The sequence below is a fragment of the Staurois parvus genome, unplaced genomic scaffold (assembly GCF_062004578.1).
Source record: "Staurois parvus isolate SC_StPar_1 unplaced genomic scaffold, SC_StPar_1.0 ptg000244l, whole genome shotgun sequence".
NCBI classification, from domain to species: Eukaryota; Metazoa; Chordata; class Amphibia; order Anura; family Ranidae; genus Staurois; species Staurois parvus.
The window spans coordinates 9,435,791-9,562,469 of NW_028318040.1; the positions used below are offsets into that span (position 1 = coordinate 9,435,791).

Sequence of the window (126,679 nt, forward strand, 5' to 3'; positions counted from 1 at the left end):
CACAGTGAAGACGATCATCATTAAGTGGAGAAAATATAGCATAACAGTGATATTACCAAGAACTGGACGTCCCTCCAAAATTGATGAAAAGTCAAGAAGAAAACTAGTCTGGAAGGCTGTCAAGAGGCCTATAGCAACATTAAAGGAGCTGCAGGAATATCTGTCAAGTACTGGCTGTGTGGTACATGTGACAACAATCTCCCGTATTCTTCATATGTCTGGGCTATGGGGTAGAGTGGCAAGATGGAAGCCTTTTCTTACGAAGAAAAACATCCAAGCCCAGCTATATTTTGCAAAAACACATCTGAAATCTCCCAAAAGCATGTGGTAAAATGTGTTATGGTCTGATGAAACCAAGGTTGAACTTTTTAGCCATAATTCCAAAAAATGTGTTTGGCGCAAAAGCAACACTGCACATCACCAAAAGAACACCATACCCACCGTGAAGCATGGTGGTGGCATCATCATGCTTTGGGGCTGTTTTTCTTCAGCTGGAACTGGGGCCTTAGTCAAGGTAGAGGGAATTATGAACAGTTCCAAATACCAGTCAATATTGGCACAAAACCTTCAGGCTTCTGCTAGAAAGCTGAACATGAAGAGAAACTTCATCTTTCAGCATGACAACGACCCAAAGCATACATCCAAATCAACAAAGGAATGGCTTCACCAGAAGAAGATTAAAGTTTTGGATTTGCCCAGCCAGAGCCCAGACCTGAATCCGATCAAAAATCTGTGGGATGATCTGAAGAGGGCTGTGCACAGGAGATGCCCTCGCAATCTGACAGATTTGGAGTGTTTTTGCAAGGAAGAGTGGGCAAATATGGCCAAGTCAAGATGTGCCATGCTGATAGACTCATACCCAAAAAGACTGAGTGCTGGAATCAAGACAAAAGGTGCTTCAATAAAGTATTAGTTTAAGGGTGTGAACACTTATGCAACCATATTATTTTAGTTTTTGATTTTTACTTCCCTCCACTTAAAAGATTTCAGTTTGTTGTTCAACTGAGTTGTACAGTTTATAGGTCAAATTAAAGGTGGAAAAGTTCTGAAATTATTTATCTTTGTCTAATTTTTTCACATCACAGAAACCTGACAATTTAACAGGGGTGTGTAGACTTTTTATATCCACTCTATATGAGGGCTGTGTGTGCGTGTGTATATGGGGTCAGGGGGAGGGAAGGAATCCGTGTATATGGGGGCAGTCTGTTGGGGGGGGGCAATCAGTGTATATGGAGGCAGTCTGTTGGAGGGGGGCAATCAGTGTATATGGAGGCAGTCTGTTGGAGGGGGCAATCAGTGTATATGGAGGCAGTCTGTTGGAGGGGGGCAATCAGTGTATATGGAGGCAGTCTGTTGGGGGGGGGGGCAATCAGTGTATATGGAGGCAGTCTATTGGTGGGGATCAGTGTATATGGAGGCAGTCTATTGGTGGGGATCAGTGTATAGTTGAAACTTGAAAAACTACAATATCGTGCAAAAGTTCATTTATTTCAGTAATGCAACTTAAAAGGTGAAATTAATATATGAGATAGACTCATTACATGCAAAGCAAGATAGTTCAAGCAGTGATTTGTCATAATTGTGATGATTATGGCTTACAGCTCATGAAAACCCCAAATCCACAATCTCAGAAAATTTGAATATTACATGCAATCAATAAAACAAGGATTGTACATAGAACAATATCGGACATCTGAAAAGTATAAGCATGCATATGTACTCAGTACTTGGTTCAGGCCCCTTTTGCAGTAAATTACTGACTCATTGCGGCGTGGCATGGAAGCTATCAGCCTGTAGCACTGCTGAGGCATTATGGAAGACCAGGATGCTTCAATAGCGGCCTTCAGCTCTTCTGCATTGTTTGGTCTCATCTTTCTCTTGGCAATGCAGAGTGTGCCTCTTCATTCTTCTTCCATACTCTGGGTCCTTGGTTTCCAAATGAGATGCAAAAGTTGTTCTCATCAGAAAAGAGGACTTTGGACCACTGAGCAACAGACCAGGTCTGTCTTTCTTTAGCCCGGGTAAGACGCTGCTGACGTTGGTTGTTGTTCAGTAGCGGCTTTATAAGAGGAATACAACATTTGACGCCCATGTCCAGGATCCGTCTGTGTGGTGGCTCCTGATGCACTGACTCCAGCCTCAGTCCACTCCTTGTGAAAGTCCCCAACACTTTTGAATGGCCTTTTCCTGACAATCCTCTCCAGGCTGCGGTCATCCCTGCTGCTTGTGCACCTTTTTCTTCCACACCCTTCCACATAACTTTCTATTAATGTGCTTTGATACAGCACTTTGGGAACATCCAACTTCTTTTGCAATTACCTTTTGAGGCTTTCCCTCCTTATGGAGGGTGTCAATCATGGTTTTCTGCACAACTGTCAGGTCAGCAGTCTTTCCCGTGATTGTGATTCCTACTGAACCAGACTGAGAGACCATTTAAAGGCTCAGGAACCCTGTGCAGGTGTCATGGCTTAATTAGCTGATTAGAGTGGGACACTTTGAGCCAAGAATATTGCACCTGTTCACAATATTCTAATTTTCTGAGATTGTGGATTTGGGGTTTTCATGAGCTGTAAGCCATAATCATCACAATTATGACAAATCACGGCTTGAACTATCTTGCTTTGCATGTAATGAGTCTATCTCATATATTAGTTTCACCTTTTAAGTTGCAGTACTGAAATAAATGAACTTTGACACATTATTCTAATTTTTTGAGTTTCACCTGTATATGAGGGCAGTCTGTAAGGGGGGGGGGGGAATCGATGTATATGGGGCAGTCTCTGTGGGGGGGAGGGAGATCACTCTGGGGGCTTTAGTCTGTGAATTGGAAGGAATTTACATCCCACCATACCCGGCATACACCCATCCACTCCCTGCAGAGACCTGACATCACCCAACACTCCCCATTACACCCATCACACCCCAACCCTGCCAGCACATCTCATAGATCTCACCCTACTATACTCTGCATATGAAAATCACATAAACCCTCCTGCACCTCTCACCACCCATCACACTCCACAATTCATGCTTACACCCATCACACCCTTCGTACAGCTATGGCTCCCCCATCACCCCCCATAATACACTGTATACACTCCTTCTTAATTGTCACCACCCTTTACACCCTAGTTGCTACTGTCACCATGCAACCTCTTTCTCACTGGGGAAGGGGGGAGGGGGGGTGCACAGTTTTTGTGTTGCCAAGGGCAGCACAAAACCTAAATACACCACTGGTTATTACACTTGGATATCAAACCCCTGGGAGGGCTTTCTTTTTAAACCTAAAGAGGCATTGGTTCATTCGGAACATCAGCTAGCATTACATCTTTTTATGGCCACTAAACTTAGCAAAAGCCTGGATGTTGCCCTTCTCAGTTTCGAATCGGTAAAATATTGTATGAACAACATTATGGTTAATGAAAAACTGATGGCTATTTTGTCAGACTCCCATGATAAATTTCTTCGGGTTTGCTAGCCTTGGATAGCAAGTGCCCATCCTTTGAGTTTTGATCATCTCCTCTTAGCAGTTTTACAGTGCTTGGTACATGGAACCCTTTGACCCCCGCCTCCTGGCTTGCTCTGATTCATCCTCCTTCCTAGTTTTTTTTTAACTTATTTCTTTCTAGCTTCATTTACTGTTACATAACCATGCAGCAGCCTGGCTCTCCAGCCGAGCACAGTTTAGACAGTTGTTGGATATATCTGTTGTGTAGATCTGACATGTTTTTTCTCTTCAATTTGTTACATAACATAATCTTGCATTCATAATTTTAGTTCCTAGGACATTATTTAAATTTCTTGTTGTGGCATTCCCAATGATTGTATACTTTTCAATATGCACTGGTTTTGCCATTGGTGCCTTATTTGTATTTCTGTGTTCTTCAGACCACAAGTTTTTGTTATAATTTTAAAAAAATTTTGTTATGTGACAAATGGCTTTGTTTAATGTGCTGTCAATAAATCTTTGTAAAAGAAAAAGTATAGAATTCTGCTAAAAGAAAAAGCCATGAGAAAAAGTCCCTAAATACTCGCATCACTTGTAATGTGTTTTCCAAGTGTAATAGTAAATCATGCATGAGGTAGACTTGCAAACATTTAATATTATTTGGCCTGTCTGCTAGGCAGCTGCTCAATAACTTAATTTTAATCAACTCTTAAATCTTGAACCAAGGATCTGGTTACTATAGATCCCTAATCCAGTGGATACTTGATAAAAAAAACTGACACTTCCTGACAGTTGGGAGGTTAAGTCACCTTGGGGAACTGTCCAGCTGTCCGTTTAGTATTTTTTTTTGTGCACCTAGTGTGACGATAGTGAGGTATGACGAACCCTAAAGTGTGTGCAGAGAATGAGGAAGTTGTGCTGAATATCATACCACCCTCATTTTGCCCAAAATTTTTAAAAGCTGGTGACAAAATGGTCAAATTAAAAACTAATGTCATGAAAGATGATACATTTCACAAAAAAGAAAATTCCAATTAGAAAGAATGCAGAGGAGAGTAGGAGAGAAGTTTCAGAATAGGTTTTGTCTTAAAGTGGTTATGAATACACATCTGAGATGCTCAGTTAGTGACCTATAAGTGAATTTCCCATAGTCAAATTCTAGGTATAATTCATAATTCCTACAGTTCCTTCCTAAAGACACCTTAAACCTTGTCATGTGGAAATATAGTTGTACCTAGAATAATGGCACTAATGGTGTGTCTACTGGATATATTAAAATATCTAGCACACCTTCAACACCCTCATACCCTTTGAGTGGTGACAGTTTTGCAATTAGCATCTGCGAGCTCTTGTTTTACCATTTAAACTATTAGGAAATACTAAAGATCATTTATGAGGGCCAGTGCCTCTTGCAACATTAAATTGGACTTCTTTTATAAGTGATCTGGACTGGTCACTGTACAAACCAGGTGGACTCTACCTAGCCTAAGTATATACTGTTCTCATTAGACATGTGCGATTCTTTTCGTTATGAATCAGGATTCAGACTAAATTTTCAGATTTACTTATTCAGATGTATCTGAAACTACAAATCACAATAGTAACAATAGCAAGTCAGTAAATAGCATAACAACATAACAAATGAATCTGAATCTTTCAAAATAAATTTAGAATATATGAATTGATTCTGAACAAATATACAACTCGAATCTGGATATATGAAATGGATTCCGAAAATGAATATGATGAAACAAAATGATTAACTTAATGATTGAATCTGAAACAAAACTAATTTTTTTCATCATGCACATCTCTAGTTCCCAATTAAACAATATTTGAAAAACTATCAAATAATATCAGATAAATCTCTAGCAAGAAATTAAAGAACTTCTTTGAAGAAGACACCATAATGTACACTCTGTTAGACATTTTTTTTAAAGAATTACTAAAGTCTAGATTAAAGAAAAAATAATAACGAACATGTTATACTCCTCTGCTCTGTGTAATGGTATTACACAGAGTGGCCCTGATCCTTCTCTTCTTGGGTCCCCCACCGGCGATCTTCGCTCCTTCTCTTCTTCCTGTGGTCCCACACTGCTATGGAGGCATGTAGTGTCTGCTCACTCATGAGCTGTGAGTTTATGGAGCCACACTCCATAGACACACAGAACGGGATATAGCCCCCTCCACTTCCTCTTCACTGCATTTGATTGCAATGGCTCCGGCTGCTAGAGTCCCTGTGTGAGAGGGCAGAAGAGATACAGCCATGCACATTGCTGGATCTGTTCTCCCCTCTCTTCCCCTTTACACAGGAAAGGGGGAGGACAGAGAAACTGAAAATGATTTTTACCTTATTGCAAGGAATGCATTAAGGTAAAAAAAACATTTTTATGTTTTAGTATCACTTTATATGTCAGAATTGCAACAGTGGATGCTGTATACTGTCCGTATTTCCATTTAAACACATGGTGGCCATCACCTGTGTGTTTAAAGGGATAATGGTTCAAAGAACGAAAGAGGAAGATCAGTTGCATTTGTTCTATCTCAGATAAGCCAAAGGTGTGAAGTACTTTCATCCAATGTCTCCTTTTGCTTCCATAACATGAAGGATTACTGTACCCTATTGTGAATATTCATACATAAACAAGGGCAGATCTTGGCTGCATGTGCAAATATAATCTGAGATCCTTTAAGGTCTAATGGCCAGGTTATGCTTGCATATGCAAATGTATTTAAAGGTCCTTCATTAACCTGCTGTAGCATTATATGCAGGGTCTGACATGTCAAAGAGAAGCATGAGTTCTGAGAAATAAGGTAATGACATGCTGCTTTTGCACTGTCAATTTCCCATATTTCAGGATCTTTCTTATACCTATAATATGCCAGGAATCCAGATTGCAGGTGGTCTTTCCTAAATGCAATGCACAGACCCCAGTCAATCAATAGACTTATGTTAGTGAGCTGTAGATAGAATATAAAAAACACTGAATCATGTCCAATATGCACATTAACTTTAGTTAAACTGCATATGTTAACAGTCATGTAATTACGGTATTAAGATATAGCTTCCAGGGATCCCTGGGTATATATACAGTATATTATGGTGGTGGGTTATCTATGATTGACACAATGGTGCTATGGCATAATTTTAAAAAAGTGATGTTTGCTTTAAATATCCATTGGCGCAGGAGAGGTAACATTTTTGAGCATGTGATTGGATAATTGGAACAAACTTAACCACAGCTTCCTTCACATTTGTAAACCACTTCTATGATACCAGTTTCTAAGATGTAACATGAAGATGTTGGGACTGTGTTATAATTTGGTGTACAGTATATGTTAAAATCACAACATATTTTGTGTGGCAACTGATCTGCATTACTTTTGACTTTTGGTTAAAAGCTAATACTCTGATCATGCAAAGTTCATAGCCACAAAGCAAATATCTGCTCGGATAACGTAATATGCTCCAGTCAGTTGACGTTATCCAGAAAGTTCATAGGTTGATCTGACAGATCAGATCCAAGGTCTTCTCGCAAATGTGCAAATCTATGCAATACAACATTGTGTAGCAAAAGTTCAACCACTGGTAAAGAATTTTTTTTTCTCAATGTAGCTTTGAGTGGGAGTGTCCTGAGAAAGCAGCTGTTATAATGCACAAATTTGGTTGAACATTTCTTTTGCTAACAAGAAGATATTAATTTAACAATGAGTACTACAGAAAAGGTAAGAATTTTGCATTTCGGCTATTACATACCTCTCATAACTTTTTGCTTAATATTCTTAGAATTAGTTATGGCATGAAAATCGCAGTAAATGTTCCCTCCTTGGCAAAAAAAAAAAATCCTGGAATATAAATCAGTTTTAAATTTGTATAAAGTAATATTGCTAATTAAGTACATATACAATATCTTCAGCTCTTAATAGATATTTTCATTTTTTCTCTTTCCCTTTTGACTCTGAATACACTTTCCAACCCCTCCTTCCCAACCCAACTGATTTCATACCCTTTATCCCCCCTTACCACTTTACCCTTTATCCTCCTTTTCTTCCCTCTTTTTTGTTTCCCTCACCCCTTAAAATTTGCACCTGATCCCCCTTTCTAATATTACCTATCACACATTCAGTCTATACCATACCTTTTCTATACTAGTTTAAAAAGCACACTATGGGTTAAACGCTCTATCAGGGGCGGACTGACCATTCGGAAACTCAGGCACTTCCCGAGGGCCCGGGGTCAGTAGGGGGCCCCATGAGATGCCCCTGGTACCTTTTTCATAGGCTTTTTTGAGTTTGGGCAAGGACACAGGGGCCCCATGATCCCCTATTGCCCAGGGGCCCCATGAGTTGTCAGTCTGCCCCTGCGCTCTATAAATATCTCGCAGGTACTCTCTTGTCACTAAACCTGGTAACTTGTCAGTATGGTTCTATACTGCTATTTCAAATATCTTTTATGTTGACATCAGTGTACTATGCTTTTATGTTACAGAGTTGTAGGATTCCCATTGTACTAAAAATTAATAAAGAATTTACAAAAAAGAATGAATTTTCACTGGAATATTGTTGTTTTTCTGTTTTGAAAAAATGTTTTTCATGTGCAATTGATAGTCTATCAATAGCACAATATCCATATCAATATATATCTAATCTAACTAAGCTACTGATGCTATCTTGTGGGTTTGCAAGCAATATCTCAGTGTTCAAATCCATGTGCTTTCAGGGAAACAGTATCTGAATTGAAGACTAATACAGACCAGCTCAGGGCCTACTTTTGAATGACTCTTTTAACAACTGCACCAAGTAAGCTCTTTTATAGCGGTGTGTATGTTTTGCTTATAGGTTATTAAATGTAAAGCAGCTGTGGCTTGGGCCCCAAATCAGCCACTGGAAATTGAGGAGATTGAAGTACAACCACCAAAAGAAGGTGAAGTTCGGATTAAGGTAATTTTGTTATTTGTTGGCTAGCTATATAGCAGTCTCTTTAACCAGTTGCCGCCCGGCCTATAGCCAGATGGCAGGCCGGGCGAACAGCTCGTCCCGCCGGGTGGATGCTATATGGCGTCCTTTCCGGAGTGCATTGTGAATGCCCACAGGGCCACGCTGCAGCGCGATCTGTCACTGGCCGTGTACCTCGGAAAAGGCCAATGACAGATCTGTGTACTGGTCCCGTTGCCAGTACCATGTGACCTGCTGTGACCAATCACAGCAGGTCACATGACCGTTGTATACAATGAATGGCTTCCTTTAATGCCATCCATTATATACAAGTGTGTCTAGCTGTGAATGGTCACAGCGATCACATGCACAAGCTGGGCCAATCACAGCCCAGCTGTGTCATGTGATCAGCTGTGGCCAAATCACAGCTAATCACAAAAAAAAAAACCCTGAATGAATCAATTTCATTCAGGTAAATGCTTGCTTACAGCAAAGTAATTCTTTGCTATAAGTAAATTGTGTAAAAAAAAAAAAAATACTGATCACTTCCCCAAAGTAGTACAATGTTACTATGGTAACATTATACTACTTTGGTCATAGTGGAATATGAAAAAAAAATCTTAAAAAAAAGAGAATTTTTTTATAAAAAATAAAAAAATATATAATTTTTTTTTTCGTACTGTTGCCAGTCAGTGTCCCTGATCACCACCATGCCAGTTATATGATGACGTTGTACTGCACTGGTGACAGTATGTAAAAAGAAAATTGTGAAAATCATTTTATTAATTTCTCCATTTTCTGAAAAATTATGACAAAAAAATTACAACTTCAAAAAACTCTCCATGCCTGTTATGAAATACGTTGGACTGTCTACTTTGCAAAAAGGGGTCATTTGGGGGATATCTGTACTGTTCTGACATTCTTGGACCTCAAGAAATTAGATTGGCCGTCAGTACTTCAGGATTGATCAATTTTCAGATCTATACCATAGTTTGTGGACTCTATAACTTTCCTACAAACTAAATAATAAATACTAATTTGGGTCATTTTCACCAAAGACATGTAGCAGAATACATCTTGGTCTAAATTTTTGAAGAACAATTATTTATTTGCAAACTTTTCAAGTATAAAAAAATTAATAAATAAGTATTTATAATGTTTTTCCATGAATCATTTTTATTGAAGCATAATGCAGAGAGAATACACAAATAAAACAGGATGCAGTGTCATTACAATTCAGACAGAAGTTAAAATGTTACTAAACCCACAACAGTAAAATCAGTCTGTAAAGCATGCTTGTTATACTCACTGTAGAACCTAAGGGGTTAATCCTCTGCATTGTATAAAAAGGCTGTTTGATCCTGACTTCTCTGATCCTCCCCTTCTTCTACTGTCTCAAATCCATCTGTTCACAATACAGAGTTCTAGGAGTCGCTCTGCACATGTTCAGTTTAGTATGTATTGCTAGAGAGTTTTTTTTCTTTTCTTTTTGGAAAGTACATGTGGTCAGCACAGGGCCAATCAGCACTGTCGAGACAGAGGATCAGGGGTTATGCAGCCTCATAGGACAGTCAGAGCAGAATGAAAACTTCTCCAAGATTAACCAGTGCTCGGCTGGACACTGATAGAAGTTAAAAGACTTCTATAATCTGCTGATGAAAAAAGGTGTTTAGCAGTTTATATTTACTAAAATAACTGTATTTTGATGTTCTGTGTACTGTGGAAGACCAGATATAGTGAATGCAGAGTCATAGATTTAGCAACACTTTAACAATGTCTAATAGGAGTGACTTGCTGTACAGAGGGCAGCAAGAGTCACAGATAACCAATGTTTTGCATTGCATTTCTAGTTTTACAAGGTGAGGGTTCACATATACTTTAGGTTATACAGTATGAGCATAAAAGATGACGCATAAAGATACATAGCATTGGAAAGCTGTAATTTCAATGTAATTTATCCTGTACAATGCAAATCCATATCTAAACATATGTTCATTTTGTAACCAAGCAATTTTGAAAACCCACTTTTACTTTTGTTTTATAATATGTTTAGATGGTAAGCACAGGAATATGTCGAACAGATGACCATGCAATCCATGATGTATTTCCAGGGTTGAATTTTCCTGTTATTTTGGGCCATGAAGGAGCTGGAATAATTGAAAGTGTTGGAAAAGGAGTAACTGGATTAAAACCAGGTATTTAAAAATCTTTAGGAACATACATGACATTACCTTGCAGGGGAATTTTTTTTTCTTTCTTGCGGTTTACTACCGCTTTAATAACCCTTTCACACTGACGTCTTATTGGACCATCCATAGCTCTCTATGGACCGGCATCCAATCCAATCCTGTATACTAAAAACAGACGGATGGGGATCCAATCCTTGTCTGATCTGATGACAGTCAGATGGAAATGGACAGGCAGTCCATTTCCATTGTATTGCCCCAAAGAAAACAGTGGGCAGCTGTCATCCACTTGCTCAGTGGTGATCATCGGAGAGATCCCCGCTGAGCAAGCAGATCCACTGATGGATCCGCCCCATCTGAAAGGGACCTTATATTTAGGATTTACTGTATATAGTGCCAACTATTTGTGCAGCCTTTACAAAAATTAAGTACATATGAACAAAAACATAATTATCTTACTCTTTCCATAATAATGATTAAATCGCTTATAAGAAACTGATGGCCATTATTCCAATTACGTTTTTGTTCACGTTTGACGATTTTATCTAATATTATACATTAAGAGTACTATATACATTTATTTTACTGTTTATGCTTGATCACTGGTTAGAATTGATTTAGCTTTTCTGATCTTTCTGTAAGTCCATTGGCGTCCCATTGATCTTCAATAAAATGGTGGATGTACTTAAAGTCCATTGTGAAAATGGCATTTGGACTTCAATAAGATGGCAACCGTATTATTCTCTATGCTTTGTCCCTATATACATTGTTTTCTTTAGGAAAATCATAGGCAAAATGGCCACAGGACTTTAACACTATAGAAGCTCGTTACAACTTCATTTGTGAATATTTGGAACTTGTATATATATGAGACATGTTACTGTCAGCACCCTTAGAAGTCTTAGAGTGCTGACGTTACGCCGCTGCATGGATTTGCATATGGTGGCCATCTTTGTACATTTTTATCTGGCTGCCTATTGTTATGTTTGACACTTCAAATTTTTATAAAAGGTACTACACTATAAAAACATCTCTGGATCCTGTGGTGAGCATTTTTCTGCCACATCCTTGCTGCCCTTAGGATAACGATAACACCTTTGATGCCATCACCATAGAGTTATGACCTTTAAAGGGACCATTCCATCCAGATGGAGGCCATGATCTGTTTCCTGAGAATTAACATAATGCAGTTGTGCTGACTGTAATTTAGGTAGTCATACCCTCTGGTGAGTGCAATGTTTTTGGTGGTGGTTCACACCATGAAATAGAATATCACTGGACCAGAATCCACTTGGATGCACATGATAAAGAGAACACATGAACACTTATTTTGGTTGAGATTGCTTTTATTTTTATCTTTATTTGTACACATATTTATCCATATTTGGAAGATTTATTGTTATACATATGGTTGTTTAAAGAGATAGTGATTACAATTTCATGTTGGTATAATCCCAATTTAAAGGGATAGAGATTACATCTTTTAAATTGGCTCTAGAGGCTCGAGGTTTTTTACCTTCATGTATTCTATGCATGAAGGTAAAAACCTTCAGTGTGCAGCGCCCCCCCCCCCCCTCCAACTCCCCCCCAATCCTTACTTGAGCCCCCTCCAATCCAGCAATGTTCACAATAGCCTCGGCTGCATGGGAATTCACCCTCCTTATTGGCTGAGACAGCAGCCCCTTGGTTCCCGCTTCTGTCAATCACACCCAGTGAGGCAATGAGGAGAGACCTGGTGGTGGGCTGGAGCCACGGCTCTATGTGTCTTACGCATGCATAGAGCAGCAGCTCAGGGACGAGCATGCAGCGGTGCCCCCAGGGCAAGCAGCTTTCTCTGGGGGCACTGCTCGAGGAGGAGGAGCCAGGAGCGCCAGTGGGAACCCAAAAAGATGAGGTTCAGGGTAGCTGTGTGCAAAACTACTTCACAGAGCAGGTAAGTATGACATGGATTCTTCTGGAAACTCGACCATGTATCATTGCATTGTACTCCTTCGTAACAACCACACTATCTTTTTCCAGTCCAGCCTGTATTTTTCCTGAGGTTACCTGAGGGTTTCTCTTTGTACACTGAACAATTCTTCTCGCAGTTGTGGCTGCAATCTTTCTCGGTCTACCTGTACCTGGCTTGGTATAAAGAGACCCCCGAATTTTTCACCTCTTAATAAGTGATTTAACAATACTGACTGGCATATTCAAGGCTTTGGACATCTTTTTAAAGTTCTATTACCATGTTATGCTGGTCGTTTTACAGTTCTTTTCTGCATGGCTCAGTATCTAGCCTGCTCAGTGCATCCACATTAGAGCTAACAAACTAATTTATACACAGACGCTAATTGCAATTTAAAAAGCCACAGTTGTGGGAAATTACCCTTTAATTGCCATTTTTACCCATGTGTGTGTGTCACCTTGTGTGTCTGTACCAAGGCCAAACATTTTAGGGTAAAACTTTTGATCAGGGCCATTTGGGTGATTTCTGTTATCATTGTAGCGCTCACCCCCACAGGAGCCACTGAGTATTGGGGCCCCTTCACCCTGCACGGCCAGGCTCCAAGCTTTTTCCAACTTCCACTCAGCATCAGTAACCAGTCCATGAGCCTTTTTTTGTTGTTTTACATGGGGATAAACAACTTGGATAGGGTCTAGGGAATGCCCAACTTGATTTGCACCACTCTCCACTCTCTTGGCCTCCGAGACTCTGCTCTCTCCTGATTCTCCTCCTACCTATTGCAGCGTTCCTTCAGCATTACCTATAGCTCTGTCTCCTACTCTCCACTTCCTCTTTCTGTAGGGGTCCCTCAAGGTTCTGTCCTTGGACCCATTCTCTTCTCTATCTATACCTCTTCCCTTGGTCACTTGATAACGCCCATGGCTTTAAGTACCATCTCTATGCTGATGACACACACATCTATCTTTCTACTCCTCACCTCACCTCTTCACTCTCCTAAATGCATTACTAAGCTACTAAGTGACATATTGGCATGGATGTCACTCCTCTTCCTCAAACTCAATCTTTCCAAAACTGAGCTCATACTATTCCCCCCAGCCCGTGCCCCCTCCCCTGACTTATCCATCAAGATCCATAATACGACTATCAGTTCCTCCCCTCATGCCAGGGTACTAGGTGTAATCCTAGACTCCCATCTGTCAGCCCCAAATCCAATCACTGTCCAAATCTTGTAGACTTCACCTCTGCAACATCTCCAAGATACACCTGTTCTTAACCTCTGAAACTACTAAGCAACTTATTCACTCCCTGGTTATCTCTCACCTTGACTATTGTAACTCCCTCTTCATTGTCCTACCTAATCACATGCTATCCCCTCTTCAGTCTATCATGAATGCTGCTGCCAGACTCATCCACCTTACTAACCGTTTTGTATCTGCCACCCCTCTCTGCCAATCCCTCCACTGGCTTCCCATTGCCCAACAAATAAGATTCAAAACATTAACAATAACATATAAAACCATTTATAACTCTGCCCTAAATTACATCACCAATCTTGTCTCAAAATATCAACCAAACCATCCCCTCCGCTCCTCCCACGACCTCCTGCTCTCTAGCTCCCTTGTCTGCTCCCCCCATGTTCAACTCCAGGACTTTTCCAGAGCCTCCCCATCCTCTGGAACTCTCTGCCCCAATCTATCAGACTATCGACTACTCTGCACACTTTTAGGCGATCTCTGAAAACCTCTCTCTTCAGGGAAGCCTATCCTGCCTTTAGCTAATAACGGAATCTTCTATTCCTCCTACCAGTCCATCCCCCACAGTTATTATCTTTTGTACCACCAGCTCCTCCCTCTTAGATTGTATATATATATATATATATATATATATATATATATATATATATAAAAATTATCAAACAGATATGTTACAATTATCATATTCAAAGCTTACAAGCACCAGCAAATAGCAGCAAAATTTGGCAAAGAAAAGAAAAAAGATAAAGAAGCACATCTAGAAGCAAAACGTGATTCTTATCCATTATAGTGGTCAAGCCACTCTTGGGCAGCCTGCTGAGGGTCACAAAAATGAGCTTCATCTTCATATATTATTTTTAAGCTGAGCAGGATAGATCATGGAATATGATAACTTTAATTGTTGCAGTCTCTTTTTTAACTCTTGAAAATTTGCTCTACGCGTTGTGTTTCAGGTGAGAAATCAGAAAAGCATATAATTTTTGCACAATTATAGTGGATTTCCTTCATCATTCTAGCCCTGTGGAGGATATTCTCTTTATCTCTGTAGTTTAGTAACCAAATAAGAAAATATCTAGGAAGGTTACCCAGTGTCAGCGAGTGGCAGGGAACCCTATGTGCATGTTCAACAGTAAGAAAAGAAGACACATACTCTTTGCCAAAGGTCTCCAACAGCCAATGCTGTGCAAATGTAACCAGGTCTTCACTCTCCACATTTCCAGGGAGACCAACCACCCTTATATTATTTTGTTGCAGTCTTTTTTCGAGATCCCCCACCCAGCTCAGCAGTAAGAGTGGCAACAGAGTCTTCAATATCGCTAACACGATATTCCAATTCAGTAGTGCATTCCCGTACTTTCTGTATATCATGCTGAATCAGTGCAATGTCCTCACTTACTACCTGAGTCTGCCCAGTAAGTGCAAGAATGGAATCAGAGCATTGCTGAACTGTGGCAATTACAGCCCTTAAAGCAGGTTTTGGAGTCTCTTCATCCACCCTTGGGCCACAATATGTGTTAAGTCCCACTGCATAGCTGCTCAGAATTTGAGTGGAGTCACTGTCCATTACTTGCTGAAGAGGGCCCCTGCCCAGCGATTGCTAAGTAAGATCACAGCTTGCTGTTAGCTGGCTAAGGTTGTGACTCATAGCTTGCTGAGTAGAATAACAAGTCATGGATTTCTGAGTTGGATCCAAGCAGGCTGAGCATTCTGACTGAGAAGCCAGCAAGACAGGAGTAATTACATCATGTTATGGTTGCATTTGTGAAATGTCGGAGGTGAGGACACAGCTAGAGGTGGACATTTGCTGACACTTATCTTCATCTGAGTCCTTAGATAGACTATATTGTCTAGCACAGTGTTTCTCAACCTTTTTCCAGTCAAGGCACCAAAATTATGGTAAATTCTAAAGGCACCCCTAATAGTTGTACTAATAATTGCAGCATCCACAAGTAGGACACCCAACATTAGAGATGTTTTATTCTTACAAAGCAAATACACTCTGCACACTGGTACTGAATAGCATTCCAACATTTGTTCTCCCTAATTTTCTATTGATCATGCAGCTAATGTGGGCCCAGTGCTAACAGAGAGGAGCAGGGGGGGTCAAACCAGGATGCGGTGCAGGTGCTATATGTCCTGCTTATGTCCTGCTTATCAAATGATGTCATCAGTTGTTAAGACGTTGGTAGCTGGCCCACATGGCACCCAAGGTTGTAAAGTTGCACAATGAAAACCTACTGCTTTGGGTAACAAAAAGGCAGGGCTGATCCTCCCACTGGCTTGTACAGGATTTTTGGGAAATTTGGGGTAATTTTTAGCTCATAGGGCTGGTCTAGCAAACCACTCCTAACAAGCGGCTGCAGACTCTTTAGACTTCTCTGTTCTAGTTATTCTGGATGTATGGAGCTGCTGTATAATGTTAGTGCTGTCTCTAATGGATGTCTCTCTCCCCTCATTTGTCATGACCACTGCCATTCCCTCCTTCTATCTAGTCATGACCTCTAATAAGCAACAAACAGCAAACAATCAAGCAAGCAGGCAGTGGTCAATAATGAACAATAATGAAAAATGTCAAGTCAAAAAGCAAAGAAGCAGCAGGATTACAAACAAAAGAACTACAATCAGCAATCAGGCAGGCAAGCAACCAGAGAACAGTAGGGCACACCAAGCAGGCAGATTGTGAGACCCAGCAAGTAGGCAGATGGATGAATAGATGGATGGAATGGATGGACTGGATGGACTGGATGAGCAGTGGGCAGATGAGCAAATAAGCAGATGAGCAGAAGGTCAAGCACACAGGTTCAAAAGATACAGGCTTCAAAATAGGAAGTAGCAAGCTGAATAATAGCTGACAAACCAGCAGACTGGCAGATGGGCACAACAATAGATAAAGCGATGACTAGCAGATCGAGAACCCATGTTTCTAGGCTCCCAGGCTTCCAAGCTTCCTGGCTTCCAAATGGCAGTATACTGGGACACCACTAAGAACACTGCTACAGGTCCCAGATGAAGCACAGTAAAGTGGGGCCGAGCCAAACAGAGCAGAGTAGAGAGGCAGAGTGAAGATAGGCCCACCGGCACACAACACACATGATGATGGATGATGATAGTGATCTGGCTGCCAATGCTGGACAGTGCAGACCTGTGGTATAGGGCACAAGCTGATCAACACACCCAGGCTTAAAGTGGTTATAAAGCCTAAATATTTTTTGCCTTAGTGCATTCCTTGCATTAAGGTAAAAAACATGTAGGCATCGATATCGGCATCTCACCCCCCTTATACTTACCTGAACCCTCATTCGATCCAGCACTGTGCAGGTCTGCAGCTCTTCTCTTCCCACACTTCTGGGTCTCACAGGCTTTGCTGAGGCAGCAAGAGCCTTTGGCTCCCACTGCATTCAATCAAAGTGACAAGGGGGCAGGGCAGAGTCTGTGTCAATGGATGCAGCAGCAGGGCTGAGGAGTGAGCCTGCATGAGTACCCTCATGGGAAGCAGAACTGGGGGCCCTTGGTGGAGGGGAGGAGCCAGAACCACCGGTGAGGGACCTGAGAAGGGAAGGTTCAGGGCTGCTCTGTGCAATTCTATAAGTATAGATATGTTTGTTATTAAAAAAAAAAGTTTCCTTTACAACTGCTTTAAAATCCACTAAGGACAGTACAAACGTCTGACAGAAGAGGGAATCAGGAGCTGTTTCAGCAGTACCAGAGCCGAACAAAGTCGGCATTCTGTGTCAGCCACGTCGATCCAGGATAATTTTTGCTCACCCTCTCTCTCTCATCCACTCAACCTCTCTCCCACTCCCCCTTTCTCTCCCCTCTTTCTCCCCCCCCTCACCCTCTCTCTCTTCCCTGCTCACCCTCTCTCTCTCACCGTCTCTCTCTCTCACACCCCCTCTCTCTCCCCTCTCACCCTATCTCTCTCAACCCCTCACCCTCCCCCTCCCCCCTCACCCTCCCTCTCTCCCCCCTTCTCTCCTCCCTCTCTCTCTCTCCCCCTCCCCCCTCTCCCCCCCTCTCTCACCCCCTCACCCTTTCTTCCCAATATCTCTCTCACCCCCTCTTTCTCTCCCCCCTCTCTCTCCCCCTCTTCCCCCCCCCTCTCTCTCTCTCACCCCCTCACCATTTCTCTCACTCCCCCCTCACCTTCTCTCTCTCACCCCCTCAGCGTCTCTCTCTCCCCCCTCTCTCACCCCTTCTCCCTCCCACTCCCCCCACCCCTTTCTCTCTTTCCTCTCTCTCTCTCTCTCTCTCTCAACCCCCCCATCTCCCCCCCTCTCTCTCCCCCTGCTCACATGCAGGCAGGGGGAGCAGAGTGGACACAGACTGACAGATTCCAGTAAGTGAGTGCCAGCTCCCAACACACATGTCCGGTACTCACGGAAAGGTCCCGGTCTGCTCTTTTGATCGGGACCTTTCCCGATCATGTGACTGCCATGACGATGTGTCACGGCGGTCACATGATCCCTAAACCCCGCCCCACCTCCCTTCTGAAAGTCTTAAAGGGCCGGGAGGCGCTGGCGGGAAGGGGTTAAAAGCAGCCTACTAATTGGATAAATTAATTAAAAAAAAACTTCAAGCACCAAAAAATATAATTATGGATAAACTTAAAGCAGAGCTCCACCCATAAGGGGAAGTTCCACTTTAATGCATTGTCCCCCACTCCACGTTAAGGATTGGCACCTTTTGGGAGTGGAGGGGGGGAGCCTAAGGCGATCAGAAGCTGTAGTTGTCCTCCCCCATCCCTCCCCATAGTTTTCTGGGAAAAGTGACAGGTCCCAGAAGACCGCGTGACCATTCAGAAAGCGCAGCGCTACTCGCGCATGCGCAGTGGTCACCCGGCTGTGAAGCCGCAAGCTGTCACAGCAGAGTGTCCACACTGAAGATGCCGGTGCCGCGGAGAGAAGACGGCCGGTGAAACCAGCCATAATGAGGACACTGCAGGACCGAGGGACAGGTAAGTGTCTGTAGTCTAAAAGTCAGCAGCTACAGTTTTTGTAGCTGCTGACTTTTATTTTTTTTTTAATCAGCTGGAACTCTGCTTTAAGCTGATCAATGGCTGTCAAGGCCAAAGTACCAGTTATGGCTGTTAAATCATTGTCAAGTGCACCATAAGACTTTTATCTAACAAACTTGATTTGATACATTAACCATGTAATAATAAAACATAAAATGAATATTGCTGTTTGAAATTTAAGCTGAAATTACACATGAAATGTACAAATATTTGTTATTGTTTTTAGGAGATAAAGTTATTCCACTTTGCCTTCCTCAATGTGGAAAGTGCAGCTCTTGTCTCAATCCAAAGAGCAATTTTTGCTTTCATTCACAGTAAGTATTCATAAATATACACTGTTCAGTATATCTCATATCTATGTCCATGGCCACAAGAACTTAATTTTTTTTAAATAAAAAATAAAATAAAAAGAAAGAGTGCATAACCATAGCGGTGCTGGATTCTCTCACTGGATTTTCACAGCACTTACTCGGAATTCAGCATTAGTATTGCTGTGTCTTGTAGTACCACAGACACTTTTTTCTATTTTTATTGATTTTTGCATCACTTTGCTATATTATTGGATGAACACATGTTTATGCATCATATCACCTAATCACTTTATTGATATTACATTTACACACATTTTATTTTGAGTTTTCTATATTTATTGCACCAATGATGCTATTTAATATTTAGCGCTGCACTTTATTCATTTATATACTTTATGTAGAATAAAAGTTAAACAATGTGTAATCTTTTAAAAGCAAATCTTTTAAAAACACTAAAAAGTACATTGTTATCTGTTAAAAGGTATCTAAAGTTTTATCAAAAACTAACAAGAGGTTTTGCCTGGAGTTATGCTTTACCTATCAAGAAGATTAACAAGAAGTTACATTATTATGTTACTATAGCAATACACTTCTTTAAACAGCAACATTTGTAAATGACAAGACCTAACTATTGTTTATGATACTTTGTTTTCATTTTAAATATAGCTTTTCTGAATCACAGAATGTAATGCTTGACAAGACATCAAGGTTTTCATGCAAGGGAAACGTTGTATATCATTTTTTGTGGACCAGCACCTTTTCGGAATATATTGTGATGCCTGCTGAGTCGGTTGCAAAGATTGATGATGGAGCACCCATGGAGAAGGCCTGTCTTTTTGGATGTGGCTTTCCCACAGGTTATGGATCTGCTGTCAATACTGCTAAGGTAAATTTATTAATCTTTAGACCTGTTTGATTTAATTCAATTGCAAGCCTCATTTAATGCATTTTTGGCTATGAAAGCATCCATACATTGCTAACATGGTAAATATTTCAAGCAAAAAATGCATACAGTACTATTGAAAATTCAACAGGGATCCCCTCGGGATAAATCCATTGAGTCATTTTCATATTCCTTCAATGCCAATGTTCGAAAGTATTATTATTATTATTATTTTTAAGTGCCATCAACTAGAGTCAGAGTCCTAGTGACTTGATGAATGAGAGCTCTAAAAAGAAGTCTGCTTTGTGCTAGTCTTGGGAGATTCTCCAGTGTCATCCCCACAGCTGTAGTCAATGTGTCTAACCACCTAGTAGTCAGTCTCTCTCTTCGCCTGGTTCTTTCTATCTTCCAAAACATTATTTTCTTCTCCAGTGATCCCTCTCTTCTGATAGTGTGACCAAAATAGGACAGTTGCGACTTCATCATTTTGGCTTCTAGTGACATAGCTGGTTTGATCCCTTCCAAAATCGATCCATTCGTTCTATGGGCTATCCACAGCACAAATAAAATCCTTCTCCAGCACCAAAGCTCAAATGAGTCGATCTTCTTTCTATCCTGTTTCCAGCTTTCGCAACCGTAATTGACAACTGAAAAAATGAGAGCATAGACAAGTCTGATCTTTGTTTCCAGTGTAATTTCTTTGCATTTAAAAACTTTGTTGAGCATCTTCATATCAAAGTATATAGAGTATCTCATTAATTGTGTGACTAAGGTATATTTTCATTGATCAGTACCTTTGATCATTGGTATCATAGAATTTTTATGTTGGGCACAGGACTGTGAGGATCTTGCTGCTTCTGAAACAGGTGGTCAGAAGACAATAAGAATATGCTGCAGAAAGGGAGTAATACATTAGGTTAATGTTAAACTCAGGGTGTTTATTTTAACTTCTATTTTTAACGTTGCCATTAGGTGTTAGGAGGTTAATGTTGGGCGGAGAGACGGTTAAGAGTTAGGGCTTACTTTGGGTTTATGTTAGGGGTTAGTTGGAGGGCAACTTAGGGTCAGGTTAAGTGTTCTGGCTGAAGGGTTGAGTGCTAAGGTTGAGAAAAGGGTTAGGTGTTGAAGATTAACCACTTGGTAACCATGCTATAGCCGAATGACAGCTACAGCGCAGTTACCCAGTTCTAGGAGGGTGGCATATGACGTCCTGCCAGAATGCGCCCTCCCGTACGCCCCCCCGGGGGTGGGCACCCGGCGATCTCCATGATCGCTGTGTCCTACGGACAATGACACAGCAGATCACTGGGTAAATACAGTTGCCTGTTATCAGCTGCGATTTCCTCATGCTGTCACAGCGTGAGGAAAGTAATGCCAATAACCGGCAATTGTCAGAGGATGGATCGCCACTGATCAGGTTAAGTGTTCTGGCTGAAGGGTTGAGTGCTAAGGTTGAGAAAAGGGTTAGGTGTTGAAGATTAACCACTTGGTAACCACGCTATAGCCGAATGACGGCTACAGCACAGTTACCCAGTTCTGGGAGGGTGGCATATGACGTCCTGCCAGAATGCGCCCTCCCGCACGCCCCCCCGGGGGTGGGCACCCGGCGATCTCCATGATCGCTGTGTCCTACGGACAATGACACAGCAGATCAATGGGTAAATACAGTTGCCTGTTATCGGCTGCGATTTCCTCACGCTGTCACAGCGTGAGGAAAGTAATGCCGATAACCGGCAATTGTCAGAGGATGGATCGGCACTGATCATCAGGGTACTGATGATCAGTGACGCGATGATCAGTACACAGCAGTGCCGCCCACCAGTGCCCAGCGGTGCCAGCCACCTGTGCCCAGCAGTGCCAGTCACCTGTGGCCATCAGTGCCCATAAGTGCCACCCACCTGTGCCCATAAGTGCCACCCACCAGTGCCCATCAGTGCCCCCCATCAGTGCCGCCAGTCAGTGCCGCCAGTCAGTGCTGCCCATCAGTGCCTCCTATCAGTGCCCATCAGTGTCGCCTATCATTGCAGCATCATCAGTGCCGCCTATCAGTGCTGCCTATCCGTGCAACCTCATCAGTGCCCATCAGTTCTGCCTATCAGTGCCCATCAGTGCTGCCTATCAGTGCAGACTCATTAACGCACATTAGTGAAGGAGAAAAATGACCTGTTTGCAATATGTTATAATAGAAACAAAAAAACTTTTTTTTCAAATTTTTTGCTATTTTTTTGTTTATAGCTCAAAAAATAAAACACCCAGTGGCAATTACATATCACCAAAAGAAAGCTTTATTTGTGTGAAAAAAATTATAAACATTTCATATGGGTATAGTGTTTCATGACCGCGCAATTGTCATTCAAAGTGCAACAGCATTGAAAGCTGAAAATTGGCCTGGGCAGGAAGGGGGTATAAGTGTCCAGAGGGCATGTTATGTCACTCCAATCTAAGCAATGAAAGTGTGATCTCTGAAACTTACAGTTGTGATGAGATAGCAATAACTCCAATCTTAGTTGAATAACACAGGCAGTGACTCAATCCAAATGATTTCTTGTAGATCTTGTGAAGTTTATTCCATAAACTGAGAGAATCTTACAACATTGAACATCGGATAGATCAAAAGATCATAATGTGATCTGCTTCATGACATGAGGCTAGAAGCTGCAATGCATTTCTGGGAAAAAGGGTGGGCTATCTATACAGCATTAACTAAACCAGAGGAAAGGGAGGAGCAGAGACAAAATATAAAGAACACTTAAAGGCATATGACAGTCATGTGAAACATGACAAGGCAAGTGGTTAAGAACTAAGGCATTACTTCCAGTTAAGGCTAGGTTGTGTTCAGACCTTGCTGCGTGTTGGGAATTTAGGTGCAGAGACCTCAAAGATTAACAGCAAAATTCCGATTTCAGCAAATACTGTAACTAAACAGACACTTCAATGGCATAGTGAAAAACACTGAAATTGATTATTGTCTGGACAGATTATACAAATATTAAAATAAAACACTGAACTTTTTGTTTAATGAACAGGTGGAGCCTGGTACTACGTGTGCTATTTTTGGATTGGGTGGCATTGGGTTGTCAGCCATTATTGGATGTAAAGTTTCTGGAGCATCAAGAATTATTGCTATAGATATAAACAGCAGCAAGTTTGAAAAGGCAAAGCACTTTGGAGCCACTGACTGCATCAATCCCAATGATTACAGCAAGCCAATCCAGGAAGTGATCAAGGAAATGACAGGAGATGGAGTACATTATTCCTTTGAATGTATTGGCAATACGGATGTTGTGGTAAGTAGTTTTAAATGTGATTTACCTTTAGTAAAAGGACCACTAGGCAAATTACAGATGAAATTATATTTTTCAACTATTTACATATTATTACTTATATTTACAGTATTTTTGGAAAACACATTTCAGATGCAGGTTTTATCATAATATATCCCAACAGCATCCAAATGACTGGTTTCAACTTTTGGGGTTGATAGCAGGCAGGGGGAGCAGGAAGATAAAGTCCATGTGTACCTGTAACTATTAAAGTGGATCATACATCAAAATGCAAGGTACCACTATTTAGCAGATCCCCCCCCCCCCCCCATCAAGGGTGAGGGGTTAAAAACACTAGGACAAAAACACATGGGGGTGAGGAGTTGAGGCTCTTCTAAATAGCGATACCTGCATTTTGATGTAAGGCTTTTTAAGCAGAGAATGGCAGGAAAGAGTCTGTATTAGCATTATTATTATACAGTATTTATAAAGCGCCAATAGTTCGCTCAGCGCTGTACATTACACAGGGGGACAGAACATGTGACAGAGCAATACCAATACAATGCAAAACATGAGGGGATTGAGGGCCCTGCTCTTTCGAGCTTACAATCTAGGAGGGTCAATTATTAACTCTCATTATCCAACCTCGGTGCCCACATGTAACTAGATATACACTATATTGCCAAAAGCATTGGTACGCATGCCTATACACACACATGAACTTTAATGGCATCCCAGTCTTAGTGTTCAATATTGAGTTGGCCCACCCTTTGCAGCTTTAAACACTTCAACTCTTCTGGGAAAACTGTCCACAAGGTTTAGGAAAGTGTCTATGGTAATGTTTGACCATTCTTCCAGAAGGTCTGGCTCTCAGTCTCAGAAATAATTCATCCCAAAGGTGTCCTGTCGGGTTGAGGCCATTCAAGTTCCTCCACCCCAAAACTCGCTCATCTAGGTCTTTATGGACCTTGCTTTGTGCACTGGTGCACAGTCATTTTGGAACAGGAAAGGGTCATCCCTAAACTGTTCTCACAAAGTTGGGAGCATGAAATTTCTACAAAACAGCATGTCTCCAAAGTAAAACACACAGCACACAGTTAACCCTGTGATCGAACCAGATGTTAACCCCTTCCTGCCCAGTGTCATTAATCCAGTGTCAGTGCTTTTTATTAGCACTGATCACTGTATTAGTGTCACTGGGGATGTCAGTGGCAGTTAGTCAGTTCCCACCAAGTGACAGAATGCCTGCGGTAGTCCCACTATAAGTCGCTGATCACCGCCATTACTAGTATATATATATAAAAAAAAAAATTCCAGTATATATATCTCCTTTTGTAGATGCTATAACTTTCACGTAAACCAAATAATATAGACGTACTGGGATTTTTTTTTTTTAACATAGACATGTAGCAGAATACATTTTGGCCTAAATTTATGAATAAATTTGATTTTTTTAAAAAATTTTATTGGATTTATTTTATAGCAAAAAGTCAAAAATATTCTTTTTTTTTTTCAAAATTGTCAGTCTTTTTTTGTTTATAACGCAAAAAAAAAAAACACGCAGAGGTGATCAAATACCACCAAAAGAAAGCTCTATTTGTCGGAAGAAATTGACATAAATTTCATTTAAGTGCAGCATTGTATGACCAATCAATTGTCAGTTAAAGTAAAGTAGCGCTGTATTGCAAAAAAATGGCCTGGTCAGGAAGGGGGGTAAATCCTCTGGAGGGCAAGTGTTTCTAGGTATTTACATTTGTTTCAAAGTTTTGCTCATCTTCATTATGATTTTCTTTATCCTGTTGAACTAGAGAGCAGCACTGGAGTGTACTCATCCAGGATATGGGACCAGTGTGGTTATAGGTGAACCTCCACAGAATGCAAAGATCACATTTGATCCTCTTTTGCTTCTCACAGGGCGCACATGGAAAGGCAGCTTCATTGGAGGTACATTTAAACGATAAAACATTGATGAAATTAGATTTTTTTTTTCAGCTTTTTTGCACTTTGTAATATGACAAGCATACCCAGAACCCATATTTGTGCATATAAGTCACAATATCAATCATTTGTAGAAGTTGAATTTTTTTAAAACAACATAAATCATGCCAAGATTTTATATGTTATGATGTAGTGCTGAATTTCTGTTTTAGTCACAAAATTCAAGTGAACTTCATTACTGCTTCATATATTGCTATAATATTTGTAGCCTTGATTGCAGGGCCTAGTCTGCTTCTGTCTTGTAGATATTGCAAACACTCTTTTCCTGTGGACTGCTGACATTTTTCAGACTTGGTCCTGTTGGTTAATCAGATTAGGTTTGTCTTATTGATGAGGGTGTGCTAGATGCCAAGTTAGTGACAATTACTCTATAAAGCATCTACTCAAAAAGTAAGAAACTCAAAAAAGCCGATATGTTTATTTCATTACTCCTTCTGTCAATCACAGCCATTGAGGAGGGAGTGGGAAGTGAGCCAAGCAGTGCTCTGTGTGTTGTATGGAAACACAGAGCTGGCTTGGGAACAGGCAGCAAAAGTGTCCCCAGAGCAAGTGGCTTGCTATGGGGGCACTCAACAAGAGGGAGGGACCAGGAGCACCACTGGGGAACTGCAGAAGAGGAGGATCAGGGCTGTTCTGTGCAAGACCATTGCACAGAGCAGGTAAGTATGACATGTTTACTATTTTAAAAAATTAGAAACTACGACTTTGCAATCACTTTAAAACTAGGTATTAGTGAACAGGATAAAGTTCACTTCCAAAGAGGTTTGGCTAATTCAGCAAAAATCCACTAAACCCAAACATAGTTATGAACATCACGAAAGTTCATGGTAGCCTAAACGTGGTTTTTTTTTTTTCTGGCTTTTTTAAGGCCCATTTACAAGCTTTTTTTCAATAAAGGACATAGATAGTTGGGTACTGCAATACTGTAAGGGAGACTAATAAAAAAAAAATAGACAGTGTTTTTTCATGGGCAGAGAGTAATTGACTGTGGCTTAAGAGACAACATTAATTACACAAATCCTTTAAATAACATGCTTTAGGGATGCCCTAAACCTGAAGATGAACATGACGTTCCAAGTAGTGGGATGTACATCGAAAATGTCAGGATCGTGATCTGAACTCATAATCTCTGTTGCATCCAGCAGTACCTCTTCTTGCCAAGCCACCTGAGATGCTGGGCAGTGCTCTGTCTGATCTTTTGGACAATCCTGCCTTGTGCCCTGTGTAACATCCTGCTACAAGTGGATGCAGGATGTTAAAACAAACACAAGATGGCAGTGTCCTGTAGAACAGTTACATTCACACTCTGTAGAGCAGCCCCATGGAACTTTAATGCTGAACCGCAGGACTTTGCTAAGGAATGGTGTAGTAAAAAACTACATTTCCCAGAGGAGCTGGCATGTGGGCGGAGGCATATATATTTGAAACCCCAGGAGATGAGACAGGAAGTGAGAGGGGAGAAATCTAGAGAGAGGAGTGTGCTGACTGTGGGAGGACCGGACCAGGCCATGGAAAGAGTGAAAGAGAGGCAAGGAGAGTCTGCTGATCGCTGACCTTGCGGCATCGTGGAGAGAGCTAATCTGCTAGAAGGCAATCAGATGGAATGCTGCAGGCGGGAACAGAGAGTGTGTGAAGGCCTTACTAAAAGGGAGAGAGAGACCGCCAGAATCCGCCAGACGCCATCCCTCGAGTGAGAGAGTCCCAATTATTAAGTACAGGGAACACTGACACCTACTTCACCTTTGCTATTTCTCTGCACACAGTTGTGGACATTGCACATAGTTATTCAAAGTTGCAGCCTAGTTCCTTTAGCCGCTATTGTCTGACTACACTTAGCACAGGTTATCATCAGAGCTGATAGCAGGACAGTCGGTCCACAGGCCGAACCACTTCTCTGTCACCATCACCATCAACTCTGAACTTCCTAAGCCATGCCTTTGCACTTCCTGTTTGCCAGAATATTGTGCTCTTCTCCAGCCAATATCTTGCTATTGTCTCTTGCTGCCATCCATATCTTCATAAGTACTCTTTAACAACCTTGGCTTGTTCTTTGACTAACCGCACTATCCCTACCTGCCACCATTTACTGACCTTTGCTTGTTCTTTGACTACACTTCTATTTGATCCCAACCTGCAACCACTTGCTACTGACCTTTGGCTTGTTTACTGACCATGCTACTGCATGATCCCTACCTACTATATCTGGAACTGGGTCCTGGCTTACTCAGCTCCTGGTAGAACTATCCTGAGGACCACGACCTGGTAATTACATGTAGAAAAACCAATCACCATCATCAGGAGCCTTAGTGAATACTGGTGAGTGCTTAGACCCAGCACCTTGGGTGAGCCTGCATCATCCACCAGGGTGACCTGCTTGTATATCTATCCAGCTGGTTGGTGTGAGCCTCTTTACTACTATAGCTACTGGTCTCTGAGCCTGACCTCTGACCGTGACATATAAAAGTGGTCACACCTAGAAAAGCGGTCAGAAATATGTAATTTGGCAGTGTTAGCACTACCACTGCTAAATGGCAACTCCCTACTGTCTCAAAAAGCCCTCAAAACATAGTAACATAGTTAGTCTGGGTGAAAAAAGACAAAAGTCCATCTAGTTCAATACCTTGCCATTAAGACTTTTATCAGTAATGTAAACAGTACATGTCAGCTTTGGCAGGCCAGAACATTAGTAGCCTTGTAAAACCTCTAATTGGCAATCATTAGAGCAGAGCCAGACAAACCAGATACCTTTGAACAAGTCCATTATAAATCCCATTAGCAAGACATAAACAGTACCAAATGTGAGTTGTAACTACTTTAGCTGGCTGATAAAAGAGTAAACATTCCAAAGTCTAGTGTTTTTATAAATGGCTGTGATTGACTATCATAAAGCAATTTAGCAGCTCTGCATTTGACACCTGGAAAAAGGTGATCTGAAAGTATTCAATCAAACTCCCACACTCACAATTTACACATAATTCATAAATACTGAGATGATTAAATTGTATTCTTAACTGGCATCTTTCTGAAAGTATAACTATATCATGAATAATTTCATACTAAATATAACTAGGCTATTATGCACAGCAGTAAGTGCCTATGCGATCTAGACTTCTGATGAATATAATATTTTTTCTCTATAAAATGGTATTTTCATGCTGCACAATAATACATGGGTTATCAGACTATGATCTATTATGGATGCAGTATAGGACTGCATTTAGAAACCTGACATCAAGAGCTCCCCCCTCCTAAGACCCTTTGATTGATCATTTCTGTAAATGTCCTCCTTGGAGGGTCTCCAAAAGCTGGTGTAACTGCTGATCTGAAGTCAAATTTTTCCATCAAAACTACACATAAAGACAGTCATTATTTAAAGCAGTGACTTTGTCAGATCTGACTTGCACTGACAATACAATAAGTGCAGTGCAAAATATAAACTAAATCCAAATAACATAAATTCACATACACCTAATCAAAACTGATTGCAAACAGTGGCAAGATGTTGCCATACACCTCCGCTCCCACTATTATCAACTAGAAGGACTCTGCAATATTCTCTTCACAGTGTTGCATATATCCTTTTCGTTCCAATGATAAGAATGTTCTTTATGATACAAGTCAATTCTCCATGTACAGAGCAAAAAGCCAAATGAAAAAATGCACTCCAGGGCTATGCTGAATCTCACTGTTCTTTGCTGTGTTCCTCTGTGCCTGACTGGCCAAGTACCTCTGGGTTTTCAACCTGTGCTCTAATGTAGCTGCAGTGGAAAAGAAAGGAAACCCAAGGCCTTTTAAATGTTAAGCACTCTTAGTCTCCAATATATCATGTCTGAGGTTTCTGTGTTAAGCTTAAGTTCTCCTCCATGCTGTCCTATTTATTTTGCGGTTGCTATTATTTTCTGTTTTGTAATATCTGTTTCTGTTAATATTCTGTTAATATTTTGCCTGTACTGTTTTTCTTTTTCTTTCACAAAGCTATATTTAAAAATCCTTAAGCCTTATCTCTGAAAGCCTAAAATAAGAACATAAAGAGTCCTTGCTCTGTGAAGAACATTGCCATTTTTAACTTTTCACAGCGTGACAACGTGCATTACAGACCTTTCCTTAAAGTCAGAATTGTTACAGCAGATACTGTACTGTAAATGGTACGTTTCCATTAAACACATTGTGGCAGCTGCTGTATTTGTGTAAAACTGCTGATGTAATGATCACTCTCAACCCGCTGATACTTAGATTGTTGTGCCACAAGCTGGAAAATATTTGGTCACAGTGAGGCTGAGAGCACCATATATTGTAAATTTGTATTTGCCTGATGCATTTGTGTGGTTTGTGTATTTTGTATCTGATAGTCCTGTGCTAATCAAGAATCTGAATTTTTCAGGTCTTAAAACTAGGGACCATATCCCCCAGTTGGTATCTAGCTACATGACAGGCAAATTTGACGTGGATGGTTTAATGACTCATACTTTGCCTTTTTCCCAAATAAATGAAGGATTCCAACTTCTAAGATCTGGAAAAAGGTTGGTTTTTGTGTTAATAAATTAAATTTTATTTTTACAATGTACTTTTCTGAAAGGGATTGGGTTTGTGGGTAAGCTAGAGGTTGTGCTCTAGGACACCAAGGTCTATGCTTAGTCTCACACTGTAATGTTGATACTACTGTCTAATGTTAAAATGTTGTGTTGTCTTTGCCTTTGTTTGAGAGAATTTCCCTTACATCCTGTGATAGAGATGATGATCACCGGTGTAAAAAAGGCCTGCTGCACAAAGATATTTTTTTTGTGGCGAATGCATAAAAAATTTACCACAGATCAACGCTGGATATCTGTCAGGGTCTACTCTGGAGGGATTCTGCCCTGCATGTTAACTTTGAAAGGAAACATAATTGAGAAACAGTTAATTGAATACAAAGCGGAATTCTTTTAGGTACAATGGTTTCTGGTCAAAGCCCAACTCTTGATCGTACATCACAGGGAGCTAACCTTTTAGCTACTGTATTATGCAGCTACTTTCAGGTGATTCTACACTGGCAAAGTTAATCAAAGCTGCAGAATAGCTTTGTGTACCCCTCTCACTCCCAACTTGCCTTTGTTTTTTGCTAGTGGCCCAGAAGATGATGCCCTCGGCTCTGAGGGAAGTATATTTCTTTGCACAATTTTTTTACAAACTCTAGCATGTGTTCCTACATTGTTCCTTAAGCCACTGCAGAGCTTCCATCAGTTATTCAGATTAGTTTTCTCTTCAGCAGTGTCTTGGTGGACCGTAACTGCATCTTGCTGGATGGAAAATGTAGGGCTGGCCTGCAATGTGCTTAATCACTGCACCCTGTGTTTGGTGCACACCCTGCAGCATGCAGCACTTAGACTGGACACAGGGTACCCTACAGATCTAGAGCTAAGGTCCATCAAGTTGGAGCCCTAACTCTGAGGACACTCTTAGGGAAGTGTACCCATTTGGAGGTTGTCTTGTATCACATTTTTTAGTGTTTTAAGCTTCACATTTAAATTTGGTGCCATTGTTGTACCTTTAGGGTCTAGAGGCCATAGACCAGCCTCCCTCTTGGGCACCATACTGTGAATTTGCCTGTAATTTTCTCACTCGCAGCCACACTATGGTTGAACACATGATTCTGCTACTGTGATTCTGTCACCACAAAGGTAGAATGCAGCACTTCGTGTCTTCAGACAGCAGAAGCTGTAAGCAGGTCTTTTCCCCTGCTCCCTTAGAGACACCCTTTGACACTCCTCTATCTGCTTTCGCTCTGAGGAGCAAGAGGAAGAAGGGGCTGCATCTAGCTTTGAGTCCACTCAGGAAGAGGAACTGCTACCTGTCATTTCTGTTAAGTTTAAGGGCACTATTTCTGTCCTGGTGGGTGCAGTTCATATATGCTTGCACTTAGAGCCACTTGCGTCAAACCTTCCAAAGGTCTCGAGTTTGGAGTCCTTGAAGACCCATAAAAATCTTTCCTGTTCACTTGCTGTTACAGTCTGTGTTATATGGTGAATGGGATCACCATGAAAAATTGTTTTGTCACCCAATATACAGTTTACCAGCAATGTCTTTTAAACAAGGCTTTCTTAAGAATTTGGCTGTTTCTGTTGTGGACCCTGCCATCTCTTCTTTGTCCTCTGAGGGGGACATACTAGTTTTCAAGGATCACACAGAGAAAAGGCTGGTCTTTAAGACCTTGCTTGCCCTTGCAGGTCCAGCCACAATAGTGGTATGTCAGACCTTATCTATATGGTCCAAAGTTATAACTAGAGACCCTGGGTCCATATTGACAGGCCCTTTAAGTTCTTAAACATTTTTTCACCAGCCTTACATTATTGTGTTGATGGTTTGGTAGATACTCCCCACCAAACCTCTAGGATGGACTTCCTGTCTGTTCACATGTGGTGGATTCTTGGCTTAAAAATTGGGATGAACCAATGCAACATGCAACTCAAAGAATATGCACCGGTTTTAGCTTGGATGAAACTTCAGGGTCTGGCCCTGTCCATCTTGCAAATTCCTAGTGTGGAATATTTTTAGAAAGGTCCGTTCACCTACAGTTGTGTCCAAAATTATTCAACCCCCAATGCTGTAAAGGGGTTTAGGGACTATAGTGTACATTTGGAATTGTATTCAGAATCAAATCCTACAAGGACGTTGTAACTACCCAAATGCAACTAAAATGACATCAATTGTTTATGTAATACAGTAGTAAATGGTTCTTATGTGGTTTCTTCATTGCCACAATTATTCAACCCCTTAAAGACTACCACTCTGAAGAACAGAGGTTCATACAGGTGCTTTCCATCAGGTATTGAAAACACCTGTGGATGTCACCGAGCAGCAATCAAGCATAATAAGCACCAATTAGGCAGCTTTAAAATGACTGTGATACTCAGCTCCTTCTAGACATTTACTGGTGTGGTTACAAACATGGTGAAGGCAAGAGAATGGTCCAGGAAGACAAGAGAAGAGGTGATTTCTCTTCACAGGAAGGGCAATGGCTATAAGAAGATTGCAAAGATGTTAAACATACCAAGAGACACCTTAGGAAGCATCATTCGCAAATTCAAGGCAAAGGGCACTGTTGAAACGCTACCTGGTCGTGGCAGAAAGAAGATGCTGACTTCGACTGCTGTGCGCTACCTGAAGCGTAGAGTGGAGAGAAGTCCCCGTGTGACTGCTGAGGAACTGAGAAAAGATTTGTCAGATGTGGGTACAGAAGTTTCAGCCCAGACAATAAGACGCACACTGCGTAATGAAGGCCTCCGTGCCAGAACTCCCAGGCGTACCCCCTTGCTGTCTCCAAAGAATAAGAAGAGTCGACTGCAGTATGCCAAAAGCCATGTGGACAAACCACAAAAGTTGTGGGATAGTGTTCTGTGGACTGATGAAACAAAATTAGAACTGTTTGGGCCCATGGATCAACGCTATGTTTGGAGGAGGAAGAACAAGGCCTATGATGAAAAGAACACCTTGCCTACTGTGAAGCATGGTGGAGGGTCAATCATGCTTTGGGGCTGTTTTGCTTCTGCAGGTACAGGGAAGCTTCAGCGTGTGCAAGGTACCATGAATTCTCTTCAGTACCAGGAGATATTGGATGGAAACGTGATGCAGTCCGTCACACACCTGAGGCTTGGGAGACGTTGGACCTTTCAACAGGACAATGATCCCAAGCATACCTCCAAGTCCACTAGAGCATGGTTGCAGAGGAAAGGCTGGAACATTTTGGAGTGGCCATCGCAGTCACCAGACTTAAATCCGATTGAGAACCTCTGGTGGGACTTAAAGAAAGCAGTTGCAGTGCGCAAGCCTAAGAATGTGACTGAACTGGAGGCCTTTGCCCATGAAGAATGGGCGAAGATACCCGTAGATCGCTGCAAGACACTTGTGTCAAGCTATGCTTCACGTTTAAAAGCTGTTATAACTGTAAAAGGATGCTGTACTAAGTACTAAGATTGAATGTCACTTGGGGGTTGAATAAAACTGATAATGCTGTGAGCACAGAAAAGACATTTGTGGTTATTTCATTATAACTGTTATGTTATATTTGTCTGACCTACAAGTGCCTCTTTAATGTAAATGTAAGCAAGATGACTGAATGATCAAAAGCAATGTCAAACTGGCCAAAACACTCAATTTCAGTGGGGGTTGAATAATTTTGGACACAACTGTAGAAGTGTTTCAAAGCCTTTGTCACAGGTGGCGGTTATCAGATCTCTTTATGCCCAAATTCAACAACCAATTGAAACAGATTTGTCACCAGAACCAGGAACCCTTGAGCCTTCACAGTAGATGTCTTGGTGACTCCACAGGATCAGTTAAGGGTGATCTATGCCTTCCCACCTCTGAATTGCCTACACTTGTTCGCAGGATCAAGAGAGAGGACATCCTTGTGATCCCCATTGCTCCCAACTGACCCAGAAGATTGTGGTATGTGGACCTATAAAGTCTCCTACCAGATTCTTCATAGGCACTACTAGATCATCTATAAAATGCCTGTCCCAAGGACCAGTATTCCATCCTGCTTCTCATTTACTGGCTTTAATGGCATGGCTGTTGAAACCAAGGTCCTGAAGGACATAGGCCTTTCAGGTGCTATTATCCTTATACTTCTTAGAAAACTAAGTCAGTCTTTCTCATGGTCTACCCTTGCAACTGGAAGGCCCATTTAGCAAATCAAGGAAGTTCCTTTCTTGGAAGTACTGTATGGGATGCATTTAATTATTCCTCCAGTCTGGCCTGGGCCAGTATTTGGCATTTAGTATCATAAAGAGTCAGATTTTTGCCTTGATGATTCTTCTCCAGAGATTGGTGGCACCTAATTCTCTGATAAAGGCTTTTGGGCTTTGAGTCACCCATATTATTCCCCCTGTAAGTGCTCAGGGGAACTCCAAGGTCTCTGTTGGCTCTTCAGAAGCCATCCTTTGAAGCAGACATATTTTTCTGATCTCTCTCAAACGCAAGGTGGCTCTCCTGGATGCCATCAATGTTGCTAGATTTATCTTCTCTTACTGCGGTGTCTACCTTGCATCTTAACCAGAAAACCATTTAACCTTCCTTATGTCTTGCAACAAAACATCATAAAAGGATTTGACCATTGTCTGGATGTGGACTTTACTAGAGGAGTTAGTGCTTCTTGACCTTTTCATTATCAGGTTTCTGTATCCCAAATCTGTAAGGCTGCCACCACGTAGGGATTTCAGTGCTAGGGAGGGAGGATTATTGTGCTAGGTGTGGGGTTTTTATTTGTGAGATTTTTAGGTGGACAGAGATGTTTGTGCTAGGAGGGTTTTGTGCTGCTGAGAAGATTTTGCTTGGGCGGAGGGTCACTTTTTGGTAGACTAGGGTGAGGGGTTTTCTTGAGGGTGAGGAACTTTATCTGATGGGGTGAGTTTTCTTGGGGGGGGGGGGGGTCTGAAACCTTTGCTGGCATGAGTGAGGAGGGTTTTTTTTGGGGGGTGGGGGGATTTTATCTGACAGCGTGAGAAGGTACTTTCTTAAGGGGTAGGGTTTTGCCTGATGGTGTGAGAAGGAATTTTTACTGAGTGGTTGGGTTTATTGGAGGTGGGGAATTTTCATTGATGGGGCAGGGTGTTATTAGGGGGTGTGTGTTTTTAAGGACATACATGAGCAGGGTTTTCCTTTTGGGGGTGGTGGGGATTGTTGCTGACAGCTGTAAAAAGATTTTCTTGAGAGGGGGTTTGCTTGGAAGAAAAAAGTTTTGTGATGGGATAGGATATTTGCTTGGGGAAGTAAGTGTGTGTGTGTGTTGGTGGGGGGGGGGTTGTTTAGTTAGGGATACATATTCCTGACCTCTGCACATTCTACATTGCATACTCCTAACCACTGCATGCTGTACATTGAATGCCCCTTACCCTTACACCCTGTATGTTAAATGGTACATATTTATAAATATTTTGTAGGTACAAGAACTGTGGCATATGTGTAAGTTGGTGTAGGTACTATTTAATTATGCCTTTTTAAAGTATAAGTTCACTTTTAAAAAAAGTAATAAATGCCCATTTTTTTGCAGGTTAGAAAGTATGCATTTACTAATTTTTTTTTTTTGAGCCTGGAAAGCATTGCACCAACGATCAGCAGATCACTGGTGCTATGCAGGACTCCAGCAGACTGTGAATGAAAGAACTCTGTGAATGAATGATGCCCCTTGTGTGAGCAGAGCCTCACACAGCTGTGATGTTTTCAAAAAGTGACAGCTAGTACAGCCTGTACTGCTGTCACAGGGAAAGAGGGCAGTAGGTGGTAGCTGCAGCAGTGGAACAGGTTACACATTCCCCCCCAAAAACAGGTGGAACATGCAACATATTCCCAAAAGTGAATTTATCCTTTAAGTCCTCTCACTGTTCTATGAGCCAACTTTAAAAGCAAATCCATATGCAATCCAAAAGATAGCATGTGTATAGTATGCTAAATTAATTAAAGAACATAAGGAAAGTGCTTAGGTGCAAGAAACCCTTCATCCTGTAACTTACCAGTCAGAGTCCCATCTGCATTCTTTTCCTGTTGCTGTCACAATTTCTACATTGCTGCTACCCCAAACAAAAATATTCAGGGGAGGCATGACTGAGTCTTATCAACCCACCCAGCCTACATGGTTTATGTATCATGCTGTTTGGCAGCATTTTCCATCCTAGCTCTTTTGCAGCATGAAAGGTGTCAGTATGTTGCAATCTGATTACAGCAGGAAATGTTTTAGCTATAGTCAGGTTGCATATAGAAGAGTGGAGCACAGACCAGCAGGTAGACAAATTGTGGCCTGGGTCTCTGTTGCAAGCATTTCTAAATGGGCCCTTTACATCTTTGAAACCTGTACTGCCAGGTGGCGGCCCATTTTGTTCATTTATGGGTGACTTTTTAAAAGCTGGCAGAGGTGTTATGGATGGGCAAGAACCTTGTGTCTGGTGGCACCTTTCCAGAGTTAGTGGACATTAGTTTCCCACCTCACTTTTTGGTCTAATGGTGCTTTTTTGGCTTCATAAAAAAATGTCATATACTACCTCCCTAATCTCTTTTATGTGCCGTAAAAGAGATGATGCACGATGGCCTTACAGTGGATGCATCTTCAAACTTTATGACTCATTTGTAAAAGTGTAGGACATATTGAATGAAGAATCTTGATTAATAATTTGTTTTTTATGTACACTATTTTAACATTTTCTTTCCTTTTTTTCTTTTAAAGCATACGCACAGTCTTGTTATTCTAACTTGAAGAGGTTTCTTGGACTGGTATCACTCATAATGGACTTGATTCAGACAAATACAAGTGGCAATATTTACTTACATGTAATTTTATTTAACTGATTTCTAAAATGTACTTTGCTTGGCATAAACCAAAATAAAAAGCTTTTCATTAGTTGTTGAAAAACAGATTTAAATTTTTTATTGTGAACAGCTAGGTATTTATATAATGTGTGCAACACAATTGAGTTTTAAAGAGTTGTTACCATATAGGATCATATTTATAAAAAAAAGAAAGTGACATTTACTACTGTAGTCGAAAGACTGTGATACATAAACTTATATGCACTTATATAAACTTAAATGCACAAGCAAAAACAAGACTTGCTAAAAATCTTGGGATATATAGTGTTTTTTTTCTTTTGGATTTTTATGCTCCAATTCATAAATATCAACAAACCTCACAAACCATCTGTACATAGAATCCTCCCAAAAGTTCCTACAAACCTACTTTTTACATTGTATCTCAGATGAGACATATAGCAGCACACTGACCACATGCAATGCAATTAAGAATGAACTAGTGACTCCAATGATGTATGTCCATGTGCCCACACCCAGAGCAGTCTATTGCTAGTATGACAGATCATGTGCATAAACATAACAAAGTATATACCGATCAGCCATAACATTGTTGTTCATCCTTTGTTGTTCATCCCTTGTGATATCAATAAAGTTGATAAAGATGCAGTGTTAAAAAAAAAAAAATTAATGCAAATAAAATAAAGAGAAAAAAGAAAAATTAAAATGTCCCACACCCCTGTGCTCATATGTTAATGCAATGGACACATACGTCCCACATGGATATGTAACCGTGATCACACCACACATGTGAGGTATTGCTGCAAATGTTAAATTATAGTATCAGACCTCCTGTGCAAATGTAAACTGGTAACCTATAAAGGATTTTAAAGTGTCACCTATGGTAAATTTAATGTACTGTAGTCACCATTTCACAGGTGTTTGGTATCTATTTTAAAGCATAACATGTTTGCTATCTATTTAACTTGCCCTCCAGAGGATTTACCCCTCTTCCTGACCAGGCCATGTTTTGCAGTACAGCGCTGCGTTACTTTAACTGAAAATTGCGCAGTCATGCAATGCTGTACATAAATGAAATTCATGTCCTTTTTTTTTTCCCCACAAATAGAGCTTTTTGGTATTTGATCACCTGTGTTTTTTATTTTTTGCACTTTTAAACAAAAAAAGGCCGACAATTTTTAAAAATATTATAACAATATTTTTGACATTTTGCTATAAAACATATCCAATAAAAAAATTAAATTTCATCATAAAGTTAGGCCAAAATGTATTCTGCTACATGTACTTGCAAAAATAAATCCCAATACGTGCAAATTAATGGAAGTGAAAGTTATAGCGTCTACAAATGGCAGTATATATTATTATTATTACACAGGATTTAAATAGCACCAACAGTTTGCTCAGCGCTTTACAATATAATGGGAGACAATACAGTTCAATACAAGAGGGATGTGAGGGCCCTGCTCCTTGGAGCTTACAATCTAGGAGATACTGGAATGTTTTTTTTTTTATACTGGCAGCAATCAGCGATTTATAGCGGGACTGTGGGACTGCGGTGGGCATTCTGACACTGGGTGGGAACTGACTAACTGTCATTGACATCCCCAGTAACACTAATACAGTGATCAGTGCTAATAAAAAGCACTGACACTGGACTAATGACACTGGGCATGAAGGGGTTAACATCTGGTGAGATCAAAGGGTAATTGTGTGCTGTGTGTGTACTAGGGAGACATGCTGTGCAGAGAAATACAAAGCAGCATGTCCTTGCTGACAGGAGAGACCTGTGTTGTTTACACACAGGTCTCTCCCCTATCAGCTTTCCCCAACTATCACCGAGTGGTCAGCATCACCGGGACCCGGTGACTGACATCTCTAGCCACCAACAGCATCGTCGGTAGGGCAGTGCGTGCAGCCCTGCAGCAGTACTTCTAGTATAGGGCGGTGGGCAAGCGGTTAAACTAATAGTATATATTTTGGTATCTACTAAACTAAAATTTTGTATTATATTGTGTTTGTGTTCACTAAAATTCTTTAATGTATATGTGTGACATAAAAAATTGCAACACCCACCATTTTATTTTCAAGGGCCTCTGCTTACAAAATTTATCATGTTTGGGGGTTCAAAGTTTTTTTGTTTTTTTTTAGAAAAAAAAATGCAGATATTTACATGTATGAGAGAAATGTCAGAATTGGCAAGTGGTTACAGTAGCTCAAGAAATTCCTGTAAGAAATCAGTGGCCATTTTAAGAGACAGGGGTTCTATAAAAAGCACAACCTGCATCACAGGAGATGCTCTGTAGTAGGAATGCATGTAAGTAGGAATGGATAGGCCTCACCTCTTAAGTCGAGAACAGGTTGGAGACTGGGGATCAACCCTGTGTTTGTGAGCTGGGTTCTTCCTATTTCCAGTGCAAGTCTAACCCATTGCTGCTCATCAGTAAGATTTTCATCCAGTCTTAGTAGGGTTGCTTCTATGAAGAGAACCAGTTTTTCCTGAAGCCTGGAGGTGCTGGCAATGCAGGAGACTAGACAATATCACCAGAAATCAACAATGACATAGGGCCAGACTTCATCAACTCCTTTATACCTGTTGCTCCATTAAACTAAATATTCCCATGGCAGAGGGGCACATTCTGAAGGGAATACTTTAAATGCCCCTTTACCTCCAAAGTTGTTGCACCTTGTCTGGTGATCACAGTAGTTATAGATAACTGGCCAATGAGTTACTGGATCTTTAGTTACTACTACAGACTATGTGTTTTATCAGCATTGTTATTACCAGTCTCTGGCTTTGGATTCTCTTAGTACAACTTGAAAGTATCAAAAAATCATTCTATCCTTATGCTAGGGATGCCTGGAAAATGTTGCAAGGAGGAGTATTTCAAGAAGGTCTTAGTCCTTGGCCTGCTCCCATAGTTTTTGTTTCAAAAAGAACAAAAAAGATTGACTATTAGAGGTTGAATGCATGTACACATCGGGACACATAACTGTTGCTGTGAATAGAGAAATCTTTAATGGCCCCAGGGCAGGCCTGTTACATTTCTATATTAGATCTAGCTAGACAGTTGTCAATGGTATCTGTTGACACATTGGAAGGTTTACCTTAGCTCTTATTCTCTTGACAACTGTAAAAGTTTTCTTTTCCCATCACATTCTGTCTTATTAATAATAATCACCATGGCAAGTATGGAGAATAAGCCTACCTAGAAGGAATACTATAGATAGTAGATACAAGATAGCAATATACATTTATAGGGATTCTAATCCCTCTCTACTCTATTTAACTGAAAAGACCTGATGAAGACTAACAATAAAGAGGGCAAACGTGAGACCCCATGGAGACCATTAAATTAGCAACATGGTAGAGGGTTTAATATTCCAAAAAAAGGCTCCAAAAACGACATACATACAGTGTAATAACACACTTCAATAGTTAAGATTGCATTGTAAATTCTTTCCACAGTATCACTACAGTTTCTCCCATAATAACAAATCAAAAGGGTCACAACTGGTCTAGAGAGAGGTATACCATTCACCTTTAAAAAGTTGAGAACTGATGCTGAGGGGAGATTCTTGTTTATTCACCACTTACTGACTGGCCAGTGTAATCATATGGCCAGTGGGTGTCCTATTGTTCCACAGAGCTGTACCTGTATACCCTTTTTCATCCAAGATTGTGTATGGTTGCACATCTGATCGCTCTGTGATTTGACACAGCCGATTACAGGCAAAAGGTACTGAGCCTCTGAGAGGGGCTTTATACCATATGATTGCTATGACCAATCACAATCATCACAAATGTAATCAATGGCTGCAATATACAGCCAGCTCTCCTTTCCTCTCCACCGATCTGTGCTGAGAGGATGGAGGGATTAGCTGCCAGTCACAGTCTTTATTTTAGTGCCTAAATACATCCACTCCAATGTGTGCCAGTGCCTTCCTAAAGCCAGTATACCAGTGACTGCCTAAAGTCAGTATGTCAGTGCCTGTGTACAGCCAGTATTCCAGTGCCTGATTATGACCAGGGTACTAGTGTCTTCTTATAGCCAGTATACAGTGTCTGATTACATCCAGTATACCAGTGCCTGACAACAGCCAGCATACCAGTGCCAGATTGCCTTCAGTATACTGTTGCCTGATTGCAACACGTAATGGTGGCTGCTTGCAGTCAGTATACTAGTGCTCACCTACAGTTACAACCAATACCAGTGATTATAGTCAGTACAAGTGCCTGGTTAAAACCATTATCAGTGCATAATTACAGTCAGAATCAGTTTTCCAATGTTGCTGATTGCAGCCAGTGCCAGGGTTTTGTTTTGTGAACATTTCTTGCTTTGCTGCCTAAATGTCATAAAAAATATATGGTAGTGAGAAGGCAGAAAAAAATCATAAGATGTTCGTACTGGAGAGATGGAGTGGCCTTAAACATCCAAATGAAATGCAAAAGGTAAGAACCAGTAGTGTGGTACATTCTAGTGAAGTGCATGAAGCAAGGAATAGCAGCAGGGTGTTTCAAAATGAACCATAAAGAATTAGGGGAGCAGGCCTAGAAAGCCAGTACTAGTGTCCAAGAGGCTCTTTCAAATCCTTTGTGGCTACTGTCTAATTTAGTAGCTCCTGTCACTCTCCTATTTACAGCTTAAGCAAGTATTAAAAAAAATTGGTTAAAACGTGTTTTGAACGAATTGGGAGGGGAGGGGCCTGAAAATGGCGCCAACAAGGAGCATGGTGTAGGAGCTTTGTCCGACCCCCCGAGAATACAGAAAGAAGGACTGATAAGAGATATACCTTGTGCCTTGTTCAGCACTGTCACCAGTTTTGTGTGCTCCGGGTGGCTCAGCCTGGAACACGGTGTCTGTCCCGCAGAGCAGAGACATGGACTGGAGGATGTAGAGTGGAGGCTGACAGGGGACACCGCAAGATGGCCGCACACACCTCTGGGAAGCATTGTTGGCCGTGAGAAGGAGTGAAGGAGTGGAGAAAAAGCAAGGCCATGAGTAGAGACCCCTGAACTCCCTACCAAAGAAGACAGTGGATGAAGTGTTATACACAGTCACAATGGACATTGAGTAGGCTGAGAGGGCTGCTTGGCAGCAGAAGACAGAGAGTGGTGAGTGCTCAAAGTAAATAGTATGTGTGTGGATTAGAGAAGCAGGCGACTGGTGGACACGGTGTTCAGAAAGTGTTGGGGAAGTGAAACAAAGGGGTCACCCAACGGCTTATAAAAGTAAGATTCAAACAAGGAGACGAAATTGGTTGAATGGAAAAACGCTGAGAAGGAAAAAGGACTATCAGAAAATAATAAGGAGAAAGCAGGAGGCAATATATAATTTGTTTATATTAAAGATTAAAGTTAGAAGCTTCTGATTCGGTCCATATCTATCTATATTTCTCTATAGTGGAAGCAAAGTGGGACAAAGGACACCTCAAGTCACAAACAAGAAATAAGGGAGGAAGTAAAAGGAGGTGGTGTAAAGACATCCAAGACAAGCACAAGTACAATAAAAAAAAAGGAAGGCAGACCCCCGAGAGACAACGGGGAGCCAGTGGAAGACAAGTGATAGGAAATAACATTGGAGATCAATCTAGTCTGTTAATGGAAACAATTGATCTGAATCAAGGTAAAGAAATCCTGGTGGATATAAGGAGTACGGAAGAACAAGGAATATGTGCACAAATGCCTTCAAAAACGGAAATGGTAGACATGTTTGCAAAATTAGAACATTCTTTAAAGAACGATATGGCACTATTACATAAGGACTTGGGACAGGTATTGTCCCGAGTTGAAGAAAAGGAAGAAAAATTGGATAAGCATGCCCAATTAATAACAGAGTTTAAGGGCCAATTGGAGGAAATGCGACAAAGGAGATTGCTATATAAGATAGAAAATCAGAAGAATAGAAATAGAAGGAACAATCTGAGGATTCGGGGGTTACCTGAAGTATCCCAAGATGTAATGAATAAAGTGCTAAATCTAATAATAGACAGGGCAACTGAAAATTGATAAGTACACAGGATAAAAAGACCCCAAGGAGTGACTACTGGAACCCCAAAGGACGTGATAGTGCGATTTCACTACTTCGAGTGTAAAGTAAGAATATGGGAGAAGATGAGAGGGATACCTTCAATGACATACAGAGGAACAAATTTGCAAATCTATGCGGATATAGCACCTGAAACATTAGAATGAGATCCCTGAGACCATTGTTGGATCAAATGCAAACAAAAAATATTTGATATAAATGGGGTTTTCCAGCTTGCTTGGTTGGATGGAAAGATGGGTGTTCAGCTAGACTGAGGTTCCCAGAAGATCTCCAGGATTTTTCTGAGCGATTAGAACTACAAGTACCTGATATTCCAAATTGGACAGATGGGAAGAAGGAGAAAATGGGGCTGGAAAAGGAGAGGTGGCAATTAATCCCAAGGAAAAGACTGCAACAGAGATAAGATAAGTGGGAAAGAAGGAAAGAAAAATAAGATAACATCTCCTGAGAGACTTTAGAATTAAGAGTTAATTAATAGATGGGGCAGAGTAGAAAGCTAATTTTGAGTTGATTTCATGCTTTTCCTTTTTCAGGGTTTTTTTTCTCTTTTTTTCCTTTCTTCTGAGACCCTCTATCCTTGTATAATATATCATAAGGGAAAAGAATACAGTACATGAATAGGTAATGGGAGAAGATATACTAGTGAAGTGAGGGAGTAGGGGATCCCAGAGAGATTGCATGGGGTGGAGGGGGAGGGAGGAGAAGGGAGGAGAGCGACTGAGTTTGTATAGTATAGGGGTATGGGGAGAAAGGTCATATAATGACGGGACATAGGGAGGCCCAACATGACATAAAACCCACACCCTAAAAAGAGCAGGATGGGGTGGTGTGAGGCATTTATGGAGTTCAACCCAATTAGAGGGATCGAGGGTAGGGTCAGAACCACAACAGATCCAAGGGCTAGATATGGGCCATAAGGTATTAATAGGGGAGGGGAGAAGGGGGAAGGAGAGGGGAGTGGTGAGGTGAGGGAGGGGGAAGGGGGTGGAAGATGTATACAGGAGTGGGTGGAAAGGGGAAAAAGGGGCACCCTGAAACTCTCCTCTAACTTCAAACTTATTATATTGATACCTCCCTCTATGTGGATCTAATGAAAAGAGGATTTAACACAGGGATGTCGGATAAGAACGTAATTCATTTTATGACCTATAATGTAAAAGGATTGAATACTCCGGTAAAAAGATGTAAGATTATTAGGGAAATTTATCAACGCTCAATTGATGTTGTATTTTTACAAGAGACACATATATCTCATGATACAAGAGTTAAGTTATAATCAAAATATTATCCAATCTGGTATTACGCAGACTCATCAGCAAAACAAGCTAAAGGAGTAGCTATTAGGATGGCAAAAAAAATGTAATATTTACTATAGAAGACAGGTTAGTGGACCCAGTGGGTTGTTTTTTGTTTCTGAGGGGGAAACTATATGGAATGGAATGTACGCTAGCAAATATTTACTGTCCAAATAAGAATTCAATGGTCTACCTAGAGGATATGTTAAGGAAATAAATGGATTTTAAGAGAGGAAAACTAATTGTGGCAAGGGATTTCAATTTCTGCATGGATCAGCAGCTGGATACTTCATTGCATATGCAGAGAGATGGAGGTAAATGTTAAAAGTCTATAAAAAAGGATGTTACTTCGATGACAATTGATAGACGCATGGAGAATTATACTAAGCACCCAGGGGTAAAGGACTATACGTTGTATTCCTCTGTACATGCGATATATTCCAGATTGCATTGTATAATGCTAGAACATAGATTATTAGAGACATTGATTAAATCCAATATTGAAATTACATAATTATCAGACCATGCACCTGTCACAATGAAGTTTAAAATAGGAGGGGAATTAAATAAAATAAATGCATGGAAGTTAAACGAGGCACTCTTACAGGATCAGGAGACTGAAGTAAGAATACAAAAAGAAATAGAGCAATACTTTCAGTCAAATGAAATTGAGGGTATCTCAGCAGCCATGGTATGGGAAGCCCATAAGGCATATATAAGGGGTATCCTGATTTCTATGGGGGCAGAAAAAAAGAAAAAACAGTTGGAAAAGATAAGACTATTAATACAGTAATTACATGAAGTAGAACAATTGCATAAAAGAAGAACAGAAATAGAGGTACAACATAAGATAATATTAAAGAGAGAAGAATTAAGTAATTTAATGGAACAGGAGACAAAGGGTTTACAACATGGTGGCAAAGGAAAGATATCAATGGGGAATAGACCAGGAAAACATTTGGCAAGAATATTAAGGAAAAAGAAATCAGTAAATTACATAGAGAAGATAATAAATACAACAGGAGAGATGGTATAACCAAACTGAAATGATTGCTAGTTTATTCCAAAAATACTATCGCTTGCTGTATGTGGTTAAACACAAGGACCAAAGAGACCCGGAGGGAGAAAGAAGAATGAAAATTCAGACATATATAAAAACAGCTGGATTACCTAGATTAGAGGAAGAAAGACTCGCAGTGCTAGAAAAACCAATATCACAAGAAGAAATACAAGCAGCATTAAGGAGTACTGTAGCAGCAAAGTGCCCGGGGCCAGATGGGTATACGGTAAGATACTATAGGAAATTTAAAGAACAACTAGTGCCTAAATGTGCGTATATATGAATGCATTAGGAGAAGGAATGTAAATGAGGAAAGAGTCGTTGCTGGCACATATTACAATTATACCTAAAGAAGGTAAAGATTTATCTCAATGTGCCAGCTACAGACCAATATCATTATTAAATATAGATATGAAATTATATGCAAAAGTTATTGCTAGTAGGATGAAAGATCTAATGCCGGAATGGGTACACTTAGGTCAGGTGGGGTTTATACCAGGGAGAGAAGGAAGAGATAATTACCTGAGATCATTACTCATCCTGTAAAAGAGTAGAAGGGAGAAGTCCCCAGTGCTATTCCTGTCAATAGATGCTGAAAAAGCATTTGACAGGATAGACTGGGGATTTATGATGAGTACTTTAGAGGCAATAGAATTAGGATCTAAAATGATGCAGTGGATAAAAAATATATATAGGAATCCCTCAGCAGCAGTGAAGATCAGTGGTTCATTATCACAACCTTTTGTAATGTATCATGGAACAAGGCAGGGATGTCCACTTTCACCCCTTTTGTTCATATTATCCTTAGAGTCCCTGTTAGCGACTATATGAAACAGTGTAGATGTAAAAGGAATTCAGATCGGAGATATGGAACATAAAAAAGCAGCATATGCAGATGTCATGCTATTCTACTTCGTAAATCCTAGATTAACATCACCAAATCTAATGAGAATATTAAAACATTATGGAGAGTTGTCAAATTTTAAAATTCATCTTTCAAAGTCAGAGATATTGAATATTATTATACCAAAGGCAGAAAGACGGGCAATACAAGGAAAGTTTCCTTTACTTGGAGGGATAAAGAATTAATCTATTTAGAAGTTAAGCTAACTCCGTCATTGAAGAATATATATCAGGTAATTTGTAATCAATTGACAGTACAATGTCTAATAAATGTTGGAGTGGTCGTAACCAATCTTGGTCCTTCTCGCACATATGATGGACCTGTCCAAGGGTCATACTGGAAACATATTTTCAAACTCTCTGAAAGAATAAGTGGAACCACTGTGCCTTTAGATCACTGTTCTGTTCTAAAACCAATCTACCCCTAAGCACTTATAAGAAAACTATCCTACCGCATCTTCTAAATGCAGCAAAAGCTTTAATCTTGTGATACTGTGACTCTTCTGCCATACTCATAATCAAGGAACAGCTCCAACAAATGGAAGACAAGTAATAAAGCAAATAGAAGAAATTTCTCCTAGATAAAAAAAAGCTCATACCCTAATTACTTTGAGACTTGGATTTGTTGGATTATTTCAAAAGCACTCAGGACACATAATATTTTTATCCAGAACATAGGTGAAAACCTGGCCTCATGGATGTCATCTCTCCACAGGGTCTATGTATGCCTTCATCAATCAGGATCTAGCAGCCAATCAGAATCTTGTGTTATCTCACCAGCTAGACAATATTGCTTATCTCCATGTATGCATTATTACACAGTGAAAACTGTTGGCTTACAGATCCTGACATCTTTCCGTTCCTCACACCCCACCTGTTCCAATCTCTCTTCCCTTTTTTGTCTAGTCTTGTATTTGTCAGGTTTATCTTGTTTTGTCCTCTAACATGGCTTTGTATAGCAACACTTTTGACCTGTCAATGTTAAAATGTTATTGCCTATTTTGATATCTGTAACGTTTATCCCTTAAATGATTATCACAAAGTTAATAAATACAAATCTAATAATTAAAAAGAAAAGTTTTGCTTTAGATACTATTAAATTAATCATGCCCTGCACAGAGTGCAATTGTTTCAAAATAGTTTAAAAATAACTTTAGAACATGACTGTGAGTTAATGTTGCTCAATGTGTACAAGTTAATCTGGAAAATATAGCTTATTCAGCAGAGCAATGACATTGGACTCATTATCTATGTGTGTTATTAAATAAAACTATTAGTCGTTAACTACTTGCCCTCCTGAGGATTTACCCCCCTTAATGACCAGGCCTCTTTTTGCTACTCGGCACTGCACTAATTCAACTGATAATTGCGCGGTCATGCAATGCTGCACCCAAACGAAATTTACGTCCTTTTTTTCACACAAATAGAGCTTTCTTTTGGTGGTATTTGATCACCTGTGCGCTTTTTATTTTTCATGCTATAAACAAAAAAGCCTGAAAATTTTGAAGAAAAATTATATTTTTTACTTTCAGCTATAAAAAATATATAGTAAACTCAAAGTTAGTTATAAATTTAGGCGAAAATGTATTCTGCTACATGTTTTTGGTAAAAAAAATCCCAATAAGTGTATATTGATTGCTTTTTGTGAAAGTTATAGTGTCTACAAACTATGGTACAGATACTGCAATTTACGCCATTTTTTTGCTATACAGCGCTATGCTAGTTTAACGGACAATTGCGCGGTCATGCAATACGGTACATAAATGAAATTTATGCCCTTTTTTTCACACAAATAGAGCTTTCTTTTGGTGGTATTTGATCACCTGGCACTTTTTATTTTTGCGCTATAAACAGAAAAACTTTTGAAAGAAAAATGTTTGAAAAAAACAATATTTTCTAATTTCGGTCATAAAAAATATCCAAAAAAACTAAAATTTCGTCATAAATTTAGGTCAAAATGTATTCTGCTACATGTTTTTGGTTAAAAAAAGCCTAGTAAGTGTATATTTATTGCTTTGTGTGAAAGTTATAGCGTCTACAAACTATGGTATAGATAATAGAATTTACACAGCTTTTTTTTTCTGACTGCCCATCACATTTCTTGAAATGCTAAAATACCAGAATAGTACAAAAACCCTCAAATGACCCCTTTTCAGAAAGTAGACACCCTAAGCTATCTGCTAAGAGGCATATTGAGTCCATGGAAGATTTATTTTTTTTCCACAAGTTTCTGGAAATTGACAAAAACATTTTTTTTATTTTTTACACGAAGTTGTCATTTAAATGATTTATTTCTCACACAAGCCAGGGGTATATGTGGAATTACACCCCAAAATACATTCTGCTACTTCTACCGAGTATGGTGATACCATGTGTGTGAGACTTTTTGGGAGCCTAGCCACATACAGGAGCCTGAAATCCAATGACCACTTCGAAAGCCTGAAGGTGCTTAACTTCCTCATTACACTTCCTCATTACCTATCACAGTTTCGAAGGCCCTGACATGCCAGGATAGTACCAAACCCCCCCAAATGACCCCTTTCTAGAAAGTAAACACCCCAAGGAATTTAAAAAGAGGCATGGTGAGTATTTTGCAGATCTCATTTTTTCTCACAAGGTTTTGGAATATAAAAAATATGTTTTTGTTTTTTTTCTTCATTTTCCAAAAACTTGTGGCAACAAATGAGATCTGAAAAATACTCACCGTGCTTCTTATCAAATTCCTTGGGGTGTCTACTTTCCAAAAAGGGGTCATTTGGGGGGGTTAGGTGCTATCCTGGCATTTCAGGGCCTCCAAAACTGTGATAGGTAGTCAGGAAGTGTAATGAGGAAATAAAGCCCTTTAAAAGCCTGAAGGTGCTTATTGGACTTTGGGGTCCTGTACTTGGCTAGACTGCCAAAATGTCTCTCATATGTGGTACCCCCATACTCGGGAGAAGTAGCAGAATGTATTTTGGGGAGTAATTCCACATATAACTATGGCATGTGTGAGCAGTAAATCATTTAAGTGACAATTTTGTGTAAACAAAAAAACATTTTTTGTCATTTTCCAAAAACTTGTGGTAAAAAAATAAATTCTTCTATTGATTCAACATGCCTCTCGGCAAATATTTGGGGTGTCTACTTTGCAAAAAGAGGTCGTTTTGGGGGGTGGGGGCATTCTATGCCCACCATTAGAAGTTTATGCTACACATCATTCACTCTTCTAACCACCTGAAGATCAAGCCTTTTCTGACACTTTTTGTTCACATGAAAAAAATCAGTATTTTTTGCTAGGAAATTAATTTAAATCCCCAAACATTATATATTTTTTTTAAAGCAGACACCATATTGAATAAAATGGTGGGTACTACAATTTTTTATGGTGCATAGAACTCACGAAGCTATTTTTCAAAAGCAAATTAAAAAACAAACAAACACTTTTTTACTTTTAATGCACAAAAACACAATATATTGGCCAATTATTTGGTAAGATATAAAAGATAATGGTATGCCAAGTAAATAGATACCAAACATGACATGCTTTAAAACTGCGCATGCCCCGTTCAATGGCGACAAACTGCAAACATTGTTAATATCCATAGGCAACGCTTTAAAAGCTACCATTTTAGGATTACAGAGGAGGTCTAGCGTTAGAATTACTGCCCTTGATCTGATGTTCACGGCAATACCTCACATACATGGTGCAACTGCTGTTTACATACCGACACAGGGTCAAGGCTTGTGCACACAGGTGTGTGTGCATGGGAGGGGCGATTTTTTTTTTTTTTGTTATTTTGATTTTTTTTTATTATTTTTACATTGTAGCTTTCATTTTTTATTTTATCACTTTTAATGCTATAACAGGGAATGCAAATGTCCCCTATAACTTCAATGGGCATTGTCATATATTCTTTTTTTAGAAATCTGGGGTCTATCAGACTCTGGATATCTCCTCTGCCCTTACATTTTCTAATCAAACCAAAATCAGTGTGATCAGATGCTTTCCCAATTTAAAAATGGCGCTGTTTATATCCTGCAAAACTGAAGTGATGAAATGCTTGTAGCTTCCGAATTCTTAGACTATAGAGATGATTGGCACCACTCTAGTCTCCAATCAGCTTTATGGTCAGTTGGCAGAAACACCAGCTGCATTCTCAGGTTCCCCCGATGACACGAGACTGCCCGAGAAGGCCGTGGGGGAGGGGGGGGGGCATCATCTCCTGCTGCTTGTAAAAGCCGATCGCCGGCTGAAAAAAATGATACCAGGATGATGCCTGCAGCTGTAAACATCTTCGTGGTATAACCATTCAAAATACAGTGATGTACCAGTACATCGCTGGTCCTTGTTGGGTGTATATGCTATGTTCATTTTTTTTGTATGCAGCCTGTGGACTGAATGAAAAAAAAGAGAAGAAATCTCTGCCAGAAAAAGTGTGTGGTATGCCCACCATTAGAATATACCGCCCTGCATCCACCCACTTCTAATGGTGGGCACACATTAGGTCACACTTTGCCACAAGCACCAGTTCCAAGATTGAACAAATGTTTAAATAGTGGCATGCTTGAATAAAAATTGTCCACATATAAGTGATACCCTATATGGAAAAAGGATGACACCAAGTCCCAAACTATCTTGCCACTGCTCCCCATGTAGTCTGGGCATCCGGGGGGCTCCACGTGACTATCTTTTCCCTCGTAAATCCGAAACTTATAAGTATAGCCTGTTGTCCTCTCACAGGTCTTCTACATCTTGACCCCATATCTGGCACGCTTGCAGGAGAGAAATTGTTTGACTGCAAGGCGGCCAGAAAAATTAATGAGGGACTCATCAATGCAGATGTTTTGCTGGGGAGTATAGACATCTGAAAATGTTTGGTTAAGGTGATTTACGAGGGGCTGAATTTTGTGGAGCCGGTCAAATTCAGGGTTACCCCAAGGATGACAGAGTGTATTGTCGTTGAAATGCATAAAACACATTATACTCTCATATGTATGCCTGGCCATGGCAGCAGAGAACACGGGCATATGATGAATTGGGTCTGCGGACCAATACAACCGCAATTCATTTCTTTTAGTAATGCCCATGTTGAGGGTTAGGCCCAAAAAAATTTAAATTCGCAAACCGTAATGAGTTTCCATGCGAATGGTCTGGCAAGGTTTGAATTTGGGTTGGCGGCGATAAATTGTTGTGCATATAAAATGCTTTGATCCACAATCAACGCATACAGATATTCCGTGAAAAACAGCTCCAAAAATCAAGGAGGTATGTGAAATACCAAGATGTACTAGACCGCTGGTACTCACCAGTTCACCAAAAGGTAGAGTGGCACTAGTACTGGCACTCTGCTGCATATGAGAGTCATCAAAATTTACCGGCAAGTGCTAACAGAGATCAGGCCTGATTCTGCGAACACTGCAGTTTTGTGTGCAATGCATCAAGCGACAGTGACCTACTGACACTGCACTTGCTGGGGGAGAAGGGGGGGTAAGCGTAGGGGCTAAACGCAGGTGTTGGCAGGTGCCGGGGCTGATCCCGCTAACGCTGCATTTTTGTGGACGCTATAGTAATGTGAACGCTGGTATAGTGCTGACCTGATCAAAGATATTGACCGGTTCAGACACTATACTAGCAATGGAGGTTTATTGTGCATGAGCGTGCTCCTGGCAATCAAGGGGTTAAATGTGATGACTGGTGTACTGGCGGGCAATCTGACGCTATCTGGGAGGGGCGTGAAAACCACGGGAGCGTGAATCACGTATATATATATATATATATATATATATATATATATATATATATATATATATATGATTTTGCGCACCCATGCTGCCCTATAGCAGTATTTCTGCTATAGGGCGGTCAGGAAGCGGTTACAAAAGCGCTTTGTGTTACGTCGCTGCATTACCTTAACTGACAATTGCGCGGTCATGCAACACTGCACCCAAATTAAATTTACATCCTTTTTTTCCAACAAATTGAGCCCTCTTTCAGTGGTATTTCATCGGCTGTGCGTTTTTCATTTTTTTGCGCTATTAAAAAAAAGGCTGACAATTATGAGAAAAAAAAACAATATTTTGGACTTTTCGCTATAAAACATGTCCAGTAAAAAAATTTTAAAATTTCGTCATAAATTTCTGCCAAAATGTATTCTGCGACATGTCTTTGCTAAAAAAAATCCCAATACGTGTAAATTAATTGGTTTACGTCATATCGTCTACAAATGGTGGGAAAGATACTGGGATTTTTTTTTTATTATACTAATAATGACAGTGATCAGCGACTTCTGGCGGTGACCAGCGATTTATGATAGTGATCAGCGACTTATGGCGGGAATGCGACGGATATTTTGACAATGGGGGGGAACTTACTTGGGGTCACTGACATCCGCAGTGACACCAATACAGTGATCAGTGCAAAAAAAAAACCACTGACACTGTACTAATGGCATTGGGGAGGAAGGGGTTAAATTTTTGTACAGTACAACTCATACAGTGAAAGTATCCTGTTGTTTTTGCCTCCAGTCTCTTCTCTTTCAGCTAATAGCTGCAAATACAGGGAATGTAAGAGTGTAGTCACACAATGCATGTCAAAGAGATTAGCAGTGATTTACAACCAAGCTTATAGGTACTGACAATATAATACAATTTCACACACACATGGCCTGTGCTACTACTAGGCAAATGAGGCAGCAACCCATGGAGAAGTAGGAAGGTTTTGGGGGTGGGGGGGAGGGGGGCTTTGGGGACTTTGTGCTGGGAAGGGTAATGGGGATGATGGGGGAAGGGGTGTGTGATTTGTGCTAGGAGAAGTAATAGGGGGATATGAGCTAGGATTACGAGGGAGGGTTGGGATGGGAGGTGGCTTGGGGGGAATTTGTGCAAAAAGGGGGGGGGGGTTGGTAAGGTGGGAGGATTTTATGATAGGAAGGGTAATTTGGATGGGTTTTAGCTAGAGGAGGGATTTGGGGGAATTTGTCCTAGATGGGGGAATGAAGGAAGAGGATTGGTGCTGGAAGGGGGGATTGGGGGGATTTGTGCTAGGAGGGGGGATTGGAGGGAATTTGTGCTATGAGAGGGGATTGGGGGGATTTGTGCTAGGAGGGGGAATTGGGGGGAACATGTGCTATGAGAGGGGATTTGTGCTAGGAAGGTGATTTGGGGGATTTGTGTTAGGAGAAGGAATTGTGGGGGGGGGGGGGGATTAGTGAGATTGTAAGGTAGGTTGTACTAAGAGGGAGTCCTCGGGGCTTGTGCTAAGAGGGGGGGATTGGGGGGGGGGGTTGTGCTAGTTCATGTCACTACCTAGTGAATTAGTAAAGACAGCATTACTTCCTGAGCAAAGTTCTCATTAAATCCTATGGAGTACAACTGTGACCTACCTTGAGGTCCAGACATTTGGTTTTTGTAGTTTATGGATGTCGTAAGCCCAGATGAGTACATTGTTACTATTGTTTTAGTATAAAAGGTAGCTTGTTTGATGTCCAACATCTTCCCTCTGCACAATCAGCATGGAATGGGAATTATGGGTTATTAAATTTTTACAGTTTTGAAGACTGATATACACACATTTGTCTCAGAGGCTAGGTGTATCCAGCCTAGATGTCTAGAGTTTCCAGAGGCACACATTTCGCCTCTCTTCAACACAGTATTGCTAAAATGCTAGGCAATTTCTGAAATAACTGGAAGCTTTATTGTTAAAATCATGGCGGATTTGTACTCTGATTTATAAAATGTTTATGAAAATAAGTGACAATATGACCCAGTCCTATTCAACTCCCCCTTAAAATGACACAGGATCTGATAACTCTAATAAGTCATCTTTTACCCTCAGACGCCAAAGAGATGCTGTCCAGGAACCTGAAAATGACTTACGCATTTTGAGTTGAACCCTCTTTCTCAGAGTTTCAGGAAGAGGGTTGCCCTTGCAACGTGTAATTCATTTTCATGTTCCTGGACGGTGTCCCTTTGGCATCTGAGGGTCTACTGGGTCTCATTCACCACTGTACCAAGAGGCTGTAACATGAGTTTTTTTACAAATTGTTTGTAAGTATGTGTTTAGCATACATTTATTAAACTTGCCTTGGGATAATGCACTAGGCTGGTGCACTCTCTGTTTGTCTTTTTGTTGTTGTAATCTGGACCACCCTAGTCATTTGAGAGCAACAAGGCATAATATATCCCCTAGTCGTCTCCTTAGCAAACACATAGTAGACCTGCCTCTGGTTTTCCACATTCATGCGCAGGAGATTTTGACATTTTACCTCTGATATTTCAACCTGATGTAAATACTGTATATAGACACAGTGCCAATAAATTATATATAAAGCTGCAAACCTAACCAAAGAAAAGGTAAGTGACAAAAAATATATAAAGGAATGCGCTAAATACCAAATCACATGAAAATGCAAATAAATACATAAGTAAAATAAAAAATATATCTATAAATGTCCGTAATTCATATATAAGTCCAAACACCAATATAAGTGATTGAAAAAATCTCTTCAAACAAGAAAAAACACTGTGTAGCAAAATCCACCACCGAATCAAATGGGTAAACTCACCAGAGCTATTTGCTGATCAAATTATAAATCAGCAAAAATAGCAATTGCTCTGGGAGCGATGATTTGTTGGAGCATCCAGGAGCAATAGAATGCAATCAGCCAAATCAGCACACATGGAACAGCCTGTCAGGGATCACGGCCCATGGAGCCGCGATCGCGGCTCCGTCCCTCGCGCATGCGCGGTGGCGGCAGATCGCGCCGGGACACAGGCACCAGGGCCCGGCGAGCCGCGGCTGACAGGACGCCGCGCATGCGCAGTAGGAGCCGCGGGCGCGCCTCAGGCGTCCAATGACAGCCGGGGGCGCGTCCTAGCCGGCCAATGACAGTGCAGGGCGCACTATTTAAAGATGCCCTGCACTGTCACAAGTTGCCGCAAGGTCTTCCTGTGATCCTGAAGTTCCTGTACCTGCCTGAGACCCTGATTGACCCTGACTACGCTGCCTGCCCCTGTGATTGACCCGGATTGACCCTGACTATTCTGCCTGCCCCTGCGTTTTGACCTGGATTGACCCTGACTATTCTGCCTGCTCCTGCGTTTGACCCGGATTACCCTGACCATTCTACGGATTGATACCCCCTGCTGACCCTGCGTGTGACCCGACTACTCTTGACCTACCGATCCTGTACCCCGCTTGCCTCACGGGCTCACGATCAGTTGTTACCCTGCTAGGGCCGTTAGCCACTTCACATCTGGCTCTCCCGGTACCTGTCCCCAAAGGTCTCCTCGGCCGCTGGGGGGCCTGCTCGGAGGTCGTGACCTGGCCCGGGACTGTTTTAAGTCCATCCCCACCATCAGGGGCCCTGGTGAAAGCACAGCCCGGGCTTAGACCCCACGCTCTGAGTAGGTCCGCCAGTTGGCAGCCTGAGGCACCACCGGCGGATCATAACAGTACCTTGCGGCCATGACAGAGCCAGGAAGTGTACCGGCGTCCCTAGAGGATATTTGTCAGCACCTGGCAACCTTGACCCAAGCTTTCCAGAACTTCCACAGTCGCTGCGCCCGACTGGAGGACCGCATGGATTCATTAGCTCCCCTGACTCCCCCTGCGCAGAGTCCTCCACCTGCAGAACCTCCCGCTAACCCGGGATCCGGAGCGGTTGCCACACCCCTAGCTCCCGAACCCCGCGTTCCCCTGCCAGAGCGATTCCGTGGTGACCGGAACCGCTTCCGAGCCTTCCGAAGTGCGTGTACCCTGTACTTTGACTTACAGCCCCGCACGTTCACCACCGAGTCCATCAAGGTGGGGTTTATAGTCTCTCTCCTGCAGGATGAGCCCCAGGATTGGGCTCATCGTCTGATGGAGGGGCACGACCCACATCTTGACTCCGTGACCGAGTTCTTTCGGGCCATGGCCGTCTTGTATGACGACCCTCAGCGGGCTGCCTCCGCAGAGACTACCCTATACTCACTGCGGCAGGGCCGCCGGGCAGCCGAGGAATATGCGGCCGACTTTAGACGTTGCATGGGAGACACCAGATGGAACGATGCGGCCTTATGTCACCAGTTCCGCATCGGGCTGTCTGAGTCTCTCAAAGACGAACTCGCACGAGTAGGTCTACCTGACACCCTGGAAAAACTGATCGAATTGGCCATACAAATTGACCGTAGACTAAGGGAACGTCGGCTGGAAAGGAGCAGCCAGGGTCAAAGGGTGGCATGGATTCCGTCCAGAGATACAGCTCCAACCCCAGGGAACCATCCGCGAAGCACGGAAACAGGGGACAACCCGGAACCCATGCAACTGGGATTGGCCCGTTCCCACTTATCGGTCGAGGAACGTCAGAGGAGACTATCACGGAACCTATGTCTGTACTGCGGGGAAGCTGGTCATCAGGTGCGCTCGTGTCCTGCTAAAATGAGTAAGTCCACGCCCGTTTCTCTTACTTTACCGGCAGGAAGGGATGATCAGTCGAGTTACCTGGCCATTCCTGTGTCTTTGCAGCTCCCCGGAGGAACATTGTCGGTGACCGCAATCGTTGACTCAGGAGCCTGTAGTTGCTTCATCGACCTGACCTTTGCCCACCGGCAAAAGATCCCACTCCAGACCAAAGAAAGGGGGTTCAACATCTTCTTGGCAGATGGGTCCCGTATAAAATCAGGGGTGGTGGACCAGGAGACACCACCCATTTTCACCACAATGGCAGACCATCACCAGGAGTTCCTCCGCCTGGATGCCATCGCATCCCCCCTTTTTCCAGTCATTCTGGGGCTCCCTTGGCTGAGGGCCCATAACCCCCAGATTGACTGGGAAAGGGGGACAATTCAATTTCGCTCCCCTTATTGTTTGAGTCACTGCCACGTCACAGGACCCATAGTGCCCCGGTTCCTCCTGTGCTTGGATGGCGACACCAATCTATCCCAGGTTATTCCTCCGGCCTACCACGACTTCTTAGACGTCTTTAGTAAGCGAGGAGCAGATGTTCTCCCTCCGCACCGTTCCTACGACTGCCCCATAGACCTCCTACCCGGATCTGAAATCTCATTCGGCCGTATCTTCCCCTTGTCCGAAACAGAATCGGGTGTGCTGAGGGATTATATTGACGAAAACCTACGGAAGGGATTTATTCGTCCATCCACATCCCCAGCCGGGGCCGGATTATTCTTCGTAGAGAAGAAAGACAAATCGTTACGGCCTTGCATTGACTACCGTGACCTGAACAAAATAACAGTAAAAAATCGTTATCCTTTGCCCCTAGTCCCCGAGCTCCTCCAGAGATTGAGATCCGCAACGATATTTACTAAGTTAGACCTGCGGGGGGCCTATAACCTAGTCCGTATCAGGGAAGGGGATGAGTGGAAGACGGCATTCCGTACGAGATTCGGCCACTATGAATATTTGGTGATGCCGTTCGGGCTCTGTAACGCTCCGGCGACCTTTCAGCACTTTATCAACGATGTTTTTCGTGATTTTCTCGACATTTTCGTGGTGGTCTACTTGGATGACATCCTAATTTTTTCCCCCTCACGGGAGGTTCATCGGGGTCACGTAATACGGGTACTAGAACGGTTGCGTCTACACGGGCTATACGCGAAGGCAGAAAAATGCTGTTTTGAACAGCACGAGATAACGTTCTTGGGACTGGTTCTCTCTTCCGCGGGGGTCGCGATGGATCCCCAGAAGGTCACGGCGATCTTGGATTGGCCAATACCCGCCGACAAAAAAGGGGTACAGCGCTTCATTGGGTTCTCTAACTTTTACAGGAAGTTTATTAGGAACTTCTCCGGTCTGGTCTCCCCAATCACACAACTGACGAAACTAGGGGTCCGCTTTAAGTGGACTCCCGAAGCGCAGACGGCATTTGAAAGACTCAAAGAATTGTTCACCTCTGCTCCCATTCTCTGCCATCCAGATTCTTCCCTCCCATATGTTTTGGAAGTGGACGCCTCCGAAAATGCGGTAGGAGCGGTGTTATCCCAAAGGAATGGTACCAAGGAACTACTGCACCCCGTGGCGTTCTTCTCCAGGAAGTTGACACCAACGGAACGTAACTATGACATTGGAGATCGGGAGCTTCTGGCCATAAAGACTGCTCTTGAAGAATGGAGGTATTTATTGGAGGGAGCCACGCACCCAATTCTAATATTCACAGATCACAAAAACCTTGAATATTTAAGAACGGCGAAACGACTGAGACCTCGCCAAGCAAGATGGGCCCTTTTCTTTTCTCGATTCTCATTCCATATAACGTACCGACCCGGGTCTAAGAACACTAAACCAGACGCTCTGTCCCGCATGTTCGAGGACCCCGACGACGCTGTGCTGCCGGACACCATCTTGCCTTCTGGGAGTTTCCTCGCTCTACAAACGGAACTTCGCTCCCGGCTTCTCGATGCTTCCGTAGGATTACCAGTTCCGTCTGGGTCACCCCTCCAGAGCCAGGGGGGGCTGTTTTGGAAGGAAAACCGGATCATGGTCCCAGAAGAAGTGCGAACCTTGGTCCTGGGGCACTGCCACGACCATCCCATGGCGGGCCACTTCGGGGTAACGAAAACTCTGGATCTATTACGGCGCTCGTTCTGGTGGCCAGACATGATCAAGGATTGTGAGCATTACGTCCGAACTTGTCCCACCTGTCAAAGGAACAAGCCCTCCAGAACTAGGGCATGGGGACTGTTACGTCCATTGCCCATACCCAAGCGGTCCTGGCAGATGATAGCCATGGATTTCGTGGTCGAACTTCCACCATCCCAGGGCTACACTGCAATAATGGTGGTCGTCGACCGCTTTTCAAAGATGGCACATTTCGTGCCCTTGGAGAAGACCCCATCAGCACCAGAAACGGCACGGATCTTCATCAAGGAAGTGGTGAGGCTTCATGGGGTTCCCGAAGATATAGTGTCCGATCGGGGGGTCCAATTCACCTCCAGATTCTGGAAAGCCTTATGTAAATCGCTGGGAATCAAGCTATCGCTTTCATCCGCCTACCATCCACAGACCAACGGCCAAACTGAGAGGACCAACCAGACGATGGAACAATACTTGCGGTGCTACACGTCTTACCTCCAGGATGACTGGCTGTCGTTGCTGCCTTCCGCGGAATTCTCGTACAATAACTCGAGTCATTCAGCTACGGGTCAATCCCCGTTCTATGCCAATTACGGGTATCATCCCACATTCCTCCCTGACCTTATGCCTGAGAATCCGGTACCGGCATCTCAAGACGTCTTGGAATTCCTTTCAGTCAATAACAAGACAATTCAGGAAGCCATCGCTAAAGCCCAAGAGGACAGTAAACGAGCATTCGACGGTAAGAGAAGAGGAGAATTACTGCTTCGACCAGGAGATCGGGTTTGGCTAGCAACAACCAATTTGAAGATGCTGTGCCCTTCAAGGAAGCTGGGACCCAAGTACATTGGGCCGTTTCCTGTAAAACGAGTCATCAACAGGGTGGCCTACGAGCTCGAACTTCCGCAGACACTCAGGATACATCCTGTGTTCCATGTGTCCCTCCTGAAGCCATCTAGACCGGATCCCTTCCCGGACCGTGAATCTAGACCTCCCGAGGCAGTCACCATAGGTGACCAGGAGGAATATGAAGTGGAGACTGTCCTCAGTTGCCGAAGGAGGGGAGGCCAGACGCAGTTCCTGATAAAATGGAAGGGGTATGGTCCTGAGGAGAACTCATGGGAACCCGCCCGGAACGTTCACGCGCCCAGGCTCATCCGGGAGTTTTTTCGTGCTCACCCGCGGTGGAGAGATCAGTGGGGCTCCCGGAGGGTGCCCATTGGGGGGGGGCAATGTCAGGGATCACGGCCCATGGAGCCGCGATCGCGGCTCCGTCCCTCGCGCATGCGCGGTGGCGGCAGATCGCGCCGGGACACAGGCACCAGGGCCCGGCGAGCCGCGGCTGACAGGACGCCGCGCATGCGCAGTAGGAGCCGCGGGCGCGCCTCAGGCGTCCAATGACAGCCGGGGGCGCGTCCTAGCCGGCCAATGACAGTGCAGGGCGCACTATTTAAAGATGCCCTGCACTGTCACAAGTTGCCGCAAGGTCTTCCTGTGATCCTGAAGTTCCTGTACCTGCCTGAGACCCTGATTGACCCTGACTACGCTGCCTGCCCCTGTGATTGACCCGGATTGACCCTGACTATTCTGCCTGCCCCTGCGTTTTGACCTGGATTGACCCTGACTATTCTGCCTGCTCCTGCGTTTGACCCGGATTACCCTGACCATTCTACGGATTGATACCCCCTGCTGACCCTGCGTGTGACCCGACTACTCTTGACCTACCGATCCTGTACCCCGCTTGCCTCACGGGCTCACGATCAGTTGTTACCCTGCTAGGGCCGTTAGCCACTTCACATCTGGCTCTCCCGGTACCTGTCCCCAAAGGTCTCCTCGGCCGCTGGGGGGCCTGCTCGGAGGTCGTGACCTGGCCCGGGACTGTTTTAAGTCCATCCCCACCATCAGGGGCCCTGGTGAAAGCACAGCCCGGGCTTAGACCCCACGCTCTGAGTAGGTCCGCCAGTTGGCAGCCTGAGGCACCACCGGCGGATCATAACACAGCCTTAACTGCAAATGGTCATCATGTCTTCATAACTTTGGAAATGCTCGGGGAATCAAAGAAGAGTATCATGGTGCAGTATATTAAAACAAAGATAATTTTTATTGTAGTCTTAAACATGCACTCACAAGAAAGGTATCTAACTGACACCAGCAATATCAGCAATATCAGTCTCAAAAAGCTAAAACAGGAATTGTGTTACCAGAATGCTGCTTATCGATTGGTTGTAGCGTTGCTGCAATGAAGATTTAGTGTGTATATATGTTGGTATTCGACGTCTGTCATCCATGCCTCCCCTTGAAGACGTCGGGTGACGAAACGCGTAGGGCGGGGCTTAGTGGATGTGACGTCAGGACACTCCTCGAGACTGTCGGCTGTGATCGCAGTGAGCGAGGATCGTCCCTGTTTTAGCTTTTTGAGACTGATATTGCTAATATTGCTGGTGTCGGTTAGACACCTTTCTTGTGAGTGCATGTTTAAGGCTACAATAAAAATTATCTTTGTTTTAATATACTGCACCATGATACTCTTCTTTGATTCCCCGAGCATTTCGAAAGTTATGAAGGCATGATGACCATTTGCAGTTAAGGCTGTTCCATGTGTGCTGATTTGGCTGATTGCAGTCTATTGCTCCTGGATACTCCAACAGATCATCGCTCCAAGAGCAATTGCTATTTTTGCTGATTTATAATTTGATCAGCAAATAGCTCTGGTGAGTTTACCCATTTGATTTGGTGGTGAATTTTGCTACACGGTGTTTTTTCTTGTTTGAAGAGATTTTTTCAATAACCTATATTGGTGTTTGGTCTTATATATGAATTACGGACATTTATAGATATATTTTTTATTTTACTTATGTATTTATTTGCATTTTCATGTGAATTGGTATTTAGCGCATTCCTTTATATATTTTTTGATATTTCAACCTGATCAACTTACTCCTGGCTGGATCAAGACAGAGGATCCTTTCTCATTCTATCCAAAACTAAATAAACGTTTTGCTTAGAGATACACTGTAATTAATTGCTAGGAAAAAAAAGAAACATACAGCTAAAATGTACAGTATATAGCTATTCCTGTAATTAAAAAACTAATTTGATCCTCTTAGGGAGACAGGGTCACCTTCATTCCATAGCCAAGTCCCAAGTTTGCCTCTCCAAATTAATCATATAAAAAATTAACTGAACATCCAAATTATGAGTTTCTATATTTAACTTTTAATGTTAGAAAACAACATAACCATCAGTATAGCATGAAGCACCTTTATGAATTTTGATAATACAGCTTAATCATAACTTCTTCCCAGCTGTCATCTGATGGCAGCTCCTTTTTAATCAAATGACAGCTTTTCACAATACATAAAAGCATTATAAAAAAAAAACTATATAAATAAACCATTCAATTTGATTAAAATAAACTCACAAAGATGTTCCATGTAGGACCTATTTACACTATAACATGCACACATTACCATGGACCTGAGATCCAACACATAGAGCATTGTTATAGAGGAGGTACATCTGTTTTTACTCTATTATGTTTATTGAGGTGCAATGAGGAATAAATGGCAATGCACTACAACGCACATATACTGCATGTAATGGTAATGTCAATTGAAGCCAAGGTTTTAGAGTACGTTATCGCATGTGCTATGGAATGAGCCTTCATACTATGCTTTTGCAGTGTAAATACGTTTTATCAATTTATTACAGTGCATTCAACATTAAGGACCCATTCACACTGCTCCATATAAAAATGCATTGCGCTAAAGTGAGCTCAACGCATATTACATTTGCAATGCATTTTTTCTGCATTTCCATTCCATTTTTGCCTCCACATTTTTACATAACCTCTCCTCTCTATCTTGTAGGTGTGGTGTGTTTTGTACTGAGGAAAAACACAGAGTTCTTATTTCTGTTGTTAATCCTTGTACAGAGGTATTGGGAACATACAGTATTTTGAAGTACTGGCACCAAAGGAAATATTGGATGTACAGTATCCCATATTGCAGTCCCATAATTCCAGAGGGCAATTCTGTTTGATAAATGTGTAGCCAGTTCAAGCTAGGCCATTCTGCAATTCATCTGCTACACAGACTGAGATTCCCTTTCATCCCCTCTAGTGTTCAGTGCAGAGTAAACACATCATTTCCTGCTGGCAGAGGGGAAAGTGTGTCCGAGAAGCAGAAGATCTTGGGTCCTGTATTCCCATCGCCTAGAGACACTGTATTTTTCAGCATTGACAGGACTACATTTAAAGAAGAGAAAAACCGAAGGGGGAGGCAGATATATTCCCTTGCAGCAGTCGTGCTCCAGGAATTGGGTCGGTTGCTGGTGAGCACTTTGCAGGCGTCACTACCCACTATCTTGATTGGTTGTTGGGAGGCAATCTGGAGCCATGTTACTCTGCCAGGAGCCTGACCCTCCACAGCGGATTTTGGTTGTGTCATCTCCCAGGGGTCTGGTGAGCAGGTGCAAGCCCAACATTCTCCCTAACACAGTATAGACACTGCAAGCAGGCAGCATTATTTCTCCTCTTTACCTGCTTAATGGCCTTGTTGGGGAATACCTTTTACTATTCCATTCACTTTGCTAATTGCCATTGAACAGTGATACCTTTTGGGCCCCATCATTAGCTAGGTGAAGACCAAGGATGCATTTACCTCCAGGATTTTTCCATTCAAGGATTTAGTTTACACAGTTTGTCACTGACTGTCTTTATTTTTTTACTATTGCTGACAAATAACTTGTTTACTTTAAGGGGGGACTCCTACCCAGGGTTCCTAAATTGTTCTTTAATGCTTTCTTTGCCTGTGGCAGCAGGAAGTAGAGGGAGCTGACTGACTAAAGGTCTCCTCTTCCTCCTCTTGCACCTGGAATCAGGTTTATTTCGAATTTATTGGTCCTGCATTTAAGCCTATTGACATAGTCATTTCTACTGTATATCTTCATGACTTTGTTTGATGCTATATTTTACAAGTTGGGGAACATCCACAACTAACCCTTTTTTTGGCTTCTGTTGATTTAGTAATTGCTAGTAAAGCATTATCTTGTAAAGCTTTTCCTTTAAGAGTCTCTTGCACTTGTGTTTGCAGTATTCCTATTCAACCAGGTGTGTCGGGGGGGGGGGGGGTCCAAGATTGTTCTTAGAGTTGAGGAGAACAGAGAACCCAAAACCATCAGCAGCTCCTGCAGGAGTGGCTCTACAAATGATAACCTAGAAGCACATTCCGAAAATTCAAGAATTATACATGGATGAGTATTCCAATATAAGTGCCAATACTGGATTTGAGATGGGTAGCATTTTGTTAGGCTAACATAGTGCTAGGCTAGGGTTAGTATAGTGCTAGGGCTAAGCTTAGCATAGTGTTATGGTTCGGGTTAGGATAAATCCAAAGAACAAAAGGTATACTGCTCAGGCAAACAATCCAGATCAACCAACAACAGGTGCAGGCTCTGGCTTGCCACCACATACGATTCAATATGAAGAAGGGTCAGCCGCACACTGGAGGATAGATGAATATAGTGTGTATATATTGATCCATAGGACACACAAAACACCAGGACATGAATACAGGTCCTGTATTCATGTCCTGGTGTTTTGAGTGTCCTGTGGATCAATATATACACACTATATTCATCTATCCTCCGGTGTGCGGCTGACCCTTCTTCCTAGGGTTAGGATAATCCTAGATTTAGGGTTCTTCTCATAATGCTAAGGTTAGGGTTAGCATAGTGCTGTGGTTCAGGTTAAGGCTACCATAGTGCTAGGATTAGGGTTAGCATAGTGCCATGGTTTAGAGTTAGCATAGTGCTAGGGTTAGCATAGCACCATGATTAGGGTTAGCATAGGGTTAGGGTTAGCATAGCACTATGGTTAGGGTTAGCATAGGGTTAGGGTTAGCATAGCACTATGGTTAGGGTTAGCATAGGGTTAGGGTTAGCATAGTGCTAGGGTTAGGGTTAGCGTAGCACCATGGTTCGGTTTAGAGTTAGCATAGTGCTAGAGTTAGGGATAGCACAGGGTTAGGGTTAGCATAGTGCTAGGATTAGGGTTAGCATATTGCATTGGTTAGGGTTAGCATAGTGTTAGGGTTAGCATAGTCTTTTTATTTGATTAGTTATGTATTTACAATATTTTAATTTATCAGATTTGACTTTCTACTCCAACTTTTTACTCCATTGTTGCAGAAACAGGTTATGAATTTCAGGAAAGCATTTACTCTATCTAAGCATTTGCTCATCAACCTCCTGTAAGTTCAGAATAAATGCACTGCAAATCCTGGAGGAGCCACTTGTGTTTTTGCCCATGTCTTCCTTTGCGTTTCCTTGCAGCCAGGCACAAAGTATTTTCTACAGCCAAGTACACACACTTTCGCTCAATGTCTTCAATGACCAGTCTAGGGATGTTGTTTTTGGAGTTGTATTGTAGAACTGGGGCTAGCGACTGAGAATTCAGTAGGATATTCCAAAATTAGAACTATTCACAACTGAGGACATCTAGCTGATCTCATAGTTGAGCACTGTTAAAGTCCTGGCAGAAATCAGATAGCAGATTTCTCTTTAGATTGTAGGAGCAAGTAGTTTAGGAGTGAGCGAAGTCCCACGCAATAGCAACAGTTGGACAAGCTCTTCAGAACACCAGCCAGTGTTCCCTTTTCTCAGACCCACACTGACTATCAAGCACCAGACGGGTAGTAAAGCACATAGAGTCCCCAAGATTTCTCCGTGTCTGTACTCACAAGCCCATCTTTTTCCATCTCATGGCAGTGATCATTTATGTCTTTGCTGCCAGCTTTCCAAAGGCCAATGTCTAGTTAAAACACATTTGATTGAATTTTTACTGCTCTATTTATAAAAACAATTCAAAATGTTGTTTTTATTTCCCAAAATGCATTTGTGTGTGTCCAAGTTCAGTCAGACAAAAAAGATTCTATATTAAACTGATTAAAAACAACTGTAGGTGCATTTTTTTAAAAATGGCTAAAACATAAGCAACATAACAGTACATAATCAAAAAACCCTTTAATTTAACTTTGCCATAGGCAATAGGCCAATAGGCAATGTAAACTTTATAATAAACATGCATAATAAAATATAACACAATCACTGGAAACAGGGAAAAAAAGTCAGAAGTAGCTCCCAAAAATGAACTAGGTCACAGCTGGTGGTAGACAGGTAATGAAGGATCTGATGGTAGGTCTAAACTTGGAATGATCACCTCTAGGAGGAGGTTGTGCTGCTGCCTGCTTGTATGTTTGTGCATAAAAGGCATGGCTATGGTCAAAACCTGTATAATTTGGTGGTCAATTATAGCCATCTGGTGGCCCATCACTTGGCCCAGGAAGGTAATAATGTATATTTTTGTACTGAACTAAGTTTCCAGGTGGGTCTGGTTGGTGTTCTTGCTAATATCTGTTGTGAGGATAGGGTAAATTGTATTAGTTGGTAACACTGTTGCTTATTTGGGTTGGTATCTTTCTCTGGAATGACACTAGAACCTGTGTTATTTCAACTTGCATGTCATCCACCAATTCAAGATCAACCCAGTTGTGAAACCAGGCTTTTGGTGAACATGTAATGTTTGTCCTGGTCCCTCTCCTGAGTGTGCATACAATTTTGAACAGCCTCACAGAATTGTTGGAAGTTTTCATTGTTCTTTTTTGGGGGTCTGCATTTTTGAAAGTATGGTGCTGTCTCTGTGGGAGGCAGAAATTACTTGTATGCATATTGCTCTCTGTACTGAAGCATAAATGAAATAGAACAGTCAAAAACTTTCATTATATGAGATATATATTTGGAGCATCATATAACAGGTTCACTCATTTTGAGGATGGGGTTGAGAAACATCAATTCCCAAAAATGGCAATAAACACAACCAGTTGGTTTGGGGACTCAACCAACTTCTTGTTTTCATTCTGCTTTTTTTTCAGCTTGCTGCTGAAGGTATCCCTTTGGGTTCTCCATCTTATTTTAAATACAGATATCTGGCAACTGGAAACAGCTTCACCTCAGTATATTATTTTGCATGAGAATATCAACTCACATAGTGAGAGACACGTGTGATGCTATTTATAGGGAATTAAGGAAACATTTCTTGCCAATTCCAAGTAAAAAATCATTGGGAAGCGATGGCGCACTTGTTCTGGATGAGAACAAATTTTCTAAACTGTCTGGGAGCTATTGACAGGAAACATATTTCATTTGTTATACCTTCTGACAATGGTGGCTGTTTTTTTAAATAAAAATGTAATACTTTTGAATTGCTCTAATGGTAGTTGTTGATGCCGAATATAAGTTTATTTTTGTTGACGTTGGAGGTTATGGTTATTTGGACAACGGTTATTAAAGAATCTCCTGGATTTGCCTGACAACAAACTCTTACCTGATACTTATGCTCCTGAAATACCATTCATGTTTGTTGAGGCCTTTGCTATTGGGGAACATCTAATGAGGCCATACTCCAAGAAGAGTCTCAATGACCGAAAGAGAATCTTTCATTATCATCTCTGCCAGGCCAGGAGACTTGTGGAGTGTGCTTATGGCGTTCTTACAAACAAATTGCAAATCTTTCATAAGCCAATTAATGTGAAAATTGAGAATGCATGTAAGGTGGTTAACGCAGCATGTATCTTTTATAATTTGGTGAGAGAAAGAGATGGAGTTAATTTTCAGGACACATTGGCCCATGACTTAACACTTGTGGAATGGCCTCATATGGGGACCTAACACAAGCATTTACTATCCGAGATCATTTTGCTGATTATTTTATTATCCCCTGCTGGTGAACAAAGTTGGCAAAATGAAATGATTACATTTTTTTTTTAAATTATCTGTTTCCATCATTTCTATTTCTGAACATATAGTGCAAGAAAAGCTAATTTTTTGTGTTCTATGAAACTTGCATTGGAATACGATTTGTGAAATGAACTTGATATTGTTCGTTTACACATATTAGCTGTCTATTCATAAAAACTTGTACAAACAGGTTTTTTTCTCTGTTGTGATTTGTCAAACACACTAACCATTTTCACCACAAGATGGTGCTACATGTCTTTATCAAAACACAAAGCAAATACTGTAGTTATTTGCAACAAAAGCACATGGCAATACAATTAGTGAAGTGAGAGAGACTTGATTGAAGAAGCAGCATGCAGACGTCTATGCTAGCGCAGTGAAATGCAGCAGGCCTAGGCACAATATGAAAGAGAAAACTTACTTTTGGCCTGTTTTTGTCTTTTCAATTTGGGATGCGTTCAGCAGATATTTCCTCCCAGGCTTTGTTTCAGTTTGAATATTTTGGATCATTAGGATCCCAGATATATAGAAGGAAAATCAATGCTCGGTCTGGTTGCCCGAGGCAGCAAGCAGTCAGTGCACTGGCTTGTGGTGTCTTCCTTATGCCCAAACACAACATAGAAGGGAGAAAGCCGGCAACTTGATCTTCTAAAAGTAATGATTTTATTGTTACAGGTGAAGTACAGATAATACAAAGGCTTATGTGTTTTGGCCTATAGCAAGGGGCGGACTGACAACTCATGGGGCCCCCAGGCAATAGGGGATCATGGGGCCCCTGTGTCCTTGCCCAAACTCAAAAAAGCATATGAAAAAGGTACCAGGGGCATCTCAATGGGCCCCCTACCGCCCCTGCATAGCCTTAGTCATAGCCTTTGTCATATCTGTACATCATCTGCAACACTAAAAGCCTTACTTTCAGAAGATCGAGTTGCTGGCTTTCTCCCTTTTCCATTTCATATCCCAATCAACTCTGGACATACTTGCATAGAAAGTATGAATTCCTCCAGCTCAAACCTGACACTTCCAGGTGGTCTTCCACTTGAGCTACTCTCACCCTCCATGTTGTGGCTTTTCTTCCCTTCTCCAGTCTCCACAGGATTTCCTGACTCCCAGCATGCAACAGTGAAACCTGGCCATGTAGCTGCACAAGGCATTTGCCAGAGATGTTTTGTGTTTTTTATGTGTTTTTGATGAGTTCTCTATTCACTTCAATGGGAGAGGTGCGTTTTTTTTGCTCTTTTGAACAGACACCAAAAATGTAGCATGCAGGACTTTCAAAAATGCATCACACTCACAGGGCATTGGTGTGAAGAGTTCCATAGGTTTTAAAGGAATGCGTTTTTCATGCATTTTTCTTGCACTTTTGAAACAGAAAAAAGCGTATCAAAAACTGATCAGTGTGAAAGAGCCTTAAAACTCTATTGAACGTTTCTACATTACTATTTCAATGTTGCATATTTGATTGAAGCACGGGGCTGGAGGTGTGTTGGACCAGTGGAGACCCAGACCATTGCTCTCTATGTTGAGCAGAGACCCTACTTGCTGTAGCAAACAGTACTTTAATAGAATAAAAAAGGAGCCACAATTATGACTGGTAATGTAGCCTGGCTGCATTACAGAAAAAACATACATTAGGTAGCTTAAGATGGGCTTTATTGGACGACTATTATACCCAATGACAGGTCTCCAAAACTACTACTTTTATTTATTCATTCATAATTCAAAGGGGACTATTAAAGTAGAAACTAAATTATTCATTAAAAAAATTATGATATATTCCACTCAGCCTTATACTGGTATAAAGTCTTATAGGTCTTTATTTAAACAATCTCCACCTTAAATTTATGACAATACTCTTTCCATACCTTGAACAGAGAAAAGGCTTATACCTAAAGCATACTAATCTATGAAATGTCTTGTGACACTAGTGTTCTGTCATTTGATCTTGTTGTTCTTCCAACATTACTATACACTACATGGTTTACACGTTTTAAGCTATAGTGCTATAGTGTGTATTGTAGTTCAGATAGTATGGAATGCCATATTTCTTTTTCAATGTGGAAAAAATTGTAGTCACATTAAGGCGAGAACAACATTGGCATTTTGAATGCACACAGTCCTTTGCCCTCTTTATCCCGTATTTTACTATTTGATCTTTTCTGTGTGTTCTCTAATATTTCCCATCGGTGCTTTCTGTGCAGCCATTTATTTTCATTGTTTTTTCATATTTAAAGGATCCCCCAGAAATATACGGGAGTAATTTAAAATTATACTTATGATTTTTTTTACAACTTCAGGCTCAATGGTGTTGCAAAGATGGCCAAATCACCATAATGTCAGCCAACTAGTATGTTGTTGATATTTTTTTTTTTCTGGTGACATGAGGTACAATGAAATCAAATGTACCCTACCATCTCCTTTTGAATCCTCTCCATAGAAAGTAGATTCAACCTTCTATTTTTCTATATCCCCCTTCCAGTTCAATATCTAAAAACATGATATTTATTGCTTGCAGCTGTGCTAGAAAATGCCATTCATTTTCAACTAATGCATTAGTAAATTTAATTCCAAATCCTCATCCACAGCAGGTATTTATAATTGATAGGATCAATTTCTGTCTGTCTGTAGCCCAACCTGTCCTTGCTTATCTCTTACCACCTGATGCGGGAGAAATAAAACTCCAGACACAGAAGTGAAAAACCAGTATTTCAAAAAGTTTAATACAAAGCAAGAGATGATATACAGAACTCAACAAGAGATTCTAGGTCAGATTAATCAATGAAACATTATACTCTTATCAGTACAGATACTGCGAATAGCTGAGGGGTACCATATAAGAAGCATTCGTTTACAGAGAAATGAGAGTAGTGTTGAGAAACAAAACTAATTGCTTACATGTAAGCTGTTACATATCTGAAATAGAGGCATTATCCAAAATGGATTCCAGTTTAAATATATGCATTTCCTCCACTCACTCGTGTTTCCATCTGAATCAGTTTGCACAAAGTTATTTCTGTTTGATTCAATGGGGTTGATTTACTAAAACTCTGGAGTGCAAAATCTGGTGTAGCTGTGCATGGTAGCCAATCCGCTTCTAATTTCTGTATGCTTAATTAAGCTTTGACAATAAAACCTGGAAGCTGATTGGTTTCTATGCAGCGCTGCACCAGATTTTGCACTCTCCAGTTTTATCAAATGAACCCCAATGTCTTACTCAATGTATTCTTCTGACTCAAAATGTCTAACTCATGCACCTCCTTTTAGTATTGTACAATCTTATTTTAATCCAACTTCTTTTTATGTTTGATAATAGTATCCATCAATGACAAAGAACATTTAATTCAGACATCCCTTCTTGTTCTATATACTCATGTTATAATTCAAAAGATGAGCATTTCCCAATTCATAACTTCCATGTACACATTTATTCAAAGTAGTAATTTTCTGCCATTATTTAATCTCGCTAGCCATCAATTTCCCCTAAATTAAAGCGGTTTTCATATCATCCTGTACATCTACAGCAGATTCAGAAAGGGTTTTCACAACTTTGCATTGACGAGGATTATCTCCCAGTATTCTCTCTCAGTATTTGTTTGTATTGCTACTCTTTTGACTCATGGTAGAGAAATTGTACCTTGCCAACTCCACAATTACAGTTGTCACACTCTCTTTCTGGGAGACCGTGCAGTTCTAAAAGTCTCTTGAATATTAGCAGTCATCAAGAATAACCATCTCATGTATGTGCATATGAAGTGCTAGAGCAAGTATCCTTTATACTCTTTATACTCTCAGTCCATACAAATTTTTATTTTTTGCCAGTTTTGGAAACAAAAGGATCCATTTCTTAATGAATTTCACATTCTGAGTTCAAATATAACAATGAAATTTGTCAATTGGCTCTAGTTTTTCTGTAAACGGAAAGTTTTCTACTATAGGCGTAATGACTACATAATGCACAATAATTATATAGATAGATGTCTTTCCACAAATATAAAGCAAGTGATATTGACTACATAACAAAGCCGAAATGGCATAATATATTGCATAGGATTACCAAGAAAAATTATAGCCATAAGCTAAGTTGAATCATTTTAATACTTAGGATTCTCACTAGTTTTGTCTTCAGTTTGTGTCGGTTTTGCTTCTCTTGGCTTTTCTCTTGTATTCGAGGAAAGGGCTATCTCTTACAACTGCACGTGACTACACGCTTCAGGTTCTTCCTCACTTGACTCAACCACAAAGGATTCTGGTGCTTTAGGAATTGGTAGCCCCTCTCCATGAGGAACTGGACGTATTGCAGATGGAATATTTGGATAGTGCTAAAGTACAGTATAATTATAAACCATATATATGTAAAGTGATAACAAAGTGCCAAAAACTGTGCAAAAAAGCAATAATAGTCCTTTAGACAATAAATGGTGACTGAAAAACGTGCGTCTTCCGGTGATCAGAGTAATTGAATCATGCACTCACCAGATGCATAATTCAAATATGCATATAGATGGTATCCCGATATCCAAACGAAGTTGTCTCATAGATGGATAGGGTCATCATCCAAGTACAGCAGTCCGTCCAAGGTATCTTCTAATGGATCGTGTGTCACCACACTAAAACACCCCTCAGCTGTCCCCTAGGAGACTCTGCAAGTAATGGACTCAGCAGGGTCCCAAGAAAAAAGCCAGGATGGTGTGATACCGTTTAAAATAAAAATTTATTGGTCCAAAAGAAAGACAAGGACTGCATAAATAAAACTGACCATAAAGGTGTACAAAGATGGCCGCCGCTCCATGCGGTGGCGTAATGTCTGGGATATGCTGCTCTTACTCTGACGCGTTTCGTGCCATGTGCACGTATTCATAGGGAGTGTGTCAGCTAACCAGACATCTACTCCAAACCCCGTATAAATAGTGTCTAGGCAATCGTATAAGCGTGTCCGCCATTTTCCCGGCGTCCTCGCGCATGCGCAGAACAGACATCGCTACGATGTCTGCATCTCAGTCCAGCGCCATTTTGTTGTGGTCTTAATTACCAACAACTACAGTGCCAAATACAAGCACAGCTATGCAGTGAATATATTATCGTTCATCATAATCCTTAACAGCTGTTAGCCAAAAAAACAATACATACAGGGCTGGAAACAACACACAGAAAATATAGTGAAGACACCTAACAGATGTAATGTAAACGCATGTATATAGATGAATCAACATCGATATACCATAAATGTTAAAGCATATATGTTAATATAATTCTAAGGTGTCTTCAGTATAAATGTACAATAAATGCAGTTACATAAAATACAAAACGTATGCAGATATAGTGTTAAAAATAAACATATATAAGAATAAACAATGTCCCTATAGACAAAATTGCATAATCAAGTATATACTCATAATGACCAAGAACCACAACATGGTAAAACACATAATGCATAATAAAACAGTTAATATATAAAAAACCAATAAATATAAGGCTGCATTGTATCCATGGTTAATAATATTTTTTAAATTAATATAATAATAAAATTGTGAAGGTATCAAGCGTTAATTATATAAAATCACACAAATAACAATACAAAATAGTAAGCCCATCAGATGATAATAATAAAAAATTTTATGAAAAGATTAAATTGTATAAATTGATAGCACATGTAAACCACCAACCAAAATCAGCTATTATCAATAAAACTGTTAATATCAAACTCAACATTATGCCCTTTGGGATAAAAAGTGTCCAATTCATATATCCACTTGGATTCTTTTTGCGAGACTGTCCTCTTTCTATTAGTTCCCCTCCAATGAGTCTTAACCATATCTATACCAGCAAAAGTCAGTGAAGTGGGGTCATTATTATGGAATAAACGATAATGTTTTGACAAGCAATGTTCCTTGTTCCCCTTCTTAATATTACTGACATGCTCTCTCAAACGGTCTTTTAGTTTCCTCGTGGTTCTCCCAATATATTGTTTTCTACACGGGCATTGCAATAAGTAGACTACAAACCTACTATTGCATGTGATGAAGCCATCAATATTATAGCTTCTTCCTGTAACTGATGAATTGAAAGTGTCAATACTCTTTTTTCTAATTCCATTACATCTACAAATAATGCACTTGTTACAGGGAAAAAATCCTTTAAGCCCTGAGAAAAAGGATAAACTAGTAGGGGGATTGACAACATTGGGGGCTAACTTGTCCCGCAATGTTGGTGCCTTTCTGAATGTTATTTCAGGCTTGTCAGGCAAAAAGTCTGTTAAAACAGGGTCGGCTTTTAATATTTTCCAGTTTGCCTTAATTATTTTAGAGACAGCCTTATGTTGGATGGAAAAGCCAGTTATAAATGGGCATACTTTCTGTTGTCTCTGCTTATTAACTCCATATAAAATAGAGTCTCTCTCCAAGTTGGTAACTTCCTTAATAGTGTTGACCAGTTTGTTCTCATTATAACCCTTTTCTAAAAAACGTTCCTTGAGGATGGAAGCTTGATGAAGAAACGTATTTTGATCAGTACAGTTTCTCCTAATCCTCAGGAACTGGCTTTTAGGTATATTGCTCAACCACATTGGATGGTGGCAACTATCGAGGGGGATGTAGCTATTTCTGTCAGTAACCTTGAAGAAGGTTTCCGTGACAATCCTCCCTTCATAATTAAACAAAGTTAAATCCAAAAAATGGCTGATTATAACATAGGTTCACGAAGCAATAATTGGCATCCCAATTGGCAGCAACACAGGGATAACTATTATCCAAGGCCACATTATTATAATGGTGATAATAATGATAACTATCATCAACACCATTATAAACCTTACATCCCAGGGAATAAAAGAAAAAATGGTCGCAATTTTAAAAAATCTGGTTTTAGACCTTACTATGAGCAATCTAGAACCCCACTAACTGGCCCCTCTCATTCCGGTAACCAGAAAAACGAGGGTAAACAGACACAGCAGCCTTTTTTAGGCCCAGGACGGGCACAAAAAAGGAGCGCCCACGGAGAGGAAAAAGAGGAGGCCAGAGGGTCAATAAACCCCAAAAAAAGAAAGATGTAAATGAATTAGGCATTTTTAATCTCAGTAACACAGAATTATCACCAGATGAACTTAACCTTCTTGGTAAAGGTCTTAAATATGCACCCACAGCTCCTTTAAGTAAATTTCAAACTTACATTGATATTAGGAAATATGTCAGAAAATTAACTCTTAAAAAGTATTTCTTGACCAATCCTATTGTACGTAATGATCCTCCAAACACTAGTATTCATTCTCATTTGAGAAATGCTTCGTTATTTAACCCTCCTGTACAATCATTGACTTATATCAATGCTTTCCGTGATACAGTCTTAAAGGACCTCAGTACATTGGAAGTAAAGAAAGCGAGAACCAATGTAACCTGTAAGAAAGCTATGGATACCCTGTTGGAAAATAAAGATTTGGTGATCAGACCAGCAGACAAGGGGGGAGGTGTTGTGGTCCTGTCTAAAACTGATTACATTAACGAGGTTAATAACATTTTAAGTGATAATGACACCTATTCTCTTTTGTCAAAAAACCCACTTCATTCATATAAGAAATTATTGAAAACCATTTTAAATAAAGGTTATGATAATAAGATCATAAATAAAAAAGAGAAAGACTTTTTATGCCCCTCTGCACCGAAATTACCCATACTCTACATTTTACCTAAAATACATAAGAGTATGACTAATCCTCCGGGAAGACCGATCATCAGTGGCATTGGTTCACTAGGATCTAGAGCAGGTGAATACATCGATCATTTTTTGCAACCTCTAGTCATTGGTACCCCCTCATATTTACGGGATACAAAACAGGTTTTACAGGACATTAACAACATCAGTATTAAATGTGGCACTTTTTTAGTGACTGCTGATGTCACATCTTTGTACACTAATATTGACCACTTAGATGGTATGGAAGCAGTGAAGTTTTATCTTGAGGATTTTAATGGGATGCCGAGCTTACAGAAGGATTTTATTCTTGAGTTGTTGCAATTCACGATGACCAAGAACTACTTTTGGTTTAATAACCGGTTTTATTTACAGACTAAGGGGGTTGCAATGGGAGCGAAGTTTGCTCCCAGCCTGGCCAATCTCTTCATGTCTAGGTGGGAGGAAGACATGATATATGGAAGAGATTGGCCAGAGCTTTTGTTTTATAGACGATATATCGATGATATATTTTTAATTTGGAACGGTGAGGAACAAGCGTTATTGAATTTTTTTGATACTTTGAATCTTAACACACTTAACATTAAGCTCACCTTTGAGTATAGCACAGTAAGCATCCATTTTTTGGATTTAACTTTGTTTAATTATGAAGGGAGGATTGTCACGGAAACCTTCTTCAAGGTTACTGACAGAAATAGCTACATCCCCCTCGATAGTTGCCACCATCCAATGTGGTTGAGCAATATACCTAAAAGCCAGTTCCTGAGGATTAGGAGAAACTGTACTGATCAAAATACGTTTCTTCATCAAGCTTCCATCCTCAAGGAACGTTTTTTAGAAAAGGGTTATAATGAGAACAAACTGGTCAACACTATTAAGGAAGTTACCAACTTGGAGAGAGACTCTATTTTATATGGAGTTAATAAGCAGAGACAACAGAAAGTATGCCCATTTATAACTGGCTTTTCCATCCAACATAAGGCTGTCTCTAAAATAATTAAGGCAAACTGGAAAATATTAAAAGCCGACCCTGTTTTAACAGACTTTTTGCCTGACAAGCCTGAAATAACATTCAGAAAGGCACCAACATTGCGGGACAAGTTAGCCCCCAATGTTGTCAATCCCCCTACTAGTTTATCCTTTTTCTCAGGGCTTAAAGGATTTTTTCCCTGTAACAAGTGCATTATTTGTAGATGTAATGGAATTAGAAAAAAGAGTATTGACACTTTCAATTCATCAGTTACAGGAAGAAGCTATAATATTGATGGCTTCATCACATGCAATAGTAGGTTTGTAGTCTACTTATTGCAATGCCCGTGTAGAAAACAATATATTGGGAGAACCACGAGGAAACTAAAAGACCGTTTGAGAGAGCATGTCAGTAATATTAAGAAGGGGAACAAGGAACATTGCTTGTCAAAACATTATCGTTTATTCCATAATAATGACCCCACTTCACTGACTTTTGCTGGTATAGATATGGTTAAGACTCATTGGAGGGGAACTAATAGAAAGAGGACAGTCTCGCAAAAAGAATCCAAGTGGATATATGAATTGGACACTTTTTATCCCAAAGGGCATAATGTTGAGTTTGATATTAACAGTTTTATTGATAATAGCTGATTTTGGTTGGTGGTTTACATGTGCTATCAATTTATACAATTTAATCTTTTCATAAAATTTTTTATTATTATCATCTGATGGGCTTACTATTTTGTATTGTTATTTGTGTGATTTTATATAATTAACGCTTGATACCTTCACAATTTTATTATTATATTAATTTAAAAAATATTATTAACCATGGATACAATGCAGCCTTGTATTTATTGGTTTTTTATATATTAACTGTTTTATTATGCATTATGTGTTTTACCATGTTGTGGTTCTTGGTCATTATGAGTATATACTTGATTATGCAATTTTGTCTATAGGGACATTGTTTATTCTTATATATGTTTATTTTTAACACTATATCTGCATACGTTTTGTATTTTATGTAACTGCATTTATTGTACATTTATACTGAAGACACCTTAGAATTATATTAACATATATGCTTTAACATTTATGGTATATCGATGTTGATTCATCTATATACATGCGTTTACATTACATCTGTTAGGTGTCTTCACTATATTTTCTGTGTGTTGTTTCCAGCCCTGTATGTATTGTTTTTTTGGCTAACAGCTGTTAAGGATTATGATGAACGATAATATATTCACTGCATAGCTGTGCTTGTATTTGGCACCGTAGTTGTTGGTAATTAAGACCACAACAAAATGGCGCTGGACTGAGATGCGGACATCGTAGCGATGTCTGTTCTGCGCATGCGCGAGGACGCCGGGAAAATGGCGGACGCGCTTATACGATTGCCTAGACACTATTTATACTGGGTTTGGAGTAGATGTCTGGTTAGCTGACACACTCCCTATGAATACGTGCACATGGCACGAAACGCGTCAGGGTAAGAGCAGCATATCCCAGACATTACGCCACCGCATGGAGCGGCGGCCATCTTTGTACACCTTTATGGTCAGTTTTATTTATGCAGTCCTTGTCTTTCTTTTGGACCAATAAATTTTTATTTTAAACGGTATCACACCATCCTGGCTTTTTTCTTGGGACCCTGCTGAGTCCATTACTTGCAGAGTCTCCTAGGGGACAGCTGAGGGGTGTTTTAGTGTGGTGACACACGATCCATTAGAAGATACCTTGGACAGACTGCTGTACTTGGATGATGACCCTATCCATCTATGAGACAACTTCGTTTGGATATCGGGATGCCATCTATATGCATATTTGAATTATGCATCTGGTGAGTGCATGATTCAATTACTCTGATCACCGGAAGACGCACGTTTTTCAGTCACCATTTATTGTCTAAAGGACTATTATGCTTTTTTGCACAGTTTTTGGCACTTTGTTATCACTTTACATATATATGGTTTATAATTATACGCGCTCTCTTCTTTTTTGTATGTCTTTTTGAGTCTTTTGGTACTTATTGGCGCATAGCAGCTTTTCCATCTAGCGCTCACTTTATCTCCATTTCTTGAATATTTGGATAGTGTACAGATAACTTTTTCTTCTTATTTAGCCCTTTTACAATTGGAGGCACCATACAAAAGTAACAATTACTAACATGATCTGTTGGCTCTCTCCAAATCATTGGCACAGCGAAAGGCATAGATGCCTTTTTTCCAATCAACCATTGCTCCAGTGCCGTCCCACAAGAATTGCAGCATATATGTGGTGCCCAGCTCTTGTCCTGGTCTCCTATCTTGCAGCCAAAATACAAGTTGTAGGCTTTCTTAATCATTCCTGTTATCCTCCTTTTTTGTGAGATAAAAGTTATTTCACCGCAGATATAGCAGAAATTATCTGCTTTATTCACACAAGTTCGAGGCATTACTGAGTAGCCTATATAAGCATAAAACGAAATGTAAAGACGCTGCCGAACTACAATCAGCTACAGATACTGCAGCTTTTATGCAGTGAAGTGATGCAATTAAAGGCTAATATTGCATCATCTCAGTATACATGCAATTTTCTATTGGTCACCAGTATCAATTGCGCAATATGCAGCTGAAGTTGCATCATAATTTTGAATGGCTTACGTCATTAGATGGGTGAATATATCATGGAAACTAGAGCCAATCAACATTTTTTAGGGTCATTTTCGTTTTCAGCACCCCAAAATTATGTAAGATTAGCTAATTTTATGCCCAAAACTTTTTACCTGTTGAACAGTGTTATCGGCTTTTCCTTTGCTTAAATTACTGGGCAACAGCTGGTTAATCAGGAAATCCATAAACATATAAATAATATACAATCTCCTTAAATAAATGCCACAAATGCCTTGTGGGCCCATTCAATGTGAACAGGTTACTTGAGCACAATGCATGTGAACATTCATGAAAATTAAAAGTTTAAGTTACAATATTTTATATCTGAGAAATTACACCATAAGCTCTAAGTGAAGGAAGTGTTCAGGGTAACATTTACAGTGGTACCATGAACATATGAAATATATAGTAATTATGAACCACAACTCAAATTAACAGTTTAGTTTTAGATAGAGTTGGGAAGGGTTAGTACCTCTCTTAGGTTTTAAATGCTAAATATAAATATATATAGAGAGCAATTTAGGCGTTCCCCCCAGAATCCACTAAATAAAGAAAAATACAAAAATTAATAAATATATACAAAATGCTCCAAAACCCATAACCCAAAGTTTGAAAACAATTAGATTGCCATTTGCCACATGCCCTCAAAAGAAACAGTGTGTAAAATTATAAACTCAATAATACTGTAATTGTTAAATATATATATATATATTACATAAAACAAATGATATTTTTTAGGGCACCACACAAAAACCATTATGAGATTATAAAAATATAATTTTACAACATATTTTATCATCATAAAATCAGTCCATGTAATCATAAAAATCCACAGCACATACAATCTTGTACCACAATACATAGAATTTTGTGAATAATCTATTGTTTACTCTGGAAGTGGCACTTTTTACCACCATTTATCACTATATGCTGTTCTTGGTCAAAAAATCCTCAAATTATATAGTATATCTAAATGTATATATAACATCCGGTCTACAAAATACAACTCAATATAGCAACCTACGCTGAGTGAAGTATTATACAAACAATTTGTCAAGAGTAAAATGGGTTTAACAAAATCTTGACAAATTGTTCGTATATAACTTTGTTTAGCATAAATCGCTATGTTGAGTGTTTGTAGACTGGATTTTATGTATATATTATAAGTTATTTTTAACCAATTACTGTTTAACTTATAATTCTATGCAAGGAAAATATTATGTGAGATATGTAACCTCGTTTTCTTCTTTTCTGTTATAAAATCTAACAAAGAAATTACCCTTCTTAATTCTTGTATTCTGCTACATTTCTTTAGTATACATAACCCAAATAAGTGTATATTAATTGGTTTTTGTGAATGCTATAGTGTCTACAAACTATGGAATATACACTATATTGCCAAAAGTATTAGCACACCCTTCCAAATCATTTGATTCAGGTGTTCCAATCACCTCTATGGCCACAAATGTATAGAATAAAGCACCTAGGCATGCAAACTGCGTCTACAAACATTTGTGAAAGAATGGGTCCCTCTCAGGAGCTCAGTGAATTCAATCATGGTAACGTGATAGGTTGCCACCTGTGCAATAAGTCCATCTGTGAAATTTCCTTGCTACTAAATATTCAACTGTTAGTGGTATTATAACAAAGTGGAAGCAACTGGGAACAACAGCAACTCAGCCTTGAAGTGGTAGGCCACATAAAATGACAGAGCGGGGTCAGTGCATGCTAAAGCGCACAGTGTGCAGAAGTCACCAACTGTCTGCAGAGTCAATAGCTAAAGAGATCCAAACTTGGTGTGGCCTTCAGATTAGCACATAACAGTGCGTGGAGAGCTTCATGGAATGGGTTTCCATGGCCGAGCAGCTGCATCCAAGCCTTACATCACTAAGTGCAATGCAAAGCGTCAGATGCGGTGTCGTAAAGCATGCCGCCAATGGACTCTAGAGCAGTGGAGACTTGTTTTCTGAAGTGACAAATCACACTTCTCTTTCAGGAAATCCGATGAATGTGTCTGGGTTTGGCGGTGACCAGGAGAACAGTACTTGCCTGATTGCATTGTGCCAAGTGTAAAGTTTGGTGGAGGGGGGATTAAGGTGTGTGGTTGGTTTTCAAAGGTTGGGCTTGGCCCCTTAGATCCAGTGAAGGGAACTCTTAAGGCATCAGCATACCATGACATTTTGGACAATTTCATGCTCCTAACTTTGTAAGAAGAGTTTGGGGACGGTCCCTTCCTGTTCCAACATGACTGCGCACCAGTGCACAAAGCAAGGTCCATAAAAACATGGACGAGCGAGTTTGGGGTGGAGGAGCTTGACTGGCCTGCACCGAGTCCTGACCTCAACCAGACAGAACACCTTTGGGATGAATTAGACTGTGAGCCAGGCCTTCTCGGGCGCCATTAGTGCCTGACCTCACAAATGCACTTCTGAAGGAATGGTCAAACATTCCCATAGACACACTCCTAAACCTGGTGGACAGCCTTCCCAGAAGAGTTGATGCTGTTATAGCTGCAAAGGGTGGGCCAACTCAATATTGAACCCTACAGACTAAGACTCGGATGCCATTAAGTTCATGTAAAGGCAGGCGTCCCATTACTTTTGACATTATAATATATACAATACATCTAGAAAGTATTCACAGCGCTTAACTTTTGCCACATTTTGTTATATTACAGCCTTATTCCAAAATGGATTAAATTCATTTTTTCCCTCAGCATTCTAAAAACAATACCCTATAATGACAATGGGAAATAAGTTTGTTTTGAAATCTTTACAGTTTGTTAAAAATAAAAGACGAAAAAAAACACATGTACATAAGTATTCATAGCCTTTGCCATGACACTCAAAATTGAACTCTGGTGCATCCTGTTTCCACTGATCATCCTTGAGATGTTTCCACAACTTGATTGGAGTCCACCTGTGGGAAATTCAGTTGATGTGGCATGATTAGGAAAGGCATGAACCTGTCTATATAGGGTCCCACAGTTAACAGTGCATGACAGACCACAAACCAAGCCATGAAGTCCAAGGAATTGTCCGCAGACGTCCGAAACAGGATTGTATCAAGACACAGATCTGGGGAAGGGTACAGAAACATTTCTGTAGCACTGAAGGTCCCAATGAGCACAGGGTCTCCATCATCTGTAAATGTAGGAAGTTTGGAACAACCATGAATCTTCCTAGAGCGGGCCACCTGGTCAAAATGAACAATCGAGGGAGAAGGGCCTTAGCCAGGGAGGTAACCAAGCATCCGATGGTCACTCTGAAAGAGCTCCAGCATTTCTCTGTGGAGAGAGGAGAACCTTCCAGAAGAACAACCATCTCTGCAGCATTCCACCAATCAGGCCTGTATGGTAGAGTGGCCAGACAAAGCCACTCCTCAGTAAAAGGCAAATGGCAGCCCGCCTGGAGTTTGCCAAAAGGCACCTGGGGAACTCTCAGACCATGAGAAATAAAACTCTCTGGTCTGATGAAACAAAGATTTAACTCTTTATCCTGAATGCCAAGCGCCCTGTCTGGAGGAAACCAGGCACCGCTCACTACCTGGCCAATACCATCCCTACAGTGAAGCATAGTGGTGGCAGCATCATGCTGTGGGGATGTTTGTCAGTGACAGGAACTGGTAGACTAGTCAGGATTGAAGGAAAGATGAATGCAGCAATGTACAGAGACATCCTTGATGAAAACCTGTTCCAGAGCGCTGTGGACTTTAGACTGGGGTAATGGTTCATCTTTCAACAGGACAACGACCCTTAGCACACAGCCCACATAACAGTGGCTACTGGCCAACTCTGAGAATGTCCTGGAGTGGCCCAGCCAGAGCCCAGACTTGAACCTGATTGAACATCTCTGGAGAGATCTGAAAATGGCTGTGCACCGACGCTCTCTGTCCAACCTGATGGAGCTTGAGAGGTACTGCAAAGAAGTTTGGGAGAAATTGCTTAAAAATAGGTGTGCCAAGCTTGTAGCATCATACTCAAAACGACTTGAGGTTGTAATTGGTGCTAAAGGTGCTTCAACAAAGTACTGAACAAATGATGTGAATACTTATGTACATGTGTTTTTTTTTTCATTTTTTATTTTTAATAAATTGCAAAGATTTCAAAATTAACTTCTTTCATGTTGTCATTGTGAAGTATTGTTTGTAGAATGTTGAGGGAAAAAATTTATTTAATTCATTTTGGACTAAGGCTGCCTGTAACATAACAAAATGTGGTAAAAGTTAAGAGCTGTGAATACCTTCTGGATGCACTATATATATATTTTTTTTTATATATATGTTTATATCTTTTTTTTATATTTTTTCCTTTTTATTAGATATTTTTTATTTTTTGTAGGATTTCCTTTGTACATACTGTGACCAGAGCACTATCGTGTTACCATATTAACCTTGTACTACTCTGGGGAGGTGATCAGGATTTTTTATTTTTTTTACACATTATGACTACTTGTAACAGTGAATATCACTGTTATAAACAACAATTTTAACTGAATGAAATGGATTCATTCGGTATGTATTGTTTTGATTAGCTGTGATTGGCTCTTTCTGTACCATTTCATTACCAATCACAGAGAGCAACACAATAGTACACGATAAAAGGCATGAATGAAAACCAGTCATTGTGTCATGTGATCTGCTGTGATTGGTTGCAGTGATCACATGGTACCGGCAGTGGCCCTTCTGACAGGCGCGGCGTCAGACCCCAGCCCTTCTCACCAAACTCGTGACCGAAGGACTAGCCAATCTAAAACCGCGCTGTCACGTGCGTAACAATGCCACACCCAGCTGCACCCTGCACACCGATGTTCCAGCTAATTGGACCACAATCGACGTACCGGCAGCCTGAATGCGATTGTTACTGGGTCAGGTTAATTACGCAATTAACCTTTCACACTGCCACCACCTCCTTTTTATACAGAGAAAGAGGAAACTCAGCAATACACAAGGATGATTGGTTAACCGTCAGTATCCCACGATCTCTACAGACCGGTTATACAGAGGGTTAAATACTCATAGTAGCGTTCTTCAGCGGCAGGAACTCGTAAGTTAGATTCAAGAGCTATAGAAACAGTTCAACACTTTCAGAGAGTAAGATTTATTACCAAAAGGTCAAAAGGGTGCAGTAAAACTATTTACAGAAAGAAGATATAACCAATATATATATATAAATATACAGAGCACAACAGCACAGCAAACAGATAACAGAAAGAAGTTTAGGTAAATAAGTACTTACCAAATAAATGCCTGGGGTTAAGCAGTTTCAAGTCTGATGAGCTAAAACAGGGATTTCTGGTCTCGCACTCGGTTTCGTTGTTGCCGCGAGATTCTCCTTTGATTTCTGTCCGATAGATGTTATATCAAGGACGGTCCTCACTTCTCTGACTACTCACAAAGCCTAACAGCTTCTTTTTCTACACAACATCAACTAGTATCTTCACTACCTTATTTTGCAGAGGAATTGTTAGGCAGGGCTCAGCGTCATCCGCTGCTTGCATTCCTGAGGGAGGGGGAATGAGGAGATACATGAGGCCTTCTTAATACAGCGAGAGCCTGTGCCTGGCTCTTGTATGCACGATACCCCCTTCCCCCCTTCAGGTGATGGCATATGAGTTTAAGAGCAATACCAAAATGTATAAGTTTGGGGCAAAATGGAGAACCGCACCTCTCCCTGTGGGCATGATTGTGACAGCCCTGTGCAGTTATCTGTCACTGACTGTATCTGGTGGACACAGCAGGTGACAGATCGCATTGAAGTGCAGCCCGTGGGGCCCCCGCATGGCACATTCTGGGGAGAACATCATATGATGTCCACCCAGAACAAGAGAGTTTCCGCCCTGCCATCATTTGTCTACAGGCTGGGTGGGAAGCAGTTAATTATATCTGTGTTCCCAAAGATGTTTTTTTCTCTCTTTCTGTTCTTTCTGAAACTCATACCTTTGACAGCAGGTACAGAGAACTAATTAATGGGGATGCAATAAAATCCTGACAAATGTTCTAAACCTTCCTCACTCGATTAGGGCCTATGTTCCTGTTCAGGGATTCTCTTCATTATCTGTTCTGTTTAATACCCCTTAAAAAGAGAGGAACAGAGCAGATATTTAATTATTTTCTGCTCCCAAACAGGGATATAGAGCAGGAATTTTTTTAAATATAAGGGCAAGGACTGCCATTATATTTTATGATGGTTCCCATCTTCATCTTGAGCTATGATAACCGTCTCTCTTATTTGACTCTACTCTACTGTAATGCAAGCTCTGATGACTGTGAAAAGGCTGTCTAGTTGATAGCTTAGCATTAAATAAAAAGTAAGCAACATTTTGAAGGGAATGGGGGTGGTGTTGTTATTCGAGATGAGGAAAAGGGTGTTCTTGGTTGTTTCAAAAAGTTGCAGAAATTCTATAAAATGCCAAGAAGTGGCTATGGAATGCAGAGTGGTAAGTGATTGCAGATGTAATAATACAGCAGTAAAAGCACTGATTCTGTTGAGCTTTTAGCAATGTGAGTATATGTAATCTTGAGTCTTATCAAAGTTTATGTACTGGAAAGCACTATCAGTCTCTCTGCTGTTTGTTTTGAGTCAATTTTCATCTGGAATATTCAGTCACAGTAAGTGAGTGAGAGACTAACCCTCTGTGCAAGGAGTGTTTTCTGAACCTACTGGTTACAGCCTCACGTGGTGGATATGAATTTGCACAAAAGAAAGAGTGATTAACCCTTGGTTGGAATAAGCACCATCTGGGCATATTAGTGGGTTCCATTTAATAAGGTGAGAGCACATCTGGTGGCACTGTGGAGTCACAGTGGAGAGTACACATTTTGGATTGGCGTTTTGGGTGGAGTGTGTCACTGAAAATTGAAGGTGCAAATAAGGATAAATAGCATTACCACTATTAGATTTTTCTTCAGCACAGGACTTCCATGACCACTGGAGTTGAATAAATATATATATATATATATATATATATATATATATATATATATATATATATATTAGACACTTGTAATTACATATTTATATGCATTTGATGCATTCTTTTTTTGTGTTTGTTTACGTTTTATTGTGTGCAAGAAAGTTTGTGTTGATTATAGTGATTAAGTAGAGAGCAACACTTTTTTTTATATATTTATGAAAATGTATAAGTTGTGAGATACACCAATTGGTGCATGCAAACTATATGACTGAAAAAACGCATTGCAGTGCAGGAGTAAAATAATAGTCTTCCTAAAAAACAGACTTGAACAGGGGCGGACTGACCATTTGGAAACTTGGGTACTGCCCAAGGGCCCGGGTCAGTAGGGGGCCCCATGAGATGCCCCTGGTACCTTTTTCATAGATTTTTTTGAGTTTGGGCAAGGACACAGGGGCCCCATGATCCCTTATTGCCTGGGGGCCCCATGAGTTGCCAGTCCGTCCCTGAAAACACCTAATAACTCATTTGCTGATTTTTTTAATTAGTAGGAAGGCTGTTTTTCTACAGAAAAGTAGGTTGTTTCAATATTCACTCATCTCTATAAATCTTTAATTCCTAAATATGAAAATGCTTTTGTACACTTTAGGTCTTGTACTGTATGTGATTTTTGTTACAGGATTGTATTTTTTACATTTAATCAGCCTGTCAGGTTTTTCCCAGTACCCAGTTCAATGTCTCCACCTGTGGCATTTACTGCTGCCCCCCTTTAATTCCAGTATAATCTTAGTGCTCCTTGGGTTGTTGAAGGACAGTTTACCTCCAGGGAGGAGAGTTCCCTCCAGGGAGGAGCATTAATTGTGTGTGTGTGTGTGTGTGTGTGTGTGTGTGTGTGTGTGTGTGTGGGTGGGAGGGCTGTCACAGACCGGCTTTGCAGCTGTTCTGTTATTTGTGGTTGCACTGATCAGCAGCGAAGCTGTTTTACCACTTTCACAGTTACCCAAACATGCTAGTCTATCTTGTCACTTGTAGGTCTACAAAATATGGTTCAATCTTACCTCACAGGACGGCAAAGACTGGACAGGACTGGAAGCTATAGGTGTCATAGTATCTCACGCGCTAATTAGTATAGCTCACTTAATGCCTACTTCCTGTCCAGGTTTCTAGTCTATGTCTTTATTTAAACTGTACTCAGAATGTCATTTGGGGCCTGAGTAACTGATTGTGTTCCTAGCCACAGGTAGCTGTTCCATTATTTCCAAGTGACCTTGACTTGCCAGTGAATAAGAGTTCTAGTTCCTGTGTCCCTAAGTTTTCCTGTGACTCCAGTACCTCCAGCAATTCCTGCACCTCCTTGCCTCCAGTGACTCAGTTATTCCTGTATTTCCAGCACCCCAGTGCTGTAAGTGACCTTCAACCTGTATTTCTGTGATCCTAGCATCTCAGTGCTCCCATTGACCTCTGTACACTCATGTGATCCCATTGTCTCCAGTAACCTCTGCATTCTTTGCCTTGAGTGACCCCCCGTGTCCCTCAGCATCTTTATGTTCTTGAGTTGCAGTGCCACTGATTTCCCATGTTCCCGTATCTTGGGTTATCAACCTTAGCACTATATCTGCCCATGCTTGTCTGCTTCCTGCCCTGAACTTTGGCCTGCCCTCATTTCCAAGATTGCTTATTGATTTGGTATGGTGTTCTGATATTTTTCTTGATTATCTGCTATCTGCATTGGTGACCACGACCTGGGAGCTGTCCTGCAGCAAAACCCATTTGCTCAATGCAGGTGCTTTGGTGAATACCAGGTAGCTCTTTAGACTCTGCTCCTTGCTCCACCAATTATGTAGAAGGCTCAGGGGGGCACAATGTCACTAGCTCTTAAAAAAAGCCACTTTTCAGGACCCTATGTGTGTGAAAACCACATGATTGAATTATTAGGTGTACGTTCAAAATAAACAATTTCTTAATTGAACATTTGCTCTGATCCTACTCCAGCTGACCTTTTGCTGCAAGGTGTTGCCCAAACATTGGATTAGACACCTGAATATTTCTGAAGATCAGTGGTACCAAATGACTGCTCCCAGGAGAGGAGAAACATCAATCAAAAAGATATGAAAACTTTTTAATTGCTATTGTGCTTTTCGTGATAACCCAGAGCCTTAAGGTGTCTTCTCCCCACTTTTTCTTCTGCCTTGATAACAATAAGGGCACACTAAGTGTGCATGTTTAAGCATGAACATGGCCAGAAAAATCTTTTCTGAAGGTCAGATTATGCCTGTACATGTAATCTTCATCTAAGGTCCTTCAACAAATGAACACAAAATGTTAAGCAGCTTCTAACTCCTCCAAGAGGAGCACCTGCTCTGTCCTTTCCCCAAATCTTGGTCTGTTTAATTTTCCTGTGTAACACTACCCCCTCAGGAGCTGCTGAATATTTTGGGTTTCCTGTTCACTTTTGAGTCCTGGCTGAGGCACTGTTCTGTTAGTCGATCCTGCTCAGATGCTCACACACTGTAGTTAGTAGCAGACATTTTATTAGGTGCTCATAGCCCTCATTAAACATGTGTCTGCTTTTAGAACTACAACCAAAGAGACGCAACAACACAGTTGTACCAGTATCTAAGTAGTGAGACCCCTAGAGGCCATACACAGCATATAACATATTGCTACATCCTTTCTCTTTTAAATAAAAGAACAATGAAATATAACAAACACAAAATGGTGAAATAGAACATAACTATAAGTTAGATAAAATCCTTGAGGTGAGCCGGCTTTCTGATTGTTCTGCCAGCTTGCGTAACATATGAGGTTTCTTCACAGAAATCTTGGTGTTCTTCTGATTCTGGCAGTCTATTTTCTGGGACTGTCTCTCTCTGCCTAGAGACCTCCCTATGCTCCTCAGCAGTCCCTGTTTCTTTGTTGCTGGTATTCATAGTCTCATCGCTTTGAGTGTCCATATACTGTTCCCAGGGCCCTGTATCATCTCCTTCTTGTGTTTTTCTCAGATGTCTCCGATTTCTCCTCCATCTTCTTCCTTCCTCTGTTATATTTTCATAGGACTGTGGTCCCAATTTCTGTACAACCTTCGCTTTTTTCCAGTGTTTGCATATTTGCCTATTGGCTGAATCCGTACATTTTCATTGCTCTGGAGAACAGGCAGATCTTTTGCAAATTTATTATAATAGAAAGCTTGCCTATCTTGATTCTTCGTTAGTTTGGCTTTAACATTGCCCACAAGCTTTGGCTTTAGTAGTTGATCTGCAGTTGGTAGGAGAGTCCTTGTACGTCTACTCATAAGCCGCTGTGCTGGACTGGTGTCTAGGCCTTGTGTGGGTGTGTTTCTGTGGTCCAGTATAGACAGGTATATCTCTGTACCTGCCTGTTTTGCCTTTTGCATGAGTCTTTTGGCTGTTTTTACTGCTGACTCCGCTTTACCATTACTCTGTGGATATCCAGGAGATGATGTCTGGTGCTCAAATTCCCACCTCTCCCTGATTTTTTTGAATTCTTCCTATGTAAATTGAGCAGCGTTGTCAGAGAACACAATATCCAGAATGCCATATCTGGCAAAATGGTCCTTGAGTTTTTTAATTACTGTTGTGGCCCTTGTGTCCTGTAAGTAGTCTATCTCCCAGAAGTTGGAAAAATAGTCCACAGTTACCAGATATTCCTTGTCGTTCCACGTGAACAGATCTGTTCCTACTTTTGACCATGGTCTGTTTGGAATTGTATGTGGTTGCAATGTCTCTTTCGGTTGCTTATCATTGCATGATGCACATATTTCACACTGTGCTATAAAGTTTTTTATGTGGTCATTCATTCCAGGCCAATAAACATATTCTCGTGCACGACGTAGACATCCTTCTACACCTAAGTGAGTCGAGTGCAATCTTTCTATAATGTCTCTTCTAAGGGATTTTGGTATGACAGCTCTTTCTCCTTTAAAGATGATTCCATGCTGCACAGAGAGTTCATCTCTTATGTGAAAAAATGGAGAAACCTCCATTGGAGCATGCTGCTTGTGTTTTGGCCATCCCTTCAAGAAGACAGTCTTTAGGATCTGTAGAGTTTTATCTTCCGCTGTGCAGGTCTGTATTTGTTTCAGTCTGTCTTTTGAGACAGACAGATATTCACACATATTGATGCTTTCAATGTCTTTTTCTTCTTTCTTGTGATGGGTAAGTAAGCTCTGCTTAGGGCATCTGCAATCAGTAAATCCTTAACTGGACAGTAACAAATGTTAAAATCATATTTCTGAAGCCTTAACAGCATACGCTGCAGTCTTTTTGGGGCATTCAGTAGTGGCTTCTTTGTAATACTTTCTAAAGGCTTGTGATCTGAATGCACCACCACTTGTCGACCGTAGGTGTACTGGTGAAATTTCTCTAACCCAAATACTACCGCTAGTAGTTCCTTCTCGGTTTGAGCATATTCTTGCTCTGTTAGAGTTAACGCTCTGCTTGCATATGTGATTGGCTGTTTATCCTGCATTAGTGTTGCTCCAAGGCTGGTTTCTGAGGCATCACATTGTACTACCACTGCTTGATCTGGATCAAAATATTTTAGCGTTGCTGCGTCTGCAATAGCATTTTTCACTGACTGAAAAGTAGTTTCATGGCTTTCTGTCCATTCCCAGAGTACGTCTTTGTGAGTTAGCTGTCTCAGTAGCTCACACATGTCTGATAAATGCTTGCAAAATTTGGAAAGATAATTCACCATGTCCAGGAATCGTTGTACTCCACGTATATCTGTAGGTGTCGGCATGTGCTGTATTGCCCTCACCTTCTCTGGATCGACTTTAACAGCATTTGAGGTAAGAAGATGTCCAATTTATGGTACTTCTGTCATTTTTAGTTTGAATTTTGCCAGGTTCCGTTTGATTTGTTTTTTTCTACATCTGTATAAGAATTGTATCATCTTTTTATCGTGATCCTTTGTTGCGGATTCTAGATCATCACCTTCCCCAACTATTAGTATATCGTCTGCTATTATTTTTACTCCAGACAGTCCTTCCAAAGCTTGCATCAATTTTTGTTGGAACACTTCTGGAGCTGGGCTTACTCCCATTGGCATTCTCAGCCACTTATAGCGTCCAAATGGGGAAGAAAATGCTGTTAATAAACTTGATTCTTTATCCAGTTCCACGTGCCAGAACCCATTTTTCACATCACATACCGAAAGTATTTTAGCCTTTGATAGATCTGGTAGAATATCTTCTATTGTTGGCATTGGATAGTGATTTCTTTTAAGGGCCTTGTTCAGTGGCTTAGGATCAATGCATATTCTTAACTTGCCTGATGGTTTTTTCACTACCACCAAACTGGTATTGTATGATCAATTTCTAGTTTGTATTTACCTTCCAGGCACCCATCACCTTCAAATAAATCAGCATACTCTGTTTTTATGTGGTGAAAATCCAAAATGTATTCTGCCTTTTGTGTAGGATTTTGAGTATTCTCAGAAACTTCCAGAGCCATGATGTTATGGGACTGCACCTTTATTAAGTCCATAGCCTGAACTGCTTTAACTCCCAGCAAAGGAATGTGATCGTCCGCCTGCAACACAGTAAACTCCACTCTGTAGCTCTTTCTGTTACGTGGATTTCTTAATTTTAGCTTGCATGTTCCCATGGGTTTCAGAACACTTTTGTTGTACAAGACCAGTACCTTATCAGTGGGCTCAATGGGAACCTGTTTGTTAAGCAGAGTAAATGGAATGACATTGCAGCTTGCACCACAATCCAGCTGAAATCTTATGGGCTGTTCATCCACCATAAATATGGCAAAGAGCTGCTTTGCATCATTGGCTACTGGCTGTTTGACTGCATTGACGTTCTCTGTTGCAGACTGCAGCTGCAGCCATGTGATGCCCTCTGTGCTGTCCTCGTCTGTGTCCTGGGTCACTGTGTGGACTTGTCTGTACTGTTTGCTGGTTTTGAATCTGCACACAGCTGAAAAGTGGTTCATCTTGCCACAAGTCCTGCAGGACTCCCCATACGCTGGACATTTCTCTTTGTCTCTTTCATGTCTTTTGCCACAGTATTTACACTGGACTGAGCTCACAGGGAGCCTGGACCTTGCTCTGCCTTTCACAGATACTGCATGTACTGAGGCATCACTGGTGCCCTCCATCAACTTCAGCCTGTCTTTAGTCAGCTCAGCAGCCCTGCAGATTTGTATACATTTCTCCAAAGCCAGCTCTTCCTCCCTCAGTAATCTTTCTCTGAGGTGAGAGTCTCTGATGCCACACACTATCCTGTCTCGGATAAGGGAGTCCCTGATGTCCCCAAATCCACAGGTTGCAGCCAGTCTCCTCAGCTCTGTCACATATCTGTCCACACTGTCCCCAATCTCCTGATTCCTTGAGAAGAACTTGTATCTCTCCACCGTCTCATTCTTTTTGGGGTCACAGTGCTTATCAAATGCTTGCAGTATGTCTGTCAGTGCCATGCTGTCTGTGAGCAGGGTCTCGGCTAGTTCTCTGCCTTTTTCCCCAATCAAGTAATAAAACAGCTTTACTTCCCTCTGCTCATCTCTGGGTGCCACTGTCAGGTCCACATACAGAGTAAACTCTTCCTTCCAGTGTCTCCATGTCTGTGAGAGATTGGAAGAAGTGACATCCAGTCTCTGAGGGGGTTTCAGGCCACTCTCCATAGTGCAGTCTGATAGGGACTCTTTACTTACAGTTGCTGATTCTCTGTACAGTTCTAGTGTCACACAATCTGTATTTGTAGACAGAAGACTTGCTATTCAGAGGTCCAGTGCCCAGCTGCCACCATGTTCTGTTAGTCGATCCTGCTCAGATGCTCACACACTGTAGTTAGTAGCAGACATTTTATTAGGTGCTCATAGCCGCCATTAAACATGTGTCTGCTTTTAGAACTACAACCAAAGAGAGGCAATAACACAGTTGTACCAGTATCTAAGTAGTGAGACCCCTAGAGGCCATACACAGCATATAACATATTGCTACAGGCACAACCCCTGCTGACACCACCGTAATACCTTGGCCAGAAATATACACATTAGGAATCAGTGACTGTGCGCAAAAGTCAAGCACACAGGAGAAATAAACAAATGAACACAGCACAGTGTCACTTTAATTTGACCCAATTGTCCTGCAGGACTCACTTTATTCATAGCTCTCTTACTGAGAGAATTTTCCCCAAATGGGCGGTACGGCTAGGTTAACATCCGTGTGGGTGGTGCTGCTGCAGATCCACACAAAAATTTGTGCAGCCGCACCACCCGCACAGAAGAATGCAGACCCGCAGGCGGGTGCCATTAAATCCAATTTGAATGGACTCCTGTGCCCCAGGACACGCAGGGAAGATGTCCCTGCACTTCTTTGGAAACCGCAGTGTGAAAGTAGCCTTAGATAATTTGTTGATTGTCTATGAGATTAAGATGGTGGTTCCAAGGTATTCCTATGATTGAAGGCTGTGTTTGACACAATGATGCTATGGGGTCATTTAAAGCGGAGTTCCACTCAACCTATCAACAAATAAAAGTCAGCAGCTAAAAAAAACTGTAGCTGCTGACTTTTAAAAAACAGCCACTTACCTGTCCCTCAGTGTGTCCCCCGCAGCTTGTTTCACCGGCCTGCCTGTATTCCAGGAGGCCGGCATCTTCAGTGTGGGCACCCGGCTGTGACAGCTTGCGGCTTCACAGCCGGGTACCCACTGCACATGAGTAGTGCTGCGCTTTGTGAATGCTCCTGTAGTCTTCTGGGACCTGTCACGTGTCCCAAAAGACTACAGGGAGGGGGGGATGGACACCTTCCGCTTCCGATTGCCGGTCCCCCCCACTCCCCAAAGGTGCCAGTCCTTAATGGGAGGCGGGGGAGCAGTCCTTAAAGCAGATCTTCCCCTTTTAGGTGGAGCTCCGCTTTAAGTGAAGTTTGTTTCAAATAATCGATCATGTGTAGGAGAATTTTACTTTCTTTGTTCACTTGCATGTAACTTGTTGTTTGAAAGAAACTATACATCTAAACTAATATGTTTCTAAAATGTAGTAAGACAGTGTTATAATTTGGTATATATGTTACAGTTACAACATGTCAAGCCAGATTTGTACTGCTTTTGATTCTCAGGTATCTGGTCAACCAATTATACACTAATTAAATAACGTTGTATAAGCAAGTATCTCTTCAAATAAATGAATTTACTGCAGTCTGCAAATGTTGCCTAATGTGTGCAGATTTATCTGCAAAATCCAAAGTCTTCTTTACAAATGATAACAATTATGCAATATGTTATGTAGCAAGTTTTGTATGTGTTAACTGGGCATGACCTTGGAAAACATCTTTTAAAATGCACCCATGAAAAGTTAGATGAACATTTCTCTTGCTGACAAAAAGAGGGTATTTTAACAATGAGCTCCACTGGAAAGGTAAAAGACCTGATTTTTAGCTCTATTATATGCCTCTAAAATTTTTTAGTTTTACATTTTTAGAGATAAAATTCTGGGGAATCCAGTCACATTCGCAATGATTTACTAGCTGACATTTATACATGGAAGAAAAATATATTATAAAAATATTCTTCCCAAATATATTGCCATATATTTGAAATGCTACAATGTTGGCCATATTCAATATATTTCAAAATATATATATATGCGTTTTTATTACAAAATATATGAAAAATATTTTTAAAAATACATTTCAAATGCAGTGTATGTCTTTAAAAATTCAAATCTACATTTTTGGAATGCATTTACAAATATATGCAAACAAATATGTTAAAATTACTTTTTTATATGTTGAAAAAATCTGAAGAATATATTTAAAAAAATATATTTTTCAAAATATTTTTTTAAAAATGTATTCTTCAGATTTTTTTTTTTAAATTGTAATTTTTATTGTGGTCTGGAGCCCAATTTTACACATATACAAACAAGGGTGTAAATACAACCACAGCAACATATACATACACTTAATAGAAAACAGAAAAAGAAAAAAAAAGAAAACAGAAACGAATAAACAATTCAGACATAAGACAATAGCATGGCTAAATGCAAAGTGGCAGTAATTAATATAGTGATTAACAAAGCTTTGAGAAAATCCAACTCATTTGCTACAAGAGGATTGATCCCATAGCTCCCAGACAGCAGTAAATTGCCCAAGGTAATCACCCGCTAAATCAGAAAGATATTCCATTTCACATACAGTGGAAATTTAGTTTGCAAAAGAAGATTTAGAGTAGGTGTTTTGACAGATTTCCAAAATCTAGGTATCACCCATCTGGCGACCGTTAAAATATGTGTGCTTAGTTTTTTAGAATTCTTGGGAATCCCTTTATAAGAGAGACCAAGGAGGTAATGCAATGGGTCCAGAGGGAGGACAACATCAAGTACCCATTCCAGAACTTCTCTAACCACCTCCCAGTAGCTTTTAATCAGGGGACAGAACCAGAAAATATGAGCCATGGAGCCCTTTTCATTTTGACATCTCTAGCATCGATCAGAAAGGCTCTGGTTCATCTCATATAGGACAACCAGTGTTTTATACCAATGCATCACTATTTTGTAAAGGTTTACTCTATATATCACACAGCTGGAAGTCCTAGCAGCCAAGTCTTAAATTTGCAGCCAACAGGGCAGAGAGATCAGGAGTTGAAGTTTTGCCACCCACTTCTTTATATAAAGATAGCAGATTTCCACCAATGAGTCATCATTAAGAAGGAGTCTATACAGGGAGGATATGAAACATTGTTGGGAGGGTCCCTTCATGGCTAGACGTTCAAAGTCCGTAGGACACACTAAAGTCAGGGAACCATTCAAGGATTGGAAGAAATGGCAAAATTGCATGTAGGCATAATGAGCAGAATGCAAAATCACGGGGTACTTTTTCCTACTTTCCTCAAAAGGCCTGAGTTTACATGTGGCTGGGTTAACCACGTGGTGAAGCTGGAATATCTCATGTACGGTCCATACACTTGTCCTCTGGTGGGATAAACTGTCTGGGAGCTCTGGGTTGTAAAGAATATTCAACAATGGGGAACAATCAGACAACAGCTGTCGGGACTGAATACACATTGACCATATTTTAAGAGTGAAGTACATAGAGTTAAGCATAGACTGTGAGCTGGAAGTAAAGATAACACATTTAAAAGGGTGTAGTAACGAGCAGGTGCATATCGGATAGATGATTCTTAACTCCATCTCCGACCAACGATTCTGGGGTATCAGAGAGAACCAAGACACTGTCTATATGAGATGGGTAGCTAAGTCTTCAGATTTTTTTTAGCATATAAAAAAGTCATTTTAACATATATTTTTACAAAAATTTGTAAATGCATTCCAAAAATGTAGATTTGTATTTTTAAAGACATACAGTATATTTGAAATGTATATGTAAAAGTGGAAGTTAGAGGGTTGAGACAAACCATTTAACACTGACAGAGGTGCTTGCAATGGTCAACTTTTAGTAATTTATTTAAAAACTTTTTCCCAAAGGAAAAAAGATTGTTGCTGTAACTACTTAAAAAAATATTAGCTGGAGTTGGCTTTAATTTGTTAATTAAATCAATCTAAATCTGCTAGTGCATCTAACAGTACCCTCTCCCCAGAATGACAATCATGCTGTCCAAAGGTATCCCCCCCGTGACTTCTCCAGTGAAGTGAAATGTGTTACTAGTTGGATAACCAGATGAAAATAAAGCAAAAAAAAATTTAAATAACTAGCACAGAGTATAGAAGATTCTGTTAATTCACAACACTTATGTTTTGCCATTAGATTTTTTTTATGTGTATAGAAATATTGCATTGGCTAATTCATAAAGAGATTATCTTGCAGATTTTGTTTGCAACATTTTAACACTTTTGTAAATTTAGCCATTTGACATACAGATAAAACACCTATTGATAAGACAGAGGCTTATATTACTAAATACTGTATACATTGCATGCAAAACACTTGTTTACAACAAGGCTGGTTAGTATGTGATTGAAACCCGTAATTCGTATTTTTAATAAAATCAACAACCTAGTTTTTCATCCAATTCTTCACATTTTTTTTTTTTTCGTTATTGTAATTAAAGTTTTTTTGTGCAAGAATTAGGGGATACAAGAATTATATTACTACGGTATGCCAAAAGGACACTTTTCTTAGTTTCATGCACCTTAAGACTTATATAATATACAGATTTACCACTTCACAATGTTGAATATGCAATGTAAAGGTTTTATGTGAATGTGTGGGAAATATACAAGGAATGCCACATTGACATTTATATGGCTGATCTCCTGCATCATCTTTGCAGCCATGACCTGTCTATATACACTCCAGTGATGGCTAAGTGGTATTTTTCAAGATGGGTTTTATGATGGTGACAACATTGAATCATATGTCTATGTACAGTATGTTAAAATAGTCACTTACAGTCTTTATGAGAACTACATGTGACAGGGTGACAATGCAGAAGCACAACTGGGAGACAAGAACAAAAAGTCATCACCCTATAGCAGGAGATGCCTTAACAAAAGCCTTCTTGATCAGATCCCCAGGTATTATTTTACTGTAAAAGCTGCAGATTAAAAAAGATTGAGAATTATTTTTAAAAATGACATGAATAAGTGGCCATTTAAAATCACAGGGCTTTAAACTATATATAACCCTCACCTTTCCTTGACTGTTTGGTTATATCCAGTACTACTTTGGATAAGTGCGCCTTATACTATGTCTGATGACTGATATGGATATAATGTTATCTATTTTACCCCTACTGTTGATTGGATCCATTCATCTCCTTTTATGATTTTTTTTCTTTCATATTTCGTATTTTGCATTTACACTACTTAACTACTGTTATTGGATACCATGTACTGGATATCAATCTTATCTCTGTACTGTTTCACTTACTTGTAAATCAATAAAAAAAAATATAAGAAAAGAAAAAACAAAACAAAAAAGAGCAAATATTCCTAAATAAGCAAATATTCCTAGAAAGAGTAACCGATCCCCAGGGGCAAAAATATTACATAAAAAAAAAAATTACCATCTCATTAAAGTGATTATACATAAATTACATATTATTATAAATAAAGCCAGCAATGGTATTTCTCATGTACCTAAAATCAAATTGAATACTTATGAAACAGTCCAAATCTATTTCTATGTTTAGTCCTTTTGGTTCTAGGGTGTCTAATTTATGTTTTGACCATGCCTCCTTTTGTGATACTTCTTTTCTCATGTTCATGTTCTGCCAATGTCCAACTACAGATCTATCCCATAAAACACTAGTTCACCTGGATCTTTATTATGATATTCTTTTTTTTTTTTTAAAAGGTGTTTATTTTACATTTATAAAACACAAACAAAAAACAGAACAAGGAAGAGACAAATAATAACAGGAGTTCAAACTAAAAAAATCTAAAAATAAGGGTACATAATACAGGAAAGGGGATCCAAAACAAAAACCAAGTATCAAACTATCATACGCAAGAAACCCAGTACATATGACAAAGGATAATCCCGAGACAACATAATAACATAACAGGTAAGCTATCAGAACATACAAAAGCAGCCAAACACATACAACAGTCACAAACAAACAAACACAAACACACGCACCATCAACTCCCTTATAAATCAGAGGAAATCAGTAGCATGTAAAATCCGTCCACTCAAACCATAGAACCCTGTGACAATGGTTGCGACAATAGAACATCTCCCCAAAAAGAATCCGCTATATCTAACTAAGGCTGCCAACTTTTCGTACATTTTTTGGTACAGGCCCATCCTTTATAGATCAGCTTATATTGGGGTAGTACCAGATTAACCATGCGATAAAATTGGTATATAGATGGCGCAGTATCGTTCCTCCAATTCAGCAAAACAAGTTTTCTAGCATAAAACAGAAGCAAACGTAGCAATATCCTAGAGTGAGTGTGTGGAACAAAATCGATCAATATACCCAACAGGCCAACTTCTGGGGTACGTGGCACTGGCAAATTCAAGGTTACATAACAAAGAGGTCCTGTCCTATGAAGCAAGGACAGGCCCAAAACATGTGCAACAGACCAGCACCCTCGAGGCCACAACGAGGACACGAGGACGCCGATCCAAAGCTCATACGGGCCAGCCGGGCTGGGGTATAGTGAAGATGATCTATGAATTTAAATTGAATAAACCTATCAGCAGTACTGATAAGATGTTGAAAACAGACCTCCTCCACCTCCTCCCAACCCTCCCCTGTCAGCCCGGGAAATATTGATTATGATATTCTTTAAAATGTCTTGAAACACTGTGTTTAAAATTTTTTTTAATTATTCAATGTTCCCCAATTTGGGTGCTCAGCTTTCTTGTGGTTCTCCCTACGTACTGAAGGCCACAAAGGCAGTGCAGTACCTAGGTAATAAATTTGCTATCACAAGAAATAAATGGCTCAATTTCATAAGCCGTATTTCTGGGTTTAGACAAAAGTTGTGTTATTTTCCTGCTTTTGCCTTTTCTAATCCTAAATGCTTTTTTTAAAATTAGAAACTTTATTTATTTGGAAAGATTTTAGTTAATACTTTATCTTTTAGTAAAATCAACAAGTGTTTTTTGATAATTTTTTCTATCACCTTATAATCCCATTTGAACTCAGTAATGAATGCACAATTCATATTTAATATTTTTTTTTATCTTTGTTAATAGTCCCCCATATTTACTGCACCGATCTCCTTCACCATATACCTTGAGCCTCTCTCCTACATTCCTCTTTTAACAAATCTCTCAATAAGCATTACACTTTGTTCCTCAAAATCAGACTGCAGATCACAATTCCTTCTCATGTGCATCATCTGCCTTTTTGGACTACGCTTTATCCATTTTGATGGTGGGAATAAAACTGTTCCTATCTGTCTCTTTAAAGAAGTTTTTGTACACATCTTTCTTCCATCTGTGAATAAGTTCAAATTCAAGAAAAGTATCCTCCTCGGATTCTCTCCAGAAAACACAATGTTATACCTTAAAAAAAAAACTGTCATCGGCACTATGTTATCACACAGTGGGCTTGTCAGCCCCATGTGATAGTAACAATGTTAAATTGGTTGTAAAGGCTCAAGGTTTTTTACCTTCTCTGTGCAGCAGTTCCCCCAGCCCCCCTAAAACTCATCTAAGGTCAAGGCCAGGCCAATTTTCAGCTTTCAGTGCTGTCGCACTTTGAAGGACAATTGCGCAGTCATGCAACACTGTACCCATATGACATTTTTATTTACTTATTAATAAGTGTTCACCATAGCAAGCACCTCTGTCAGTGTAAGCCCCCTCCGATCCAGCAATGTGCACTGGAGTCTCAGTAATCCTAGGATTTCCTCTTCTTATTGGCAGGGACAGCAGCAGGTGCCATTGGCTCCCGCTGATGTCAATCACAGCCAGTAAGCCAAGGAGAAGAGAGATTGGATGGGGTCAAGCTGCAGATCCTTGTGTGAATAGACACATGGAGCAGAGGGTGACCCTTATAGCAAGCTGCTTGCTGTGGAGGCAACTGACAAGAGGGAGGAGCCAGGAGCGCCGTCGGTGGACCCAAGAAGAGGAGGATCTGGGTGCAGAACCACTGCAGAGAGCAGGTAAGAATGTGTTTGTTAAAAAAAATCAAGCCTCTAATATCACTTTAAGTTAAACATGTTTAAAAAAAATAAAGTTTGATAAAATACATTTTAAAAAATCTTAAACATCCCCCTGCCCCTACACATAAGACTGCAAATGCCTACATCTGGTGGATTTGCATATGAAACATTGCTCCACACACATTAGGTATTGGTGTACACAATGCAGTGATAGTAATAATTCTAGGGCTATCATTTATGGTTAACTCTAAACTAATGACCTGTAGAGACCTATAAAGAGTTGTCAGTGGTCAATTTTAGATATAGTAGTTTTCCCCTGTTTAACTGATGTGCAAAACTTTGGAGTTTGACAAATTTGGTATTTTTTTGCTTGACACAACATCGAACACCTTGGGACTACATTATGTTTGTTTGCATTTACTGAAATTATAGATTTGGTGGAGAGCTTAAAATCATGTGATATAAAAATTGCAATCACAACCATTTTATTCTACATTGCCTTTGCTTTAATTCACAATGTTGTAAGTGCTTTTATTATATAAAATATGTGCATTTTAGTATGTGTGTGAAAAACAAAAAGCTCTATGGCAGCTAAAGGGTTGAGAATAGCTCTTTCCGTTATTGTAGTGAACCCTCATTAATTGAATGCATTTTTTGTTTATAGGTCATAAAATGCAAAGCAGCTGTGGCTTGGGCCCCAAAGCAACCATTGTCGATTGAGGAGATCGAGGTGCAACCACCGAAAGCAGAAGAAGTTCGGATTAAAGTAAAGTTTTCTCCTTTTTACATTTTTTAATCAGTTGCCTATACTTGTCTAGTGATCTGTTGTTAATGCTGAAAACCTGTAGTAAGATTTATAGCTGGACTTCCTGTTACCATCACTGAACTTCCTATTATACAGTGTACTCCGTTCTTTGATACAGTATCCAACCATAGCTGCTAAAATACAACATCGTACTCTGATTTGTAAGTGGAAGGCGGGGAGTAGGACATTGTCTTTTTTTTTTTTTTTTTTTTTTTTTTTACTAAATCCTTTAATTTCTCTTTATTTTTGGTTTCTATTATGCTTAGATGGTAAGCACAGGAATATGTCGGACAGATGACCACGCGCTCCATGGTGACATAGGAGGGGTGAATTTTCCAGTTATTTTGGGCCATGAAGGAGCTGGGATAATTGAAAGTGTTGGAAAAAGTGTAACTGGTCTAAAACCAGGTATTTTTAACTTGTTGGAAGCATAAGTAAATGTAAACAGATTTGTAAAGTTTATTTAGAGGTACAGTTTCCCTTTTTAGAACTAAATCGCCCCTTTCAATTAATGATTCAATTTAGATCAGAAGCATGCATGCACGTGATGACTGTTGGTTTTCTATTACTCTACTACACCTACTAGTAAATTATTTGCCATGTAGATATATAATTTGTACCAAAAACAGTGATTGAACTGGTTAGCGGTGTTAGACTGCTATTACAGGTGTACCTCGTTTTACGAACGCCTTGGTTAACGTAATTTTCGGTTTACGAATGAAAATCCATTGAAAATAATGCCTCGGTTTACAATTTTTTTTTCGCAATATGAAGTAAGTTTCCCCAAGATGCATTGCACCTGGGAGGTTTATAGCGCCAGCCCTGTGCCTTTAAAGTGCACTTTATAAAGAGTTTTGAACAGATAAGACTTTTTTAAACTTTTTTCTTACCTCCGGAACAGATTAATTGGTTTTCAATGCATTTACAAATTTTTTTTTAATAATGTCCCTGTACAGTATTTATTCCTCTAAAGTGTACTTTATAAAGAGTTTTGAACAGATAAAACTTTTTTGACTTTTTTCTGACCTCCGGAACAGATTAATTGGTTTTCAATACATTTAAAAAGTAATTTTTAATCATGTCCCTGTACAGTATTTATGCCATTAAAGTGCACTTTATAAAGAGTTTTGAACAGATAAGACTTTTTTTTACTTTTTTCTGACCTCTGGAATGGATTAATTGGTTTTCAATGCATTCCTATGCATTTCGGTTTATGAATTTTTTGCAATACGAAACGTCCCAGAGAGACGCATTAAATTCGTAAACCGAGGTACACCTATATTTTGAACACAACTGTATATTGGTCCAAGCTAGACCAATGTACAGTAACTATGTAAAAATATGCATACCTAAACTTCAGATTTAATTACTGCTGCATGTTTATTTTTCAGTTTATGCCACATAATGCCATTTGATTCATCAACTAAAAACTAATCCCTATTAGTGGTTAAAAGAGTTTGGGTTTTGAAAAAAACTAACATGCATACTCAGCTAGGTGAGCTGGACTGGTTGCGTGCCTTTGCACTGAACTGATATATCAAACAATGTTGTCAACTTTCCTAGATTTTTTTTGTGAACTACAAAACCATCTTCCCTATGCCCTAATTCCTAATTCACTGTTAGATGATGAGAGAATTAGATATTTGTAGTCTAAATCAGGACCGCAGCTTAGACTAACAATGCTGCTCCTTCATAGATACAATACAGTGAGTGAATATTGTCACTCCAAGATAGGAAATGTGTTACTTGCAAGATCACTAGGTAAAATAAAAAAGAGAAGAATGAAAAAAGAAACTAATGCAGCCACCCCATCTAAGGACTGATAAGTTGCAGCATAATACATTTAGTTTTTGGGTTTAGACATATTTTAATTACAGGCATACATTAGCATGACTGAACACAAATTGTGACTAAAAAGACACTGCCCCTACCTCCCAACTTGAGAATGAGGGACACTTAAAGGAGAATAGTGGCCTGTGGCGCACTACGTGTGATGCGACAAAAAGTGGTGGAGGCTAAATTACGGTGGCCTGGATGAGACAATCTTCCCCAGTGCCAGGGGAATTGTTTTAATTGTAAAAAATTAAGGCACCTTTGAGCATCCCAAGGAGAGCAGTAATGCAACGGCAAACAGTGGGTGTGATCTAACTGGTAACATTAAGGATTCATGTACACTGCAGCTGATAAACTCACGTTTAGGAGCTGTTCAGAGTTTTTTCAGCAGCCCCTGAACTCGTTTACAGTCGTTTACAGGCATTTGAGTTTACAGTCGTTTTTTTGAACACAGAAAACTTGCGTTCAGCAGTCGATTTTATCAGCGTTTCAAACACAAAACACTTGTAAATGCAGCTAAACGCGGCAAACCGCGTTTAGATGCGTTTGAAATTTTTTTTAACTTTTCCAGTTCCCAATGCTGTCCAGAGCCTTTTTTCATCATGAAAAATGCATGTAAAGTGTTTTCAAGGTACTCGAATGGACAAAACACTGAACACAGGATGTTCCTACCAAGCTTGTCACACATTGTCACACCAATTCACACCTCAGACCTCTCCCACCCTTGGAAAGAAAAGATATGTTAATGACCATTCACACCTCAAATTCCTCATGAAGATCCCCTGCCAGGTGGCCTTAATGACTCACTCCACCAGACACTTTTCTCACCCTTGGAAACAAAAGAAATGTTAATGAGCAACTCACACCTAAGCTAATCTCAATACATACTGCTGTGTCTGCTTCTACTCTCTATTTCTCTGAAACAGTCTGAAATTGTTAATAATTTACCACCTTTCAGTGCATTCTGGGCATTCGGGAGGTTCTCCTGTGCTTTTCTTTAAAAAGTGCTTCTAAACGCGCATAAATGCGGCTAAACACGGTATGCAATCGTGGCTAAACAGAAGTTTTTTAACCTACGTTTTCCAGCAGTCAGTTTCCATTGTTCAGAAGTGTCCCATGTACATGGGGCTTAAGAGGGGCTTAGGGGCATGGGTAACAAAACCCAGTCCTGCTTGTACCTATAAAATATACTTGCATTGCTTTTCTACGATCAAGAATCTTCCGAACATTTATAAACCTCGGCACAATCATTTTTTAAAAATGAAACTCTTCTATTACATATGATTTTGTGTACACTGAAAATAGACAGAAAACTAATAATTTGTCTTTGTCTATTTTCATTAAAATAGCCAGGCACTGCTTAGCAACCAGCAACTGTTGAGGCAACAAACAGTTTGGTCAGATATATATAATGGACAATATAGCTTATACAGTGCAGGAGTCTGTGAGACAGATTGCAGAGGTCAGGAGTATGTAACTCACAGAGTCCTGCTGGCAGTTCTGGATTTAGGAGTACATAACACACAAAGATCAGGGGTCAGAAGTGTGTAATGCATCATGGGTCAGTAACGCACAGTGTAGGTGTCAGGAGTGTGCAAAATTCCCCCCCGCAAGCAATACTCTACTCCACTTTACTCTTTCAGCAAAAATCACCATTCCCTCCCTCCAAAAAAATTCAGCACTAATCTGCATGCTCATCTCAATTCCTCCTCCCAATAGAAATCATCTCCATCTTCTAGCACAAAATTCTCTCCATCTTCTAGCACAAAGAGTCCTCCCTCTCAGCAAAACATGTACTCTTCTTCTAGTATGAATCTTCCCCCCAATCCCCCCAAGCACAAACCTTTATCTCATTCAGCACAAACCAACCCCCAAATTCACTTCATCTTTCAGTTCAGATCTATGTGATTCGTGCAGGACCCTTTTTTTGGTGCGATTCTGATGCGGTGCTGAATTCGCACAGAAAACGCACCTCATCAGTGTGAACTAGGGCAAACTTGAAGATACGTATTTTCTTATATAATATTTGCATCATATATAGTAAGTAACACATTCTGAAACTAATCGTTTTCTTCTTTTAGGAGATAAAGTTGTTCCACTCTGTCTTCCTCAGTGTGGAAAGTGCAGTTCTTGTCTAAATGCACAGAGTAATTATTGTTTTCAATCACAGTAAGTACTCAAGAAATGAAAAACTTTTATGTGTGTTATTGGGAAGTTGGGTACATTTGCTGTTAAACAGAATTCTCTTAATTTCACAAGGGACTATTGTATAGGTGTTCCCACACAGATGCTAAAAATATCCCAGGCCAAAAGAGCTTACTCTTTCCAAAATAATTTGTGATGAAGGAGTAAAAGATAGAAGGAGTGATGTTTGTACAAAATACATTAAGGCTATGTTTAGACATGCAGCTTATGCTTTTCAGAAGCATTTGATTATATGTCGCCTCCTCACCACCAGTGGCACACCATTGCACTCGGTTGTATTGCAATCCCATTCACTTGGATCGATCATGTTAGTGGTGCCCACCGAACAGAACCGGGGGTTTAATTATTGCCTGGGCCACAAAGGAAAGGATTGTGATTGCTGCATGTGTACACTCCCATTGGCGACTGGTATTAAGCCCAAAATCAAATATTTATTATATTGCATCTTACCAATTCTTAGATATTTTGGCTGCATTAGCTTCCTTTTTTAGTCTTTTTTCCTTTTTTTTTCACCTGGTGATCTGGCCAGTAAGTCTGATATTTTTCAACAGAACAAGCTATTTTTCAAAGATTTATTATTTATGTAAAACCTTTATCCAAAAAGGAAAAAAACTGTTGCTGTAACTGCTTAAAATATTAGCAGCAGTTTTGCCTCAATTTGTTAGTGTATTTAAATCTGCTAGTGCATCTAACACTAACCTCCCCTCAGATTACCAGTGCTGCTGTCCAAAAGTGTCTCTGTTGCTCCTCCATCTAGAGCAGTGGTTCTCAACCTGTGGGTCGCGACCCCTTTGGGGGTCGAACGACTCTTTCACAGGGGTCCTCTAAGACCATCAGAAAACACATATTTCCGATGTGTAAAGAGCAGCAACTGTGTAGAAAGCAGCTGCTGTGTTGAAAGCAGCTACTCTGTTAAAAGCAGCTACTGTGTTGAAAGCAGCAGTATTGGAGGTAAAACGACACTCATGAATTATAATTACTGGGTAAATAATTTTATGGTTGGGGGTCACCACAACATGAGGAACTCTATTAAAGGGTCACGGCATTAGGAAGGTTGAGAACCACTGATCTAGAGTGTAGACATCCTAGTAGAGGAAGTGTTTTACTGGTGAATCACCAAGTTAAAATAAAGAGGAAAAGCTTAAAAAAAGAAAACCAAAGCAGCTTTTACATTTATGAATTGGTGAGCTGCAAAATAATGTTTGGTTTCTGGTTTAAAGCAGAACTCCGGGCATACATTTTTTACATGTCCTTGTTACTAGTTTACTACCTTCACTGAATAAGTCATCCATTTTCTGGTTCAATCAGTAGTCGCTCTGAAATAGTCTATTAATTTTAAAATCAAACTGTTAATTCTCTTTGGTTTCCTGTTTGTAAGACTAGTGGCTGCTGTGCCTACTATTTCCCCAGCCACTGGTCTTGGCACATCCCTCCTGTAGTTCTTTCTCCAGGAAGCTGTGATGAAATTCAGCCTCACTTCCAGTGGTAGGCAGAGCAAGGCTCTTAGACACAGGAGCGGACTGATAACTCATGGGGCCCCCCGGGCAATAGGGGATCATGGGGCCCCTGTGTCCTTGCCCATACTCAAACCACACCCAGAAAAGCCTATGAAAGGTACTAGGGGTATTTCATGGGGCCCCCTACTGGCCTAGGGCCCTCGGGCAGTGCCCGAGTGCCGGAATGGTCAGTCCGCCCCTGCTTAGACACATTCAGTATATACAGGCCTAGTGTACCTCACCCATATTCACTACAATTCCTAGTAGTTGATAGGAACTGTAGTTTCCTTGTACTGTAAAGAGAGAGGAGAGGATATGATATAATCCCTGCTGTTATACCTCCTCCTTGGCAGATCAGATGCTGTTATTGTTTGAATAACAGAGATGAGGTCATGAAGCTTCAGTTAGACTTTTCTCCTAAAAGGAAAGGATTTTCAAAATTGAATTAACTGTTCAGTGTTTTGTGTAGGGGGGTGTACTAATGGGTGATTTTTTGCCTATCCCAGAGTCCTTCTTTAAGACCGCTTTGGGGGAAGAGGGGTTGGTGGGTTTGCAGGTGGTAAAAATACGGCTCAACTGCTCAACCAGAAGTTTCAGACACTCCTGAGATTATCCAGAATGAATTCATGGGTACATTTTACTTGCAGTTGACCTCCTTACACTGTCCTGCTTCAAGCAGGTTTTCCATTCTCATAGACTTGTATAGGGATGCCAAGGAATAAAAGCCCTGTGGTTGCCAGTTATTGCAGTGAGATTGGAAATGAGAAAGGCACAAAGGAAGTAGAGGGTGCATATGAAAACACATAGATGATTAACAATATACAAACACAAACCTTTAATACATAGATAAACACGCAACAGATTATCTACTTTTCGCTGATCTCTTTCACATGTATAGGAGAACAAATGTTAAAAGACCACCATTTTCACTTGGAATGGACATTTTAACCAATTCAATACCGGGCAATTTTACACCTTCCTGCCCAGGCCAGGTTTCAGCGCTCTCACACTTTGAATGACAATTGCGCGGTCATACAACATTGTACCCAAACTAAAATTTTCTCATCTTCACACAACTAGAGCTTTCTTTTGGTGGTATTTAATCACCTCTGGGGTTTTTATTTTTTGCTAAATTAACAAAAAAAACACGTTTTTTTTTCTGTTATAAAAGTTTGTAAATAAATAAGTGTTCTTCATAAATTTAGGCCAAGATGTATTCTGCTACATGTCTTTGGTGAAAATAACCCAAATTAGGATGTATTTTTTTAGTTTGTAGGAAAGTTATAGAGTTCACAAACTATGGTGTAGATCTGAAAATTGATCAATCCTGAAGTACTGACAGCCAATGTAATTTCTTGAGGTCCAAGAATGTCAGAACAGTACAGATATCCCCCAAATGACCCCTTTTTGCACAGTAGACAGTTGGACGTACTTCATAAGAGGAATGGCGCGTTTTTTGAAGTTGTATTTTTTTTGTCATAATTTTTCGGAAAAATTAAAAAATTAAAAAAATTATTTTCACAATTTTTTTTTTACATACTGTCACCAGTGCAGTACAGCGTCATCATATAACTGGCATGGCGGTGAACAGGGACACTGACTGGTGACACTATGAAAAAAAAAATTTTTTTTTAAATTTTTTTTAAATTTTTTTATTATTTTTTTATTTTTTATTACATTTTTTTTTATTTTTTTAAGATTTTTTTTCATATTTTACTATGACCAAAGTAGTACAATGTTACCATAGTAACATTGTACTACTTTGGGGAAGTGATCAGTATTTTTTTTTTTGTACACAATTTGCTTATAGCAAAGAATTACTTTGCTATAAGCAAGCATTTGCCAGAATGAAATCGATTCATTCAGGTTTTTTTTTTTTTTTTTTGTGCTTAGCTGTGATTTGGCCACAGCTAATCACATGACATGTGCATGTGACCTGCTGTGACCATTCACAGCTAGGTACTAGTATACAATGGATGACATGAATGAAGCCACCCATTATATATAACTGTCATGTGAGCTGCTGTGATTGGTCACAGCAGGTCACATGGTAACGGCAACGGGGGCCGGTACTCAGATCTGTCATCGGCCGTGTCCGAGGTACACGGCCGGTGACAGATCGCGCCGCTGCGCGGCTCTGCAACTGCGAGAACTGCGCATGTGCGGGAGCACGCCAAATGGCGTGCACCTGGAATGGTGAAGCATTTTTGCCACCGCCATAGGCTATAGGCCGGGCGGCTAATGGTTAATGATGTGGGTGTCAGTTTTATTCTTTTAGATTTCAAAGTTTCTAAACTACTATTTTAAAAATGTTACTCTTCATATAAAGAAATTTACTAAACTGGTGCAGTCAGAATCTGGTGCAACTGTGCATGGTAGCCAGCTTCTAACTTCAGCTTGGTTAATTATGCTTTGACAATAAAACTGGGAAGCCGGTTTCTATGCATAGTTGCATCAGATTTTGCACGTTCTAGTTTTAGTAAATAACCCCCAAAATCTTTATGTTACAAATTACTGTAATATAGGACGCACAGGTTTTACACAACTTAAAAATGTTTTTGAAGTAAGCCCTGGTTCACATATATGCGGCCGTGAGGGCCGCGTTTTGAGCGGGCATGAGAGCCCATTCATTTGAATGGACTCCTGTGCCCCGGGACACACAGGGAAGAAGTCCCTGCACTTCTACTGAAAACACACCCTGCACAGCCTTGGTTCCCAGTACAGTTGCGTTTTCCAGTGCAGGTGGAGCGGCTGCACAGATTTTTGTGTGGATCCGCAGCGACACCACCCACATATATGTGAACCTAGGCTTAGAGTATGGCAAAATTTTCTTTCCGACTATCTCTTTCTATTTCTTTCATTTGTACAGAGCAGTAGATGAAGCAGCCAATTCAGTTCTCTACCTTCCTTCAGCTGTGTAAGCTTTATCCATTCAGCTCTGTAAGGTTTTTTTTTCAGTCAGGTTAGCCTGATAAACATGTGAAGGAGCCTAAAGCTTTATCCTGAAAGTTGGAGGTCAAAAATACAGAACAAAATCAATGCAATGTTTGACATTTACTGGACTAAATATATTTAAAAAAGGAAGGAACGAAGGATAAAGAAAAAAAAAACATTTTTCCGCTAAATAGGTTTCTGCTACACTTGTACCATCAAATAGAATGATAACTGATCCGATAACAAAGTGAAGTGACATGCGCTGTGGTGCACTAAAACGCACAAATGTCAGAACTGTGTTGCCTTAGTAGGTGTTGATACTATTTGAAATTAGTGGAAGTGCAATGTATTAATGTGTATTGAAGTAATGCACACATAACTGCAATACACTGCAACACAAAAGCGTGATTTGGTCTTAAAAGTCACTGCCCAGATCTGTTTTAGTTTACACAGAAATGTTATATTGTGCAGCTTGCCAGTTCTTAGATGTGGTGAATTCATTTTCGGGTTTAAATACAGACCTTGCCAAAACCATTCCATGGAATTACTTCAAATACAATTGTATTTTCAATAGTTTAATTATCTGATTGAAAATACATTCAGAAGATTTTTCAATGAACTATTCACTTAACAATCATATTGATCTATCAACTTTCCTACAACTAGATTTTCAGGGCAGACTGCTTAGAATACATTCAATTAAATCAATCAGTTGTGCTTGAAATCGATGAATGACACAGTAAGTGTCTGTTTGATAATTCATAGAGCTGATCAAATAATCTGAATCTATGAAGAATTATTTCATCATATTGTTGCATATAGTACTGTGCAAAAGTTTTTGGCAGGTGTGACAAAATACTGTAAATGAAGAATGCCTTTCGGAAATAGAAGTGTTAATAGTTTATTTTTATCATTTAAAAAATAGAACGTAAATGAACAGTATAAAAATCCAAATAAATCAATATTTGGTGTGACCACCCTTTACCTTCAAAACTGCATCAATTCTTCTAGGTACCCTTGCACAGAGTTTTTGTAGGAACTCGGCAGGTAGATTGTTCCAAACAGCTTGGAGAACTAACCACAGATCTTCTCTAAATGTAGGCTGCCTCAGATCCTTCTGTCTCTCCATGTAATACCAGGCAGACTTGATGGTGTTGAGATTAGGGCTCTGTGATGGCCAAACCATCACTTCCAGGACCCCCTGTTCTTTTTTACGTTGAAGATAGTTCTTAACCACTTCCCGTCTGGCCCAAGTATATAAACGGCCACACAGGAGCAGTGCAGGAGTGGGTGGCCGTTTATAAATGTCCTCCCTGCCTGTGCGTGCTCCCTGGGAGCGTGCGGCACCGCGATCTGGTGCCTACTGTGTTCCCACGGACAGCAGAACACCAATCACTGTACAGGACCTCTGTGTGCGGTCCCGATCATGTGATCACTGATTAGCCAATCAGTGATCACATGAATAGTAGTAAGCAAGATGTTACTTCGGACATCATTGCTTACACTACTAGTGAAATCTGTGAATGATCACAGAGGTCACATGGTACAAGGCTATTCACAACAGCCTTGTGCCATGTGACAAGCTATTACCAATCACAACTCTCACAGTATTTCTCAATAGCCAGAGAGAAGGAGAAATGATTTTATTTTTGGGTTTAGAATCACTTTAATAACTAGCAACAGAAACACTGAAAAACATACCATATCAATATTTTGTCCTACAGAATAAAATGTTTTTATTAAAGTGTTTCGCCAACTAAATTTATTTTTTTTTTTTTATGTGAGGAAGTCTTTTTCAGATTTCACTGCTCTCTGTGGTCCAAATGGTGAAATCTCACCTCTGTTCCAGGCCAGAGAGTAACAGACAGGGGCGGACTGACAACTCATGGGGCCCCCAGGCAATATGGGATCATGGGGCCCGTGTCCCTGCCCACACTCAAAAAAGCCTATAAAAAGGTACCAGGGGCATTTCATGGGGCCCCATACTGATCCTGGGCCCTCAGGCAGTGCCTGAGTGCTTGAATGGTCAGTCCGCCCCTGGTAACAGAAAATGTCCAAAAGGGACATAGATAGCAATAAATATACTCTTGGTATAGGAGTAGGGTAATACTTTAAAATTCCTTACAGATTTGTACAGTATTGTGATCTGTCCTTGTTGGAGAAAGGAACAATGTTGGTGCTGTGATAGCAAGTGACAAGTGGTCTCAGACAGCAATAAACTTCTGAAAGGGGTTCTTATCCTTACCCACTGTATCCAAAATTACAAACAAAAGTTACAGCCAGATTATCAAAAATTTTAATCATCAAAAATTTTAATTATTCTGAGGGTAAAGTATAAATACCCATTGCACTTTATTTTATTTTAATTTTAAATACAGCTTCTATGAACCACAGACTGTACTTCTTGATAAGACATCAAGGTTTTCGTGCAAGGGAAAAGTTGTGGATCATTTTGTATGGACCAGCACCTTTTCTGAATATATTGTGATGCCTGCTGGCGCTGTTGCAAAGATTGATGACAGAGCTCCCATGGAGAAGGCCTGTCTTTTTGGATGTGGTTTTCCCACCGGATATGGAGCTGCTGTTAATACTGCCAAGGTAAATGTATCCTTGTTTAGACCTGTTTGATTTACCGTATGTCTTATTAAGTGTGTATATTGTAGGAATTTCAGTCTGCTGGAGATACATTCTTCCAGCTACTGCCTTCCTTAAAGTATAAGTTCACCTTTCATAGCATGTTAAATGTTACTTCCATATTCCATATGTAATATGTTATGAAATGACCGTCCCCCGCACCCCCCCAATCCCCTGCTTTGACTGCTAGCTGTCAAAGTTTTTAAAAAAAAGCGGCTGTGCTGGGCCCTGGCTGCCGGCCGTACTACTCATTAACAGTATTCTGTGAATGAGAAACTACAAACACTGACAGCCTTAGAGGCTGTTGGTTTGTAGTTCTCAATGAACTACCTTGGCATTGTGAGTACTGTGGTAGTTCATTGATTCTTCCTGTCAGTAAATATCAGCTTGCCCGTACGATGGACAAGCAAGCAGATGCACAGACAGGTCTGCAGGAGTCATGCATAGCACCAGTGCAATGCCTTGCAGGCTCCGACAACAAAAAATAATAAATGCAAATTTTTTATCTGCAAAAAATGTGCATTTATCATTTTTTGTTGAAAGGTGAACTTATCCTTTAAGCATCAATATATGTCTAACATATCACCATAAATATCCAGTGATATTGTAAATTCAGTTCTTCAGCTTCACCTCCCTGGGAACAATTTCATAGTGAGATTCTAATATTTCCTCTATGTGAATGTGTAAATTGTCTTTTTTTCAAAGTATAGTGTACATACAGTGTGAATAAAGTGTAATTGCATGGATCAATAGCTTTAAGCACTGGGATCTTATCATTCTAATGTTGAGCACAAGACTGGGAGGATTCAGCACCAATGCTCCTGGCATAGTCTCTCTGCATAGGGTGAGCATATTCTGCTGCTGCAGTGGAGAGGGGGGGGGGGGTGGGTTGGAGAAAATTTAGTATTAGGGATTATTTTAGGGTCAAACGATGTGGGTTAACATTTATTGTTAAAGTTAGGGTTAAGATTAGGGATAATTTTCAAGTTCATTATAAACACACGTTTGGACTGAACCTTGGCTGTTTGGACATGTGGATGAATGCCCAAATACACTGCTCGAAAAAGTTAAGGAACACTTTTTATTCAGAGAATAGCATCAAGTCAATTAAACTCCTGGGATATTGATCTGGTCAGTTAAGTAGCAGAGGGGGTTGTTAATCAGTTTCAGCTGCTTTGGTGTTTATGAAATTAACAACAGGTGCACTAGATGGGCAACAATGAGATGACCCCCAAAACAGGAATGGTTTTACAGGTGGAGGCCACTGACATTTTTTCCCCTACTCATCTTTTCTGACTGCTTTTCACTAATTTTGCATTTGGCTAGGGTCAGTGTAACTACTGGAAGCATGAGGTGATACCTGGACCCTATAGAGATTGCACAGGCAGTCCAATACGTGCCACTGCCAGAAGGTTTGCTGTGTCTCCCAGCACAATCTCAAGAGCATGGAGGAGATTCCAGGAGACAGGCAGTTACTCTAGGAGAGCTGGAGAGGGCTGTAGAAGGTCCTTAGCCCATCAGCAGAACCGGTATCTGCTACTTTGTACAAGGAGGAACAGCATGAGCACTACCAGAGCCCTACAAAATGACCTCCAGCAGGCAACTGATGTGAATGTCTCTAACCAAACCTGACGTCCTCTAGTGAGCCATGTGCTCATTGCCCAGCACCATAGAGCTCGATTGGCATTTGCCATTGAACACCAGAATTGGCAGGTCCACCACTGGCGCCCTGTGCTTTTCACAGATGAGAACAGGTTCACTCTGAGCACATGTGGTAGACATGAAAGGGTCTGGAGAAGCCATGGAGAACGTTATGCTGCCTGTAATATCGCTCAGCATGACCATTTTGGTGGTGGGGCAGTGATGGTCTGGGGATGCAAATCCATGGAGGGATGAACAGACATCTACAGGCTAGACATGGCACCCTGACTGCCATTAGGTATTGGGATGAAATCCTTGGACCCATTGTCACCGCCTATGCTGGTGCAGTGGGTTCTGGGTTTTTCCTGGTGCAAGACAATGCCCGCCTCATGTGGTTAGAGTATGCAGGCAGTTCCTGGAGTATAAAGAAATTGATACCATTGAATGGCCCCCACGCTCACCTGACCTAAACCTAATATAACACCTCTGGAATATCATATCTCGGTCCATCGGATGCTGCCAGGTTGCACCTATGACTGTCCAGGAGCTCAGTAATGCCCTAGTCCAGATCTGGGAGAAAATACCCCAGGACACCATTCAAAGTCTCATTAGGAGCAAAATGGACTAGCCTTCTGCATAATTTTTTCACTTTGATTTTTGAGGTGTCTTTGAATTCAGTCCTCTCTAGGTTGATCATTTTCATTTCCATCCAACGATGGGGCATCCTTACGTTCCTAACACAATACCCGGTCCTTTATGAGTATAGATATCCAGCATGATATTTTTCCCCATTGAGATCTGATGTGTTTTAAAAGTGTTACTTTAATTTTTTGAGCAGTGTATTTACCTGTTTGGCTGGAGCTGAATGTAATGTAAAATAGAGGTACAGTATTACTATCACTATTATACATGACAGTTTGTCATTGTCAATAGATCTTAAAGCGACACTAAACCGGTTAAAAAACAAATATATATATTCAGTTCAATTATGTATTCCTGATTCAAAAATTACCTTCTATTGCTTTTAACCTTCTATTTGTCTCTTCTCTACTTTTAACTCTACTTTTTCCACCTTCACCTCCACCCAGCACCTCACTCACTGCTCACGAGATTGCAAATCATTTCAAAAACAAGATCGATGCAATTCGTAGGGGCATTGCCACTGCACAGATATCCATCCCACTTAGCATACCTTATACTAAACCTCCCTCAACACTTTCCTCTTTTGACCTTGCTGCTACTGAAGAGGTCACTAAGGTTTTCTCAGAAGCCCGTCTCACTACCTGCCCCCGGATCCTGTCCCCTCACAACTACTACGGTTATCCTCTTCTTCCATCCTATGCTCCCTGACTCACATCTTCAATCTTTCCCTCTCTAACGGTGGCTTCCCCTCCCCTCTAAAGCATGCACACATCAATCCCATACTTAAAAAGCCCTTCCAGGACCCCACCAACCTGAACAACTTAATACCCATCTTCCTGCTCCCGTTTACCTCTAAACTCTTAGAACGCTTAGTCTACAATTGCCTGAGCTCCCACCTCACTGACAGCAACCTTCTTGACCCTTTACAGTCTGGCTTTCGCTCAATACACTCCACTGAAACTGCCGTACTAAAACTCCCTAATGATCTACTAACAGCTAAAGCCAATGGCCACTACTCTGTACTCTTACTAATTGATCTCTCTGCGGCTTTTGATATGGTTGACCATCCCCTCCTCCTCAAAAAACTCCACTCTCTTGGCCTCCGAGACTCTGCTCTCTCCTGGTTCTCCTCTTACCTTTCGCAGCGCTCTTTCAGCGTTACTTATAACTCTGGCTCCTCCTCTTCACTCCCTCTTTCTGTAGGAGTCCCTCAAGGTTCCGTCCTTGGGCCCCTAATCTTCTCTATCTACACCTCCTTCCTTGGTCATTTGATAAACTCCCATGGCTTTAAGTACCATCTCTATGCTGATGATACACAAATCTATCTTTCTACCCCTCACCTCACCCCTCAGTCTCCTCTCGCATTACTAACCTACTAAGCGACATATCGGCATGGATGTCACTCCACTTCCTCAAACTCAGTCTTTCCAAAACTGAGCTGTTAGTATTCCCTCCAGCCTGTGCCCCCTCCCCTGACTTCTCCATCAAAATCGATAACACAACCATCAGTTCCTCCCCTCATGCCAGGGTGCTAGGTGTAGACTCCCATCTGTCCTTTCAGCCCCAAATTAAATCGCTGTCCAAATCTTGTAGACTTCACCTCCACAACATCTCCAAGATATGCCCGTTCTTAACCTTGGAAACTACTAAACAACTTATTCACTCCCTGGTTATCTCTCGCCTTGACTATTGTAACTCCCTCCTCATTGGCCTACCTCATCGCAGGCTATCCCCTCTTCAGTCTATCATGAATGCTGCTGCCAGGCTCATCCACCTTACTAACCGTTCAGTATCAGCCACCCCTCTCTGCTAATCCCTCCACTGGCTTCCCATTGCCCAACGGATAAAATTCAAAACATTAACAATAACATATAAAGCCATTTATATGCCCCAAATTACATCAGCAATCTTGCCTCCAAATATCACCCAAACCGTCTTCTCCGCTCCTCACAAGACCTCCGTCTCTCTAGCTCCCTTGTCTCCTCCTCCCATGCTCGTCTCCAGGACTTCTCCAGAGCTACCGCCATCCTCTGGAACTCTCTACCTCAATTTATCAGACTATCTCCTACTCTGCTGACTTTTAGGCGATCTCTGAAAACCTATCTCTTCAGGGAAGCCTATCCTGCCCTCATCTAATAATGGAATCTTCTACTCTTCTTACCAGTCCATCCCCCACAGTTACTACCTCTTGTACCACTAGCCCCTCCCTCCTAGATTGTAAGCTCCAAGGAGCAGGGCCCTCCTATTCCTTTTGTATTGAACTGTATTGTTGCTGTATTGTCTTCCTTTATATTGTATAGTGCTGAGCAAACTGTTGGTGCTATATAAATCCTGTATAATATAATAATAGCCTTCGAGAAGAATTATGAGGTATTTGTCCTGGGGGTATGATCCCAAAGCAATATAAACTTTAATGCAAACAAGAAAATTAGAGGGACTTTATATAGGAGATCATACATAATATCAACAACATGTTGTCACATATAATATAATATGATGTAACATATCATAACAAAATTCTGATTTCCACCAGCCATCCAAAACTAACACTTTAGTATATGTCATATTGCATTAACATGAATCAGTTTTACCAAAACTAAAAGGCATATTAGCAACTTTTGTTGTTTAATGAATAGGTGGAGCCTGGTACTACGTGTGCTGTGTTTGGATTAGGTGCTATTGGCCTGTCAACCATTACTGGATGTAAAGTTTCTGGAGCATCAAGAATTATTGCTATAGATATAAACAGAAGAAAGTTTGAAAAGGCAAAGCTGTTTGGAGCCACTGATTGCATCAATCCTAAAGATTTTAAAAAGCCAATCCAAGAGGTAATCAAGGAAATGACTGGAGATGGAGTGGATTACTCCTTTGAATGCATCGGCAGTACAGATGTTATGGTATGTAGTTTTGAATTTAGTTTATCTTTACCAATCTATGCACTGAGTCAGTTAGAAGGCTTTTGATCCCTTTATTCCCTTCAGCACCATAACCTGTATTATTATATTATCTCATTGAGTCTCAAGTCCTACTGCTTAGAAGACGTGGTTTTCACACACTGCACTGCTGATGGCTAAAAAGCCTGAACAGCTGTTTGTAGTTTGAAGTATAAGTAATATCCAGCTTTATTTGCACTTTACACCAGTGGTTCTGGATGTGCATCTGGCTGATAGGACATTTTATTTATTTCATTCATTTTATTTTATTCATTTAAGTAAATATGGGTATGGTAATATGACCTTTATCCCAAGAGGAAACACATGTTGCTGTTACTGCTAAAATAGTGTTAGCTGGAGCTAGGCTTTAATTTGTTAGTCATTTACATAATGTATATCTAACTTGTCCTTCCAATGCAGCCACCTTATTTAAGAATTGGTAAGCTGCAAAATATTTTGTTGTTTGTGGGTCACCACTTTCAATGAATGTTACCTATTGTGGAAGCCAATTTTTAGAAATCAGATAAATGTGTTTCTTGGAAGGCAGTATTCCCAAATGGAATTTACTGGGCTAGAGTTAAAGAGGAGAAAGTAGATGGAGTCAAAAGCAAAAACATGTGCAATAATCTTTTGAATTGATGTTTACATAAAGGATACTGTTTAATGTATACCGCAACAGGGATGTACATTATGTAGATCAACTTTAAATGGACTGAATAAATTGTTTTGATTGCTAAAATTATAAAGTAATGTTTGGTAATAAAAATATCATATTTCTAGATTGTAAGCTCGAAAGAGCAGGGCCCTCGATCCCCTCATGTTTTGCATTGTATTGGTATTGTTCTGTCACATGTTCTGTCCCCCTTTGTAATGTACAGCGCTGAGTGAACTATTGGCGCTTTATAAATACTGTATAATAATATACTGTACCTCATTCTGTTGTGAATTGATCTCAGTAAGACTTGTTTGTTTAAAGAGAGCATGGCGCAATGACAATAGGAACAATACAAAAAAATTCTAAAGGTCATTAAGACTTTAGTTCAAATCAGTTAGTATAGATTACAGCACAATTAACTAATTAAGTGAAAAAAAAATCCCAAAATGAACATTTTGTAAGGTATTGGTACATGCAGGATATGCATCTGTCATTCTGAGGTTAACAGAGTATGGGATTTTATAGAGCTTTATCATGACAATATTGAATAGACTATGTTGAACATTTTGTGGCAGCATACCTTGCCATCTCTTTACTGCAGAGAAAGTTACATACTGTACATGTTTAGAAGCCATAAACATGCTTGAGTATGTAAATGTATAGAAAATATAAATCTTTGAGGGTCTGTCATTTCACCATTTTACATTTTAATTTTTTTTATAAGGTCTATGGCCCTTATGCTGGTAAAGGTCATTTAAAAGTACTTAATTTATTTCAAAGGCATGTACGTCCACAACCTGATTTCTGTTTTCCTTTGGTACTAGACAGCAGCACTGGAGTGTACTCATCCAGGATATGGAACCAGTGTGGTAATTGGCGTAGCTCCCCAGGATGCAAATATCACATTTGATCCTCTTTTGCTTCTCACAGGACGCACATGGAAAGGCAGTATATATGGAGGTACATTTTATTATAAGACACCTTTTTGCCATTTTTTGCACTGTATTAAAATTACAGGAATACTTTGAAGGTTTTAAGGTGGTACTGCAGCAATGATTCCTTGGAGTAATGAGGATACAATCATTCAACAAGCTCATTGGCTCTGGCAAGACCACTTATATAAAGCAAGTATCCCTTACAATGTGCATCAAAATTGTCAAATAAAGCAAAGGAATGCAACAGATGTGTCACACCAAAGAGATGGTAGAGTGCAAAATGCTTTACTGGTTATTTAGCAATATCATATCAAACAGGCATCAGTTCTTCATTTGTTTATTTCTTTTATGGCCATATACTTTATGTACTGTGTGTCCTGTTGTTTTCTAATAGTTGCTTATTCACCCCTTTTTAAATCCTCATAGTTCCTTTTTAATACTTTTTATATTTTCTACATTTTATTTGATTTTCTGTACTCCTGAATCAAATGGGAGTTTTTTTGACCCTTGAAACACATTGGCTTTGGTGTGATCTTGTTAAAGAGTCAATAAAGCAATTTGCTCTCTTGTCTCTTTGGTGTGGTGCTTCTGTTGCATTGTTATGCTTTAAAAAATACTTTGACAACATATTTAAAATTATTGCATTATAAGGGTTCATAAATTGTGGGGTGTATCCATCTTCGAGGCACTGTGGCACTATGGGAAGGGGGGGCTTTTAGGTGGATTTAAAGTGGTACTAAATGTTAGGTGTTTTTTTACCTTAATGCAGGGGTGTAGAACCTGCAGCCCAAGATGGCTATAAATGTGGCCCAACACAAAATCGTAAACTTACTTGAAAATGTTTTCTTTTTTAATTTTGTTATAAAAATGTGTCTACACTTAATGTGCTTAATGTGGTTGAAGAAAAATTTGACACACTCACTTTACTGGACTTTTATACATTTTATCTTCCCAAAGAAAAATATCCCACTCTTCACAACCACGCCTTATTCATGTCATTAGTGTTCGGCAGCACCTATATTTGTGAGCAACTATTTTCAAGGATGAAGGACATGAAGGGCAAAATTAGAACCAAAATCCCTGAAAAGCACCTTGAGAATTAATTGTGAGTTAGTACTACATCCATCAAACCAGATATTGATGTGTTAGTTTATCAAAAACTGTGTCAAATGTCACACTAGTTTTATGTTGCCCTCTTTTACAAAAAAATTATCACTCAGATAGGTAAAATTTCTATATCAGTGATCGTTAACTTGTGACTTTTTCTGCATAACAGCTGTACTTATTATTAATGTATTTTATGTGTGGCCCAAGACAATTCCATTTCTTCTAATAATGCCCAGGAAAGTCAAAATGTTGGACACCCCTGCCTTAATGCATTCTCTTCATTAAGTTAAAAAAATCCCCAGTACCTTTCTGTATCCCCCATTCTTGAACATTTACCCTTGATCTGCTGGGACCGCCAGCACTCTCAGCTGGTCTGCACCATTTCCCCAATATTCTGGGTTCTGAGGGCAGCAGAGTGATAGGAGGGATCAGGGGTGTGGCATGCTAGTCACTGTGTGTGTCTAAGGACTCACACACCATTAGTTGGTGGCACACCCACATGGAGTAGCTGACGATATGGAGACACCTGCAAACAGGTAGGTGGGGGGCAGTGGCATGCAACTTGGAGTTCAGCAGCTGAAGCTAAAAAGAGACAGTTTAAAAAATGGATTCACCTACAAGGTGGGTGTGGACCTCCTACACCCCCTTAAAAATGTAAGGGTTTACTATAAATGTAAATAAAGAAACATAATAGATACTCTAAATTCAAAAGATCTAGAAATAAACTTTGTTACTTTTACATGTTTTTGACTTATTCTTTGTGAAATCAGATTTCAGGAGTGGAAAAATGTAGCTGACCTTTAAAACTATCAGTACTTGTTGACCAAGGCAAACGTCCACTATATTAAGTCTTTCTACATATTAGAAATGTTGCCAAAAGCGTATCCCAGTCTAAAAATGAGACAGAATAACATCTCTTTTTCTTGTTCAAAGGTTTTAAACACACTGTAAAGTGTACAAAAGAGAAAAGCAATGTCATCATGCAAACATGTTTAACCTTCAGGCAGAGGGGACAGTGTAATTGGTTAGTGAAAAAAAGGGGGTAGGGGAAAACTCTGCATTCTCTGAATACCAATAGAACAAAGGTTCCTCCTCACTTTGTAACATAGGGAAGCATTAGGACATTGTTTGCAACATATTAAAGGATAGTTCTGAAAAAGTAGGAGAACATCTGTCATAGCACCCCAAATAAGGGCTGGAGATGCAAAATAGTGTGTAAGGAAGAAAACAGAAAAAGAAGTGGGGGAGAGGAGGAAATTATGGAGTTGGGATGGTGTCACATGGTCAGCAGTTCAACATCGCCCACCTTAGGCGATATCAGGAAAAGAACCTGCAAAGAGCAAATGCTCTAAAAAAGATTTGTTGAAGTCCGGGTGAAGGAAATGGTTCACCCACACCTGCCATACTTTAGTGTATTTAGGGACCCTATCTTGCAAGGTCGCATCAACTTTCACATGGACCATTGACTGGGTTACCCTGTGCTTAGTTGCAAGAAGACTTCCAAGATCTAGTGGTTGTTTGCTTCGCAGTGGTCGTAATTTGGAGCAAGAGTGTGGCTCTTGGTGAGCTCAGAAGTGCAGACATTTAATAATGTGACCTAGGGATCCAGTGGGATACTGACAATAAACAGCTGAGACAGGATTTGGAAGCTTTTGGACCAAAAGGACTGCACAAGGGAACAGCCAACCAAATATGAAGATGAGTGCCCTGGATTCTGCAACCGCGGAAGCAAGAGGGGTATATCGGGACGTATTTGGCTATTCTTGCTGGCACTAGGTACCAGCTAGCTAATACGTTATAAACAGTTTCAAGTGCCAACATTTTCTGGGATGCTTGTGAGTTGCCTGCCAGATGCCAGTCAGTTCTTCTGTCTCAAGCATACATCCACTGTCATTGGCTTAGATAAAGTGGCTTTAGGGTTAGATAGCAAATCAAGGTATAGCTTAGAAATGACCCCTTTTGCTTTTGTGGTCCGCAGAACATTAATGCTCAAACATGAGAAATACAGTAACTCTTTATCTGAATGATTGTATAACATTGCTGTTCTAGATAACATTGACTTTTCTAAATGCACAGTCAAGTTACTTTTATTGCTCTTTGTAATCCTAACCTAGTAGAGTAGCATTATATAGCTGTGTTACAGACATTTAGATGTACACACAGCTCCCCTACATTTCACAGTACACACACAAACAGTATATGTGTTTATTTATTATTTATTTTTTACATTGGATGGAGTAAGGATGAGCAAGGCCAATATTTATATACAGTACATAGGGGGCATTTAACGATTCTGTATCACGGCTACACATTGCTGAACAGAAGCAATGAGACAGATTCGAGTCAGATATTAAAACAGTTTATATTTAGGCAGCTTCATTTAAAGATCTCCCCCAGGGGCGGACTGACAACTCATGGGGCCCCCCGGGCAATAGGGGATCATGGGGCCCCTGTGTCCTTGCCCAAACTCAAAAAAGCCTATGAAAAAGGTACCAGGGGCATCTCATGGGGCCCCCTACTGACCCCGGGCCCTCGGGCAGTGCCCAAGTTTCCAAATGGTCAGTCCGCCCCTGATCTCCCCCACAGCTGCTTTTCAGTAGCACTGAAGCAGAATGAAACCTTTCCCTACCTACTTCTCCATTGTTCATCTATTTTTGAGGGTGTGTCTCCAATGGTAAAACCAGACTGGAATTATGCAAGTCTGTTTTAATTTGCTGCCCAAAATGAAAGATGCATTGATGAAAAATACACATAGTCTTTTTAAACTGACAGATATATATACACATTGTAGATAGATACCCAATGTGTAGCATGTTTACGTGTGTATGTTTTGTATCTAACTGAGCCAAACTGAACTAGAGTCTGACTTTTTCAGGTTTTAAAAGTTTTGACTCAGTGCCCCAGTTGGTTTCTGACTACATGGCCGGCAAATTTGATCTGGATGGTTTAGTGACTCATACTTTGCCTTTTACTCAAATAAATGAAGGGTTTGAACTTCTCAGAGCTGGAAAAAGGTAGGTATAAGTATTAATACATGAATTTTTTTAATGTGCTGTCTGTTAAGGGTGAAGCATCCATTTACACAGAGACAAAAACATATTGAGAATAGTACTCATTGTTCAGAAGAAGAAATGCTGGAATATGCAGTGTCCATGCATACTGAATGGGAAGGATATTTAGAATTACACCCAGCAAAACAACAAATACTAAGAAATGTTGGTTTTACAGAACAAGAGAAGTGGTGCTATGCAAAGCTCATGTATACAGACTAAGAACAGATGTTGAAAATTATACTCAGCATACAAAATATGCATGCAAACATACCACTGGCTATGTAATAAATATTCTAAATTTGAGATTAATATCCATATAGTAAAGAAAAACTTAATAATCATACGTAGTCGTACATTCACAGTAGACAATACATTCCATAATTCACTCTCTCCAGCAAATGTTTATTTGTGCCATTTTATTTACAATAAATAAGAAAGTACTAAGATGCCATCCAAAAGTCTATCAGTCTCTAAGTTCCTCCTTGCTTGTTTATCAACTCTTGTCAGTTTGGCTCCAGTGCTGCTACATGATAGAGATATTCTCAGGGAAGGTCTGACTCACAACTCATATAAACCTGCCCAGCCTCCATTGTGTCTTTATTCAGCTCTTTGGCGGCACCACACAGCAAACATCATCATATATACTACCAGCCACCATGTGGACAAAGTCATCTAATAAGATCCTAGCAATGGTTTCCATTGTACTCAGTTTACAACCTAACTGTGATGCAGCAAGCAATATAGAGGAACCTGAGATGCTTGGCCATGTTCAGGATGGACTTAAGAAGCCTAGGTTGGGAGATGGACAAATTTTTGTTTGGTGGATGGCATGCCTATTATAAGGATATCTATTTGGAACCCTTACATCTTTACTACCTGTATAGCCTTTTCCTATTTAAAGCAACTGGCAAAATGGCTGAAGACAAAGAGTAGGCATTATGGCTGAGGAGGTAACTTCCCAGAGTAGGATTCTCAATTCTTTATCTGGCCAAATTGCACTTATTTTTCTCTCTGCTTAAAACAACAATTAATAAGACAGCTTTACTTACTACCTTTCAAGCTATAATATAAGTAGTAAAAAGAATGATGGGACAGGAGTGAGACCACCATACATCACATTATCTACATGAAGCCCTTACAGTGGATACATCTTCAAACCAGATTTACTTATGGATGTCGAATGACATATTAATTCATGTGGCCAGAACTCATGCTATTATCAGTGGTCTGGTTTCCTTGTAGTGTATAAAACCAGACTATTAGCATCAGACATCATCCAAATATATATTTAATAGATACCCAAACACAGTTTCGGATCATATATAAGAATATACAGTGTAAGAGCATTACTACTTATTTATTTTTTAATACACACTGCTCTAACTTTTGTTTTTTTTTTTTAAGCATCCGCACAGTCTTGCTATTCTAAATTGAAGGCCTTTTTTGAGCGGTATAATTTCTAATGCCTACATCTGGAACATATATGGAAGAGAGCCACATATGGAAGAAACACAATCTGTTTTCATGTAATCTGATTTAGCTGATTTGTTCAATGTAATTGACTTGGTATACCCCAAAATAAAAGGCATTGTACATTATTCAAAAAAAGTTCTTATTTCTAATGCCAAAAAGTAACAATTTCCTGTTTACAAAACAAAAAAGCATAATACACAAGTGGTTACTAATGCTTGGCGTGGCCTTTGGGTAGGTAAAAATAATAAGGTTTCAAGCAGAAATAGAAAAAGATACAGTCTTTATTAATCAGGATATATTGACCACTCAGAATCTTGTTTCGTCTCACCAACTAGACAATATTGTTCATCTCAATGTATGCATTATTACATGGTGAAAACTGTTGGCTAGCAGATCCTCACATCTTCCCCTTTCTAATATCACACCTGTCCAGGGGGGGACTGACAACTCATGGGGCCCCCGGGCAATAGGGGATCATGGGGCCCCTGTGTCCTTGCCCAAACACAAAAAAGCCTATGAAAAAGGTACCAGGGACATCTCATGGGGCCCCCTACTGACCCCGGGCCCTCCGGCAGTGCCCGAGTTTCCAAATGGTCAGTCCGCCCCTGCACCTGTCCCACTCTCTCTTCCCCCTTTCATGTCTAGTTTTGTATCTGTCAGGTCTATCCTGTGTTCTCGAACATGACTTGTATATTAGATTGTAAGCTCCAAGGAGCAGGGACCTTCTAACCCTCTTGTATTGAACTGTGTTGTTGCTGTATTGTCTTCCATTAGTTTGAAAGCGCTGAGCAAACTGTTGGCGCTATATAAATCCTGTATAATAATAATAATATCAACACTTTTGACCTGTACGTTTTAAAATTAACCTTCTATTACCTATTTTATATCTGTAAAGTTTATGCTTCAGATGATTAACACAAAGTTAATAAATAAAAATAAAGGTTTTGGCAATAGATACACTTTAATTGACCATGCTGTAGACCGGTACTGGTAAGTTCATACCCACCATGCTTTCTGCCTCTGCAAAGTTCCAAGTAATGGCTGAAAGTTGGGGAGGCTGGTACATTTGGACTTCTTTGATGCTTTTTCAGCTGACCCTATGATATACAGTGTTGCTTAAAATTTGGGTGAAGGCAGCCATACATGGATCGAAATTCAACCGGTTCAGCAGGTTTTAATATCCTAAATTGTATTTACTGCTTAACTGAACAGCTCTCATTCTGAGAGGACTTCATATGATGTCCTCACATTTTTGCCACACATGTGCACCACAGGGGGCAGGCAGAGCGGCGATTGGTGGTAAGCTGTGTCCCTAAGACAAAGCACATCACTAATCAGGATAAACAGCCAAAGACGTTGGCTCTTTACCATGTGATCAGCTGTGTCCAATCACAGCTGATCACATGTAAACAAATGCTGGTTATCAGCAGAGCAGATAACCGGGGGTGTTATTTTGAATGACATCCCCATGCATCTCATCCCGCAGCACAACCACGGCATGATGACGGATGGGGGAACCACACGAAAACTGCATAGTCTTTTTGACGGTTCATTTCCATGCAGATGCATTTTGGAAAAGGTGCATGTACCATGTCCTTGTGTTAAACATGGGCACAGCAGCCCATTCAAATCAATGAGCTGCCATGCTCTTACAAACATGGGCTGCACAGGCCCGCACTAGTGTGAACCTAGCCTGAGTCATCAATTGGTATACCTGATGCCTGTGAGCGTACACTGCACTGATCAGAACTAAGATAAATAACATCTTCTTCTGGGTTGTTACTTGATTTGTTACATTCATTTAAACTGTTGTCATCCTGCACAATTTTGGTAATAGTTTTATTTTTGGTTTCTTAAAAACAAATAGATCCATAATTTGAAGTGCTGTATAATACAATTTTTTTTTTCCTTTTTTTTGTAGAAAGCAGTGTATTTCAAAATATACACTTCTCATCCTCGATATCTGCAATAGGTTTGCCACCTCATCCCTTTAAACGCAAACACATATGAATTACACAGGTTCTGTGGCAGATTAAGGTGGTAATTAAACTCACCTAGTGCCTTATCTGCAATAAATTAGAGTCAGAATCTGGGTAATTCATATGTGTTCGGTTTTAAAGGGATGGGGTGGGAACCCTAAATTGCAATGAACTTAGCATAATAGTATGCAACCTAAAACCAGAATCTGCATTAAGTACATACTCTAACCACTTCAAGTCTGGACACTTTCACCCCCTTCCTGTCCAGGACAATTTCCAGCTTTCAGTGCTATCACACTTTGAATGACAATTGCAACACTGTACCCATATGAATTTTTTTAGCATTTTTTGAGACAGAGAAAACTTTATTTTGGTGGTATTTATTAACCACTGG

At 40.4% G+C, this 126,679-nt stretch overlaps 2 protein-coding genes and 1 pseudogene across 2 annotated transcripts; all 3 read left to right on the forward strand.

The window, feature by feature from the left end:
- The first annotated feature begins 7,042 nt into the window (after window positions 1-7,042).
- Window positions 7,043-36,619, forward strand: LOC149459869 (alcohol dehydrogenase 1-like). Its single transcript, XM_089680563.1, has 9 exons — window positions 7,043-7,174; window positions 8,288-8,389; window positions 10,437-10,578; window positions 19,011-19,098; window positions 19,762-19,981; window positions 23,005-23,265; window positions 25,050-25,185; window positions 29,621-29,759; window positions 36,434-36,619. The coding sequence occupies exons 1-9, from the start codon at window positions 7,157-7,159 to the stop codon at window positions 36,456-36,458; spliced, it is 1,131 nt and encodes a 376-aa protein (XP_089536689.1). The 5' UTR covers window positions 7,043-7,156; the 3' UTR covers window positions 36,459-36,619.
- A 4,311-nt stretch (window positions 36,620-40,930) lies between these two features.
- On the forward strand, window positions 40,931-67,116 carry LOC149459870 (uncharacterized; annotated as a pseudogene).
- Window positions 67,117-93,725: 26,609 nt separating this feature from the next.
- Window positions 93,726-125,257, forward strand: LOC149459871 (alcohol dehydrogenase 1-like). The gene is made up of 9 exons (XM_089680564.1): window positions 93,726-93,795; window positions 100,625-100,726; window positions 101,032-101,173; window positions 104,680-104,767; window positions 111,612-111,831; window positions 116,787-117,047; window positions 118,563-118,698; window positions 122,656-122,794; window positions 124,238-125,257. Exons 1-9 carry the CDS (start codon window positions 93,778-93,780, stop codon window positions 124,260-124,262), a joined length of 1,131 nt encoding a protein of 376 aa, XP_089536690.1. The 5' UTR covers window positions 93,726-93,777; the 3' UTR covers window positions 124,263-125,257.
- Window positions 125,258-126,679: the final 1,422 nt, after the last annotated feature.

Coding starts and splice junctions, on each gene's coding strand:
- LOC149459871 (XM_089680564.1), top strand. Junction 111,832..116,786: donor CTGCTGTTAATACTGCCAAG/GTAAATGTATCC, acceptor TTTAATGAATAG/GTGGAGCCTGGTACTACGTG. Junction 118,699..122,655: donor GAAAGGCAGTATATATGGAG/GTACATTTTATT, acceptor TGACTTTTTCAG/GTTTTAAAAGTTTTGACTCA.
- LOC149459869 (XM_089680563.1), top strand. Junction 23,266..25,049: donor TTGGCAATACGGATGTTGTG/GTAAGTAGTTTT, acceptor CTGTTGAACTAG/AGAGCAGCACTGGAGTGTAC. Junction 29,760..36,433: donor CTTCTAAGATCTGGAAAAAG/GTTGGTTTTTGT, acceptor TTTCTTTTAAAG/CATACGCACAGTCTTGTTAT.